The 106948-nt window shown below is 43.4% G+C and overlaps 2 protein-coding genes across 2 annotated transcripts; one reads left to right on the forward strand and one right to left on the reverse strand.

The window, feature by feature from the left end:
* Positions 1–4837: 4837 nt before the first annotated feature.
* LOC140738210 (chymotrypsin-like elastase family member 2A) lies at positions 4838–37076 on the forward strand. The gene is made up of 6 exons (XM_073065315.1): positions 4838–4895; positions 15783–15950; positions 21675–21888; positions 27542–27807; positions 33747–33807; positions 36692–37076. Exons 1-6 carry the CDS (start codon positions 4838–4840, stop codon positions 37074–37076), a joined length of 1152 nt encoding a protein of 383 aa, XP_072921416.1.
* A 1874-nt stretch (positions 37077–38950) lies between these two features.
* On the reverse strand, positions 38951–84480 carry arsa (arylsulfatase A). The gene is made up of 7 exons (XM_073066895.1): positions 84180–84480; positions 83114–83573; positions 79030–79199; positions 69715–69839; positions 68422–68549; positions 42086–42188; positions 38951–40841 (listed from the first exon to the last, which is right to left on the reverse strand). Exons 1-7 carry the CDS (start codon positions 84413–84415, stop codon positions 40543–40545), a joined length of 1521 nt encoding a protein of 506 aa, XP_072922996.1. The 5' UTR covers positions 84416–84480; the 3' UTR covers positions 38951–40542.
* Positions 84481–106948: the final 22468 nt, after the last annotated feature.

A 106948-nucleotide genomic window follows, 5' to 3' on the forward strand; every position in this document is an offset into this window, starting at 1 on the left:
ACATCGGTGGTGCAAAGGGAGCAGTCTTGGACATTTTAACCATCAATACACACTAGAACTTGTTCACATATAAATGACCACCGACCCAGGGTTCGTTTTTACCTGTAACCTTTTGGAAAACCCAGGGCAGTTAGCTACAGTGCATGCCCAGAATTTCTGCTTACTTGAGTACATCCTGGTTAGGGAGCTTCAAGAGGTGAGCGGCTGCCGAATTTGGGTGTGTGAAGCAAACTGTAATAAACGTTTAAAAGGGAATAATCACTTTTTGATGAATGGCCACTATCGCCTGGGAAAAGGGTGCATAGTTCCCTACGTACACTTACCGATATCACCATTTGCACAGCCTATTCTGCTTCAAGTGAAGATGATGCAGAGAGAGGAGGTCCCCGGTGTATTGGAAAGATTTTGTTAATTACCATTGAATGACCTTGGGGACGGGGGTAAATGTGGAATATAGCGATGAGTAATTTAAATAATCTTGTACTGTAGGTATAACATGGGGTGGCAGAGTAGTGTAGCGGTTGGTGCGACGGTATTAGTGTTCCAGACACCCGTGTTCAATTCTGCCGCTGCCTCTAAGGAGATTGTACGTTCTTTCCACCATCATGTGGGTTTCCTCCCACAGTCCAAAGGCATATGGGTAAGTAGGTTGATTGGTCACATGGGTGTGGGCTCGTTGGGATGAAAGGGCCTGTACCGTGCTGTATCTTTAACAAAAAAATAAAAAGCATAATAACTGAATGCCTGTTGTGTGCCTCCGGGCAGGCAGGGTCAATAGCCAAGGAGGAGTACCTGAAACAGACACACTTTCATGCTTTGTAGCAAATGCCATTTTAGTGAATCCTAGTTATTGTGTTTGGAAACATTATGCATTGGCTCAAATAAAATAAATTAAACCCTAAACCACAAAACTCAGCCTCTATCTTTTTATGTACAACCTGAGCTTCAATTTACAGTACATCAGTATTGGAAAATGCATCCGAGCAGGTATATACAACTGAGTGGACGGCCAGCCCATTTTCCAGGGTGGCGATGGCTAATGCAAAAGGTGATTGGAGGAAAGTGTAGGGGGTGTCAGAGGTCGTTGCTTTTGCACAGGGTCTGGCAAGGTGTGGTGGTACATCAGAGACATTTCGGTAGGCATGTGGATGAAGGAAAAACGGAGGGCTTTGTGGGAGGGCAACGTTTGAAAAATCCTGGAGTAGGTTAAAGAGTTGGCACAATGTGGTGGGTTGAAGGACCTGGACTGTGCCATACTGTTCCAAATCCTCTGGGGGAGAATGAGTGGGCAGCTGCTAGACAGTGGGGAGGAGTGAGGGGAAACAGAAGAGAAGAGTAACAGATGAAGAGGGAAAAGGTGGCAACAGAAGGGACCTGGGGGAAAGAGGTAACAGATGAAAGAGCATTTGAGGAGGGAGATTTCAGAGAAAGAGGGAGTTATGAGTTGGGTTGAGTGAACAAGAAAAATGGTTAAGAGGGAGATAGAAAAGAGAGGTGGAGAATGAGGGAGGGAGTTAGGGGAGAATAAAAGTAAGTAAAGGCTGGTGGAGAATTGAATAGGAAGGGGAGAAAGAGCCTACAAGGAAGTTGTTGCCAAGAGTGTTTGCGCCCATATGGGTGTGCAGATTTTGAGTGCATCACTGCATCTGTCCGTACCTGTGAATAAACGTGTGCCAAGTGTCATGACCTCAGCCCCCTCCTTCAAGAGAATCGCAAGATCGCTATTAATTCGGGTCTTGGACCCAGGAAATGAGAGACAATGCCACGGAGTTGACCATTGTTCTTAGAGGCACCTGTGTGAATTGCAACTCTATAGTACGTGCCAGCTATCAGGGACATGGACACCCTTGGGCAATGTGGTGTGGGGATGGCCTCACCCTATCTTGATTGACATTTACAAATCTGCCAGCCATGATAAAAAGGAGACTGCTGGAGGCGGTACTCCAGCGACGCACTAGACGGACACCATCGCTCATTCCTCTCGTAATAACGGGAAGCTGCTCGGAAGCCACGTGTGATTCGGATCCCCGAGCTAGGGAATCGATTGGCTAATAACCCCAAAAAGGAGTTCGGACTGACAACGAGGAACTCCCGTTCTCGATCTCACGCTTTGAGTCCAGAAGGCTGGCAAGTTTATTTTCTCTCTCCAACCCGTGAACACGCAGCGGTCCCTCAAGCGGCAAAAAGCCTCCATGAACTGGCGAGACTTTTATATTTCAATTGGACAAATCGTTCAACCCCTAGACAACGATAGAGCTCATTTTTGATTGATTATTACTACACCTGTGCTTTAGATTGAGTTTTGACGATGTATATGATCTGAATGTTTTGTATTAACCATACGTTTGTGCCCCTTTATAAATAAAACGTTTGAAAATAGTAGCACCAGGCTTCAGGGACCTATCTATCTTTGCTGGTAAGTCACCCGGTTACTGGGGAACGTAACACAAGTAAAGCTGACTTCAGCCTTCAGTTGCGTTGGATCTCTTTGGAAGCTGACCAAGAGCACACTGTTGAGACAGTGGTAGCTGGTGTGTAGCAGATAAAGAGGTTTCACACTGGCATCTTCCACTTTACAAAACAACAGCAACAGAGGCAAGTCACTCTCAACCCCAGAGGAACTTCCTGTTTGAACAAGCACGCATGAACCCAGTGAGTAAGCTATGGTGATGAAGATCATTCACTAACGGCCTGGTGAATGGGATCCTGCGGGATTCCAGCATGTGTTTTTATTTCAGTATATGTGTGCATTATGTGTATAACTTCCCAATGCATCACCGGCACCAATCTACCCATCATCAATTATATATATACAGGCAGGTGCTAGGAAAGGGCCAGTAACATCATGAAGGACCCCACACATCCTTTTCATGGACTGTTTGCCCCACTCCCATCAGGAAGGAGGCTACGTAGCATCCACGCCAGGAACACCAGACTCAAAAACAGTTACTTCCTCCAAACAGTAAGACTGATCAACACCTCCACCACTAGGTTATTATTTCCTGTCAGTCACCTCATGTACAGCCAAGAGTCACTTTATGGACTTACAATCAATCTGTGTATATAAACACAGAAAACCTACAGCACAATACAGGTCCTTCTGCCCACTAAGTTGTGCCGAGCATGTCCCTACCTTAGAAATTACTCGGGTTACCCATAGCCCTCTATTTTTCTAAGCTCCATGTACCTATTAAAAAGTCTCTTAAAAGACTCTATCGTATCCACCTCCACCACCGTTGTCGGCAGCCCATTCCACGCACTCACCACTCTCTGAGTAAAAAGCTTACCTCTGACATCTCTGTACCTACTCCCCACCACCTTAAACCTGTGTCCTCCTGTGGCAGCCATTTCAGCCCTGGGAAAAAGCCTCCAACTATGTAAGCTATCATATATTCATATTTATTGTGTTTATTATTATTATTATTATTGTGTTCTTTATCTTCTGTGTTATTTTGTTATGCATCGGATCCTGAGTAATAATTACTTTGTTCTGCTCACGCTGTGTACAGGAAATGAGATTAAGCAATTGTGAATATGCCAAAGAGTTACATCCTGTAACATTCAGTGATATTTAATCAAGAACCAGGTAATGACCTTTACAATCTTAATGTAAAGATATCCTCTTTCCCCTCCTCCCACCTTTTTATTCTAGCATCTTTCCCCTTCTGTTTCAGTCCTTCATGAAGAAGGTCCTTGGCTCGAAACGTCAACTGTTTATTCTTTTCCATAGATGCTGCCTGGCCTGCTGAGTTCCCCAACGTTCTGTTTGTGTTACAATCTCATTGTGATGGCTTGTGGTTAGATGATATCACAAAGGCTGCTGGTGTTAATTGCCCTGTTTCTATAATCCACCCAGGAGCCAAGAATGAATCTCCCCTGAGCGCTAGGATTAGTGTCAATCTCATTTCTTATAAATTGTCACTGTCAGCCACAGGTAAAAAGTCATTGTATGAAAGGGACGTTTAAAGCAACTGTTCACCATCCGTTCACTTTCAAAATGAGGTCTGAGGAAGGATGATAGATTGTCATTCTCAGATGGTGTTCATGTTTACCATGAGTTAGATGATTCCTCCACACTGAAAGGATGTGTGTTTGGGAACAATGGAGTGTGGTTTAATACAGAATGGGTTGGATGCCAAATGAAACTTCCTCAACACTGTCCTATCAAGCACACTGAGGGTAAATACAGCGTAGGAACATGCTGCAGATTTAAGCTCTGACCACACTGTGCCAACGAACACTCCCAGGGCTAATACAGCGTGAGATGGAGGCAGAGTAAAGCTCCCACACTGGCCTGCCCGTGTGGGGATACTACACGATAGATACAGAGTAATCTCCATTTACATTGATCTGCCCATTCTGTGAGATTTAAGAAATAGCAAGATCAAAGAGCAAATTGAAAAATAGCTATTCTGCTTTCTCAAAATTTCATTTCATGAAATTGCAAAACCCTTTAAGAGCTAATTTATTGTCCTCCAGTACTGAATTTTATGTATGTTCTTTTCTTCCCTGTTTCTAAGAGTGACATTACTATCCCAAAGTCAGTAAAGCAGTAATAGTATCGATGCTGAAAACTGAAAACTCTTTGTTTCATGTGGGGCCCAGAGAAATTTTGAGGCATCAACTTGAAGACAATTATCATCCTTGTAGTTGGCATTTGAAGACAGATCCAGAGCTAGGACTTGATGTCCATTATGACGACTGCTGATTGACAGAGACAGCTGGAATTAACCAAAAGGGGAAGACAACAGCAAGCGATACGTTTCTGGAAGACTTGAGGGGAAGTGGGCAGAAATACAGAATCAACACTGGAAATAGGGCACTGAGTGAGGACCATATGGATGGTGGCACAGGATGTACAGGAGTGACTGAAGATGCCGAGGAGTCTCCCAAAGGTACAGAACATGCACTGATTGTAAATTCTATCAAGAAAGCACTCAAGGCAATCTTTCATCTGCTAGAGAACATGTGGGTGATAAATCTGATCAGCACGCTGCTCTGTGCTGGACTATCCTGTTTCTGGCCAGTCAGCAGCTTTCTGAAAGATAAGTTGTTGATCCATGAAGAATTACATTATGAATAAACCAAACTCATACAATAAACACTACAATACAAACTTAATCCTTTCTGGTTGTTACTTTAGGTTGAATACTTGTGAGTTTTCAATATTTGTCAATGTCAATCAATGGGGAAGTTTTGACGGAGGGATGGAAGGGATGTGGTTAGATATGACTTCTTAGCCGGAAGGCAATTGAGTTTTGAACAGTCCTGACGTTAGTGGCAGTAGGGTGTGAGCTGGAGGGTGTGGATGGAGCCAAGCTGGCAAACGTAGGGGTACGATTATGTTCAGTGGTTCCATATGATATCAGATAATGTATATAATATACGTACAGCCTGAATTTATTACTTTCCACAGACATCCTTGAAACAGAAAAACTCCAAAGAATGAATGACAGAAAAAATGTAAGAACCCCCTGCAACCCTCCCACACACAAGCAGTAGCAAACACCATCAACACTCCCTCCTCCTCCCACATACTCTAGCATAAAGCATCAGCATTCACACCACCCACCATGAAAGCAACAGCAAAGCCCTCAAAGAGAGACCATAGAAATATAGAAAACCTACAGCACAATACAGGCCCTTCGGCCCACAAAGCCGTGCCGAACATGTCCTCACCTTAGAAATTACCTTGGGTTACCCATAGCCCTCTATTTTTCTAAGCTCCATGTACCTATCCAGGAATCTCTTAAAAGACCAAACCATCTCCGCCTCCACCACTGCCGCCGGCAGCCCATTCCACACACTCGCCACTTTCTGCATAAAAAACTTAGCCCTTACATCTCCTCTGTACCTACTCCCCAGCACCTTAAACCTGTGCCCTCTTGTGGCAGCCATTTCAGCCCTGGGAAAAAGCCTCTGACTATCCACAGGATCAATGCCTCTCATCATCTTGTACACCTCTATCAGGTCACCTCTCATCCTCCGTCTCTCCAAGGAGAAAAAGTCGAGTTCACTCAATCTATTGTTCCAGGAAAGGTAGGACCTGTTCCGATGGGAGGGTTTGTACCTGAACCGGAGGGGGACTAACATCCTTGTGGGTAGATTTGCTAGTGCTGCTCTGGGGGGTTTAAACTAGATTTGCAAGGGGAGGGGAACCAGAGTGTTAGAGCAGGTAGTGAGGTGGAGGAGGATAAAGGTCATGCAAGGACTGCATGTACAGACAGAAATCAAAGGTTTGTACGTGATAGAAATGTTCTCAGGTGCATCTATTTCAATGCAAAGAGTATTGTAGGTAAGGCAGATGAGTTTAGGATGTGGATTGGCACGTGGGATTACGACATTATTGCTGTTAGTGAGACTTGGTTGCAGGAGGGGCAGGACTGGCAGCTTAATGTTCCAGGGTTCCATTGTTTCAGACATGATAGAGTGGGAGGGATGAAAGGGGGTGGAGTGGCATTACTAGTCAGGGAAAATATCACAGCTGTGTGTAGACAGTACAGCCTGGAGGGCTTGTCTACAGAGGCCATATGGGCGGAGCTGAGGAACGGGAAAGGTGTGACCACACTAATAGGGTTGAATTATAGACCGCCCAATAGTCAGAGAGAATTGGAGGAGCAAATCTGTAGAGAGATAGCAGACCGATTTAAGAAACAGAAAGTTGTAGGGGATTTTAACTTTCCACATATTGACTGGGACTCCCACACTGTGAAAGGGCTAGATGGCTTGGAGTTTGTCAGATGTGTTCAGGAAAGTTTTCTAAATCAATATATAGAGGTACCTATGAGAGAGGATGCAATACTTGATCTCCTATTAGGGAACCAGACAGATGAGGTGACAGAAGTATGTGCAGGCGAACATTTTGGGTTTAGAGTAATTAGTTTCAGGTTAATTATGGATAAGGATAGGTCTGGTCCTCGAGTTGAGGTTCTCAATTGGAGAAGGGCCAATTTTGTGGAAATGAGAAATCAAGGAAGAGTGGATTGGGATAAGTTGTCTTCTGGCAAGGATGTGTTCAGTAAATGGAAGGCCTTCAAAGGTGAAATTTTGAGAGTGCAGAGTTTGCATGTTCCTGCCAGGACTAAAGGCAAAGTTAACAGGCATAGGGAACCTTGGTTTTTAAGGGATATTAGTGATCTGGTTAAGAAAAAGAGAGAGGTGTATAGCAGGTTTAGGCAACAAGGAGCAAATGAGGTACTTAAAGAGTATAGAAAATGTAAGAAAATACTAAAGAAGGAATTCAGGAAGGCAAAAAGAAGAGGCATGCTCCCCAATTCAGGCATCATCCTTGTAAATCTCCTCTGCACCCTTTCTACATCCTTCCTGTAGTGAGGCAACCAGAATTGAGCACAGTACTCCAAGTGGGGTCTGACCAGGGTCTGACCAGGGTCCTATATAGCTGCAACATTACCTCTCAGCTTTTAAACTCAATCCCGCGATTGATGGAAGTCAATGCACTGTATGCCTTCTTAAACACAGAGTCAACCTGCACAGCAGCCTTGAGCGTCCTATGGACTCGGACCCCAAGATCCCTCTGATCCTCCACACTGCCAAGAGTCTTACCATTAATACTATATTCTGCCATCATATTTGACCTACCAAAATGAACCACCTCACACTTATCTATGTTGAACTCCATCTGTCACTTCTCAGCCCAGTTTTGCATCCTATCAATATCCCACTGTAACCTCTGAAAGCCCTCCACACTAACCATAACACCTCCAACCTTTGTGTCATCAGCAAATTTACTAACCCATCCTTCCACTTCCTCATCCAGGTCATTTATAAAAATCACAAAGAGTAGGGGTCCCAGAACAGATCCCTGAGGCACTCCACTGGTCACCGACCTCCATGCAGAATATGACCCATCTACAACCACTCTTTGCCTTCTGTGGGCAAGTCAGTTCTGGATCAACAAAATAATGTTTCCTTGGATCCCATGCCTCCTTACTTTCTCAATAATCCTTGCATGGGGTACCTTATCAAATGCCTTGCTGAAATCCATATACACTACATATACGGCTCTACCTTCATCAATGTGTTTAGTCACATCCTCAAAGGCACGACCTGCCTTTGACAAAGCCATGCTGACTATTCCTATTCATATTATGCCTCTCCAAATGTTCATAAATCCTGTCTCTCAGTAGCTTCTCCATCAACTGAAGTAAGATTCACTAAGACTATAATTTCCGAGGGCTATCTCTACTCCCTTTCTTAAATAAAGGAACAACATCCGCAACCCTACAATCCTCCGGAACCATTCCCATCCCATTGATGATGCAAAGATCATTGCCAGAGGCTCAGCAATCTCCTCCCTTGCTTCCCACAGTAGCCTGGGGTACATCCCATCCGGTCCTGGTGACTTATCCAACTATAATGCTTGCCAAAAGCTCCAGCACATCCTCTTCCTTAATATCTACGTGCTCAAGCTTTTCAGTCCACTGTAAGTTATCCCTACAATCGCCAAGATCCTTTTTCGTAGTGAATACTGCAGCAAAGTATTCATTAAGTACCTCTGCTATCTCCTCTGGTTCCATACACACTCTTCCACCATCACACTTGATTAGTCCTATTCTCTCACGTCTTATCCTCTTGTTCTTCACATACTTGTAGAATGCCTTGGGGTTTTCCTTAATCCTGTTCGCCAAGGCCTTCTCATGGCCCCTTCTGGCTCTCCCAATTTCATTCTTAAGCTCCTTCCTGCTAGTCTTATAATCTTCTAGATCTCTATCATTACCTAGTTTTTTGAACCTTTCATAAGCTTTTCTTTTCTTCTTAAGTAGATTTACAACAGCTTTTGTATACCACAGTTCCTGTACCAACCATCCTTTCCCTGTCTCATTAGAATGTAACTATGAGAACTCTACACAAATATCCCCTGAACATTTGTCACATTTCCCTGAGAACATCTGTTTTCAATTTATGCTTCCAAGTTCCTGCCTGATAGCCTCACATTTCACCAAGCGCTGATCCACGCTCTAAGCTCATCCGCTTTGTTCATATTACTCCTTGCATGAAAATAGACACATCTCAAACCATCGGTCTGAGCGCATCCCTTCTCTATCACCTCCCTCTCACACTGCTTCCAAGCTTTCTCTATTTGTGAGCCAACCGCCCCCTCCTCCATCACTTCAGTTCGGTTCCCACCCCCCAGTAATTCTAGTTTAAACTCTCCCAATAGCCTTTGCAAACCTCCCCACTAGGATGCTGGTCCCATAGAACCATAGAACACTACGGCACAGTACAGGCCCTTCAGCCCTCCATGTTGTGCTGACCCATATAATCCTTAAAAAAAAGTACTAAACCCACACTATCCCATAACCCTCCATTTTTCTTTCATTCATGTGCCTGTCCAAGAGACTCTTAAATACCCCTAATGTTTTAGCCTCCACCACTATCCCTGGCAAGTCATTCCAGGCACTCACAACCCTCTGTGTAAAAAACTTACCCCTGATGTCCCCGCTAAACTTCCCTCCCTTAATTTTGTACCTATGCCCTCTGGTGTTTGCTATTGGTGCCCTGGGAAACAGGCACTGACTATCCACCCTATCTATGCCTCTCATAACCTTGTAGACTTCTATCAAGTCCCCTCTCATTCTTCCACACTCCAAAAAAAAAGTCCCAGCTCTGCTAACCTTGCTTCATATGACTTGTTCTCCAATCCAGGCAACATCCTGGTAAATCTCCTCTGCACCCTCTCCATAGCTTCCACATAGCTTCCACCTCTATAATGAGGTGACCAGAATAGAACACAATACTCTAAGTGCGGTCTCACCAGTGATTTGTAGAGTTGCAACATGACCTCTCTACTCTTGAACTCAATCCCCCTGTTAATGAAGTCTAGCAACCCATAGGCCTTCTTAACTACCCTATCAACCTGTGCAGCGACCTTGAGGGATGTATGGATTTGAACCCCAAGGTCCCTTTGTTCATCTACACTCTTAAGTAACTGACCACTAATCCTGTACTCAGTCTTCTGGTTTGTCCTTCCAAAATGCATCACCTCACACTTGTCTGGATTGAACTCCATCTGCCATTTTTCTGCCCAACTCTGCAGCCTATCTATATCTTCTTGTAACCTTTGACCACCTACAGCTCCATCCACAACTCCTCCAATCTTCGTGTCATCCGCAAACTTACTCACCCATCCTTCCGCCTCTACATCCAGGTCATTTATAAAAATCACAAATAGCAGGGGTCCCAGGACAGATCCCTGCAGCACTCCACTAGTCACTGACCTCCAGGCAGAATACTTTCCTTCCACAACTACCCTCTGCTTTCTTCCTTTAAGCCAATTTTTTATCCAAACAGCCAAGGTTCCACTTATCCCATGTCTCATGACTTTCTGGATGAGTCTCTCATGAGGGACCTTGTCAAATGCTTTGCTAAAGTCCATGTAGACCACATCCACTGCCCTACCCTCATCAATTTCTTTTGTTACCTCTTCAAAAAACTCAATCAGGCTCGTGAGGCATGATCTTCCCTTCACAAAGCCATGTTGACTATCCATGAGTAGACTGTACTTCTCCAAATGCTCGTAGATCCTATCCTTAAGAATCCTTTCCAGTAGTTTGCAGACTACTGACGTAAGACTCACCAGTCTATAGTTCCTGGGTTTCTCCCTATAACGTTTTTTTAAACAAGAGAACTACATTTGCCGTTCTCCAGTCCTCCGGCACTTCCCTTGCAGCTAAAGAGGATTCAAAGATCACAGCTAATGCTCCTGCGATCTCTTCTCTCAATTCCCACAACAACCTGGGGTGTATCATATCCGGCCCTGGGGATTTATCAATCTTAATGTTTTTAAGAAGATCCAGCACTTCTTCCTTAATCTCCACATTGTCCAGCACACAGGCCCGCTCTACTTGGACCTCATCCTGATCAAGATCCTTTTCACTTGTGAATACTGAAGCAAAGTATTCATTTAGGACCTCCCCAACCTCCTCCGCCTCCAAGCACATGTTGCCCTCTTTATCCTTTAGCGGTCCCACCTTCGTTCTCGTCATCCTTCTATTCTTCACATACACATAGAACGCCTTGGGGTTCTCCTTAATCCTACATGCCAAGGCTTCCTCATGCCTCCTTCGAGCTCTCCTAAGTCCTTTCTTTAGCTCCTTCCTGGCTACCCTATATTTCTTATAAGCCCCTCCTACTTCCTGCTTCTTATATCTAACATATTCTTCCTTTTTCCTCTTGACGAGTTGCCTCATGTGTTTCATCAGCCACGGTTCTGTTTTCCTACCATTTTTTCCTTGCCTCAGTGGGACAAACCTATCCTGAACCCTGCTCAAGTGGTCCCTAAACTTCTCCCACATTACTTCCGTGCTTTCCCCTTTGAACATCTGTTTCCAATTTACTCTTGCTAGTTCCTGCCTCATCCCTTCAAAGTTAGCCCTTCCCCAGTTCAGCACTTTATCATTTCATCTGATTTTATCCCTTTCCATAGCTATGCTGAAGCTAAGGGAGTTGTGGTCACTCTCACCAAAATGCTCCCCCACCAAGAGGTCTGTCACCTGACCAGGTTCATTACCCAGAACTAGATCCAGTATAGCCTCTCCTCTTGTCGGCCGGTCCACATACTGTGTCAGGAATCCTTCTTGAACACACCTGACAAATTCAGCCCCATCTATCCCCCTTGCACTCAGGAGGTGCCAGTCAATATGAGGGAAGTTGAAATCACCCATAACTACTACCCTGTATTTCCTGCTCCATTCTAAAATCTGCCTGCTTATCTGCTCCTCAGTGTCCTGAGGGCTATTTGGGAACCTATAGATTTCTCCCAGCACAGTGATTGATAGAACATAGAACATAGAATAACACAGCACTTTACAGGCCCTTCAGCCCACAATGTTGTGCCGGCCCTCAGACCCTGCCTCCCATATAACCTCCCACCTTAAATTCCTCCATATACTTGTCTAGTAGTCTCTTAAACTTCACTAGTGTATTTGCCTCCACCATTGACTCAGGCAGTGCATTCCACGCACCAACCACTCTCTGAGTGAAAAACCCTTCCTCTAATATCCCCCTTGAACTTCCCTCCCCTTACCTGAAAGCCATGTCCTCTTGTACTGAGCAGTGGTGCCCTGGGGAAGAGGCGCTGGCTGTTCACTCTGTCTATTCCTCTTAATATCTTGTACACCTCTATCATGTCTCCTCTCATCCTCCTTCTCTCCAAAGAATGAAGCCCTAGCTCCCTTAATCTCTGATCATAATCCATACTCTCTAAACCAGGCAGCATCCTGGTAAATCTCCTCTGTATCCTTTCCAATGCTTCCACATCCTTCCTATACTGAGGCGACCAGAACTGGACACAGTACTCCAAGTGTGGCCTAACTAGAGTTTTATAGAGCTGCATCATTAAATTGCGTCTCTTAAACTCTGTCCCTCGACTTATGAAAGCTAATAAGTTTTCTTAATTACCCAATCTACCTGTGAGGCAACTTTCAGGGATCTATGGACATGTACCCCCAGATCCCTCTGCTCCTCCACACTACCAAGTATCCTGCCATTTACTTTATACTCTGCCTTGGAGTTTGTCCTTCCAAAGTGTACCACCTCACACTTCTCTGGGTTGAACTCCATCTGCCACTTCTCAGCCCACTTCTGCATCCTATCAATGTCTCTCTGCAATCTTTGACAATCCTCTACACTATCTACAACACCACCAACCTTTGTGTCGTCTGCAAACTTGCCAACCCACCCTTCTACCCCCACATCCAGGTCGTTAATAAAAATCACAAAAAGTAGAGGTCCCAGAACAGATCCTTGTGGGACATCACTAGTCACAACCCTCCAATCTGAATGTACTCCCTCCACCACAACCCTCTGCCTTCTGCAGGCAAGCCAATTCTGAATCCACCTGGCCAAACTTCCCTGGATCCCATGCCTTCTGACTTTCTGAATAAGCCTACCGTGTATACCTTGTCAAATGCCTTACTAAAATCCATGTAGATCACATCCACTGCACTACCCTCATCTATATGCCTGGTCACCTCCTCAAAGAACTCTTATCAGGCTTATTAGACACAATCTGCCCTTCACAAAGCCATGCTGACTGTCCCTGATCAGACCATGATTCTCTAAATGCCTATAGATCCTATCTCTAAGAATCTTTTCCAACAGCTTTCCCACCACAGACGTAAGGCTCACTGGTCTATAATTACCTGGACTATCCCTACTACCTTTTTTGAACAAGGGGACAACATTCGCCTCCCTCCAATCCTCTGGTACCATTCCCGTGGACAACAAGGACATAAAGATCCTAGCCAGAGGTCCCTTCCTATTTCTGACTTCCACCCAGATTGACTCCATGGACACTCCTTCTGCAGCGTCCTCCCTTTCTATAGCTGTGATACTATCCCTGACCAGCAATGCCACTCCCCTCCCTTTTCTACCTCCCATCCTATTCCTTTTAAAACACCTGAACCCCGGGACCTGCATCATCCAATCCTGCCCTTCGTCCCCTTGGCATTCAAGTGCAACCTGTCCTTTTTGTATAGGTCCCACCTGCACCAATAATAACACTGAGGAATTTAAAGTTGTTGACCCTCCCCACCTCTAATCCTCTAATGAGGGCTGCCTCATGGACCTCTGATTTCCTCCTCCTGACATCAAGCCAATAATCATCTCCTTGATCTTGCTGACATTAAGTGAAGGGCTGTTGTTACGGCACCACCTTGCCGGATTTTCAATCTGATGACCTTTGCTTCAGCCTGTGACAGTGGTGTCATGAGCAAACTTGAGTATGGCATTGGAGCCTCGCCTCGCCTCGCCACAGTCATCAGTGTAAAGTGAGTAGAACAGGGGGCTAAGCACACAGCTTCGAGGTTCACTTGTGCTGAGGGAGACTGTGGAGGAGATGTTGCCATTTCGAAGTGACTGGTGTCTGCAAGTGAGGAAATCGGGGACCTAATTGCACAAGGAGGTATTGAGGCCAAGGTCTTGAAGCTTATTGATTAGTTTTGAGGTGTGATGGTATTGAATGCCGATTTGGGAGAATTTATAGTCAGAATGAATTTAAGATATCAATAAATAATAAATAACTAATACAATAAATAATGAGTGATAATATGCTCAGAATACGTATTAAGGGTGAGTGGTTTTCTACAGCAAACCCATTTTGAAGTTTTAAACCGAAAATAACAAATAGCAAGGGGGAGTTTAAAGTCTGGAGTTGATTTCAATAGTTTGCATGGTGTGACACAAACTAATCTAATTGATTTATTAAATGTTTTAAATCTGGAATATTTAATTCTATATCTGTCTAGAATACAGTCAAGATACTTTGGTAGATGACATACTGTCACTGTTTTTGTACATTAACAGCCATGTTTGCACTGTAAAGTCTTTTGAAGAGCAATGAGATTTTGCCTACATTGTCAATTTTAGTGATGAAAAATAAAAAAAATTACAGCAGATAGTGAAAATCAGAAATAAAATCAGAAATAATGTTTGAAGCCAACAACTCTTCATCAGAATTTTTAAAAATCCTCTACCAGAAATGTTAATGCATTTTTTTACACAATGTTGTCTGACCTGGTAAGTTTTTGCTGTATATCATGGCAATCCTGGGGTGGGGGCATGGTCAATAGCCTGCCCCAGCATTCATAATGACCATCACTTTTTATTGTTCTTGTGTTAAAATGCTTTTGTGGGATTATGGTGGGATGTTCAAGTTCATTTGTTGTTATATTTTAGCTTGGGTTATACAGTTAGTCACGTGTGTTTATGAGTCACCCTGGCCATAACCGTGGTGTGTAATATTCACCTCCCCTTGTATATGAGACTCAGTTGTTCTCACCCTGGGTCATAGCACCTGGTCTGTTTTTCTGCTTGATGTCAGTTGAGATAAATGAGCTTTTCTCGTCTGTCATCATGCACCGTATGCTCACCACATTCATGTCAGGAGTGGGATTGGAAGTTGACGGTGAAACTGATTACAGATGGCGCACCTTATGACCCGTTGATGGTCCGAGCAGTATGTCTCCTCCTCCTCTGGGCTGGGCTACTGAAGATGAGATGTTGACCCAGAGGGAGAACCTGGGAACTGAGCATCGTGCCTTCCTGGGGAACCCCGACAGGGCAAGTGTACCCAGGCCCCCCAGCACATCACCTGCCTCCTGTGCTGGAGAACCCAAGATGCCACTACATGGGAGGATGGGCAATAGGGCAGGCACCACCAATGTCTCTGGAGAAAGCAGAGGACCAACAGGCCTCCAGCAGTTAACATCACAAGGTCCACCCTGAAGCTCCGCAGATACAACAGTACCATCTGCCTGGAGCCTCACCTGGTGCAAGTCGAACTTGCCGCGTGGCACAATGGCTGGAGCCCCACTGACACCTCGGCCTGGCGCTGGAAGTGGATACCCTGCGGGCCCTCCTCAACCCAATACCGGCTGAATAGTGTGACTACAGAGCCCTTGTAAGAGTGCTGGAACAGAGGCCATCAGAGGAACAATGAGGGAGGAATTGGGCAGCAGGTGGTGCTGGGTCAACCAGCACCATCATCCGTATGGGTGTCGTCCCCAACACAGACCAGCCGTCCCTGCCTGGGTGCACGCCGGCGTTCCAGCTGGCTGTGGTCACTGGTGACTGTGTGGCGATGAGAGGGATGAGGTGGCTACACGTCGCAGTGGGGAGACATAGTAGAGCACGAGGTGTGGCTAGCCGACGTCTGGGAGTCTTACACCATCGGCCTGGGTCTGCTGTCCTGCTGGGGGGCCTGTGTGGACGTGCTGGGGGCAACACTCTACCTTGACGCTGAAGCCCTGGCTCTCCGGCAGGGCAGCTCCTGGAAGTGGCCCATGTGGACGCGGCAACGACCACCACTGGTCACCCCAGCACAGCCCACAGTGCCCGTCACCAGCGAAACGCGATGACATTGGCAGCACCACTGTGGCATCGTCAGCGAGACCGTGGCAGCAGAGAAGCGAGGACTCATTTGAAGACAGGCAAGAAATAAAACATCTCTATAGCTACACATCCATCTGAGTAATGCGAACAATGCTCTGGCTTCAGAACTGGTGCACTGATGTGAAAAGCTAGGTTTTCATGCAGTAAGTGCTTTAGACAATCTCAGGACATCTCAGAGCTCTCGCATTCACACATAACAGCTAGTTTGCACATCACATGTTTCTAAAAACAGTAGATAGTTGAATATTTGAATGATCAGTTTTGGCCACATCCTTTGAAGGACAATTATCAGTTTCCTCCTCAGGAAGAAGATAAGCTGCACTTCTTTAGGAACAGTGTACTTGAATCTTTTACATCATTCTGAGAGACGAATCTGGCTTCTGTTTAGCATCCTTGAAAACTGGCACATTAATTATGCATCTATTCCTTAGATTTTTTTTAACTGCAATTTCAGGCTCAAACTCCCTGATGAGAAATTTAAACTTTTGAGTTCAGTTCCAACGCACTGTAACAGTGGAAATGACAACCATTTCACTATTTTTTCTCACACCACTCTTCTAATTTGATCTCCAGTTCAGTTTACTAAGGAGAGCAATATTCTTGCCTTGAAAAGGGGCACTTTCATGGTCGTATTGCATATTCCACCTGGCCTTCGAAACAAAAATCTATTTGTGAATGTGGCCATCACCTCAAGGGGCTGGAATTTACTTATCTATCCCTATTTGCCTGAGAAGATGATAGTTGATATTCTTGAATAGTTGCAGTCTGTTTGGTAAAAGTCTTCTGACCCTTTCGGGTAGGGAGTTCTAATATTTGATACCAAGACAGCCAACTGAGGACCCACCAATAGATAAACCCTTAGGAGAACATCATACTTAACTGGAATTATTATACTACGTACCTAACACAGACAATGAAGGAAAATGGTGAGAATTCAAGTCCTTGTGGTATATCACCTTGGAGGTGATGATACTTTCATTTCAGTGAGCTTACTGATGTAGGAGGTGATAGTGGTGTTGCAATAAACGCTTAGTACTTGAGTCACAGTTAAGACAACTTCAGTTCATCAATCCAGGCTTGTGTTGAAGCCATGTTGCCAATTGTTTCAAGAGTTTAAAGCAATGGAATTATTTCTAAATCCTTGGTCATTCTGGGTCTATGACATCATTCATGGAGTACTGACAATCTTGATGTCATTTTGTGTAACAATGGTGGCTCTGACATCATCGAGTGTAACAATAAGCATGGGGAGAAAGCCATCCCCCGGTGAATAACATATGCCCATGAGTCGCATGATAAGCCCAGCTGGGTGGGCTTTCAGTTCCAGTAAGCATGCAATTATTGAAACCTGCCTTCATTCATCTTTTCCTTCTGACTTTGTGTTGTGGCACTTGTGCAGCTGAACATGGAAACTCTGGTAAGGAGATAATGAACGAAGTGAAGTATTGGGATCCAGCCAGGAGAGTGAATGGGAATAACCAGTGACATTGCAGCAGGACTTTTCTTTCCGCATTGCTTTCTGAACTGGTCCAGGTTGAGTAGGTATCCAAGCTGGTGATAGACACATGGTAGTGTAGAGGTGATGCTGCAGCTGCATGCTGTGAATGCTTTGCTACTGATCGAGACTTATGGTGAGCACATCTGCACAACATATCTGAGGCTCAAGGAAGCTGCTCAGACCTGATGAGGTGCTGTCAAAGATTCAGGCACTGTAATGTATCTGGGAATGAAAATGGTATTTGGACAATTTGCTGAAGAAGTATGATCATCTAGGAAAGGCTGAAGTACATATCTTATCATCTCTGTATTAGTATCTAAAATAGAAGGAAATTAGCAAAGGATAAGTAAGACCAGAAAATTTAATGTGTTTATTGAACTAAACTGAATATTCCTAGACTGTTTCAAGGGCTTTACAGTATGATGTTCAATATTCTGTGTGTTATGCACTCGTTTTTTTACTGTTTGCATAATTGGTTCTTTTTTTTTTGCATGTTGGTATTCATGCTGTTTCTTTGTTTTGTGGCTGATGAATCTCGGGGTTGTATACTGCATACTTACTTTGATAATAATTACACTTGGAACCTGAATAGACACATAGACTTGAATGACCTACACCTGCTTTTATTTCCTTTCTTGTTATGTACTTCAGATAAAATTAGATTCATTTGTCACATGTACATCAAAATATAAAAGCAAGGATGTAATGTTGAGACTTTATAAAGCACTGGTGAGGGCTCACGTGGAGTACTGTGAGCAGTTCTGGGCCCCTTATCTTAAAACGGATGTGATGAAACTGGAGAGAGTTCAAAGGAGGTTCACAAAAATTATTCCGAATTGAATGGCTGGTCATATGAAGAGCATTTGATGGCTCTGGATCCGTATTCACTAGAATTCAGATGAAATAGGGGTGACCTCATTAAACGGAGATGAGGATGAATTACTTTAGCCAGAGAGCGGTGAATCTGTGGAATTCATTGCCACAGGCAGCTGTGGATGCCAAGTCTTCATGTATAGTTAAGGCAAAGGTTGATAGATTCTTGATTGGTCATGGGATGAAAGGATACGGAGAGAGAAGGCAGGAGACTGGGGCTGAGAGGAAAATTGGATCAGCCATGATGAAATGGTGGAGCAGGCTCGATGGGCCAAATGGCCTAATTCTGCTTCTATGTCTTATAGTGAAACTTTTGTATCAAATCAAATCAGCGAGCATTCCACTGGGCAGCCCTCAAGTGTTGCCATGCTTCTGGTGCCAACATTGCCTGCCCACAACTACGTAACCCTAACCTTTTTTGGACTGTGGGTGGAAAATGGAGCAGCTGGAGGAAGCCCATGTGGTCATGGGGAGAACAGTGGTGGGAACTGAACCCCAAAAGGTGATTGCTTGACACAGTAAGGCAACCTGTCAATGCTACCTACCTTCAGATGATCAATGTCTAAATTAAAAACTGAGAACTACATCTGATTGGAATGAAAGAGGCAAAATTGTTTATTCACTGAAAACTATGTTTGAGGTTTTGTGAGGTCCAAACTCTGTTCATGTTTTATTCAGAAAGCATGAATCGAAGTCTGTGTTACCAAACAATGTCCAATTTTGGCAGGATCACACTTTATTTCTCTGCAGCTGCAGCTATTGATAATAGATAGTTTTAACCTTGGCATCGGGCATTTTTTATACTTTAGAATCAACATTAACTGAAGATTTTTGAAAATAATAAAGTTTAATAAACTGTTTTTGGAAATTGTAATTGCTATATAGGAGAAGGATCATAATTCACTCTAAACATTGCTGAGAGATTTCTTTACACTGAATTGGATTTTACTGAAAACCTGAGTTTCTTTTCATCTGTCCACAGAGGTGCACCTTTATCTGAATGTTCTCTGAAAACTGGAATGGTCCTAACACCAGCTTCTGTGTCATGCTATTAGTTTTCCATGAATCCCATGTGCATCATAGGACACTAGACAGATGGGCTCAGTGAGTACCAGAGAGATAGTTTCAAAGGCATGTTGGGTTTCTACAGGAATGATTGGTGGCATGATCACTTTATAGTGCCAGTGCTCAGTGATTGGGGTTCAATTCCTGTCACCATCTGTAAGGAGTATTGACATTCTCCCTGTGACTGTGTGGGTTTCTCTGGGTGCACATTCCAAAGATGTAAGGTTAAGGTCGTGAGCATGCAAAGCTGGCTCTGGAAGTGTGGCAACACTTGTGGACTGCCCACACCACAACCCTTGCTGATTTAATTTGCTGCAAATGACACACTTCACTATATGTTTTGATGTACATGTAAATATCGTTAAGCTAATCTTAAAGATATTTACAATTAATAATGGACTGCGCAATTTCACTTCTGTTTTTTAAGAAGTTTAGGTACTACATGTTGAGAGAGAGGTGTCCATTTTTACGCAGGTATTCACAAGGGCATAAAGACCACATGGGCGATAATATACTGCACAAAAACATCTCCAGATTTGCTGATTGGACCTGGGCTTGTGCAAAAGATAAGACCTTGCCCACAATGATCAGCTGGGTAATGTATACCTGATCAGCCATCTGACCTGATTAACTGTCAGGAGCACAGGGAGCAATGGTGAGTGGGGAACAGCCCAACTCTAATGCAGAGTGATTAACAGCCCAGCTGTAATAGTGTGGAAGAGTCAGCTGTAATGGTGAGTGGGGGACAGCCCAGTTGTAATGTTGAAGGGTCTTGGCCTGAAACATCAACTGTACTCTTTTCCATAGATGCTGCCTGGCCTGCTAAGTTCCTCCAGCATTTTGTGTGTATTGCCAGCCCTTCTAATCAGTTTATTGAGCCTGTTGGCATCACCCATGTTGATGCCATTGCCCCAGCACACCACCACGTAGAAGATTGTACTAGCAACAACAGAATGGTAGAACATGTGAAACAGAGTCCTGCATTCTCCAAAGGACCTCAGTCTCTTCAGGAAGTAGAGGCAACTCTGGCCCTTCTTGTACACAGCCTCTGTGTTAGTGCTCCTCAAGTCTGCCATCCAGGTGTACCCCAGGTACTTGTAGGTCCTCACCATCTATAGTAACAGGGAGCTCTGTAGGTATAGTCTTCCCAAAGTCCATCACTATCCCCTTTACTTTCTGATGTTGAGCTGCAGATGGTTCATTTTGTACCATTTGACACAGTCCTCCACCAGGGCCCTGTATTCATCTTCCCATCCTTCCTTTATACACCCAACTATCGCTGGGACTTCAGGAAAGGGAAGCCAGACCCCTGTGAGCCAGTACTCATCGGAGGATCAGATATACTTGTCTCGCATATACATATACCCCCCCCCCCCCCCCCCCGCTGACTGCTCCTGTGGCTCCTCCCACAGACCCCTGTATAAAGGCGATTGGAGGCACTGCTCCTCCCTCAGTCTCCAGGATGTTGTGCGATGGTCTCTTGCTGCTGACAGTGCTCTCTTCCAGCTAATAAAAGCCTATCTCTCGCCTCACGTCTCCGAGAGTTATTGATGGTGCATCAGGATCAAATGGCAAACTTCTACAGATGTGTGGTGGAAAGTTTGCTGACTGGCTGCATTATGGCCTGGTACGGGAACACCAATGCCTTTGAGTGGAAAATCCTACAAAAGGTAGTGGATTCAGCTCAGTACATCATGGGTAAAACCCTCCCAATCACTGAACACATCAACATGAAACGTTGCCGTAGAAAAGCAGCATCCATCATCAAAGATCCTTACCACCCAGGCCATGCTCTTGTTTTTGGCTGCTTCCAGCAGGTAGAAGGTACAGGAGCCTCAGGACCTGCACCACCAGATTCAGTGACAGTTACTATCCCTCAACCATCAGGCTCTTGAGCAAAAGCAGAATACTCCTACACTCATTCTATTTCTGGTGTTCCCACAACTGATGGTCTCACTTAAAGAACTCTTTACCTCATTATTTCATGCTCTCATTATTTATTGTTGCATTTATTTATATCTGCATTTGCACAGTTCATTGTTCATTGATCCTGTTTACAGTTACTCTTCTATAGATTTGATGAGTATGCCTGCAGGAAAAATGAATCTCTGGGTTGTATGTGGTAACAAGTATGTACTCTGATAATAAATTTTACTCTGCACTTTGAACCTTAAGAAAGGGCTTGAACCCTTTACTTTGAGACCCTGAGGATGGAGTGTTATATGTTAAGCAACAACTGACCTGGTGAAAAGGATTGTGCAGTGTAGAGAAGGTACTGCTGATCTTAATAATGGTGGCACTGGTTTTGTGTCCTCTCCTTTTGCAGAATGCAGCCACCGCCCAGCAGTGAACGAGGAAGAGGAAGACCTGGGTACAGAAATTCTGGGGGACCATGATGCAGATCCAGGCGCGTGGCCTTGGTTAGTCAGTATACAGATCGTTTCGAAGGACGGGACTTATGTGCATACCTGCAGTGGGTCGGTCATCAATAACTACTGGGTTCTGAGCGCAGCTCACTGCTTTAAAGCCAAGGTGGCCAAGTAAGGACCTCAGCAAATTAACTTGTTGCTTACAGACATAGTGAATCGTTACCAGAGAGAACATTCTCAACCATGTATAAATTGAACGTTCAGTGCAAATGTTGCTTTAGTAATGATAATTGTTGCCTATTCTGCAAGCAGTATTAGTATTGGTACATGTCAGAGCTTACATAAGCCCTGGGGTCCCCAGCTGTACCAGGACCAATCCCAAAGTCGTACTTTTAGACTGGTGGTATCCTTCTCTGGAAGCCACGAGCATACTGTCCCTCACCTGAGAGCTACACCTCAATGGGCATTGTAGTTGTATCTTTCAGGAAGTGCAACGTCTGAACCAATGGCTTCCAGAACCATTCTTGAGAGCTGCGCCAATAGATAGCGGTAACTAATTCCTCTCCAGAGTGTTGCACATGAGCAGGAGCAGTAACTAAATCCTACCTCAGGAGGGACATTGAACCAAGTGTACTTCTGCACCAGAAGATGCACTAAACAGGACCAATCTCTGCAGCAATATTTTTCATAGAAAACAGAAACATATAAAACCTACAGCACAATACAGGCCCTCTGGCCCACAAAGTTATGCCGAATATGTCCGTACCTTAGAAACTGCTAGGCTTACCTATAGCCCTCCATTTTTCTAAGCTCCATGTACCTATCCAAAAGCCTCTTAAAAGACTCTATCGTATCCGCCTCCACCACCATTCCCGGCAGCCCATTCCACGCACTCACCACTCTCTGAGTAAAAAACTTACCCCTGACATCTCCTCTGTACCTACTCCCCAGCACCCTAAACCTGTGTCGTCTTGTGGCAACCATTTCAGCCCTGGGAAAAAGCCTCTGACTATCCACACGTTCAATGCCTCTCATCATCTTATACACCTCTATCAGGTCACCTCTCATTCTCCATTGCTCCAAGGAGAAAAGGCCGAGTTCACCCAATCTATTCTCATAGGCCTGCTCCCCAATCCAGGCAACTTCCTTGTAAATCTCCTCTGCATCCTTTCTATGGCTTCCACATTGTTCCTGTAGTGAGGCAACCAGAACTGAGCACAGTACTCTAAGTGGGGTCTGACCAGGGTCCTATCTAGCTGCAACATTACCTCTCGGCTCCTAAATTCAATTCCACAATTGATGAAGGCCAATACACTGTATGCCTTCTTAACCACAGAATCAACCTGCGCAGCTGCTTTGAGCATTCTATGGACTCGGACCCCAAGATCCCTCTGATCTTCCACACTGCCAATACTATATTCTGCCATCATATTTGACCTACCAGAATGAACCACTTCACACTTATCTGGGTTGAACTCCATCTGCCATTTTTCGGCTCAGTTTTGCATCCTATGTCCCACTGTAACCTCTGACAGCCCTCCACACTATCCACAACAGCTCCAACCTTTGTGTCATCAACAAACTTACTAACCCATCCATCCACTTCCTCATCCAGGTCATTTATAAAAATCACGAAGATTAGGGGTCCCAGAACAGATCCCTGAGGCACACCACTGGTCACTGACCTCCATGTAGAATATGACTCGTCTACAACCACTCTTTGCCTTCTGTGGGCAAGCCAATTCTGGATCCACAAAGCAATGTCCCCTTGGATCCCATGCCTCCTTACTTTCTTAATAAGCCTTGAATGGGGTACCTTGTCAAATGCTTTGCTGAAATCCATATACACTACATCTACTGCTCTTCCTTCATCAATGTGTTTAGTCACATCCTCAAAGAATTCAATCAGGCTCATAAGGCATGACCTGCCCTTGACAAAGCCATGCTGACCCATCAACTTACCAACCACTGAAGTAAGACTCAGTGGTTTCTAATTTCCTGGGCTATCTCTGCTCCCTTTCTTGAATAAGGGGACAACATCCACAACCCTCCAATCCTCCAGAACCTCTCCCATCCCCATTGATGATGCAAAGATTATCACCAGAGGCTCAGCAATCTCCTCCCTTGCCTACTTTCATAAATTCATAGAGTATAACAGCACAGAAACTGGCCTTTCAGCCCATCTAGTCCATGCCAAACCATTATTCTGCCTAGTCCTGTCTTATTCTGCATCGACCTGCACCTGGACCATTGTCCTCCATATGCCTCCCAACCATGTACTTACCAAAACTTCTCTTAAATGTTGAAATTGAACCCGCATCCATCACTTCTGCTAGCAGCTTGTTCCATGTTCCCACTGCCCTCTGATGGAAGAAGTTCCCATTACACATTTCATCTTTCACCCTTAACTCATGATCTCTAGTCTCACCCAACCTCAGTGGAAAAATCCTGCTTGTATTTACCCCGTCTATACCCCTCATAATTTTATATACCTCTATCAAAATCTGCCCTCATTCTCCTCAGCTCTAGGGAATAAAGTCCTGAACTATTCAACATTTCCCTGTAATTCAGACCCTCAAGTCCCAGCAACATCCTTGTAAATTTTCTCTGCACTCTTTCAATCTTATTGATCTTTCCTATAGGTACAGTGGGTGAGCACAGCGGCAGACAAAACTCCAATTTAGGCCTCATGAATGTCTTGTACAATGTTAACATAACATCCCAACTCCTGTGTACTCTGCAGTTTCATTTATGAAGACCATGTGCCAGAAGTTCTCTTTATGAGCCTATCTCCCCAGTTTCTTTGCTACTTTTCCACTTCCCTGGTTATTCTGTCTCTTGTTGCAGAATGGAGCTTCCATAGGCCCAGCTATCCTCTCGGTACCATGACTGTGAGACAGACTAGTTCTGTGACTGATGTACACATGTGTAGTGGATCTGACTACTGGGTCCTGTAGTTGAGGCAGTGTGTGTAAGCATTCATGGTTGTGGTGTTCTTCATCACCAGTGATGATTCGTCTCAGCCAGATGGGAAAGTTTGCAATAATTTGAATGCAGTGACATAATACAATCCATCATTTTCTCACTTATTTTTATTCAATCATTGATATAAAAAACTTGCATTAATATAGTACGTCCCAGGACACTCAAGAACACATTACAACCATAAAGCCATTAGGCATAAGAGCAGAATTAGGCCATTCGGCCCATCGGGCCTGCTCTGCCATTCCATCATGGCTGATTTATTGTCCCACTCATTCTCCTGCCTTCTCCCTGTATACTTCTGAAACGTTATCACAGAGAGAGGTTTCAGAGCCAATCAGCAAACTCAAACACAGCAAATAAGGAGCTGAAGGGAAATACTCTTTTTCTGTGATTTTACTGAGATCCTGCCAGAACACTGGGGATAGATAACACTGAAGATACTGTGATGACAAGATATAACTATTTAATATGAAATAAATTCATTCCATTTAAATGAGCCTGAGCCAATCAAGTGGGTGCTGGAGCTGATTTTTCTACTAGATTCCAGGTAAGTCTCTGCTTCTTTGGTTGGAGAGGAGGCAGAAACCGCACTCAGTGGCCACTTTATTAGGTACACCTGTACACCTGCTCATTAATGCAAACATCTGATCAACCAAACGTGGCAGCAAATCAATGTGTAAAAGCACGCAGACCTGATCCAGAAGTTCAGTTGTTGTTCAATCAAATATCAGAATGGGAAAGAAATATGATTTTAAGTGACTTTGACCGTGGAATGATTGCTGGTGCCAGACAGGGTGGTTTGAGTATCTTAGAAACTGCTGATCTGGGATTTTCACACATAACAGTCTCCAATGTTTACAGAAAATGGTATGAAAAACAAAAAAATTCAGTGAGTGTCGGTTCTGTGGGTGAAAGCGGCTTGTTAATGAGAGAGGTCAGAGTACTGTTTCCTTGCATTTACCCTACCAAGGGGCAACACCTTAAATTTATCTGGGTTAAACTCCATCTGCCATTTCTCTGCCCATATCTGCAACTGGTCTACATTGCACTGTATTTTTTGCCAAGTCTTCTGCACTGTCCACAACTCCACCAATCTTGGTATCATCCACAAAGTTACTAACCCACCCAGCTACATTTTCATCCAGGTCACAAACAGCAGAGCTCCCAGTGCAGATCCCTGTGGAACACCACAAATTACAGGCGTCCAGCTCAAATAAGTCCCTTTAGCCATTACTCTCTGTCTTCTAAATGCAAACAGTTAATTCTGTGCAGATCCCATGCATCTTAATCTTCTGTATTAGCCTCCCATGAGGAACTTTGTCAAATGCCTTACTAAGATCCATGTAGACAACATCCACTGCCCTACCCTCATCAATCTCTTTAATCACCTTGTCAGCAAACTTAGTCAAGTTGGTAAGGCACAAACTGCCACGCCCAAAACCACGCTGGCTCTCCCTAATTAGGACATGGGTTCCAAATGCTCATATATCTTATCCCTAAGAAATTTCTTCAGCAATTTCCTCACAACTGATGTGGGACTCACCAGTCTATAGTTCGCAGTATTTTCCCTTGTTCCCTTCTTTAATAGAGGTACAATATTAGCCACTCACCAGCCCTCTTAGACCTTGTCTGTGACTGAAGAGGACACAAAGATACAGGTCAAGGGCCCAGCGATCTCATCTCTTGTTATCTTCAATAACCGGGTAAATCCTGTCAGGCCCTAGGGACTTATCCTCAAAAGGAGACCCAACACTTCCTCCTCCTAAATGCCGTAATGTATTTATACACTCAGCACTGATCTCCCGGTTCTCCATATCCTTTTCCTTGGTGAATACTGAAGCAAAGTATGAATTAATACCTCACTCACATTCTCTGCATCCAAGCAAATGTTCCCCACTTTACCGTTCAGTGGTTCCATCTCTCTTCAGTTACCCTCTTGCTCTTGATGAACACCAACCATGAATGGGCTTCATTTAACGAGTGGACAGGTTCAATATCAAACACCCATATCAGTTAACTTCAATAAATTACGGCATGTGCAAATAATGTTCTCATTTAATGCTCTGCATGGCTCATTAGGTGCTAAATTTTTGTGTGGACTGGCCATTCATTCTTCTTAAGCCTGTTACCCCCATTTGGGTACATAGTACAGCAATAGCTGCCCACCAGAGTCCTCTGTCTTGGGCCAGTATTTCAAGTCCTAGTGTAGTCCATCTGTATGTCTTCTAGGTGAAGGTCCTTCCTCTCTCAGGGATGAAGTCTTGGGAGCTTTTGTTGGTGTTTCTGTAGCACTGGGTTTTTATGGCATGGGGTTGCTAGCCCCAAGCCGAATTCTCCTCCTCTTGGGACCGTCCATGGTGGAGTTGCACTGGCCATCTAACTTCCCTTTATGAATCTGCTTCCCAACTTCCCCCAAGGTCACGAGAAGGAAACTTAGTTAATTCTCCCTATTCCTGCAATGTCAAGAATTCTCTATTCAAGAAATGAAAATCGAATACAGTCTGCAGATGCTGGAAATCCATGATAAAAACAGGAAGTGCTTGAAGCGCTCGGCAGGCCAGACGGTATCTGTGGAGGGGGTTTGGACCTGAAATATTGACTCTGTTTCTCTCTCCCCGATGCTGTCTGACCTGCTGAGTGTTTCCAGAATTTTCTGTTTTTAATTCACCAATCAAATTGGGATTAGTTAAGTTAGAGGCTAAAAGAAAGTGATTGGTTCTATAAATCTCCAAAATTATTGTATGACAAGGTGTACATAAATAATCTGCAGTTTAGCTAAACAGCTGCTAAGCACGTCATTCTAACTTTTATCAATCTCCTTATCTCCATCCTCCTGAAGCAACGTGGAGAAAATTATGCTGGTGTTTGGATTAGAACAGATGTCGAGGTTCAGTAAAGATTCGTATGCCAGACCAGTGGCAGATGTAATCAAGCACGAAAATTACAATCCAGACACAGAATCTAACGACATTGCTCTCATCAAGGTTACAGACCCTATTGTCTTCACTGACTATGTGCAGCCTGTGTGTCTTCAGAATCAGAGACTTGACATTGCTGAACTCAAGCCATGTGTCACTGCTGGATGGGGCATGATGGGAGGCAAAGGTAAAGTTATGTTACAGTAATTTCTTTGTTAACTGCTCAAAGGTTCTGTATCCTAAAAGATGTATGTTGACAGGTTATGTATTTGAAACAGTAACTAAAGGCCATGAGCATCCAACCCTACATCGTCAACCGGGCGAGCATCTCTTCAGAGGGCAACTGGTTTCCCATATGGCTCAGGATGGGAGCATCCCCGTCTTTGTTGGTTTGGCTTGATTTACATGCATCATGTTTCAGAATCAGAACTTAGATTCATATTTAATATCACCAGCATATGTCATGAAATTTGTTGTTTTGCAAAGCATAACAGTAATATTATTACAAATGAAATTAAATTATTAATTAAATATTACATTTATATTTTTATTCTTATTGTAATATTAATTACAATAAGAACTATATATAGACATTATGTTAAATAATTAGTGCCAAAGATCACAAGACCATAAGATATAGGAGCAGAATTATGTCTGTTCTGCCATTTCATCATGGCTGATCCAATTTTCCTCTCAGCCCCAGTCTCCTGCCTTCACCCTGAATCCTTTCATGCTCTGATCAATCAAGAATCTACCAACCTCTGCCTTAAATATTCGTTAACACTTGGCCTCCACAGCTGCTGGTGGCAGATTCCACAGGTTCACCACTCTCTGGCTAAAGACATTCCTTCTCATCTCTGTTCTAAAAGGGCGCCCCTCTATTCTGAGGCAGTGTCCTCCAGTCATAGACTCTCCTACCATAGCAAACATCCTCTCCACATCCACTCTATCAAGACCTTTCACTATTCAATAGGTTTCAATGTCACACCTCATTCTACTGAATACAGGTCCACAGCTATCATGTGACAAGCTTGAGCATATAGATATTAAGAAAGAGCATGTGCTGGAGCTTTTGGAAAGCATCAAGTTGGGTAAGTCGCCGGACTGGATGAGATGTACTCCAGGCTACTGTAGGAAGCGAAGGAGGAGATTGCTGAGCCTCTGGTGATGATCTTTGCATCATCAATGGGGATGGGAGAGGTTCCGGAGGATTGGAGGGTTGCGGATGTTGTTCCCTTATTCAAGAAAGGGAGTGGAGATAGCCCAGGAAATTATAGACCAGTGAGTCTTACTTCAGTGGTTGGTAAGTTGATGGAAAAGATCCTGACAAGCAGGATTTCTGACCATTTGGAGACATATGATATGATTAGGAATAGTCAGCATGGCTTTGTCAAAGGCAGGTGGTACCTTATGAAACTGATTGAATTTGAGGATGTGACTAAACATGTTGATGAAGTAGGGCAGTAGATGTAGTGTATATGGATTTCAGCAAGGCATTTGATAAGGTACTCCATGCCAGACTTATTGAGAAAGTAAGGAGGAATGGGATCCAAGGGGACATTGCTTTGTGGATCCAGAACTGGCTTGCCCACAGAAGGCAAAGAATGGTTGTAGACGGATCATATACTGCATGGAGGTTGGTCACCAATGGAGTGCCTCAGGGATCTGTTCTGGGACCCCTACTCTTCTTGATTTTTATAAATGACCTGGATGAGGAAGTGGAGGGATGGGTTAGTAAGTTTGCTGATAACACAAAGGTTGGAGGTGTTGTGGATAGTGTGGAGGGCTGTCAGAGGTTACAGCGAGACATTGATAGGATGCAAAACTGAGCTGAAAAATGGCAGATGGAGTTCAGCCCAGATAAGTGTGAGGTGTTTCATTTTGGTAGGTCAAATAGGATGGCAGAATATAGTATTAATGGTAAGACTCTTGGTAGTGTGGAGGATCAGAGGGACCTTGGGGTTTGAGTCCATAGGACACTCAAAGCTGCTACGCAGGTTGACTCTGTGGTTAAGAAGGCGTATGGTGTATTGGCCTTCATCAATTGTGGAATTGAATTTAGGAGCCAAGAGATAATGTTACAGCTATATAGGACCCTGGTCAGACCCCACTTGGAGTACTATGCTCATTTCTGGTCTCCTCACTACAGGAAGGATGTGGAAGCCATAGAAAGGATGCAGAGGAGATTTACAAGGATGTTGCCTGGATTGGGAAGCATGCCTTATGAGAATAGGTTGAGTGAACTCGGCCTTTTCTCCTTGGAGTGACAGAGGATGAGAGGTGACGTGATAGAGGTGTATAAGATGATGAGAGGCATTGATCATGTGGATAGTCAGAGGCTTTTTCCCAGAAATGAAATGTCTAACACGAGAGGGCACAGTTTTAAGGTGCTTGGAAGTAGGTTCAGAGGAGATATCAGGGGCAAGTTTTTTATGGAGAGAGTGGTGAATGCGTGAATGGACTGCCGGCGACAGTGGTGGAGGTGGATACAATAGGGTTGTTTAAGAAACTTCTGGATAGGTATATGGGGCTTAGAAAAATGGAGGGCTATGGGTAACTCGAGGCAAATTCTAAGGTATGGACCTGTGCGGCACAGCTTTGTGGACCGAAGGGCCTGCATTGTGCTGTATTCTTTCTATGTTTCTAAAGCCTCTATGCTCTCTTCAGCAGCCTCTTTCAGAACCCTGGGTTGTACACCATCTGGTCCGGGTGACTTATCTACCTTCAAACCTTTTAGTTTCCCAAGAACCTTGTCTTTAAAAGCTTCCCAATCCTCTAACTTCCCACTTAATTTTTGCACGATTATATGCCCTCTCTTTGGCTTTTCTCTTAGCTCTGGCTTAGCCATGGTCCTTCCTCTTTGAGATTTATCCTGTACCTTCCAAATTGTTTCCAGAAATTCCAGCCATTGCTGATCTGTTGTCATCCCTGCCAGTGTCCTTTTCCAATCAATTCTGGTCAACTTCTCTCTTATGCCTCTGTAATTCCATTTACTCCACTGTAATACTGATAAATCCAACTTCAGCTTCTTCTCAAAATTCAGAGTGATTATACTATGATCACTTTCCCTCCAGGTAAAAGCAATCTTTTACCTTAAGCTCTCTCATCAATTCTGGTTTATTGCACAACAGTCAATCCAGAATAGCTGATCCTCTAGTGGGCTCAATCACAAGCTGCTCTAAGAAGCCATCTCGTAGGCACTTTAGAAATCCCCGCTCATATAATCCAGCACCAGCCCAACTTTCCTGAAACTGAAAAGGAAGAAAAAGTCATGAAGTAGTGTTCATGGGTTCATTGTCCATTCAGCAATCTGATGGCAGAGGGGAAGAAGCTGTTTCTGAAACATTGAGTGTGTTTCTTCAGGCTCCTGTATCTGCTCCTTGATAGTAGCAATGAAAAGTGGGCACGCCTTGGTTGATACCGTGCTTAATGTTGGATGCCATCTTTTTGAGGCATTGCCTTTTAAAAGTGTCCCTGATGCTGGGGAGGCTGTGACCATGATAGAACTGGCTGAGTTTACAAGCTTCTGCAGTTTTTTTCCCGATCCTATGCAGTGGCCCGTCCATATCATATGGTGATGCAACCAGTTTGAACGCTCTCCACGATACACCTGTACAAATTGTAGGGATCTAAAATGTCCTAGTGAACCCATGAAACATCAGGGGCCAATGAAAAGAAACTTTTGCTGTTAGATAGCTGGAGGATAAGGCTTGATAAAACATGCTTCCATGGGCAACTGACTCCTTCAGTACAGTTAAACCAAATGCAGCAAGGGATCTTGTAAATATTAAATCATTTCTGATACAGAGTACAAACAACTCTGAAAATCCAAGATTGCTGAGGAGAAATTAGGATTTAATTGTATGAAATTAGGATGTAATCATGGCATCAGGATGAAGCTCCATTCAATGTAATATTTCATTTTGATTTGAAACCAATTCCTAATATGAATTGGAATTGGTTTATTATTGTTACATGTACTGAGATACAGTGAAAAGCTTGAATCAAATACCATTCATATAGATCAGATCATAACAGAGCTTACTGAGGTGGAACAAGGTAAATAGTAACAATGCCACAGAGGAAGTGCTGTCAGGTACATAATAAACACTCTGAATGGCCCTAACCCCAGATGTAAAAGAGGATCGTGTGTGGGGTTAGCAACCTTATCACATAAACACCCAGTGCTGTACAAACACCAGCAGATGCTCCTCATCCCTGGCAGAGGAATGATCTTCATAGATGGGCTACACCGGGGACATTTTGAAAGACTGGCCCAGGACAGAGGACTCTGGGGAACTGCTTGTAGTGGTCCATGGCCTAGTAGTGGTGGTGGGACAAGAAGAAGGCGGAAGATCATACTGAGGCAGATTGTGAAGTCAAGAGCTCAGCTATCATACCAGAACTATTTAATAATCTTATATAGACAAGGTAGAAGTTGCTCTCAAGCCAGGTGGTACTGCTTTCAGTATCTTCTGCCTTTATAGAAGAAGGGACAAAAGGGTTAGGTTCTTTGATTATGCTGGCTGCTTCACTGAGACAATGAAAAGTGTGAATAGAGTCCATGGAATGGTGGCAACTTTCTGTGATGTGCTATACTGTATCCACAACTCTCTGCAGTTTCTTGCAGTCACATGCAGAGCAGTTGCCATACCAAGTTGTTATGCATCCTGATAGGGCATCAGTAAAAATTATAGTTGATTGCAGCGGTAAATATTGTTATTGAGCTATGTTGTTCCCGTATACCTCAGACTTTAGATACTGTACAACACAGAGTCACGTCTTCTGCAGAAATTCTCTGATGACTCAGCAGTACTTAGGTACATAAAGGGAGGATGAGAGGCTGAATATAGGGCCCCGGTGGAGGACTTTGTCAAATGGTGCAAGCTGAATCATCTGCAGCTCAACATCAGTAAGACAAAGGAGATGGAGATGGACTTTAGGAAGATTAAACCTGCACTGCTCCATGATACTATTGATGGTGAGGACCTTCAAGTATCTGCAGTGCATCTGGATAGCAGACTTGAGGGGAGCACCAATACAGAGGCGGTGTACAAGAAGGGCCAGTATCGTCTCTACTTACTGAGGAGACTGAGGTCCTTTGAAGTATGCAGATGTCTCCTTCACATGTCCTACCAGTCTGTTGTCACCAGTACACTCTTCTATGTGGCGGTGTGCTGGAACAATGGCATCTACACGGATGATGCCAACAGGTTCAATAAACTGATTAGAAAGGCTGGCTCTGTTATAGGAGTCAAACTGGATACACTGGAGGCTGTGGTAGAACAAAGGACCCTAAGGAAAATCCTAGCAATTCTGGACAACGTTTCTCACGTTGGCTGAACATAGAAGCACTTATAGTAATAGATGAAGACAACTGTGCTGCTCCAAAGAGTGTAATATGAGGTCATTCTTCCTCTCAGCCCGATAATGAATCAACCTATAGCCGGGGAAATTATGACCCCCTCCTGTTAGACTGTTTGAGGTAACTTTTTTTTTTATTCTTTCTTACTTCTCTTCTAATATTTGTATATCTGTGCACCTGTAATATTACTGTGACACTGTAATTTCCTTTGGGATCAGTAAGGTATCTATCTACTTTCAAACAATTATAACTAATTATTACATTGAAGTAAAGCTCTCTGCTCTGTCCCATCAAACACTCCCAGGACAGGTAGTGATTACAGAACTCTGTATACTTCAACAACATGTCTGAATACCTGATATATTTGGTTACTGCTACCAGTATGTTCATTTTCCTCAAGATTCCCAATTAATTTATAAAGAGGCAAAAAGAGAGGTCATGTTCAACCTTCTCAAAAATGTTATAAAGTTAAGAGGGCACCTCAATTGGCTAAGGAGTAATGTTACCACACCAAAGTTTCATTGCAATCAACAGATTGAAAATAGAAGCATCCTCTTATGACATGCTGTAGTCCCCTGTTGATTATGGTCGACTATGGATGTCTACATGATACACAGGCCAGCAGACAAGCCAGGGATGGAGAGCAAGCTGTTGCCCATGTAGCAGGCTCCCCCTCTCCATGCAGCTGATAAATCCAAAGTAATGGCAAAATGTCAGCAGATTAATAGTTGACTCAATTTCAATTTGTTTTAATTGAGTAGATATCATTGCACTAAAGGGTAAATCATCAGGAAACAACGACTGGATGAATAAAGACAGTGGGTAAGACTCCAGTGCAAGACCTTATCAAATGGGTGAGCCCTTAAGTTAAGGAATGCAAACTTAAGTCAAAGAGGAGGGAAGTATCTTTCTTTGAGAAAGTCGTAAATCTTTGGAACTCCTTTCCTCAAGGGGTGGTGTGAACACAGTTCTGAAGAGGTCCAAGGCAGAGAGATACTCAATAAGCAAAGTGGGAATTAACAATCAGAAATGTTTGTGATCTTACTGAATGGTGGAACAGGGTTGAGGGGCTGTGTGAACTCTGCATGATTCTTATTTCAGTGCCATACATATAATCAATCTCACAAAATGGTTTTCTTCAATTTAGGTAAACGTACAGAAATTTTACAGGAACAAGAGATTAATATCATCCCAACTGCTATTTGTAACCAAGGTGACTGGTACAATGGCTCACTGTCTGATCAAGTCCTGTGTGCTGGATTTAAATGGGCAGGTCCAGACAGATGCCAGGTATACTCTTCCTGTATAGAACTGAAAGTTGTCAATCCTGAGGTGAACTGAGTGGGGAATATGATTAATGAACAGAGTTGGGCCACTGGGATTGAGATCAAATCTAACCCAGTAAAGATGATAAACCCTCTATCTCACCATCCCACCTGTGGGGCTGAGTTCAAATCCAGATCAGGCCAAAAGAAAACCATGTTTCCTTCATTAATGATGTTAAACTAGGATATTGGACATTATACAGGGCCTCCCCAAGAAATGCAACTGTGAACTGAGTTCCCAGGTGGCAGAAGGTGCTCCCAGCTCCACAAGGGCTGGCAAATTCTCCCAATCCCTTTATTTTTAAAAATATTTTATTTGTCACATGTACCTAGAAATGAGAAGGCCTTGGGGGGCAGGATTAAGGAAAACCCTAAAGCATTCTACAAGTGTGTGAAGAGCAAGAGGATGAGAGATTAGGGCCAATCAAGTGTGACAGTGAAAAAGTGTGTATGGAACTAGAGAAGATAGTGCAGGTACTTAATGAACACTCTGCATCAGTATTCACTACAGAAAAGGATCTTCGCGATTGTAGGGATGACTTACAGTGGACTGAAAAGCTTAAGCATGTAGTTATTAAGAAAGAGGATGTGCTGGAGCTTTTGGAAAGCATCAGGTTGGATAAGTCGCTGGGTCCGTACGGAATCTACCCCAGGCTACTGAGAGAGACGAGGGAGGAGATTGCTGAGCTTCTGGCGATGATCTTGGCAACATCAATGGGGATGGGAGAGGTTCCAAAGGATTGAAGGGTTGCAGATGTTGTTCCCTTGTTCAAGAAAGGGAGTAGAGATAGCCCAGGAAATTATAGACCAGTGAGTCTTACTTCAGTGGTTGGTAAGTTGATGGAAAAGATCCTGAGAGGCAGGATTTATGAATATTTGGAGAGGCAAAATATGATTAGAAATAGTCAGCATGGCTTTGTCAAAGGCAGGTCATGCCTTATGAGCCCGATTCAATTTGAGGATGTGATTAAGCACATTGATGAAGGTAGAGCAGTAGATGTAGTGTATATGGATTTCAGCAAGGCATTTGATGAGGTACCCCATGCAAGGCTTATTGAGAAAGTAAGGAAGCATGGGATCCAAGGGGACATTGCTTTGTGGATCCAGAATTGGCTTGCCAACAGAAGGCAAAGAGTGGTTATAGATGGGTCATATTCGACATGGAGGCTGGTGACCAGTGGTGTGCCTCAGAGATCTGTTCTGGGACCCTTACTCTTCGTGATTTTTATAAATGACCTGGATGAGGAAGTGGAGGGATGACACAAAGGTTGGGGGTGTTGTGGATAGTGTGGAGGGCTGTAAGAGGTTACAGTGGGATATCTATAGGATGCAAAACTGGGCTGAGAAGTGGCAGATGGAGTTCAACCCAGATAAGTCGGAGGTGGTTCATTTTAGTAGGTCAAATATGATGGCAGAATATAGTATTAATGGTAAGACTCTTGGCAGTGTGGATGATCAAAGGGATCTTGGGGTCCGAGTCCATAGGACGCTCAAAGCTGCTACGCAGGTTGACTCTGTGGTTAAGAAGGCATACGGTGCATTGGCTTTCATCAACCATGGGACTGAGTTTAGGAGCTGAGAGGTAATGTTGCAGCTATATAGGACTCTGGTTAGACCCCACTTGGAGTACTGTGCTCAGTTCTACTCGCCTCACTACAGGAAGGATGTGGAAGCCGTAGAAATGGTGCAGAGGAGATTTACAAGGATGTTGCCTGGATTGGGGAGCATGCCTTATGAGAATAGGTTGAGTGAACTTGGCCTTTTCTCCTTGGAGCGACGGCGAATGAGAGGTGACCTGATAGAGTTGTATAAGATGACGAGAGGCATCGATCATGTGGATAGTCAGAGTTTTTTTTCCCAGGGCAGGAATGGCTTGCACGAGAGGGCACAGTTCTAAGGTGCTTGGAAGTAGGTTCAGAGATATCAGGGGTAAGTTTTTTTTATGCAGAGAGTTGTGAGTGTGTGGAATGGGCTGCCAGCAACGGTGGTGGAGGCGGATACGATAGGGTCTTTTAAGAGACTTTTTAATAGGTACATGAAACTTATTAAAATAGAGGGCTATGGGTAACCCTAGTAATTTCTAAGGTAGGTACATTTTTGGCACAGCATTGTGGGTGAAGGGCCTGTATTGTGCTATAGGTTTTCCATGTTTCTAAACATTTTGCGAAATGCATTGTTAAACCATCACAGTGCAAGGGTTATGGTGGGAGCAGCCCACAAGTGTCAACACGCTTCCTGCATCAACAGAGAATGCTGAAAATTCACTAGCTAACCATGCGCCTTTGTTTGGAATATGGGTGAAAAGCCACTCTGTCACTGGGAGGATGTACAAACTGCTTCCAGACAGCAGCGGGAATTAAAGCCTGATCTGTGATCGACAGCGCAAACAGTGTTGCTCTTGTTCGTATATGGGGTGTAGATAAATTGGGCATTTGTAAGCTGGGGAAGAGGTGTAATCACTTTCCTCTTTTATTGCAGACAGACAGTGGAGGCCCTTTGGTCTGCAAGGTGCTTGGTGCAGGGAAATTCTATCAATTGGGTGTCACCAGCTGGGGCTTGGGCTGTGGCCAGAAAGCTCACCCGGGCATCTACACATCTGTCCGGAAGTATATTGGGTGGATTCAGTGGAAGACATCAAAACTGGGCCAAATGCAAGAAGGAGAAGAGCATGATCTCAGAATGTCATCACACACCAGAAACAGTGCCACCTGTTCACAAACTTGTGGCTTTTTTCTAGCAGTCGGACTTGTGTCCCTCATTGTCTAATGATACACATCTGACCCGCGCTTACAGATTTATGCAGAGTTTTCTTTTTGCTGTTTAATTTCCTTGATGATAGTCTCTATGTCAATAAAACTTTAAAGCAATGAAACTGTCCACTGTATTTAGTGAAGTCTAATGATTTTTCTTCAATCTGATAAATCATGAGACAAGGTCAATAGGATGCTAATTAATAAGGATAATTCTCTTTGTTCCTCTCCATAGATACTACCTGTCCTGCTGCATTCCTCTAGCGTTCTGCATACCTGAATAAATTTCAATAAATAAAAGGTAGGTAGAAACAGTCGACATTTCGAGCTGAGACCCTTCATCAGGTTCTAATGAAGGGTCTCAGCCCAAAATGTCCATTGTTTATTCTTTCCCATGGTTGCTGTCTGATCTGCTGAGTTCCTGCAGCACTGTGTACGGTACTCTGAGTTTCCAACATCTACAGAAACTCTTGTGTTTAAGGTTAGGTAGAAATGATTTCCACTGGAAGGAAAGGCTTCTGTCTTTTGCAGTTTCTTACCTAACAGCATTGGAGGTATACTATCTCAAATAGATTACAGCAGTCCAAAATCCCCTATCACATTACAGTTAGAGTGTAAGAAATCCTCATCTCCAGCCCAAAACAAATTAAGAATTCATGAAACATCAGCTTCAGTGACTTAATGGAAGCAAAACTTGTTGGATGGAGCTCAGAGATCACCAGTCATTTTCTCATGGTACTTCTGTGGAAAACAAAAAGCGACCGACATCTGAGGCATAAAGGTAGAGAAATATTTAATTTTATTTCACTTTAAGGCCCACTTCCTCCCATTCTGAAGGCAGCATTTGGTGTCAGACCTCCCTTTCCTCTCTCACAGCTGCTGACTGTTCCACAGGCCTTGGGAGTACTCTGGTACTTCATACAAGAGGACATTTCTTTGGAAACTGTCAATAGCAGGGTTTCGAAAGGATGGTGGGAATGACAGATACAAGGTCACTTGATGCCCACATCCAACAACCTAGCAGTGTCCGTCACAGAATCATAGAACACTGCAACATCTAGTCCGAGTCCGTACCCAACTGTTATTGTGCCTAGTCCCATTGATCAACACTTGGACCACAGATCTCCATATCCCTCCCATCCATGTACTGATCCAAACTTCTCTTAAATGTTGAAATTATACATCTCGAGCATTCAGAAGATCACACAATGATTGATTAGTGAAGTTAATTTTCCACTCAGAAAAACAAAAGCTTTGCTGATCACCACAATGGAACCACTGCTTATTAGTTTTACAAACTCTTCCTTTTAGAGATCTCCAAGAAAACATCACTTACCTAAACTTCAACATTAATCCGTGTTAAAATCCCGGATGCTAATACAACACACCTCCTAATTAGGATTCCTTTGAGTTTATGCAGCTGAGGTATTAACAGTGGGGTCAGGTGATTGAATAGTTCGATGCAGATGCGGAGAAAAAGAGTTTCCTTTGGTGAAGGAAACAAGCATGAGAAGTCATGTTCTTTTAAGGAGTGAAATTAGAAATCTCATTTAAACACAAAGAAGAGTAGAAGCCTGAGCTCTTTTAAAGACGGACAGTCAAATTGGGCTTTCAAAACAAATCTGGTGGTGTGAAAGAAATGGGAGGAAAAGGGAGTTGAGGTTAAAGGATGACAGCAGAATGGTAAGTTTCATTTCAACTCTCCTCCCCACCAAGACAATTCCAGGACAGCTCTCATCTAAAATAATAACAATTAGGGCAGGCAGATGTTTAAAAGAAACAGACAAGATGAGGTATAAAGTATTGTTTAGCCGACACAAAGGTTTGGATTTAGAGGAGGGGAGGAAGACTGCCAATATGAGACAAAAATATAGGCCATGGATACAGACGGATGTTCTCAATATTTATTTATTTACTTATTATTATTTATTTTCATATTTGTAGTTTGTTGTCTTTTCCACACTTGTTGAACATCCAGGTTGGTACAGTCTTTCATTGATTCTATATTGGTTATTATTTCTATTATGGATTTGTTCAGTATACTCACAAGATAATGAATCTCAGGGTTGTGTATGGTGACATAACACACACACACACACAATAAATTTGCTTTGAACTTTGAATAAAAATGGAATGTGGGAAAAACAGGACACATGGAACTCAGGTTCATAATAATATTGGCAATACTATGGCCAAGATTTATCAGCATTTATCCCAAGTAAATCAACAGCATGGACACCAAGTTGTACTGTAAATACACTTCATATGTTCCATTCATATGTGTTGGCGCATGGCCAAGTGGTTAATGTGTTGGTCTAGTGATCTGAAGGTCGCTAGTTCGAGCCTCAGCTAAGGCAGCGTGTGTGTCCTTGAGCAAGGCACATTGCTTTGCTACGACACCGGTGCCAAGCTGTATTGGTTGCGTGGAGAGGGGAGACTTGCAGCATGGGCAACTGCCGGTCTCCCATACAACCCTGCTGAGGCGTGCATGGTCTCTCCAGACTAACGGATGCCTATATTCATTCAAATTTCCAACTCCAGCAAGTCATGAGGAATCACACGGACAAAAGGAATCTTTAAAGGGAGGTTGCAATGAGAAGGCTCTAATCAAGTTATATATACATTAGCTAAGCAGAACTGAGTGAGTGATGGATGGGCTCCAAGGCAATCTGCTATTTAATGAGATTATTTCCACCTTACTATGCATGAGACGTGAAAGAGTAGAGAATTCTGCAAAGCAAGATCTATTTCAAGTCTTCATAAGCCTAAAAACAAAAGAACATTTCTGCCAGATATTTCAGGAATAATCAGAATAAATGATTCATGGACAAATATCAACTTATTTTAACCCAGGAGGGATTACTTCAATCATATTGTCACATTTGTGAGTGACATTTACAGTATTAACAATGGTGTCTGAGGGCAAATGGAAACTGACCAGGAACAAAAGACAGATAAGAAGAGAAACTGACTAGGAACGACAGATAGATGTGATAGTCTGTACAGATGAGAATGATTTTCTTCAAATGATCACAGAATTCAGTTGGGGTAAAACTCAAAGAAAAATACTGAAATTAGAGTTAAGAAAAAAAGTTGAGCTAGATCAGTAAAATGAAAATGTTATATCATTTGACACAAGAACCAACTTACACTATACTGACTGGCTGAATGAAAATGCGCATCAAAGACCTAGTCAGAAAATTAGACACTGTGATTAATCAGAATTCAATGAAACAGATTGATGTTTTTTGAAGTCCTGAGTACCCAGCCTCCCTGTTCTAGAACCTTTCTTTCACTCTAAACCATTCCATTTCATTCTAAGTTCTTTCAGCATACTTAAGTTTGTATCTTTGAATCCAGCTGTCAGGAGAATTCCAATGGTACCCTTCCGCCTCCTGTCCAAGAGGCCCGTGTTGAGATTAGTCATCAATTTTCCAGTTAGTGGTATTAAGGTGTGCCTTCCCTCTTTTCCTTCTTCCATTCTAAGTCTTAACACAGCAGCTAGGCCGGGGTCTACACCCAACATTGATGCAAGGTTCAAGATTTGGGTCAACTCCCTTCTCAGTCTGGCTTTCCCCAAACTCCATTTCCAGTTCAAACATCTGCTTTTCCTTGTGTATCTGGTTGATTATCCAGCTGTAATTGGGAATTTCAGAGCTGCTCAGGGGATAGTTCTCAGAAGGATCAGCTTCCAGATCAAAGAGCAGTGGAGGGTCATGGGGGGCGAGAAGCGAGTCCCAGTGACAGTCATGGTCAGGGGTACTGCCACTGAGGGTAGAACCTGGTACAAAGAACAATGAAAGTAGCTGTCAATGTTTTAAATTATGGTCAGTCCCAATGGGTCACATCCCAAATGCCTGGTACTTGGAGCTTTACATGCACAGTAAACATGGTGTGACGAAGTGCCACCGTCACATTCCTTATTACTTGTAGTTACTCCCAGTAGTTCAAGCTCGCTCAATCTACTTCTACACATTCGCTCATGCCCTTAGCATTACTGTTGCTCTCCCACAGTACAATTCTCACAATGCACTTCTCTCCCTCATACTGGCTCTCAATCATAGCACCATTCTCTCCTCAATACAATGCATCTTTACACATCATTCTCCTTTCTTTCTCACAGGCCACACATACACACCTTACAAGGCAACATTTATTTATTGAGATACAGTGCTACACTGCAATCTCCTGACTTAACCCCAGCCTAATGATGGGACAGTTTACCATGATCAAGTAACTTACCAACCAGTACGTCTTTGGACTGTGGGAGGAAACCAGAGTACTCGGAGGAAACCCATGTAGTCATAGTGAGAACGTACAAACTCCTCACAGGCAGCGGCGGGAATTGAAGCTGGGTCGCAGTATTGTGTGCAGTTTTGGGCTCCTTATTTTAGAAAGGACATACTGACATTGGAGAGGGTTCAGAGAAGATTCACAAGAATGATTCCAGGAATGAAAGGGTTACCGTATGAGGCAGCTCTTGAGCTGTATTCCCTGGAGTTCAGAATGAGGGGGGATCTCACAGAAACATTCCGAATGTTAAAAGGCCTGAACAGATTAGATATGGTAAAGTTATTTCCTATGGTAGGGGAGTCCAGGACAACAGGGCACGACTTCAGGATTGAAGGACATCCATTTAGAACTGAGATGCGAAGAAATTACTTTAGTCAGAGCATGGTAAATCTGTGTTGATTTGTTGCCATGAGCGGCTGTGGAGGCCAAGTCATTGGGTGTATTTAAGGCAGAGATAGATAGGTTCTTGGTTAGCCAGGGCATCAAAGGGTATGGGGAGAAGGCAGGGGAGTGGCGATGACTGGAAGAATTGGATCAGCCATGATTGAATGGCAGAACAGACTCAATGGGCCGAATGGCTTACTTCTGCTCCTATATCTTATGGTCGCTGGAGCTGTAAAGTGCTGTGCTAACCACTACGCTGCCTTGCTGACACATGGTAAGCTGTTAAGTTGAAACATTCAACTGCGTAAATTTGGAAGACTTGTGCTCATCCTCTCTGAGCTGCCTTACCTTGAGTGTAGTAGTGGGCTTTGTATCGCCCTTTACGTACTGCGAACACACCCAGCTTCTTGTTGGCAGAAACTGGATAGTAAAACATAGTGTCCCGCTTGCTCTGCAAAACATAACAATGAAAAACATTGAGGGTTGTGTCCTTTCCACTGCCATCACCAGTACTGATCGTGTATTGTTGGTTTCAGTTCAGCGAGGTACAGCACTGACCAAAGGCAGAGGCAGCTGGTCAGTGGTAAATGACAGCCACTGCCCTGAGCAGCCTTGCATCACCTCAATTACCTAAGCTGTTGGAGCCAATAAGGCAATTTAGAGTTAGGGGAACTACAGTAACTATCCAGTGCACAGCAGAATCCTAAAACAATGTTTTAGACAAGACAGTCTGCTGTTGTCTGTATGAATAAGTATTGGCTGGGATATCAAGGAGTAAAGTCATAGACTGACCAGCACAGAAACAGACCCTTCAGCCCATCTAATCCTTGCCAAACCATTCAAACTACATTCACACTGACCTGTACAGAGACCCATACCACTACCATCCATGTACCAAACATCCAAACTTCTCTGAAACATTGAAATCGAGCTTGCATGCACCGTTTGTACTGGCAGCTCATTCCACACTCTCACGACCCTCTGAGTGAAGTAGTTTCCCCTCATGTTCCCCTTAAACTTCTCACCTTTCATCCTTAACCCATGACCTCTAGTTGTAGATCCACTCAACCTCAGTGGAAAAAGCCTGCTTGCATTTACTCTATCTATACTGCCCATAATTTTGTATACCTCTATCAAATCTCCTCTCAATCTTCTACATTCTAAGGAATAAAGTCAACCTATTCAATCTTTCCCTTTAACTCTGGTCCTCCAGACCCAGCATCATCATTATAAATTCCCCCTGTACTCTTTCAACTTTATTTATATTTTTCCTGTAGGTAGGTGACCAAAACTGTATACAACACGGTACTCCAAATTAGGCCTTACACAACCTCAACATAATATTCCATTTCCTGTATTCAAAACATTGATTTATGAAGGCCAATGTGCCAAATGCTTTCTTTTCAACCCTAACTACCGGTGGTGCCACTTTCAATGAATTATGGACCTGTATTCCCAGATCCCTGTGCTCTACCACACCCCTCAGTGTCCTACTGTTCACTGGTTGGCGCACCCTGGTTGGTCCTATTAAAGTGCAAAACTTTGCACTTGTCTGCATTATATTCCATCTCCCATTTTTCCAGCTGGTCCAGATCCTGTTGCAAGCTTTGGTAGTCTTTCTCAGTAATCAGTACAGCACAATCTTGATGTCATACGTATATCTGCCAATTGGGTTCACCACATTATCATCCAGATCATTGATATAGATGACAAACAACAGATCCAGCACTGAACTCTGTGGCACCCCACTAGTCAGAGGCAACCCTCTGCTACCACTCTCTGGCTTCTCCCACAAAACCAATGTCTAATCCAATTTACTACTTCACCCTGAATGCCGCCAAGTGATTAAACGTTCTTCATCAACCTTCCAAGAGAGACCTTGTCAATTACCTAACTAAAGTCCATGCAGACAACATCCACGCCTTGCCTTCATCAATTTTCCTGGTAACTTCATTGAAAAACTCTGTAAGGTTGGCTGGACACAACCAGCCATGCATGAAGCCATGCTGACTAGCCCTAATAAATCCACATCTATCCGAATACTCATATATCCAGTTCCTTACAATACCTTCCAATAACTTTCCCACTACTGATATCAGGCTCACTGGCCTATAATTTCCTGGTTTAGTTTTAGAACCTTTCTTAAACAGCAGAACATTAGCTACCCTCCAATCCTCCTGTACCTCACCTATCACTAAAGATGTTTTAAATAACTCACTAGTGTCCCTGCAATTTCTGCACTTGCCTCCTACAGAATCCAGGGGAACAATCCAGTCGGACCCCGGGAACTTAACCACCTTAATTTGCCTCAAGTCTGAAAATATCTCCTTGTCTGTAGTCCCTATAGGGTCCATGACCACACTGCTGCTTTGCCTCACTTCCATATACTCTGTGTCCATCTCCTGAGTAACCACCTCAATTATGTAAAGAGTTGGAGCCAATAAAGCAATTTAAATTTAGGAGAACTCCAGTAACTAGCCAGAGCACAGCAGAATCCTAAAACAACTACATTTTAGACAAGGTGAACTGCTGTTGGTTGTGTGATTAAATATTGGCTGGGATATTCAAGGAGTACTTCCCTGATTTAAAAATACTATTTTTAAATGCACACTATATCTGCAACAAGGTGGCTGAATTAAGGGTACAAATAAATCCAAAACAAGTATCGCAATGCTGTTTCAGACAGACAGACATACTTTATTGATCCCGAGGGAAATTAGGTTTTATTACAGACGCACCAACCAAGAATAGTGAAGAAATATAGCAATATAAAACCATAAATAATTAAAATATAATAAGTAAATAATGCCAAGTGGAAATAGTCCAGGACCAGCCTATTGGCTCAGGGTGTCTGTCTGACACTCTGAGGGAGGAGTTGTAAAGTTTGATGGCCACAGGTAGGAATGACTTCCTATGACGCTCAATGTTACATCTCGGTGGAATGAGTCTCTGGCTGAATGTACTCCTGTGCCTAACCAGTACATTATGGAGTGGATGGGAGACATTGTCCAAGATGGCATGCAACTTGGACAGCATCCTCTTTTCAAACACCACCGTCAGAGAGTCCAGTTCCACCCCCACAACATCACTGGCCTTATGAATGAGTCTGTTGATTCTGTTGGTGTCTGCTACCCTCAGCCTGCTGCCCCAGCACACAACAGCAAACACGATAGCACTGGCCACCACAGACTAGTAGAACATCTTCAGCATCGTCTGGCAGATGTTAAACGACCTCAGTCTCCTCAGGAAATAGAGACGGCTCTGACCCTTCTTGTAGACAGCCTCAGTGTTCTTTGACCATTCCAGTTTATTGTCCATTCGTATCCCCAGGTACAAACTTTGTATTTGTAATCCTTCAGTTTGTCCACACTGACCCCTTGGATAGAAACAGGGGTCACCGGTGCCTTAGCCCTCCTCAGGTCCACCACCAGCTCTTTAGTCTTTTTCACATTAAGCTGCAGATGATTCTGCTCACACCATGTGACAAAGTTTCCCACCGTAGCCCTGTACTCAGCCTCATCTCCCTTGCTGATGCATCCAACTATGGCAGAGTCATCAGAAAACTTCTGAAGATGGCAAGACTCTGTTCAGTAGTTGAAGTCCGAGGTGTAGATGATGAAGAGAAAGGGAGACAGGACAGTCTCCTGTGGAGCCCCAGTGCTGCTGACCACTCTGTCTGACACACAGTGTTGCAAGTGCCCGTACTGTGGTCTGCCAGTCAGGTAATCAATAATCCATGACACCAGGGAAGCATCCACCTGCATCACTGTCAGCTTCTCACTCAGCAGAGCCGGGCGGATGGTGTTGAACACACTGGAGAAGTCAAAAAACATGATCCTCACAGTGCTCACCGGCTTGTCCGGGTGGGCGTAGACACGGTTCAGCAGGTAGACGATGGCATCCTCAACTCCTAGTCGGGGCTGGTAGGCGAACTGGAGGGGGTCTAAGTGTGCCTAACCACAGGCCGGAGCTGCTCTAGAATAAGTCTCTCCAGGGTCTTCATGATGTGGGAGGTCAATGCCACCGGTCTGTAGTCATTGGAGCCACTGGGGCTTCGGTACTGGGACGAGATGATCAAAGCTGAAAAAATATTCCTTGCTGTTCAGTATTTAGGAAGGAAACTGAGCTGAGGTAACAAACATGACATTATTACCTTAGTTTCAAGGGATCATAGCTCAGCAGAACATATAGTCCGTGAGCCAGGACCCCAAATTTGGGCCACCGGTACCATTTGGGGGGAATAATTCTTATAGTGATTTTTGGCAAGGTATACACCCCTAGTGCTAGAAAATATGAGATAGCATTGCAGCGGTGGTAGCTTCCTCAAATCATTCTTAGACCGTGTGAACGACATGGCCAGTGACTTGAACCAACAGAAGTCAACTCTTAGCTGAGCTGATAACCCTGTGGATAGACTTTCTGGAACACCTCCGTCACAACGATGGAGAGCTAACCGCATTCTGAATATCATACATTGACATGGTAGAGAACGTAGTTCCTGGGCTTCTGCATGCCTCTCGTGAGGGAGACTGGGAGTTGCACCTCCATGTTATAAGAACCATGATCCCATGGTGCTTTTGCCTATGATAAGATGAATTATGCCAGGTACCTGTCCCCTTACTTTGCTCAGATGATGAACCTCCCAGAGAAGAATCCTTCTGTGTATGAGGCCTTCCAGACAGGCCAATTCTCAGTGCAGCTGTCGAGTAACAACCCCTTTGGGCAGATCCCTGTGGACCAGGCTACTGAAGCCACAGTGAACAAATCACAGACTCCTGGAGGCACATCACGGTTCAGCCTGAATGCTGGAGCTATCAAGCGTTACTACATAACAACTGAGCACTGCAGTGCACTCCTGGGACAGTTAAGGGAGATGGTGCAAGTCAACAAATCTGAGCTTTGTCATGTGGAGCTACAGCGGCCAAGAATCCAGAAAGATGAAGAAGCAGTTTCAGCAGTGGTTAGCCTCATACGTGAATGGGTCAACCCATTTGCAGAGAAGCGGGACCTCATTAGCATCTCTCCAGCAAAGGCAGCCCCCAAGGACATTGCCTTTGGTGAGCAATGCTATGCAACCTTCAACGATGAGAGACTGACATGTGTAGACTGGCAGACTGTGAGAACCAGGCATCCACCTCAGAGTGTGTGGAAAGTTCAGATGAAGATGTTGAAGATTTAGAAAATTGTGATTATTAATAGGTTATGAAAGTATGGAAAGCAGTCTTTGATTAAATATATTCATTTTACAACCAAATGGGGCCTAGGTTATGGCCGTGTGGAACCCTACATTTGAATTATTGTACTGTAATTCTACATGCTATGACAAAAGCTTAAGATTGTTTTGATTTGATACAACAATATGGAAAATATCATGACATTGATAAAACTCCAGAAATCTCTCCAAATGAGGTTTTTTACCTTTTGGAGGGTGGGGTAACATTTTCTGTTGTACTGAAGTTAATATGGAATATATACAAAAAGTGATTACTTATTTGAATTCCTGAATAAATTCTCTACAATCCATGTGATTATATGTGTCCTAGGGTTTTATTGACTTTTCCAAAATGAACAACAGACAAACATTTTTCTAAAATGAAATGATTCACTCTACTGAAATTGGGTACTGTACTGCAAGCAATGACATAGTTTTTAATGTAAATTTTATAACAACGTTTGATAAAAAGTGCTTGAACTCAGCTATCGTTGTGACAAATTTCAATGTTGAGGGATCACTGATGACAAAATACCACTAGGTTGAATATATATGTTGTACTTTATATTGGCCACTTTTCAGAAATGCTTATTTTAGGGTAGTGTTATAAAATGCATGACAGCACACATAAAGCTACCACTGTTGCAATGCCATCACATATTTTCTAGCTCTAGAGATGTATACCTTGCCAAAAATCCTATGAACATTATTCCCCTCACATGGTACCGACCAAACCTACTGGCTCAAGGACTAATAATATAGATTTCAAATTGGTTTGAGTGAAGCAAAGAGCTATCAAGCGGCAGAAAATACTGCTGGGAATTGTTTAGAGGGCACAGCATAAATAAGGAAATAAGACATGCTTGTAATATGAGCTAACAATCTACACACTGTACAGGCAGTAGCAGCAGAGGGTGAATCCCTGAAATTAATACAAGTTGTACTTTGGGATGAGGATACTAAGGAACAGACAATATTAGGTCAAGTACAATGACAAGGGCCATCAGGAAAGTGTGAGCATAATATTCAGGAATTTAACATTGGGCTTGGAAGAGCCCAAGGTTTACAATTTAAGTAAAGGAAACCAGAAGGTTTGAAGAAGCAACAACACACAAAATGCTAGAGGAACTCAGCAGGCCAGGCAACATCTATGGAACAGAGTACAGTCAACGTTTTGGGCTGAGACCCTTTGGCAGGACTGGAGAAAAAAAGATGACAAGTAGATATAAAAGGTGGGAGAGGGAGAGAGCCAGCAGAAGGTGATAGGTGAAACTGGGAGGAGTGAAGGAAAAAGCTGGGAAGCTGATTGGTGAAAGAGATACAGGGCTGGAGAAGGGACAGTCTGATAGGAGGGAACAGAAGGCCATGGAAGAAAGAAAAGGCTCCCCCAGAGGGAGGCGATGGGCAGGCAAGGTGAGAGAGGGAAAGGGGATGGGGAATTGTGAAGGGGGGAGGCATTACTGTAAGTTTGAGTCGACATTACCCAGACGGAATACAAGGCCACAAACAACAGAAAATCTGCAGATGCTGGAAATCTGAGCAACCCATTCTCCCCTCCACCCACCTTTCAAATCCACTCCTTAGCTTTCTCTCCCCAAGTCCTGCCAAAGGGTTTCAACCCGAAACATTTTCCCATAGATACTGCCTGGCAAAAATCGCAGAGTTCCTCCAGCATTTTGTGTGTGGTGCTCGGAATATAAGGTGTTGTTCCACCAACCTGAACGTGGCCTCATGACGACACTACAGGCCATGGATTGGCATATCAGAATGGGAGTGGAAAGTGAAATTAAAATGGGCACCACTGGGGGATCCTGCTTTTCCTGGTGGACAGAGTGCAGGTGCTCAGCGAAGCAGTCTCTCAGTCTATGTCAGGTCTCACCGATACACAAGAGGCTACACCAGGGGCACCGCATACAATGTATGACCTCAATAGGCTCACAGGTGAAGTGTCGCCTCACCTGGAAGGACCGTTTGGGGCCCTGAATGGTGGTGAGGGAGGAGGTGTAGAGGCAGGTGTAGCACTTGTTCTTCTTGCAAGCATAAATGCCAGGAGGGAGATCAGTGGCGAGTGATGAATGGCCAAGGGAGTCGTGTAGGGAGCAATCCCTACGGAAAATTGAATGTGGGGGGCAGGGTAGAAAGAGGGAAAGCTGTGCTTGGTGGTGGGATCTCGTTGGAGATGGTGGAAGTTCCAGAGAATTATGTGCTGGACGTGGAGGCTATTGGGGTGGTAGAAAAGCCTCATCCTGAGAGCAGATGCGGTGGAGATGGAGGGGTTGAGAGAAGGTGATGCGTTTCATGAAAAAAATCCATTGGCTCTGCTAGGATGGGAAACAGCATGAAAGCATTAAATTGTATGATAGTGAATAGAAAATGGCAAACCTTTAAAGAAATACAGGAATGTACATTCCTTTAAGGCACAAAAATACAACAGGAAAGGTGAAACACAATGGAAATGATTCTAAGTCGATAGGAAGGCTTACCTACCAGTTGAAGCAGCAAGTATACGGACTGGAAACATTTTAGAATTCAGCAAGGACAACCAAGAAATTGTTGAAGGGAGAGGAGATAGAATGACAGTGAACTAGCAAGAAATAAAATCAGTCTGCAAAAGCTACTATTAGTATATAAAAGGAAAACTAGCCGCAATGACAAATGTGTGTATCATACGGGCAGACTTGGCAGAATTTGTAATGGGGAATAAGGAAATGGCAGAGGAACTAAACGCTGTGTCTGTCCACACAGACACAAAAGAAAGCTTCTAGAAATATTGGAGAACCAAGGGTTCACTAGCATTTATGAAATAAACAGAAGTAAAACAAACTACTAGAGAAGTTAATAAGTCTGAAAACTCACAAATCCAAAGAACATGATGACCAATACTTCAAAGAATTCTAGATTTTGGAATAGATGCTGCAGTTTGGAGGGCAGCAAGTATGACCCTGCCATTTAGAAAAGGAGGGAGAGACTGAACGGGGAGATTAGATGTTGGCATCTCTAATGAAGTATGGGAGTATCAAGGCAGTCAAAAAGCAGAATCAAACTGTATTCATGAAAAGCGGAATCATGTTCTACTAATCTTTAGAAGTTCTTTGTGGACGTGTCAACTGGACTAGTTGGGGAGGAAAACAGCGGATGTAGTACATTTAGAGTTTCAAAACAGTTTTGACGCAGATTCACAAAGGAAGTTGATAAACAAGATTAGAATCCACAGAACTGGCGATATGTTAGTGTGGGTTAAATGTTGGATTAATAGATAGAAAATGCTGAAAAAGAATAAATGTCTTCCTCTCAGCTGACTACTGAGGTACTGGAGTGATTCTTGGGCTCCAACTATTCAAAATCTGAATCAACAACAGACCAAAAGTAACATTTCTGAGTTTGCTGACAACACAAATTTAAGTGAATAAGTCAAGTTTATTGTCATTTAACTATATACATGTTAGTGTTCCGGGGTGCCAACACGAGTGACCTGAAAACAGCAGCCCTCATTGAAAACGATGGAAATTATCACATATTCTCATTTTTGCCTGCTACAGCTAAAAACTAAAATTGCATCTGTGAGCTGTACAGTCAGTGAAGAAGTTTTAAGACGTTCACAATGAGCCAGCCATGTTACCTGCCATGGGAGATTTCTGTGACTATTTTGGTAGTGGTGTACATTCCACCTCAGATCAATGTCAAGCAGGCTCTAGACAAACTGAGTGATGTGATCAACAGGCATGAAACAGCACACCCTGATGTCTTCCCCAGCAATTTTAGGGGAATTTAATCAGGCCAGCTTGATAAAGTCACAAAATAATAACTATCAACAAATCACCTGTAACAGCAGAGAAAACAACACACCGGACACTGTTACACCAAGGTCAGGAGTGCTATCCCTTGCTCACATCTGATCACCTGGCTGTACTTCTGCTCCCTGAGTATAGGCAGAGACCGAAGACTGCAGCACCAGTAGTGAGGACCAAGAAGGTCTGGACAAGGGAAGCACAGGAGCGCCTACAGGACTGCTTTGAATCAGTGGACTGGACTGTATTCAGGGAGACATCTTCGAATCTGGATGAGTATGCTGCAGTTGTTACTGACTTCATTAGAACCTGTGTGGATGAGTGTGTGCCTACAGGCCAAGAAACAATTCTGGGAGAGGTCAGAGGCTACATCAGATTCACGTCAACTCTCGTAGGGTTTGCTACAACACAAAAACCAACATCGTGAATGGCAGTCGTGCTTCATGACCAGGCGAGCTCATTATGCTCGCTTTGAAATGGAGAGTAAAACCAAAGTTATGAGGAACCATGCAACAACTGGTGACCTTGTGATCGCTGTCTCAGAGGCTGATGTCAGGCTGTCTTTAAGGAGGGTAAACCCTTGCAAGGCAGCAGAGCCTGATGGAGTCCCTGGTAAGCCTCGGAAAACCTGTGCCAACCAACTGGCAGCAGTATTCAAGGACATTTTCAACCCCTCACTGCTATAGTCGGAAGTTCCCACCTGCTTCAAAAGGACAACAATTATACCAGCCCCCAAGAAGAGCAGCAAGAGCCTGCCTCAACAAATATTATCCAGTAGCACTCACATCGATGGTGATGAAATGCTTTGAGAGGTTGGTCATGGCTAGAATCAACACCTGCCTCAGGAAGAACCACAACCTACTGCAATTTACCTATCGCAACAAAAAGTCGACACAATCTCAAAGGCTCTCCACGCAGCCTTGGATCACCTAGACAATGTCAGAATCCTGTTTATTATCTACAGCTCTGCGTTTAACACCATCATTCCTACTGTCCTAATCAGAAAGCTACAGAATCTGGACTTCTTTAGCTTCCTCTGCAACTGGATCCTCGACTTCCTAACCGGAAGACCACAACCATTAGTATTAATGGTAAGACTCTTGGCAGTGCGGAGGATCAGAGGGATCTTGGGGTCCGAGTCCATAGGACACTCAAAGCTGCTGCGCAGGTTGACTCTGTGGTTAAGAAGGCATACAGTGCATTGGCCTTCATCAACCATAGGATTGAGTTTAGGAGCTGAGAGGTAATGTTGCAGCTATATAGGACCCTGGTTAGACCCCACTTGGAGTATTGTGCTCAGTTCTGGTCACCTCACTACAGGAAGGACGTGGAATCCATCAAAAGGGTGCAGAGGAGATTTACAAGGATGTTGCCTGGATTGGGGAGCATGCCTTATGAAGACAGGTTGAGTGAACTCGGCCTTTTCTCCTTGGAGCGAGAGGGTGAGAGGTGACCTGATAGAGGTGTATAAGATGATGAAAGGCATTGATTGCGTGGATGGTCAGAGGTTTTTTCCTAGGGCTGAAATGGCAAGCATGAGAGGGCACAGTTTTAAGGTGGAAGTAGGTACAGAGGAGATATCAGGGTTAAATTTTTTAATGCAGAGAGTGGTGAGTGTGTGGAATGGGCTGCCAGCGACAGTGGTGAAGGTGGATAGGGTCTTTTAAGAGACTCCTGGACAGGTATGTGGAGCTCAGAAAAATAGAGGGCTATGGGTAACCCTAGGTAATTTCTCAGGTAAGGACATGTTTGGCACAGCTTTGTAGGCCTGTATTCCGCTGTAGGTTTCCTATGTAACCTGTGTAGATTGGAAGTAACATCTCCACCTTGCTTACAATCAGCACTGGTACGGTGCACCTCTGCTTAGCCCACTGTTCTACTCTCTCTATACCCATTACTGTGCTGCCAGACACAGCTCAGATGCCACCTATAAATTTGTTGATAATACAACTATTGTTGGCAGAGTTTCAGATGGTGACGAAAGTGTATACAGGAGTGAGATATTGCAGTTGGTTGAGTGGTGTCACAGCAACAACCTCGCACTCACTGTCAGCAAGACCAAAGAGCCGATTGTGGACTTCGGAAAGGGGAAGATGAGGGAATAGACACCAATCCTCATACAGGGATCAGAAGTGGAGAGAGTAAGCAATTTCAAGTTCCTGGGTGTCAAGATCTCTAAGGATCTAAATTGGTCCCAACATATTGATACAGCTATATAGAAGGCAAAACAGTGGCTATATTTCATTAGGAGTTTGAGTTGATTTGGTTTGTCAACTGCAACAGTCAAAAACTTCTACAAAAGTAACGTGGAGAGCATTCTGACTGGCTGCATCAGCATCAGATATGGGGGGGGGAGGGGAGAACTACAGTACAAAATGGAAATAATTTGCAAAAACTTTTAGAATTAGTAAGCTCCATCATGGGTACCAGCATCCGTAGTATCCAAGACATCTTCAAGGAGCAATGCCTTAGGAAGGTGGCATCTATTAAGGATCTCCACCACAGCTTCTTCCCCTTTGCCATCTGATTTCTGAATGGACGTTTTGTTTCCCCACTACTTATTTTAACTATTTAATCAACATACATATATCCTTAATGTAGCTCAGTTTTTTGCTCTCAATTCATCTATCTTGTATTTCATTACGCTGCTGCTGCAACATTAACAAATTTCATGACATATGCTGGTGGTATTAAATCTGATTCTGACGTGCAATGCATATAGAAATGAGACAATGTTTCTCCGAAGCAGGACGTAAAGCACAGTAGTGCACAGGACACACAGTAACTTATGAAGGTATGGATAAAATCTCCAGATAATCATGCAGAAATAACAAACTTAAGTGCATTAATTAAATAGTATAAGGTATGGAGTTGATTAACCAGTGACACTTCGAATGCGATGCAGCAGGGAGTTCAGAAGGCTAATGACCTGAGGGAAGAAACTGTTTCCCATCCTGACTGTTCTGGTTTTTATACATTGTTGTCTCCTGTCTGATTGTAGAAAGCACAGGCTTAGGTTGCTCCTCACACCAGCAACTCCATTTCCTCTCTGTACTCCATCTAATCATCGTTGTTGATGAGGCCAACTACTCTTCTCACACCAATCTACCAGCAACTCCATTTCCTCTCTGTACTCCATCTAATCATCGTTGTTGATGAGGCCAACTACTCTTCTCACACCAATCTACCAGCAACTCCATTTCCTCTCTGTACTCCATCTAATCATCGCTGTTGATGAGGCCAACTACTCTTCTCACACCAATCTACCAGCAACTCCATTTCCTCTCTGTACTCCATCTAATCATCGTTGTTGATGAGGCCAACTACTCTTCTCACACCAATCTACCAGCAACTCCATTTCCTCTCTGTACTCCATCTAATCATCATTGTTGATTAGGCCAGCTACTCTAATGTCATCTACAAACTTGATGACACGGTTTGAGCTAAATCCTGTGACGGTATCATGCATCAGCAGTGAGTTAAGCACACGGCCTTGTGAAGCGCCATTGCTCAGTGTAATGGGACTAGAGACATTGCCCACAGGAAATGACTGTGGCCTTTCTGTTAAGAAGTCCGGTATGCAGTTGCAGATGGTGGTGTTGAAACCCAGCGAGGAGTTTCCCCACCAGTTTCTGCAGTACGATGGTGTTAAATGCCACTCTGAAGTCTACAAACAGCAGTCTGGCATATGAGACCCCCATTTTCCAGGTGGGACAAGACAGATTGGAGGGCAGATAAGGAGATACAGATATTGACAATGATAAGACAAGAGACAAAGAAAATGTGAGACAGAGGAAAATGGCGTATTTTTTGGGAGATGTTGATATTTAATAAGACCAAGATGATATCTTTATTTCTTATATTTCTTCAGAAAACAGAGAGAAGCTATGCTACCTGTTATTCCCTTCCTTCCCCCCCCCCCCCCCCCCCATTTCCCAGTAACTTACAACTGGGAATGATTCTCCATCCATTCAGCTGACATTCGTCAATTAGCCTATCAGCACATAAGACCATATGACATGGGTGCAGAATTAGACCATTTGGCCCATCGAGTCTGTTCTGCCATTCAATCATGGCTGATCCTTTCCCCCCCTCCCCAGCCCCACTCCCTGTAACCTTTGATGTCATGGCCAATCAAGTATCTATCAATACACCCAACGACCTGGCCTCCACAGCTGCCTGTGGTAACAAATTCCACAAATTCATCGCCCTATGGCTAAAGAATTTTCGCCTCATCTCTGTTTTAAATAGATGCCCTTACACCCTGATGCTGTATCCTCTTTGTCCTAGACTCCCCCACCATGAGAAACATCCTTTCCACATCAACACTGTCTAGGCCTTTCAACATTCAAAAGGTTTCAATGAGATCCTCTCTCATCCTTCTAGATTCTAGTGAGTACAGACCCAGAGTCATTAAATCCTTGTATGATAACCCTTTCATTCCTGGAATCATCCTTGTGAACCTCCTCTGAACCCTCTCCAATGCCAGCACAGGACTGTTCACAAGTCTCAAGGGATCACATCTTTGGGATCTGGAGGAAACTGGAGCACAAGACAAACTTGCATAATGGGAGACCAAGCAAACACCAGACAGACAGAATCTGAGGTAAGGACTGAACCTGGATTGCTAGAGCTGCCTGATAGCACCCTGACTGTACTGCTGCAGCAGAGAAGAGTGAAATGGCTCCATGACACTGTACAGGAGAATGGGGGATGATCTCTGTAGTAGAGCGACACATAAGGGACCTCTGCTGGGATGATACTCTCAGGCAGAGCAAGTCTACAACTGATTCAAACCGGCCTGAACCACAAACTGCGGGCTAAAGTGAACTATACCTCCTGTACCTAATACAGTGCCACTGAGTAGGTGTTCTGGTCTTCTGCTGCTGTAGCTCATCCACTTCAAGCCTGAACATGATGTGCAGTCAGAGGAAATCTTCTGCACACCCTCTGTTCAAGAGGGAGCAACACTACTGTGCCACAGAAAAATAAGCGGCAGCTATAAAGGAGAGACTGAACACCCAACCAAAAGACCCAACACTAATCACAGCACACCCAAATTGCTGGAGGAACTCAGCAGGCCAGACAGCATCTATGGAAAAGAGTAAACAGTTGATGTTTTGGGCCGAGACCCTTATCAGCCCGAAGTGGGAGGGTGAGGAGCCAGAGGTCATGGCATATATAGGTACCAATGACATAGGTAGGAAATTCTCCTGAAAGAAGAATATAGGGAGTTGAGAAGTAAGACCACAAAGGTAGTAATCTTGGGATTACTGCCCGTGCCACGCAACAGTGAGAGTAGGAATGGAATGAGGTTGGGTGTTCAGTCTCTCCTTTATAGCTGCCGCTTATTTTCCTGTGGCACAGTAGTGTTGCTCCCTCTTGAACAGAGGGTGTGCAGAAGATTTCCTCTGACTGCACATCATGTTCAACCTTGAAGTGGATGGGCTACAGCAGCAGAAGACCAGAACACCTACTCAGTGGCACGTATTGCACACTGGTGTGCAGAAGATTACCTCTGAATGCAATACATGGTCATTTGTGTTACTGTCACTTACCCGTCAGCTTGAACCAGTCTGACCTCTCTCATTAACAAGGTGTTTTTGCCCACAGAACTGCCACTCACTGGACACTTTCTGTTCTTTTGCACCATTCTCTATGCATTGAGTTGCTGCCACATGATTGGCTGATTAGATATTTGCATTAACAAGCAGGCATACAGGTGTAGCTAATAAAATGGCCACTGAGTGTAGTTAACTCTTAACTAGTCACCAATCCACCAACAATCCCATAAGCTCCAGGATTACAGTTTACCATTGTGCAATGTAGTAATGGATAGTACACTCATAATAGGGAAGAGTGAATGCTTGGCTCTGTAGTATGAGAGAGAGAGTTAGGGGAATGAGCATCTAGTTGAAAGATAAAGGGGTCCCTACAGGATTGGTAACCATGGCAATTAACTGCTGTATGGAAGCTTGCCAGGGAAGAAGGCAAAAGTGGAACTGCACACAGCTCACATAGCACACAGGTACAGAAGGATGAAACTGCAAAATGCTTACCTCACTTTATGTTTACACAGTGCATGTGGGCTAGAGATAGTGGTGTTAAGAGTAGCTCTGGGACGAGAGACTCCCGTTGATGTTAGCTTGTAATAGAGTTAGTTCTTTAGATAAATCCCAGACTTTGTACAAATTCTTTCCAACTACAAAAATGACGCAATTGCAGACAGATCAAGAAGCTGACGAGGCACCCAAGCCCGGTGACTCACATGGGCGCCGAAAGTTGACCTTGCAAGAGGCCGGCCGCTCACTGTATACACAGCACATGCTGGGTACAGATAAAGGAGGTAAGGTGGATAAGAAGTAGAAGAATAATGGAAACTTCAAATTTGTTCTAGGACATGTGACTCCCTTGTTGACGTCAGCTTGTAATAAAGAGAAAGTTTGTTCTGAAGGAATATCCTGCACTCCAAGTGAATTCTCACCTTCTTGCATCCTTGTACACGAGTCAATGAAAATGTCCAGGTATCAACCACCATCTGAGTAATGCTAGTGGAGTCTATGCAAGATTAAGGAAAAGAGTCTTTGACCTACAGGCCCAAGTAAAATGTTTGGTCTATCGAGTAGTCGTCCATCCTAGATTACTGCTTGGAGCTGGGTCATGGACCACCTACAGAAGGTACCTGAAAGGCCTGGAACAATAACACCAAAGAACCTTATAAAAGATTTTGAGGCTCAACTGGAAGGAGTCACACTAACACCAGCGTATTGGAGGAGCAACATCAACTCCAAAGGATAGGTCATGTCAGCCAGATGGGACTTCCAGCTTGAGCATGGAGTGAGTAGGTGCGTTTAAGTGTGGCTCCCAATTTTTATTGAAAATCTACCTGTTTATCTTTGTCGAATGCTTGAGATAACTGAATATTTAACATTGTGAACAACCCGGGACGTTGCTGGACACTGACATGGCAAACAAAATGCAGCTTCCAAGTAAAACTGGGGAAAAAGATAGCGAAGCCCCAAGCAAGAAAGCTGATGTTACAGTAATGGCTGGACCTGCTCTACCCCATGACTTGGAGAGGCTTCGCTTAGTACTTCTTACTGACATGATGCAAGCGGTGCATTCTGCCCTACAAAGAGAATTTGAAGATGCTTTGCCGCCAGTGAATGCTACCATGGAACAAATTATGTCTTATTACGAGTCACACGACGAACGCATTCGTGACGTTGAAGATGGCCTGAATGATTACAGTGACCGACTGGCGAGTGCCGGAGCCGCCATTGCAGCGCTGCAGAGCGAAAACGCATTTCTGAAGGGAAACCAGATGACCTCGAAAATCAGTCGCAGAGATCCAATTCGAGAGGGTCGGCATTCCTGAAAATTTGGAAGGTTTGGACCCTGTTAAATTTATGACTGAGTTTTTTGGTGAAATGCTGGGGACAAATTTCTTCCCAAGACCTCTCGTACTTTCGCGCGCTCACCAAGTTGGGCCTAAACCATCCGGTGTCTCTGAAACCAAGCAAACAAGACCAAGAACGTTCCTGGTTCTCTTTCACTTCTTTCAAGATAAGCAACGCATCATCAGTAGACGGAAGCAGGAGCTGTATTTCCGCGGGCATCACGTGTTTTGTCATGAAGATTTTAGTGCGAAGCTGGGAAAAAAACAAGCCGCTTTCAAGGAGGTGAAATCCCTGCTTTACGGGAAAGGGGTCAGGTTCGGCCTCTTGTATCCTGCCCGGCTCCGGGACAACATGAAGGTAAAAAACATTCCGATACACCAGAGGTAGCCAAAGAGTTTTACCATTCGCGCTGGGGAGAAGAAGAACGAGAAGAACAATGACTTTTTTTAGTTTATTCATGCAGCATTGAAGGGTCCTCCTGCCGAGGCAAACTGTTAATTTTCGCAATTCACTTCTTTGTTCATTTTTTCCAGTTTAATTTGTGGAACGCGATCGGGTCAAACTGCTATGCTGCGGAATGTGATAAACAAAAACTTTCAACCAGCAAAATGTAAATATTTGGGATTTGTGTCTCTGGCGTTTAGTTTCCTTTTTTTTGTGTTTTTAATGCTTTGCTTGACCTGTGTTATCTTTAGCTTATATATATTAAAGGTAAAATAAGTGTTGGTATAAATTGTCAGGAGGGAAGCCACCCTAGATTAGATTGAAGGTTTGGTTGTATGGGGAACACTTTGGAAGTTTTTTGTTTGGTAATGCCTGCAATCGTCCTCAGTTGGGGAGGTAGATCTAGGTTTCAGGGGTTAATTGTTTTTTCTTGTTTGTGTAAAGGGGTGGGGGGAGTGTTTTGGGGGATTACCATGGCTATGGCAGCTTATTCTTTTGTGGGTTATGGATTGGCCAGACTTTCTTTTCATTGTGCGTTATTGTGTGCAGCTTGTGCCCTCGCACTGTTTTGGATTGTGGGCCCGGTGTGTCTTTTGATTTGGTTAACATGAGTGCTGCTGATGGAGGCCACCCTGTGAGGTTTATTTCTTGGAATGTAAAGGGGCTCAATGGTCCTGTTAAAAGAGCTAAAGTGTTCTCTCATTTGTAACAATTAAAAGCGGACATACTATTTCTACAAGAGACACATTTAAGAGTGGAAGACCATAACAGACTCCGTAAAGCAGGGGTTCCCAACCTGGGGTGCAAAATGGAATTTCAGGGGGTGCGACAAAGAGTGGCTTGTGTCCTTGAGTGACAAGTCACGAGTCATCATTCAGCCAGCTGCCAGTGTGCCTTGAGAAGTGGTAGTAACTTTTATCCCAAGCACACTCCAGTCTCCCACTGCCCGAGTCAGCGTTGAGGATTCTCATCAGTGTTAGCTAGAAGGTTATATCTTAGAGTTAAAAATCATCTCATAATGCCAAAATCTTTATACATCCCAAATCAACCATCGAGTAAAGACTTCGTGTTAAAACCAAACCCGCAGACAGTAGGTAAATTATTCAATTATAAAATTTTTAAAAGCCGCATTTTGATAAAAAGCAGCTGAAGTCATTCATTTGTATTTGTCTCAATGCATTAAATAAGTTTTTGAATTTTGAAGGTTTTTTTTCTCTTAAAAGGTTTTTTTCTTGAATCGTTGATAATTTTGAATTGTGTTAGTTGAGGAGGTATCATGGTTAGCACCGAGGACTTTGAATCGTGTGATGGGAGTTCATATCTCCGGTAATAATCGGAAATAGGTGTGTAAATTCAGTAGAGAGTAGCCTAATAAGTCGTGTCCTGTCCCTGTAGCATTTCCACCTGACAATTTATCTTGGCGTAACCGCAGATAATATTGTAATATAATATTCGAAAGCATATTTCTCACCATACTTTGTTATAGGCGTATCTGGTTGAGTAAAGCAGTCATCCCTGACTTAGTCAGATAGTTTTCTTTTCTCTACCCTCAACCCTTCATCATGTCAAAAAGAAGGAAATGGAATGATGACGATGCGTGCTTTGGTTTCACTTGCACAACAGGAAATGATGGCTTGCAAAAACCCCAGTGCATTCTTTGTAGCGTTGTGTTTTCCAACTCAAATCTGAAGCCATCCAAGCTTCAAGAGCACTTCAAGAGCAAGCATGGCGGAGCTGATGTTGAAGGACATGATGTTGGGTCATTGAAAGAGCTTGTTTTGATTCACAAGGAACTCTTCCAAAATTAGGTTTCATTTCTGTTGAAAAATCACTACTTCTTGCTTCATACCAAGTGGCATATAAAGTGGCCAAATCCAAGAAGCCCCATACAATTGCGGAAGATCTCATCAAGCCATGTGCACTGGAAATGGCAATAATTATCCTGGGCAAAGAAGCAAGAAAAATATTTGAACAGGTGCCCCTATCAAATAATGTCATTCACAACTGAATCAGTGATTTGAGTGAAGATATTTTGGACCAAGTCATCTCAGATGTCAGAGCTAGTCCTCTTAAGATCTCTATTCAGTTGGATGTGTCAACTGATGTCTCCAGTTGTAGTCAACTCATCACAGTAGTGAGGTATGTCAATGATGGTGCTGTGAAGGAAGATTTCCTGTTTTGTAAAGATCTGAAAACAAACACAACTGCAAAGGATGTGATGCAGCTGGTGAAAGACTTATTTGCCAAACATAATTTAGATATCAAAGTCAATGGTTGTGTGTGCACTGATGGGGCACCTGCAATGCTTGGAAATAAATCTGGTTTTTCTGCATTGATGAAAAACGAGATTCCAGACTTGCAGGTTACCCATTGTTTTCTTCTTCGGCATGCGTTGGCATCAAAAACATGGCCTCCAAATTTGAAGAAAGTCCTTGATACTTGTGTGAAGATCATCAACTGGATCAGGGGGCATGCTTTGAACCATTGCATCTTCAAATCATTTTGTGAGGATCTGAGAAGTGAGCATTCAGTTTTGCTTTTCCACACAGAAGTCCATTGGTTGTCACGAGGACAAGCTTTAAACCGCTTCTTTGAACTGCGTGAAGAAATCAAAGTTTTTCTGGAGGAGTGTGAATGTGATCTGGTTGGGGCAATGGAATCACAGGAATTTGCCCAAATGCTGGCTTACTTAGCTGACATTTTCACTCGTATGAATGACCTGAGTGTTCCTCTTCAAGGAAAAGGGATGAACATATTGAAGGCTTGTGAAAAGTTGAATGCCTTCAAAGAAAAGTTACGTCTTTGGCGTCAAAGGTTGGAAAGAGGCAGTGTCTCAAATTTTCCTTCACTAGAAGAGATGGTTAATGATGCTGGATCCATAACTCCTACTGTGCGTGAAGAAATTGTGGCTCATTTGGAAATGCTGTCAGAATCGTTTGATGGATATTTTGCTGCTGGAGACCTGAAGATTTCAGAAGAATGGATCATGAATCCATATTCCTACAATTTGGAGAAAATGTCAGATGATGAAGAGCTGAAGGAAGATCTTATTGATTTGCAGACAAATCAAGCTCTTGAAATGCAATTTGAAAGCAAGACTTTGGAGGAGTGTTGGTGTGCAGCGCTGGATATGTTCCCAAGACTTGGTGGAAAAGCACTCTGTGTCCTCATTCCATTTGCAACAACGTACTTGTGTGAATCTGGATTCAGTTCTCTTTTGTCAATCAAGACAAAATCCAGGAATTGCCTGAATCCACAGGCAGACCTACGGATCGCAGTCAGCAAGAAAGTTCCATGATTTGACAAAATCATGAATGAGAAGCAGGAGCAAAGAAGTCATTGAATTTTATGTTCACAATTGGGATTGATTTTACTGTTTACAATTTTTTCTGAATAAATTAGAATCTAATTCTCAATTTATATTTGCATTTTATGCAGTGAGTTAAAAGCTTATTTTTTTAAGTTCAGTTTGTTCACCCGCAGTATTGTATGTGGTTCAAAAGTTAGAAATTAGACTTCTTCATCTTCAAATGTGATATTTCTTTTGTAGGGGGTGCGAACATTAATCAAACATTTCCTAGGGGTGTGGGGCATAGAAAAGGTTGGGAACCACTGCCGTAAAGCATGGATTAGTCAGGTTTTTCATTCCAGATTTAATAGTAGGTCCGGGGGGGGGGGGTGGTGGCGGCAATATTAATCACCAAAAGAATGCAGTTTACACCATCTGATGTAATCAGTGACCCTAATGGTCACTTTATTATAGTTTCTGGATCTCTTTCAGATACCTGTCATTTTGGTAAATATTTATGCCCCTAATTGAGCCGACGTCCACTTTGCAAACAAGGTTTTGTCATTACCTGAATACACACCAGCTAATCTTTTCAGGAGATCTGAACTGTGCTATTGACCCACTGCTTGATAGGTCTAGCTCTAGAGGAACATCTTCTGGTATGGCAAAGGCCTTCTCAATGTTTATGAAACAAAATGGTTATATAGATCCTTGGAGATATTTGAATCCATCAGTTAGGCAATTCTCTTTCTTTTCTCATGTTCCCCACACCTATTCCAGGCTAGACTATTTCTTTATATATAGCTCCTTTATATCAATGATGAGACAAATTGAGTACTCTGCTATAGTTATATCTGATCACTCACCCGTGAAACTGGACCTATATTTTCCTTTAAACATTAGAGAACGGCCTCTGTGGAGACTTAACCCCCTTTTGCTTTCCAATGAGAAATCCTGTAGTTATATATCAGCTAACATTGACACATTCTTCAAGACTAACAAAACTGAGCCAGTATCGTACTCTTTACTTTGGGAAACTTTAAAAGCTTACTTGAGGGGTCAAATAATATCTTATACTTCACATGCCAATAAAAAGCGTAGGAAGGAAATGCAAGTGTTATCACAATCTATTTTGGACCTGGATAGGCAATATTCTGAGGCACTCACTGTGGAATTATATAAAAGCCGGGCTGATTTGCAAGCGAAGTTTAATCTTCTAACTACAAACCTATCAGATCAATTAATTCTTAAGACACGTGGCCTCTATTATGAATAAGGTGACAAGGCAAGCCGGGTTATGGCTCATCAGTTGAAGCGTCAAGCTGCATCACGATTTATTCCCCAGATAAGAGACACGCACCAAAACTTGACAGGCAATCCAAAAGAGATTAATAACATCTTTGCAACTTTTTATTCCTCTCTGTATACCTCAGAGTTTCCCTCAGATATAACAAATATGGAATGTTTTTTAGATAATTTGGAAATACCAACTCTTGAACCAGAGGAGGTGGAGAATTTAGATCGGGCTCTTGGGCAGGAAGAGATTAATAATGCCATTCTGGCTATGCAGAGTGGTAAGTCCCCAGGTCCTGATGGTTATCCAATAGAATTTTATAAGAAATTTAAGGATAAGCTCATACCAGTTCTTCTAGAAGTGTTTCAGGAATCTTTGGAGAACGGTTCCTTACCCCCTACTCTTTCATAGGCATCTATTTCACTTCTTCTTAAAAAGGACAAGGGCCCGACTCAATGTGGATCATATTGCTCCATCTCTCTTTTGAATGTGGATGTAAAAATTTTGGCTAAAGTGCTTGCGTGCTGTTTAGAACGCCCCCTTCCCAAGATAATCTCGGATGATCAAACAGGTTTTATTGAAAATCTCTTTTTTTAATATCCGTCGACTGGCTGATGTGATTTATTCACCCAGTGATTCTCCGAGTCCGGAGGTTGTTATCTCCTTGGACACGGTGAAGGCATTTTATAGAGTGGAGTGGGTATATTTGTTTAATGCTTTGGAGAAATTTGGATTTGGCAGAATATTTGTAGTCTGAGTTAAGCTATTATATCACTCGCCTTTAGCATGTGTACAGACAAATTATTCTCGATCTGTTTCCCATTAACACGTGGCACTCGCCAAGGTTGCCCATTGTCCCCTCTTCTTTTTGCAATTGCAATTGATCCTCTTTCTATTGCACTTAAGTCAACCACATTATTTCAAGGCGCTAGGAGAGGGGACATGGAACACCGTGTATCCCTATATGCTGACGACCTCTTACTTTATGTTAGCGACCCTGTAGGTAGCAGTCCTGCTATTGTGTCATTATTCGGTCAATTTGGAGCCTTCTCTGGCTATAAACTGAACCTTCAAAGAAGCAAATGCTTTCCCATTAATAACTTGGCCCTACAGATCCGACAGGAATCTTTACCTTTTCCTTTATCTCAAGATGGTTTTGTATATCTAGGGATACACGTTCCTCGCTCTTTTACATCTCTGTTTGAAGCTAACTACAGGCCTCAGGTTAGCCAAATGAAGGCTGATTTTGAGAGATGGCGCAGTTTACCCCTTACTATAGCTGGGAGAATTCAATCAGTGAAAATGACTATACTTCCCAGATTTCTTTACTTGTTCCAGTGTTTGCCAGTTTTCTTACCCAAGTTATTTTTCAAATCAGTCGACTAAGCCATAGCCTCCTTTATTTGGGAAAATAAGGTCCCAAGGGTTAATAAGCACAGTCTCCAAAGAGGTTGTGATGTGGGTGGAATGGGCCTCCCTAGCTTTATTCATTATTACTGGGCATCGAACATTCAAAAGGTATTATTTTGGCTCCACCAGCCAGATATAAACTGGTGCCTGCTTGAGACACGGTCTTGCCACTCCTCGTCTCTCCAAGCTTTAGTGTATACTTCCTTGCCATTGAAATCCTCTCAATTCACATCTAACCCCGTCGTGCTGTCCACCCTCAAAATTTTTAATCAATTTCGCTGCCACTATAAGTTCACATTAGCTTCAGTTTTGGGTCCCATTCATAGAAACCATCTACTTCTTCCCTCCACACTCGATTCAGTTTTTAGAAAATGGGGTTTGAACAGTATTCTGCGCATTAAGGATTTGTACACTGACAATAGATCACTGGAATTTAGAAGATTGAGGGGGGATCTTATTGAAATGTATAAAATTCTAAAGGGATTGGACAGGCTAGATGCAGAAAGATTGTTTCCGATGTTGGGGAAGTCCAGAACGAGGGGTCACAGTTTAAGGATAAAGGGGAAGCCTTTTAGGACCGAGATGAGGAAAAACTTCTTCACACAGAGAGTGGTGAATCTGTGGAATTCTCTGCCACAGGAAACAGTTGAGGCCGGTTCATTGGCTATATTTAAGAGGAAGTTAGATATGGCCCTTGTGACTAAAGGGATCAGGGAGTATGGAGAGAAAGCAGGTACAGGGTTCTGAGTTGGATGATCAGCCATGATCATACTGAATGGTGGTGCAGGCTCGAAGGGCCGAATGGCCTACTCCTGCACCTATTTTCTATGTTTCTAATATATTTGATAGTTTTGATAACCTGCGCAGTACATATGGCCTTCTGCATAATTTTTTAAAATATCTGCAGATTCGCCACTTTGTCAAGGAAAAATTTCCCTCTTTTCCTGATCTACCACCTGCTATGTTGTGGGAAAAACTCACTCTTAGCTTTAATAATAAAGGGCTGATCTCTGTTCTATACTCTCAGCTGATGTCTTTGGGAGTTCAAGATCCAAACTAAGTCTAGGTGGGAGGATGACCTTGGTATGGATCTGGCTGAGGAATATTGGGCAAAAGCATTGAATAGGGTTCATTCCTCATCATCATGTGCTAGACTGGGGCTCATACAATCTAAAGTTTTACACAGGGTACATTTAAGAAAAGCCAGGCTTGCTGACATATATCCCAGGGCAGATGCTAGCTGTGACAGGTGTTCCTTCTCTCTGGCTGGTTTAGTGGTCTTGCCCTCGGCTTGATGGCTATTGGGCACTGGTTTTTAAAATTACCAGTGAGGTTTTGGGGGTGACACTGAGACCTTGCCCGCTTATAGCTGCGGCAGATGATGCTTTGGGTTTAAATGCAAACCAGTCGGGTATTGTTGCATTTACATCGCTTTTGGCCCGTAGGAGAATCTTGCTGGTCTGGAAATCTGCCACTCCCCCATCTGCTGCTGCTTGGTTAGAGGATTAAATGCTTTTTTCCGAAATTAGAAAAGATTAAATTCACTTTGAGGGGGGTCTGTGAAAAAGTTCTATTCGAAATGGGGACCTTTCTTGTCATATTTTGGGAGTCTTAAGGAATTACCTACCAGTTGAGGGCATCTGATTATACTTGGGAAGTTGCCTCTCTTTTAACACGCATATGGTTTACCTCACAGGGTAGTTGATGAATTATAATCTGAATGTATTTTATATCATCTGACATGTTGTGGATGTGTGTGGGCCTTCGTCTTGCAGTAGTGTGGGGTTATGGCTGTGAAATGTCCGTACTTGTAAGTACATTAGCTGCCATGGTATGTTCAGGGAGGGAGGGTGAGGGGAGGTTTGGTTAGGGGTAAGATATAAAAGCAAAATGGAGGAAAATGTAATCCATTATGTATTCTGTATTTATCATTCCTTCAATAAAAGTATATAATTAAAAATGTCAGCCAGATGCCTAACTCACATCTCCCCAGAAAGATCCTTTACCCCCAGTTGAAGGAAGGTCAGTGAGCCTCTGGTGGGCAAAGGAAACATTTCAAAGATAATATCAAAATCAACCCGAACACAAATTCAACATTACATCTAAAAATTGGGAAGCAGTTGCACTCAATGGATACCCGTGGAGGAAATCTGTTCAAGAGGCAGCAACACTACTGTGCCACAGAAAAATAAGTGGCAGCAATAAAGGAGAGACTGAACAGCCAACCAAAAGACCCAACACTAACAACACACATAAAATGCTGGAGGAACTCAGCAGGCCAGACAGCATCTACGGAAAAGAGTAAACAGTTGACGTTTTAGGCCAAGACCCTTATTGGCCCGAAATATCAACTGTTTACTCTTTTTCATAGATGCTGCCTAGCCTGCTGAGTTCCTCCAGCATTTTATGTCTGTTGATGGATTTCCAGCATCTGCAGGTTATCTCATGCTTGTGTTCCACTAACCACAGCCACTTACTCGTGTCCACACCAGTGGATCCACCAATAGACAACCCCTAGGAGAACATCATACTCGACCCAAATCATTTCACTACTACAACAGTCAATTATAAAATTAGTTGGTATGTTGGCCTCTAACGATTAGAACTTATATGGGTGCTTGCTCAGATTATACCTTGTGCATTGTGTAATGTTTTGATTGCCTTTTGAAGGGGCGCCATGAAGATTAACCTGCGTAGTTACTTGGCCAGGTGGGTCTGCCTTATAAGAACAAATGAAGCTGGCTAAGCCTCTATTCTCTGGAGTTCAAAAGAATGAGAAATGACCTCATTGGAACATACATAATTCTCAGATAGCTCAGTAAAAGTGGGAAGCACACTTTGCCAGCTAAAATATCAACAACTAGGGGCTACAATTTCAAAATAAAGGCATGGCCATGTAGGATGGGAGTAAGAAATTTCTTCACCCAGATAAGGAAGAATCTTTGTAATTCCCTACTCTTGGAGCTGAGGAGATTTAATCACTGGTTACATTCAAAATGGAGACCAACAGATTTCTGCATCGTTCAGTCCTCAAAATATAGAAGGATATAATGGTGTCTGAGGTAAAAGGTCAGACATGATCTTGTTGAACGTAAGATGAACAAACCAATTGCAGACTCCAGCTTCTGTTTCTCATTTGAAATATCATGTGAGGTTTTGGTCAGCTATCTACAGGAAAGATTGAAAGAGTACAGAAAAAATTTACAAGAATGTTGTTGGGACATGAGGACCTGAGCTATAAAGGTCGAATAGGATAGGACTTTATTCCCTGAAGATTAGGAGAATGAGGGGCGATTTGATAGAGATATAAAATTATGAGGGGTATAGATAGGGTAAATACAAGTGGGCTTTTTCCACTGAAGTTGGGTGAGATTGAATTAGAGGTCATAGGTTAAGGGTGAAAGATGAAATATTTAAGGGAAACTTCACTTAGAGGGTGGTGTGAGTGTGGAATGAGTTGCCAGCAGATGTTGTACATACAGGTTCAATTGCACATTTAAGAGAAGTTTGGATGGGAGGGGTATGGAGGACAATGGTCCAGGTGCTGGTCTATGGGACTAGCAGAATAACAGTTTGGTGTGGAGCAGATGTGCCAAGGGCCTGTTTCTGTACTGTAGTCTTCTACGAACCTATGACTTGATATTGTTTTTAACAGAATGCAGTGGGTTCCTTTACATTGACTTAAGAGAGCAGATACAGTTTCAATTTAAAAACTGATTAAATTCCCATGTAAATTTCTGAAACGGGAACATAGAAAAGTAAACCCAATTAGTTATAAAGATGACGTTGTCATGCTTTGAATACTGATACCTGAGGTATGCTTACAGTCAGATATGACAACATATACCTTCCCATTATTGAAGAGGATATCCCCCATATCATATCCATCAAGTTTGACACGTGGAAGCTTTGCACCCGTGAGGCTGGCAATTGTTGGCAGGATATCAAGGGTGCTGGCCAGTTCGTGGGTCACACCTGCCAAGCAAAGAAAGGCTTTACTTTCCGAAGGATATCATCCTTGCTACACATCATTAAAGCCAAGAGCCGATTTTGCAGAATACTTAACACAATCTTACCCTCCCTAGAAATCAATCATGAGAACATGTCTCTTCATAACTGTAGAGAAGCATTTAGAATGAATGTATATATTATGGAACACAACAATAAAATGGATGTTTCCATAAAATAACAGAAAGGAAAATCTATTGGAAAAATGGATCTTCAAAAAGAAAAATAATGGAATTAATAGTAAGCTACAGTTCAGAAAAATGTAATTGTCTATTTAGGTGGAGAATCCAAGGAAGTATAATTTTAAAATCAGAGCCTGGTCATTTAGGAGTGAAATCAAGAAAATAAGAGTTAATGAAAATTGGAACTCTCCCCTTTCAGTTCCAACACCTCATTAAAGGAGGGATGTGGAAGCTTTAGAGAGGTGCAGAGGGGGTTGGCCAGGATGCTGCCTGAATTAGAAAGCATGTTTTATGAGGATAGGTTCAGCGAGCTGGGGCTTTTCTCTTTGGAGTGAGGGAGAACGAGAGGTAACCTGATAGAGGTGTTCAAGATGATAGGCATAGATAAAGTGGACAGCCAAAGACTTTTTACCAGGGTGGAAATGGTATAAGGGGACTTAATTTTAAGATGTTTGGAAGCAAGTATAGGGGGATGACAGAGGCAAGATTTTATACAGACATTGGTAGGTGCGTGGAACACACTGTCAGACGTGGTAGTAGAGGCAGGGACATTGGGCTCATTTGAGCGACTCTTAGTTGGGCACATGGATGAAAGAAAAATGTGGATTTATGGAGCAGGGAAGGTTTAGCTTGATCTTAGAGTAGAGTAAAGGGTCACAATATTGTGAGCTGAAGGGCCTGTTCTGTGCTGTACTGTCCTATGTTCCCACCAAAACAATAATGTGCTAGAAATCAACTGAAGTTGAAATAAATATTAACATATTTTCCAGATACAATGGACAAAGAGAATAAGTGAAGTCCAGGTACAGATCAACCAATAACTGTGGTTGGACCATTAATTTCCCCAAGGGAATGGACTCCAGACTGAGGTGATCCCATACAGCAATGCTGCACGTCCCAGCTTGGAGCACAATCAATATTTATGCAGCCAGATGGTGACGCATGCATACCTGGAGCGATGCGGCCAGGCCAGTAGGCAATTGCCGGTTCCCTCATCCCTCCTTCATATGTGGTGGCTTTGCCACACTTCAGCAGCCCAGCATTTCCACCACGTGATCGTCGCATCAGTTCTGGTCTGGAAATAGAAAAGGTCAGCTACAGACAGAATTCTACTACCACAATAACAACACAGACGGGGTATCTGACCTGATGTAACCAGAACTCCTAATAAGGCTCCACAGTGATTGGTTAGCATGACACTATCACAGCTCGGGCCACACCAGAATTCGGAGTTCAATTCCCACACTGTCTGTAAGGAGCTTGTTTCATCTCCCCGTGACTCTGTGGTTTTCCTCCAGGTGCTCCAGTTTCCTCCCGTATTCCAAAGACATACCGGTTAGAAGGTTAATTGGTCATTGTAAATTGTCCTGTAAGTAGGCAAGTGTTAAATATATGGCCCTGAAGAGCCAGCTCCATGTTGTATCTCTAAATAAATAAAATAACAAACCCACAGCTGCTGGGAGGAGCATCCGAGCATCACGTTCTACCGGGGGTGGTGCAGTGAAGTTATGGTCAACTGAAGATTTCAATTAGACTGAGGGATCTGGACAATACATAGCAGAATAATAACCAAGTCACTTCTGAAGCATTCTCATAAAAAAAACATTTTAGTTTAACCAAGCAAGACCACACACTGATATTTTTCAAGTTATGTACATGAAGGAAGAAACAGTAGAACTTACCAATAGCTTAAATTCTGGTCAGATATCAAACAATAAGGCCGTAAGACAGAAGAGCAGAATTAGGCATTTGGCCCATCAAGTCTGCTCCGCCATTCCTTCACGGCTGATTTACTACCCCTCTCAACCTTATCCTCTTCCTTCTCCCCGTAACCTTTGACGCCCTGATTAATCAAGAAACTATTAAATTCCACCTTAAATATATTCAATAACCTGGCTTGCGCAACTGTCTGTGGCAATGATTTTTACAGTGTCATCACACTCTGGGTAAAGAAATTCCTCCTCATCTCTGTTCTAAATGGATGTCCCTCTATTCTGAGGCTGTGCCCTCTCGTCCTAGACTCACACACCATAGAAAACAGCCTTTCCATATCCACTCTATCTAGGCCTTTCAAAATTCAGTAGGTTTCAATAAGATCCCTCCTCATTCTTCTAAACTCCAGCAAGTACTGGCCCAGAGCCTTCAAATGCACATCATATTTTAATCCTGGGATCATCCTTGTGAATCTCCTCTGGGCCCTCTGCAATGTCAGACGTCAGCACATATTTTCTTAGATGAGGGCCCAAAACAGTTCACAATACTCTATATAAAGCCTCACCAGTGCCTTATAAAGCTTCAGTTTAAATAACCTTGCTTTTATATTTTAGTCTTCTTGAAATGAATGTTAACATTGCATTTTGCCATCCTCACCATCAACTCAATTTGCAAGTTAACCTTTAGAGAGTCCTACATGAGGACCGCCAAGTCCTTTTGCACCACGGAGTTTTGAATTTTTGCCCCCTTTTTTAAAACAGCCATGTCTTTCATTTCTTCTACCAAAATGCACGACAAACACTTCCCAATGCTGTATTCCATTTGCCACTTATTTAGCCATTCTCCAAATCAGTCTAAAATCTTCTCCAAACTCCCTGCTTCCTCAATACTACCTGCCCCTCCACCCATCTTCATCCCATCCACAAAGCTATCAGATTTGTTATCCAAATCACTGACATATAATGTAAACAGAAGCGATCCCAACAGCAACCCCTGTGGAACAGTTCCCTTTATTCCCAAATCTTTTCCTCCTGCCAATCAGTCAATGCTCTATTCATGCTCGAATCTTTCCTGTAGCACCACAGGCTCTTATGTTGTTAAGCAGCCTCATGCATGACACCTTGTCAAAGGCCTTCTGAAAATCTAAGTACACAATATCCAATGACTCTGCTTTGTCTATCCTGCACGATATTTCATCAAAGAATTCCAACAGATTTGTCAGGCTGACTTTGGCCTAAATTATCATGTGTCTCCACGTACCTTGAAACCTCATCCTTAGCTATCGACTCCAACTTTCCCAACCACTGAGGTCAGGCTAACTGGCCTAGTGTTTCCTTTCTTCTGCCTCCCTCTCTTCTTGAAGAGTGGAGTGACCTTTGCAATTTTCCAGTCCTCCCGAACCATAACAGAATCTAGTGATTCTTGGAAGATCATTACCATTATTAATGACTCCACAATCTCTTCAGCCACCTCTTTCAGAACTCTGGGGTGTACACCATCTGGTCCAAGTGACTAAACTACTATACTTTCAGACGTTTCAGCTTCCCAAGGATCTTCTACTTAGTAATAGCAATAACACTTGTTTCTCCCCCCTGACACTCTCACATTACTGGCACTCTGCTAGTGTCTTCCACATGACATATATACTGTCACCTAGACTGCCTCCCTGTAGTTCCTATCTGTCACCTTCTCATTTTCCCATATGAGCCAAAGCTCATCGAGCAGCAGCTCCAGATCCTTAGCGCAGTCTGTGAGGAGCTGAAACTCGACGCATTTTATGCAGATGTAGTAATCAGGGAGACTGGAGGTCTCCCAAAGTTCCCATATCTCACACAAGGAACATGCCACTAACTCCAAACCTATTCTCAGCACATGTACTAACAGAAATGAAACATACTTAGTCGAAACTTACTTGAAACCTCTGCCTGTCCCTGCCCAAGCCTGTTGTCGTCAAAGTCCATTCAGCCTAAGCCTGGCCCCTCTACCACTGTCCCCCACCACCAAGGACATGCCCCCTTTTCATTGTTATGGTAGTGATAGGGGATTCTATAGTCAGGGGAGCGGATAGGAGATTTTGTGGGGAAGATCGGGAGTCTTGGATGGTATGTTGCTTCCCTGGTGCCGTGGTCCGAGACATCTCAGATTGGGTGCAGGTTATTCTCGAGAGGGAGGGCAAGAATCCAGATGTTGTGGTCCATGTAGGGACCAATGACGTGGGTAGGATGAGTGAGGGGGTCCTGCGTAGGGAGTTCAGGGAGTTAGGTGCGAAGCTGAAGAGCAGGACCTCCAGGGTAACAATCTCAGGATTGCTACCTGTGCCACGTGCGAGTGAGGCAAGGAACAGGAGGATTATAAAGATTAATACGTGGCAGAGAGGATGGTGCAGGAGGGAGGGCTTCAGGTTTGTGGATAATTGGGCCTTGTTCCAGGGAAGGTGGGATCTGTTCCGAAGGGACGGTTTACACCTAAACTGGAGCGGTACTAACATTCTTGCAGGGAAGTTTGCTAGAGCTTCTTGGGGGGGGGGGGGGGGTTAAACTAAATTTGCAGGGGGCGGGGATCCAGAACGTGAGAGAGGATAGCAAGAGGATGAATAAAGGACAGGTGGGGACTACACGGTTCCGGAATATTAAGTGTGTAGTAGAGGAAGGTGGGGCGGAACAAGTGATAAGGAGCACTCGTGTACAGAGGGATGGTCTGACGGAACATGGAGTTAAATGTGTTGCAAGAATAAGTAAATGTAGGAAGAACAACAACATTCTAGGGGCGTATAGCCCGATTGGAGTTCGGGGAGCTGGGTTAAGCACAATAGGCAGCGATTCAAACAGAGAGAGGAGAAATGGGTTAAAAATTCTATATCTGAATGCACAAAGTGTCAGGAATAAGACGGATGAGCTTGAAGCCCAGGTGCGAATGGGTAACTATGATGTTGTTGGGATAACGGAGACATGGCTGCAGGGAGATCAGACCTGGGAAATGAATGTACAAAGGTATACGTGCTATCGTAGGGACAGAAATGTGGGCAGAGGGGGTGGGGTGGCCCTGTTGGTGAGGAATGAGATTCAGTCCTTTGCAAGGGGGGACATAGGGTCAGGAGAAGTAGAGTCCGTGTGGATAGAACTGAGGAACAGTAAGGGCAAAAGGACCCAAATGGGTGTTGTCTACAGGCCATCAAACAGTAGCATGGATATTGGGTGCAAGTTGAATAGGGAGTTAACATTGGCATGTGGCAAAGGTAATGTCGCAGTAGTTATGGGGGATTTCAACATGCAGGTGAACTGGGAGAATCAGGTTGGTGCTGGACCACAGGATAGGGAGTTTGTAGAGTGCCTACGGGATGCATTCTTGGAACAGCTTGTACGAGAGCCGACCAGAGACAAAACTATTCTGGATTTAGTGTTATGTAATGAACAGGATTTGATAAGCGATCTCACAGTAAAGGAGCCATTAGGAGGTAGTGATCACAATATGATAAACTTTTATCTGCAATTTGAGAAGGATAAGGGCAGCTCAGAGGTGTCAGTGTTGCAGATGAACAGGGGAAACTATGGAGCCATGAGGGAGGAGCTGGCCAAAGTTGACTGGACGGATAGCCTAGCAGAAAAGACAGTGGAACAGCAATGGCAGGTATTCTTGGGAATAATGCACAAGGTGCAAAATCAGTTCATCCCCCAGAGAAGGAAGGATTCAAAGAGGGGAAAGGGGCCTCAGTGGTTGACAAAGGAAGTCAGAGACTGCATAGCATTAAAAAAAAAGGAAATATGACAGAGCTAAGGTGAGTGGGAGGACAGATGATTGGGAAGTTTTTAAGGAACAACAGAACTTAACTAAAAAGACAATACGGGGAGAAAAAATGAGGTACGAACGCAAGCTAGCCAGGAATATAAAGGAAGATAGCAAAAGCTTTTTTAGGTATGTGAAGAGAAAGAAGATAGTTAAGAACAATGTTGGGCCCTTGAATGAATTGGGTGAAATTGTTATGGGAAACAGAGAAATGGCAGAACAATTTAATGAATACTTTAGATCTGTTTTCACTAAGGAAGACACAAGCAATCTCCCAGATGTATGGATGGGTCAAGGACATAGGGTAACAGAGGAAATGAAACAGATTGACATTCGGAAGGAAACGGTGATGAGAAGACTGATGGGACTGAAGGCTGACAAAACCCCAGGTCCAGATGGTCTGCACCCTCGGGTACTAAAGGAGGTGGCTCTGGAAATTGCGGATACATTGGTAATCATTTTCCAATGTTCCTTAGATTCAGGATCAGTTCCTGAGGATTGGAGAATGGCTAATGTTATCCCACTTTTTAAGAAAGGAGGGAGGGAGAAAACAGAGAACTATCGTCCTGTCAGCCTAACATCAGTAGTGGGGAAGATGCTAGAGTCCATTATTAAGGATGAAATAGTGGCATATCTAGATAGCAGTGATAGGATTGGGCCGAGCCAGCATGGATTTACCAAGGGTAAATCATGCTTGACTAATCTGTTGGAGCTTTTCGAGGATGTAACCAGGAAGTTAGACGGGGGAGATCCAGTGGATGTAGTGTACCTCGATTTTCAGAAGGCATTTGATAAGGTCCCACATAGAAGATTGGTGGGTAAAATCAAAGCTCAGGGCATCGGGGGGAAGGCATTGACATGGATAGAAAACTGGTTGGCAGATAGAAAGCAAAGGGTAGCGGTGAATGGGTGTTTCTCGGAATGGCAGGTGGTGACTAGTGGGGTGCCATAGGGCTCGGTATTGGGACCACAGCTGTTTACCATTTATGTTAACGATTTGGATGAAGGCATAGAAAATAACATCAGCAAATTTGCTGATGATACTAAGCTGGGTGGCAGTGTGACATGTGATGAGGATGTTAGGAGAATTCAGGGTGACTTGGATAGGCTAGGTGAGTGGGCAGATACTTGGCAGATGGCGTTTAATGTGAATAAGTGTGAGGTTATCCACTTTGGGAGTAAGAACAGGAAGGCAGATTATTATCTGAACGGTATAGAGTTGGGTAAGGGAGTAATACAAAGAGATCTCGGAGTCCTTGTTCATCAGTCACTGAAGGTGAATGAGCAAGTGCAGCAGGCAGTGAAGAAGGCTAATGGAATGTTGGCCTTTATTACAAAGGGAATTGAGTACAAGAGCAAGGAAATCCTCTTGCATTTGTACAGAGCCCTGGTGAGATCACACCTGGAGTACTGTGTACAGTTTTGGTCTCCAGGGTTAAGGAAGGACATCCTGGCTGTAGGGGAAGTGCAGCGTAGATTCATGAGGTTAATTCCTGGGATGTCTGGACTGTCTTACGCAGAGAGGTTAGAGAGACTGGGCTTGTACACACTGGAATTAAGGAGATTGAGAGGGGATTTGATTGAAACATATAAGATTATTAAGGGATTGGACAAGATAGAGGCAGGAAATATGTTCCAGATGCTGGGAGAGTCCAGTACCAGAGGGCATGGTTTGAGAATAAGGGGTAGGTCATTTAGGACAGAGTTAAGGAAAAACTTCCTCTCCCAGAGAGTTGTGGGGGTCTGGAATGCACTGCCTCAGAAGGTAGTGGAGGCCAATTCTCTGGATGCTTTCAAGAAGGAGCTAGATAGGTATCTTATGGATAGGGAATCAAGGGATATGGGGACAAGGCAGGAACCGGGTATTGATAAGGAATTGATCAGCCATGATCTCAAAATGGCGTTGCAGGCTCGAGGGGCCGAATGGTCTACTTCTGCACCTATTGTCTATTGTCTATTGTTATTATCAGGAAGGAAGTACAGAAGCCTGATGGCAGACATTCAGCAATTCAGGAACAGCTAGTTCCCCTCTCCCAACCGATTCCTAAATGGACTTTAAACCCATGACCACTACTTCACTACCGTAGATTTCGCACTACAGAGCGCACCTGATTAAAAGCCGCTGGCTCTAATTTTAGAAAGAAAATCAATTTTGTACTTGTACAGGCCGCACTGGATTTTCGGCCGCAGGTGTCCCACGTTGTAATATGAGATATTTACACAGAAAGATATTACACGTGAGGATTTTTTAACTTTTAATTAAATCCATATGGTAACATAAACAAATACATATTGCAAATGCTTTTTTTCGAACCGTGCCTGTAACGCGGCTACTTTTAAATATACGTTGCGTATACTTTTTTACTGAACAACATTCCAATATCTCCTAACGACTGGTAAAAAATATATATACTGCAGCCTACCAGGAAAAGTTATTGATCGCCTTTAACTTAAAAGTAGCGTTCGCTCAGATCTAATGCCGCTCGCGTAATGTGCTCGCCCCCTCCTTCCCGTTTATCGCAAACGGCATTTTTCCCACAAGACGCGGCGAAACCGGGTGTGACGTCATAGCATCCCGCGATGTAGTACAGAAAACAAATATAGTTAAAACTCTTCTAACTTTAACTAACAAATGAATTACTAAGCGAAAATATTATAAACTAAATAACTGCCATAAAGGCAGCACAATGCTTTTCTTCGAGTGTTTTCCATGTTGATGAGGGTGAGTACAAATGACTGATTTACAATAATTTAATTGTGAAAGTGCGCTTGATTTATCGTACAATTTCATTGGACCTCTGTGAACTACTCATCAATTTTATTGGTCTACTGTTACGAGGCAAAATGTTTTTGGCGGCATGAAAAAAAATCATGCATTAGCCGCACCGTAGTAAAGGTCGCAGTGTTCAAAGCTGTTCAAAATGTGGGAAAAAAGTAGCGGCTTATAATCCGACATCTACGGTACTTCCGTTTTAAATTCTGTTACTGCACTACTTACCTTAACTATTTAATATACATACATTTACTTTCTACAATTCATTTTTTTATATATTCATCATGTATTGCATTGAACTACTGCTGCAAAGACAACAAATTTCATGACATATGCTGGTGATATAAAACCTCATTCTAATTCTACTCACACTATGGCTGATTCCACAATAACCACTGAAGTAGATTTTAAGTTTTTTTTGTGTATTTGATACCATTATTTGCTTGAAATATCAAGTCCTAACTCAGACACAAAGAATCTGGATTATTGATCTAGCCAGCATCTCATCAATTTACTGCTTTTCACATTAAATTCTCCTTAATGAAATTATAAAATTTACCTCCCTCCAACTCCCATACTAATTTAATGCCAATTTATTTTGATTTCTTGATCACTGTATCTTGATCACAAAGAAACTTTCACAAAGAGATTCCAGATCAAGCAACCTACGATCCTGAATCTCAGAATTTACACTGTTTGATTGAATGTACCTTCTGACTCTCCGTCTAATCCATATGAACACTGGTCTCGACAGGTAGATTTACCTTGCTCATGGAGTTGACAAATGGGGTGATCAGTTATGCAGTGGGCAAAAACCAGAATTTCAATTCAATTTGCTTCATTGTCATTTAACCATACATGAATACAGCCAAATGAGACAACATTACTATGAGGTCAAGGTGTGAAGTGTGTGTGTGTGTGTGTGTGTGTGTGTGTGTGTGTGTGTGTGTGTGTGTGTGTGTGTGTGTGTGTGTGTGTGTGTGTGTGTGTGTGTGTGTGTGTGTGTGTGTGTGTGTGTGTATAGTCACCAAGTCATCACTGGTTGCAGCCAGCTGGTCTTAGAAGTCACATAATTAGTTAAATGGAGATCAACATCTGCAGTCAAGGTGTTTCAATTGATAGTAGTAAAATACACCTGTATCTAGAAAGTCCAACTGCTTGGTCAGTTAGTATCCTGGCAAAAACTACACCTTGAAAACAAAAGAATACTCCAAGCAACTCTGTGAAAAGATTATTGAAAAGCCCAAGTCAGGAGATGGATACAAGAAAATGTCCTAGTCACTGAATACCTCTAGGAGTACAGTTAAGTAAATCATCAAGAAATGGAAATAATATGGCTCAACTATAAATCTGCCTAGAGCAGGCCGTCCTCAAAAACTGAGTGAGGGAGGGGACTAGTGAAGGAGGCCAGCAAGAGACCTATGACACCTCTGGAGGAGTTACAAGCTTCAGTGGCTGAGATGGGAGAGACTGTGCATACAACAGTCTCCTGTTGCCGGGTGCTTCACCAGTTGCAGCTTTCTGGGAGAGTGGCAAAGAAAAAGCCACCGTTGAAAAAAAACTAACATGAAATCTCGGCTAAAGTTTGCCAGAAGGCAAGTGGGAGGTTCTGAAGTCAGTTGGAAGAAAGTTCTATGATCTGATGAAACCAAAGTTAAGTTTTTTGGATATCAATGTAAACGCTGTGTTTGGTGTATGCCAAACAGCGTACATCATCAGAAACACACCATGAAGCATAGCGGTTGCTTTGGGAATGTCTCACTGCAGCAGGCCTGGAAGGCTTTGAAGGTAGAGGGTAAAAAGAATGCAGCAAAATACAGGAAAATCCTGCAACAGTGGTGCACCATTTCCTTGGGCAAAAAGCAACAGAAATAAGTCCTAGTCTTGTCAGCAACACCAGATCCCTAAAATAAATAAGAAAGGTTAGAAATTATCTCTATAGTCTAACACATTTTGGACTTAGACAACAAGCCTGTGTACTTCCAATTCAACATACCCATTATCACTGGTGAAGAAGATTAACGTGTTATTCTCCACTCCAGCATCACGTAAAGCCTTCAGTATCTGCCCCACCGAACCATCAAATTCCATCAGTGCGTCTCCCAGAGGGCCCCTCATCGACTTTCTTGTAAAATCTGCACTTGCAAACTGTGGATAATGGGTATGCTGCAAACAGGAATAGAAGATTAGGATTAGGATTGCCACTGCAGTTGATATCCAGCCTCCACCTGCATGTATTCCCTCAGCACCTGTGTGTTTACCAGAGTTGTTGAGTACAGGGTGGAACGCTCCACCTATTCAATGCACTTGGCAGAATGTACCAGGTTTCCATTAGAACTGCACAGAACATTACAGTAGGCACCGGAAACCCTGGAACAACACCACCAAAGATCCCTATGACAGATTATGAGGATCAGCTGGGAGGAGAGGCGCACTAACACCAGCGTACTGGAGGAGGCCAACATGAACAGCATCTCCACCTCCAAAAAAATGACACCAACTCCGATGGATAGGTCACGTCATCGGGATGCCTCTCTCAGATCCGTTACTCCCAGTTGAAGGAAGGTCAGCGAGCCCTGGTGGGCAAAAATAAAATGTTTCAAAGGTAACATCAAAATCAGCCCAAAGAAATTCAACATTACACCCAAAAAATGGGAAGACATTGCACACCTGGAGGAAATCTGTTCAGGAGGGCGTTGTGCCACAAGAGAACAAACAGCAGCTGTGAAAGACTGAACAAATGGAAGACCCAACCACTAACTACAGCCACCATTTACTCTTGCCCACCCTGCACCAAGATACGTGGATCCCAGATCGGCCTCTACAGCCACCAGCGGACCCACCATAGACAACCTCTTAGGAAAACATCCTCCTCTTGTAGCTCTACTCATTTTACACCTATGCAGCCAAGTACAGCTCCAACACCATATGCAAACTTGCTGATAACACCACTGTTGTGGGCTGTATCAAAGGTGGTGATGGATCAGGGTACAGGAGGGAGAATGAAACTTTGGCTGAGTAGTGTAATAACAACAATCATGTCAGTAAGACCAAGGAACTGATTGTGGACTTCAGGAGAGGGAAACTAGAGGTCCATGAGGATCAGAGGTGGAGAAGGGCAGTCACTTTAAATTCCTGGGTACCACTATCTCAGAGGACCTTTTCTCAAGTCGTCAAGTCAACTTTTATTGTCATTTCGACCATAACTGCTGGTACAGTGCATAGTAAAAATGAGACGACGTTTTTTCAGGACCATGGTGTTACATGACACAGTACAAAAAACTAGACTGAACTACGTAATAAAAAAAAACAACACAGAGAAAGCTATACTAGACTACAGGCCTACACTGGACTGCATAAAGTATACAAAAACAGTGCAGGCATTACAATAAATAATAAACAGGACAGTAGGGCAAGGTGTCAGTCCAGGCTTTGGGTATTGAGGAGTCTGATAGCTTGGGGGAAGGAACTGTTACATAGTCCAAATATCCCAAATATAAATATAATTGCAAAGAAAGCACAACAGCACCTCTACTTCCTCAGGAGTCCGTGGAGATTCAACATGTGATCAAAAACCTAGTCGAACTTCTATAGATGTGTGGTGGAAAGTGTGCTGACTGACTGCATTATGGCCTGGTTTGGGAACACCGATGCCTTTGAGTGGAAAATCCTGTAAAAGGTAGTGGATTCAGCCCAGTACATCACGGGTAAAACCCTCCCAACCATTGAGCACATCTACATGAAATGTTGCTGTAGAAAAGCAACATCAGTCAACAAAAATCCTCACCACCCAGACTATGCTTTTTTCTCACTGCTGCCATCAGGTAGAAGGTACAAGTGCTTCAGGACTCATATCACCAGGTTCAAGAACAGTTACTACCCCTCAACCATCAGGCTCTTAAACAAAAGGGGATAACCACATTCATTCTACTGCTGGTGTTCCCACAACTGATGGTTTCACTTTAAGGACCCTTTATCCTGCTATTTCAAGCTGGTTATTTATTGCTTTTTACCTATATTTACATTTGCACAGTTTGTTGTCCCTTGCCCAGTTCACAGCTATTAAGATTTGCTGTATTTGGTGACATGTGCTCTGATAATAAATTTTACTTTGAACATCAGGAAGACAAAGACAGGTTTGCAGTAGGTCACAGGGAGACAGATAGGTTTGTCAGAATGTTGTAAAAATTGATGAAAAACTGATCACAAAAACAACACAAATATGGTTGTTCCAGTGCCCAGAATAATGAATATAATAAGTTTGTGCCATATTAGTACAGTAGTGCATCAAGAGTACACATGAAGTACAGTAGTGTATCATGAGCACAAACATGAAACACAGTAGTGTTTCATAAGCCCACACTTAGTACAGTAGTGTATCATGAGCACACATAGTACAGTAGTGTATCACGAGCACATGTAGTACAGTAGTGTATCAAGAGCACACGTAGTATAGTAGTTTAGCACCAGCACACACTTAGTACAGTAGTGTATCACAAGCACACACTGGCATCTAAATCAAAACATTATTGATTCTTCAATCCAAACTTCCAAAATCTATATAATCAGATGTAAGTTGACACTAGGTTACATCAGAAACTACTGGGAGAGGAACGAAACGCGTGGTCAAAGTAGGACTAACAGTCTCTTACAGGAAGTAAGAAGAATGTGCTGGTTAGCCAATGGGGCATAGGCTGTGTACAGCAGCTTGCCAGAGTCCTCTGTCCTGGGCCAGTCTTTCAAGCTTTCCAATCTTGGTGTATCCTTCCCCTCCCAGGGATGGTTTTTGGAACTTCTGTTGGTTGCAGTAGCACTGGATTTCAGCTAGCCCCATGCTCAACCCTTCTCCTTTCAACAGCCAGGCTTGGGACTCTCCATGGCAGAGTTGTAGGAAAGAATACCAGAGTTTAATAAATGCTATTGGAGCTGGAATTACCCTGGCTGCGGGCATTGGGCATGCCCTCCAGTGCGTCCTCGCTAAAGGCTTTAAAGTGCGCTCATTCCAATTACAGGGGCTCAAAAGAGTCCTGTGTTTTTATTTGTCATCACTACTCAGAGTGGGTAAATTCCGCATCTGCTATCTTTGGATGAGGTAGCTGTTTCTCATGCTCCCTCTCCAGAATCAAACTCTGATTTCTTGTGTCCCAAGATCCAACTATAGTAACAGATTAAGGCCTCAGTAGATGAATGCAGAGGAGCTAGTGGATCAGAGAAAATCAGGTAAGCACAAGGGGTCAGGACTGGCCCATTCAAGAAATCTCAAAGGGTTGAGAGGACAAGGATGGAAAGGCTTAAGTATTAGAACATAGAACAGTACAGGTCTTTCATTATCCTGAGGGTGGTGAATTTGTGAAATTTGTTACCACAGGCAGCTGTGGAGGCCAGGTCATTGGGAATATTTAAGGCAGAGCTTAATAGGTTCTCAATTGTACATGGCATCAAAGGTTACAGGGAGAAGGTCGGGGAGTGGAGCTGAGAAGAGGATAAAAAAGAATCAACCATGATCGAATGGTGGAACAGACTTGATGGGCCAAATAACCTAACTCTGCTCCCATGTCTTATGGTCTTTCAGCCCTCATTGTTGTGCCAACCTTATAACCTATTCTAAGATCAATGTGATGCTGCCTCCCACATAGCCCTTCATTTTTCTTTCATCCATATGCCTATCTAAGTCTCTTTTACATTTTCCCAATGTAGCTACCTGTGCTACCACCCCCGGCAGTGCATTCCATGCACTTACTACTTTGTGCAAGTAAAAAACTTCACCTGTCTCTGACATCTCACCTCTACTTTCCTCCAAGTGCCTCAAAATTTTGCCCCCTCGTGTTAGCCAAAGAAAGACACTGGCTGCCTATACGTGTCTATCAAATAACCTCTCATCCTTGTTTGCACTAAAGAGAAAAGCCCTAGTTCACACAACCTTTCCTCAGAGATATGCTTATAATCCAGGCTGCCAAATCTCATCTGCATACTCTCCAAAGTTTCCCATCCTTCTTATAATGTGGCAACCCAGAACGGAACACAACTTGCTGGACCAAGTCAGCCCAGACAGAAAATTTGCATAATGTTAAGTTACTCACATGTGATGCGTAATAAAGGAAGAATGGCTTTTGTTGTTGTGCTGCTCTTAGAATGAAGTCTCTTGCAAAGTGATCGTACTGTGGAGTAAGCTCGGGAAAGCTGACCGGCTGCTCAACCACCATGTTATTCCTGATTAGGGGCAAGAGGACCACTCCTTGATCACACTTTCCATAACACTTGGTGTCCGGTGGGAAACAGGTCAAATTCTGGCAGGGACCCTGGTCGTGGGAGTATGGAACACCCAGGAATTCATCAAAACCATGGTGGATGGGTAAGTAAGTCCCATTTAATCCATAGCCCAAATGCCATTTCCCCACCATGGCAGTGACATATCCTTGCTGCTTCAACAACTCAGCAACTGTAGTTTCATTTAGTGGCAGTCCCCCCTTTGACCCAGGGTAGAAGACGCCTGGGAAAATTCCTGATCGCGTAGGGTAACGGCCTGTGAGCAAGGCTGCCCTGAGAGGAAGAAGCACAACATGATCATTATCAATCACTGTAAAAATAAAAAGCGGCACTACATTTTTCTTTAAATTACTGAGAAACCTTTGTGAGGATCCCTAGTGAAGTCATCACTAAGGTGAAAGCACGTGAGTCAAACATCATTTGTTTAAGTAAAACTAAGCTGCATTTCTGAACAAGTTGTGGAGTCTAATTCTACTTTCACTTGTCTTGAACTAAGTTTTTGGCCAGCTGGGAACTTTACAATCTCAGCCGCTCCACAGCGATGTCCTGAGAACCTGCACATATAACATGAAAGGGATTTTAACTCACGATGGCTGTGCCAAACACAATGCAAAATTAAGTCTATTCTGCCTGCATTTGGTCGGTACCATATAACTCTGGGGTGATGGGATGCCCTCACACCGGAGGAATCATCACCTTGCTTTGCAGAGGCGCCGCGCAGGTTTAAAAAAACTGGCGATTTTTGCTGATTCATCTCTTCCGAAACAGCAGAGGAAGAGTTAAATCGCGGGCGGTGTAGGTGTAGTGTTACTGAAGGAGAGACACTGAGCCCCCGGCCCGGCCCAGCCCGGCCCATCGAGCCTCGGGCTCCCCTCTCACCGAGACGGGCTGCAGACGCTGGCCGCGCTGTAGAAATCGCTGAACCTTCGGCCCGAGGCTGCCAGTTGGTCCAGATTTGGGGTGAGGGAGCTCGGATGTCCGAAGCAGCCCAGGTCTCCGTATCCCAGGTCATCGGCCAGGATCAACACCAGCCCGGGGCGGGAGGCGACGGCCAGGCTGAGCCGGAGCGGGAGCAGGAGCAGGAGCAGCAGGCCGAGCGGCTCCGCGGGCGCCATGGCTCGGTCACACGGGCAAGTGGGAGCACAGTCCAAACTCCACAATGCACATGATAAACGCGAGGCAGAGCAACCGGGAATGTCATACCCGCAGGCTTTCTTTTCACGGCAGAAACAATAAAGAGGCAGTTTTACTGCCCGTTGAGGAACATTAGAATTATGCTGAAGTAAAACAGAGTATGCTGGAAAAGTTCAGATCATACTTCATTTGTGGAGAGAAAAACATAGGTAATATTGCAGATCAGTGATCTTTCATCCAAACTGGAAAATTAAAAATCAGGAATTTTAAATTTTGCTGGCAGGGATTGTGGTCCTAATGAGTGGCGTCCAGATTCTCAGTGTAATCCTGGAGTTGATGGAGAATAAATAGAATAAAAACTGAAAATGCTGGAAACAACAGTTTCCCAGTTGATCAATGGGAAAAAAGCACGCAATAGGAGCAGGAGTAGGCCATCCGGCCCGTCGAGCCTACCCCACCATTCAATAAGATCATGGCTGATCTGTTCAAAAACTCAACTCTTATCTACCTGCCTTTTCCCCTTAACCCTGAATTCCCTTACTATGTAAAATTCTATCTAACTGAATCTTAAATATATTTAGCGAAGAAGCCTCAACTGCTTCCTTGGGCAGAGAATTCCACAGATTCACCACTCTCTGGGAAAAACAGTTTCTCCTCATCTCCATCCTAAATCTTCCCCCCTGAATCTTGAGGCAATGTCCCCCAGTTCTAGTCTCACCTACCAATAGAAACAACTTTCCTACTTCTATCTCATCTATCCCTTTCAAAATTTTGAATGTTTCTATAAGATCCCCTCTAATTCTTCTGAACTCCAGAGAGTACAGTCCCAGGCGACTCAATCTCTCCTCATAGGTTAACCCCTTCATCCCTGGAATCAACCTGGTGAACCTCCTCTGCACTGCCTCCAAAGCCAGTATATCCTTCCTCAAGTATGGAGAGCAGAACCTTTGTCAGAACAGGGAAATTGAGAAATTAGGGTAGTTTTAAATTGCAAGAGTGTGAGGGACGATTCATTGAGTTGTACAGCACAGAAGTGGGCCTTTCGGCCTATCTCAGTCATTCTAGTCAATCTAATCTAGTACCATTTGCCAGGATTTTGGCCTATATCCTGAACGTTTCCTATTATATACCTCAAGGATGTGCATTTAGCCCACTGCTCTGTTCTTTACACACATGATCGTGGCTACTCATAGCTCAAACGTCATGTGTAAAGTTGTTATTGACCTTGCTGCTGTTGGTAGAATCTCAGATGATGACAGGTATACTGTGGAGAGCCTCAGAAAGAAGGAATCTGTCATTAAAAACCCCCATTACCGAGGACATGCCCTCTTCTCGTTGCTACCATCAAGGAGGAGCTACAGGAACCTGAAGATACACATCCAATATTTTAGGAACAGTTTCTTCCACTCTGCCATCAGATTTTTGAATGGACAAAGAACCCATGTACACTACCTCACTATTTTTGCTCTCTTTTTGCACTACCAGTTTAATTTCATATGTATATATATTTCTTATTGTAATGTACAGTTTTAAGAACATAGGAAATAGGTGCAGGAGTTTGCCATCTGGCCCGTTGAGCTTGGTTCACGATTCAATAAGATCATGCCTGATCTGGCCATGGACTTATATCCACCTACCTGCCTTTTCCCCGTAACCCTTAATTCTCCTATTATGCACAACTCTATTCAACCTTGTCTTAAATCTATTTATTGAGGTAGCCTCCACTGTTTCATTGGACAGAGAATTCCACAAAACAGTCCCTTCAACCCACAAGGTTGTGCTGACCTTTTAACCTACACCAAGATCAATCTGACACTTCATAGCCCTCCATTTTATCATTCATCCATGTACCTACAGTAAGAGTCTCTTAAATGTCCCTAATGTACTTTACCAACCCCAGTAGGGCATTCCATGTACTTACCTCTGACACCCCACTTATATTTTCCTTAAATTACCTAAAAATTGTGTCCTCTGTAATAGCCATTTCCACTCTGTGAAAATAGTGCTGGCTATCCACCCTTTCTTGGCCTCTTATCATCTTATATACCTCTATCAAGTCACTTCACATCCTCCTTTACTCCAAGGAGAATAGAACTAGCTTGCTCAGCCTTTTCTCATTAGACATGTTTTCTAATCCAGGTTAATTTCTTCTGCACCCTCTGTAAACTTCCCTCATTGTTCCTATAATGAGGCAAACGCTCTAAGTGTGGTCTAGTCAGAGTTTTATAGAGCTGCAACATCACCTAAAGGCTCCTGAGCTCAATCCCTCAACTAACAAAGGACAACACACCACTCACCCTATCAACTGTGCTGCAAACATTGGGGGATGTATGGATCCCTCTGTCCCTCTATTTAAAACCTTGACACTTACCTTGTATTCTGCCTTCAGGTGAATCACTTCCAATCACTCCCAAATCACTTCCAATATGCCACTTCTCAGCCCAGCTCTGCCTCCTGTTTTTGTCCTGTTGTAACCTACAACAATGTTATACACTATCCACGTCACCAGCCATTTTGTCATCTGCAAACTTACTAACCCACCCTTCCACTTCCTCATCTAAGTCATTTATGAAAGTCACAGGGGTCCCAGAACAGGTACTTGCAGACCACCAGTAGTCACGGACACATGACAGAATACACTCCATTTACTATCACTCTTTGTCTGCTGTGGCAAAGCCAATTCCAAGTCCACGCAGCAATGTTGTTGGATGCCATGCCTCCTGACTTTCTGAATGAGATCTGTGTCAAATGCCTCACAAAAATCCATAAACACCAAAACCACCTCTCACAAACACAATCAGGTTTGTTATCACTGGCACGTGATAACTTAGCAGCAGCAGTTCAATGCAATACATAATATAGAAGAAAAATAATAATAATTAAATAAATAGGTAAATCAATTACAGTATATGTGTATTGAATAGATTAAAATCCTACAAAAACAGATATAAAATATATTTTAAAAAGTGAGGTGGTGTTTATGGATTCAAAGTCTATTTAGGAATCGGATGGCAGAGGGGAAGAAGCTGTTCCTGAACTGCTGAGTGTGTGTCTTCAGACTTCTGTACCTCCTATCTGATGGTAACAGTGAGAAAAGGGCATGCCCTGGTGCTGGAGGTCCTTAATAATGGATGCTGCCTTTCTGAGACACTGCTCCTTGAAGATGTCCTGGGTACTTTGAAGGGTAGTACCCAAGATGGAGCCAACTAAGTTTACAATCCTCTGCAGCTTCTCTGCAGTCCTGTCCAGTAGCCCCCCCCCAAAAAAAAAATCAGACAGTGATGCAGCCTGTCAGAATGCTGTCCACGGTACATCTATAGAAGTTTTTGTGTGTATTTGTTGACATACCAAATCTCTTCAAACTCCTGATCAAGTATAGTCGCTGTCTTGCCTTCTTTATAACTACAGTTGGAGCCAGGTTAGGTCCTCAGAGATCTTGACACCCAGGAACTTGAAGCTGCTCACTCTCTCCACTTCTGATCCCTCTATGAGGATTGGTATGGGTTCCTTTGTCTTACCCTTCCTGAAGTCCACAATCAGCTCTTTCATCTTACTGACATTGAGTGCAAGGTTGTTGCTGTGACACCGCTCCACTAGTTGGTATATCTCACTCCTGTACACCCTCTCGTCTCCATCTGAGATTCTACCAACAATGGTTGTATCATCAGCAAATTTATAGATCGTATTTGAGCTATGCCTAGCCACACAGTCATGGGTATAGAGAAAGCAGAGCAGTGGGCTAAGCACACACCCCTGAGGTGCGTCAGTGTTGATCATCAGCGAGGATCAACACTGGTCTTCTGGCTAGGAAGTTGAGGATCTAGTTGCAGAGGGAGGTACAGAGGCCAGGTCTGTAACTTATCAATCAGGACTGTGTGAATGATGGTATTAAATGCTGAACTATAGTCGATGAACAGCATCCTGACATAGGTGCTTGTATTGTCCAGGTGGTCTAAGGCCATGTGAAGAGCCATTGAGATTGCGTCTGCCGTTGACCTATTGTGGTGATAGGCAAATTGCAATGGGTCCAGGTCCTTGTTGAGGCACGAGTTGGCTCTAGCCATGACCAACCTCTCAAAGCATTTCATCTCCTTAGATATGGGTGCTACTGGGTGATAGACATTAAGGCAGCTCACACAACTCGTCTTAGGCACTGGTATAATTGTTGCCTTTTTGAAACAGGTGAGAAATTCTGACGGCAGCAGTGAGAGGTAGAAAATGTCCTTGAATACTGCTGCCAGTTGGTTGGCACAAGTTTCAGAGCCTTACCAAGTATTCCACTGGGGTCTGCTGCCTTGCGAGGGTTCACCCTCCTGAAAGACGGCCTCCAAGACAGAGATGACAGGGTCACTGGGTGCAGCAGGGATCTTCACAGCTGTCGTTATATTCTCCCTTTCAAAGTGGCCATAGAAGGTGTTGAGCTCATCTGGTAGTGAAGCATCACTGGCATTCATGATATTGGGCTTTGCTTTGTAGGAAGTAATGTCATGCAAACCCTGCCAAATTTCAAGTGTGTCAGATGTTGTATGCAACCTCGCTCAGAATTGTCTCTTCACTCATGGAATAGCCTTCTGCATGTCATACCTGGTTTTCTTGTACAGACCTGGGTCATCAGACTTGAATACCACAGTTCTAGCCCTCGGCAGATGCCAGATGTCCTGATTCCTCCATAGCTTTTGTTTGGAAATGTACAGTAAGTTTCCATACAGGTATCTATGTAGTTGGTAGCAACTACAACATACTCATCCAGATTCGAAAATGAAATGCAGTCCAGTACACCAATTGAAAGCAGTCCTGTAAGAGCACCTGTGCTTCCCTTGTCCATATCTTCTTGGTCCTCACTACTGGTGCTGCAGTCTTCAGACTCTGCCTATACTCAGGGAGTAGAAGTACAGCCAGGTGATCAGACTTTCCGAAGTGAGGGCGTGGAATAGCACGGTAGGCATTCTTGATGGTGGTGTAACAGCGGTCCAGTGTGTTGTTTCCTCCGATACTACAAGTGATTTGTTGATGGTAATTATTTAGTGACTTTCGTTTTCAGTTTGGCCTGGTTACAACCCCCAAAATGATGATGAAGGTGTCAGGGTGTGCTGTTTCTTGCATGTTGATCACATAGCTCAGATAATCTGAATCCTGTTTGACATTGATCTGAGGTGGAATGTACACCGCTACCAAAATGACTGAAATCTTCCATGGCAGGTAAAATGGACAGCACTTAATTGTGAGATATTACAGGTATGGTGAGCAGAATTGGAACAGTACTGATATATTTGTGCACCAAGAGGAGTTGATCATGAGGCCTCCAGCTCTGCTTTTGAGAGACTCGACAGTCCTATTCTGACGGTGTATAGTAAACCTGTCTATCTGAATCACTATGGAAGGGGTTAACCAGGATTCCATGCAACAATGGACGCATGTGGTCCTAATATCCCTCTGATACAGCCCCCCAGCACTGAGATCATCAATTTTATTTGCTAGAGACTGTACGTTTGTCAAGAACCTATCAACCTCTGCTTTAAATATACCTAATGACGTGGGTGCCACAGTTGCCCGTGCAATAAATTCCACAGATTCACCACCCTCTGGCTGAAGAAATTCATCCTATTCTCTATTTTAAATAGATATCCCTCTGTTCTTTGGCTGTGAATACTTACCTTGACGATTATGACATCCTTACATTCAACATCTGAGAAAAGAGATCACCAATATCTTTATTTCTATTGGCTGAAATAGTTACCACCCGAGCAATTTCTTCTCCCCTTCTCACGTCACTTCAGCCAAACTATTGGCCTGGTGGCTGCTTTACATTCTCAAGGGAGAAGATGCAAGTTGAAACTTTATCCCAGACAGTCCTAGTGAGCTCAGTATATGAAAGTTGACACAAATATACACAAATAGTGGTATAGGTTTGATATTGGCAATGGGCTGAAGAAGATAATGAAATTTTCACAGTTAACAGTACTGCCCACTCTATTAGCTGGTGTGAGAAAGCCCATTGAGGAAGCAATAATGTGTAGTTAATTACCGGTAGGCTATAAATCTATGCTCTACTTCACACTGTTCAAGGGAAAGCAATTTCCTTTTTTCTCCACTTTCACTGTAACCTTGAACAAAATTGTCTAAAAATTGCTTTATTACATTCTAATGTCATGACACAGCTTGGAGGGTGATCCTAACACTCTTTGTGAAAGTTATTTACAGATAATTATCTGTAATTGCTGCATTCACTCTGTTTCCCTGCAAAACTCTACTATGTGTTACTTACAGCACAGTACTTATTGCAACCAGTGGCATTTATCCTAGTCTCATGGGATTGTGGAGAAACCAAGTGAAAATTAGGTGAGCAGTTGCTCAGTCCACGTGTGGGATCCCGAGTCTTCGTTCACTGCCATTTTCTCCACGTGGTTACCACTCTGACCAATTTACTTGTAGTCTCCCATCCTGTATAACGAGGCTGAAATGAAAGATTGAGGAATTTTTCCACCAGGGTGTTCTGCACTCTTACACACTTGTAATGAGTTCTACAGCTTCATGTAACCACCTTTCTCTCTTCATATTAGAAATGCCGATTCTACCTGTGATATTAGCTCAATTTCTCTCTCCACTGGCTCAGCCAGATCCATTGGCCATGTTCTATGGCACAGCATTTCACAATGTTTGTATTTCTTCATTTGTATTCCTACACCCTAACAGCCCTTAATTCATGAGCCTTTATATTCCACTGTTCAAGTTTTCTCTCTCTGGATTAAGATGAATCTCTGGAGAGAAGTTGGTTGAGCATAGAATCGAGTCCCGGGAAAACAAAGGAGAGCACAGGGTTTGGATATGGAGTCTGTTAGCCAGGTGCAGCACAGGCATGAAGAGTACAATGATGGAACTGTGATCTGGATCACAGCAAAGCATAAGAAGTTGCATTGTCATTCTGAAGCATTATATTGCAGTCCCTTCTCAAGGTCACACTTCATTCATAGACCATAGGATATAGGAGCAGAGGTAGGCCATTCAGCCCATCAGGCCTTTGCCACCATTCCATCAGTTCTTCTACAACTGGCTCTCATGTAATAAGTTCACAAATGTCCCACAGACAGCTTTCCTAGATTATGACATTGCTTGTAAAATAAGCAGTCTGAAGCAGCAAGAGCAGGTACGTTTTTGTGGAAGAGTTCATGACACTTAATGCCAACTGGTAGTGTAGTGGTATACTGGACTTCAAGTGAGTGGTCCCAGGAAAGAGTCTGGCAGGCTCCAAATCAGCATGAGTTTATCAGTCTGATGGCCTGGTGGAAGAAGCTGTCCCAGAGCCTATTGGTCCTGGCTTTTATGCTGCAGTACTGTTTCCCAGATGGTAGCAGCTGGAATAGATTGTGGTTGGGATGACTTGGGTCCCCAATGATCCTACAGGCCCTTTTTAAACACCTGTATTTGTAAATGTCCTGAATGATGGGAAGTTCACTACTACAGATGCACTGGGCTGTCCGCACCACTCTCTGCAGTGTCCTTTTATTGAGGGAGGTACAGTTCCCATACCAGGCAGTGATGCAGCCAGTCAGGATGCTCTCAATTGTGCCCCAGTTGAAAGTTCTTGGGATCTGGGGGCCCATACCAAACTTCCTCAACTGTCTGAGGTGAAAGAGTAGAGTACTAAGCACACAGCCTTGACTCTGCTGATGAAGATTGTGGAAGAAATGTTGTTACCAATCTGAACTGACTGGGGTCCGCTAGTGAGTAAGTCAAGAGTCCAATTGTACAAGGAGGTATTGAGGCCAAGGTCTGAAAGGTTATAGATTAATTTAGAGTGGATGAAGGTATTGAATGCCGAGCTGTAGTTGATAAAAAACATTCTGATATATGCATCTTTGCTGTCCAACTGTTCCAGGGTTGAGTGAAGAGCAATGAGATGGTATCTGCTGTGGATCAGTTGCTCTGGTGGGCAAATTGAAGTGGATGCAAGTGTCTTCTCAGGCAGGAGTTAATATGTTCATCACCAACCTCTCAAAATTCTTCATCACAGTGGATGGAAGTGCGACTGGAGGATAGTCATTGAGGCAGGTTGCAACATACCTTTTAGGCACTGGTATCATTGAAGCCTGCTCGAAGCAGGTGGGTATCTCAGACTGCTAAAGCGAGAGGTTAAAGATCTGAGTCCAGGTACCAGGGCCGGATGCTTTTTGTGAATTCACCCTCCTGAAGGCTGCTCACATGTCAGGGTCAGGGACTGAAATTACAGAATCATTGAGGGTTGTGGTAGTTTGTGATGGTTCCTCCATGTTTTGACAGTCAAAGTGAGCATAGAAGGCATTGAGCTCATCTGGAAGTGAAGCCCTGTTGTCACCTGTGTCGCATGATTTAAATTTGTGAGGTGATAGCACTTAAGCCCTGTTGTAACTGTTGAGCATCCTTCATTGATTCAAATTAGTCCAGAATTGCCACTTCACCCAGGAGATTGTACCCAGACCTCTTGTTGCTTTCTTGGTCACCGGTCTTGAATACCTCTGATCTGGCCCTCAGCAGACTGTAGATCTCAGGGTTCATCCAGGACTTCTGATTGGGGAAGACTCTGAATGATTTTATGGGCACACACTCATCTACAACTGTTCTAGTAACGTCCGTGACAGCCAGAGATGCTGTTGTGGAATAGATAGTGTTGTAGATGCCATGTACAAATGATATTCTTAGCCTCGATTATGTATTATGTCCTATGACTACCCACATCATCCATCAGTTACAAATACAAATAGATCATTCCCTCAAGGATTCATTTTATTTTAGCTTTTTGTAAATAATGCTTAGGTAAATTTACTATGAGTTTACAAAAACATCAATGTGAAGTATAACAAAGGAAACACTAGGTACTATCACTCTGGGACATGTAACTAAATATAATTACTGTGGATTCTGCTGACATTTAATTATCTAAACCCAGAGTATTATAATTCTATAGTTATGGTTTCATTTTTTATCATTGTCTTATTTATCAGCTGTATTACTACAAAAATAATGTACTCATGAAAGATACTGTAAGGATTAATGATGCATTTCCAGGAAGGCGATTTGCATTAGCCGAGACTTGGTAAGTATTACTATTCTCTTCTCCTTACAAAGGCTAAATGAATGTTTCTACTGATGGGAATTGTCCAAAGAGATTCAAGTCCCCAGTAACCTTGTACAACCTGGATATAGGTTTGATTGTAAAGTGTAGCCTTTAATCTAAGACAATAATGAGCCCATTATGCTGTAAATTGGCATTACCTGGGGCATGTTTAAATGATCTTTAATGAATCTTCAAGATTTTAAGGTCTTTAATGAAAAGCTATGATGGTTGTATAAGACAATCAATTCTCCAGTTAGCACATGAGGAGCGTTTGATGGCTCTAGGTCTGAACTCAATAGAGTTTAGAAGAATGAGCGGGGCTTTCATTGAAACATACGGAATACTGAAAGGGCTGGATGGAGTGAATATGGAGCAGATGTTATTAATAGTGGGAAATCCTTAGATTCTGGATTAGTTCCTAAGGATTGGAGGGTGGCTAATGTAACCCCACTTTTTAAAAAAAGAGGGAGAGAAAAACCAGGGAATTATAGACTGGTTAGTCTGACATCGGTGGTGGGGAAAATGCTAGAGTCGGTTATCAAAGATGTGATAACAGCACATTTGGAAAGAGGTGAAATCATCAGACAAAGTCAGCATGGATTTGTGAAAGGAAAATCATGTCTGATGAATCTTATAGAATTTTTTGAAGATGTAACTAGTAGAGTGGATAGGGGAGAGCCAGTGGATGTGGTATATTTAGATTTTCAAAAGGCTTTTGACAAGGTCCCACACAGGAGATTAGTGTGCAAACTTAAAGCACACGGTATTGGGGGTATGGTATTGATGTGGATAGAGAATTGGTTGGCAGACAGGAAGCAAAGAGTGGGAGTAAACGGGACCTTTTCAGAATGACAGGCAGCGACTAGTGGGGTACTGCAAGGCTCAGTGCTGGGACCCCAGTTGTTTACAATATATATTAATGAATTAGACGAGGGAATTAAATGCAGCATCTCCAAGTTTGCGGATGACACGAAGCTGGGCGGTGGTGTTAGCTGTGAGGAGGATGCTAAGAGGATGCAGGGTGACTTGGATAGGTTAGGTGAGTGGGCAAATTCATGGCAGATGCAATTTAATGTGGATAAATGTGAGGTTATCTACTTTGATTGCAAGAACAGGAAAACAGATTATTATCTGAATGGTGGCCGATTAGGAAAAGGGGAGGTGCAATGAGACCTGGGTGTCATTGTACACCAGTCATTGAAGGTGGGCATGCAGGTACAGCAGGCGGTGAAAAAGGCAAATGGTATGTTGGCATTCATAGCAAAAGGATTTGAGTACAGGAGCAGGGAGGATCTACTGCAGTTGTACAAGGCCTTGGTGAGACCGCACCTAGAGTATTGTGTGCAGTTTTGGTCCCCTAATCTGAGGAAAGACATTCTTGCCATAGAGGGAGTACAAAGAAGGTTCACCAGATTGATTCCTGGGATGGCAGGACTTTCATATGAAGAAAGACTGGATCGACTAGGCTTATACTCACTGGATTTTAGAAGATTGAGGGGAGATCTTATTGAAACGTATAAAATTCTAAAGGGATTGGACAGGCTAGATGCAGGAAGATTGTTTCTGATGTTGGGGAAGTCCAGAACGAGGGGTCACAGTTTAAGGATAAAGGGGAAGCCTTTTAGGACCGAGATGAGGAAAAGCTTCTTCACACAGAGAGTGGTGAATCTGTGGAATTCTCTGCCACAGGAAATAGTTGAGGCCGGTTCATTGGCTATATTTAAGAGGAAGTTAGATATGGCCCTTGTGGCTAAAGGGATCAGGGGGTATGGAGAGAAATCAGGTACAGGGTTCTGAGTTGGATGATCAGCCATGATCATACTGAATGGCGGTGCAGGCTTGAAGGGCCGAATGGCCTACTCCTGCACCTATTTTCCATGTTTCTATGAAAGTCTAGGGCCAGAGGGCACAGCTTCAGTACAGAAGGGTATTCTCTAGGACAGAAATGTGGAGGAATTTCTTTGGCCAGAGAATGGTGAATTTGTGGAATTCATTGTCACAGACATCTGTAGAGTCCAAGTCATTGGGTATAATTAAAACAGTTGTTCATAAGTTCTTGATTAGTAAGGACATGAAAGGTTATGGGGAAAAAGGCAGAAGAGTGGGTTCAAGAGGGAAAATAAATCAGCCATGATTTAATAATGGAGGAGACTTTGTGGGCCAAATAGCCTAATTCTGCTCTCTTTTGGTTTGTTCCAAGGAAGGATTTCTCGTTTGTAATGAAATAGCTTTATGAATAACATCTGTTGACACCATCATATCCAAATGATGCAAGTGTCCATTGACCTCTTTTGCTATCGGTCAGCTGATAAGTGTTCTCGTGGATTTTCTTATATAAGCCTTTCCACCAAGTAATTTCTACAGTGTCAGTCTAACATTTACAAGGAGTTTAGTTGAAGAACAGGCATTGACAGTACTCTGTATGAGTGAGCTTTGTCCCCAGTGACACAATACAATGTAAATCATGATCATTTGATCCTTCAGAAATAAGGTTAACTTTCATTTGAGGATGATTCTATTCTGAAAGGATCTTTCGGTAAGTTTCTGCTTTGTAAGCCTCTTGTTGGAAAACATCTATTAAATTGTACTGTGAGGTGCTGTGAGGAAGCCCTGTTAATCTGACTATTACAGAGTGACTGAAGTGGAGTCTCCTCAGTGCTGAGCCACATCATCGGTTTAGTGTGACACTTGGACCGCCTGATCCTCATGCTGCACTTTTCCTCTCGGCGTCTTCACCTTCCTCCTGCTCTTTCTTTTTGGATATTCCTTCCTTCATTTGCTAAGGGCTGCGTACCTTGACGGACTATGTAGAATTGCCTGGTGTTCTGCAAAGTGCCCCTGGACTGGTGCAGACAGCAAAACTCATCTTGCGAGGAATTCTGGTCAAGATGTCCTGCCATCTCCGTTAAGATCATGGCTCAGTCAGACTTGATCGTTTCTGTTAAGTTCACTGGGATGGTTTTGGTGCCAGGAGAGTAAGATGTCATATTAGGGTTTTGGGACAGGGATGTGGGAGAGTTAGAAATCAGAGTAGGGGTTAGGGACAGGATGTGGGAGAGTTAGAAATCAGAGTAGGGGTTAGGGACAGGATGTGGAGGAGTTAGAATTCAGAGTAGGGTTTTGGGACAGGATGTGGAGGAGTTAGAATTCAGAGTAGGGGTTAGGGACAGGATGTGGGAGAGTTAAAATTCAGAGTAGGGGTTAGGGACAGGATGTGGAGGAGTTAGAATTCAGAGTAGGGGTTAGGGACAGGATGTGGGAGAGTTAGAATTCAGAGTAGGGGTTAGGGACAGGATGTGGAGGAGTTAGAATTCAGAGTAGGGGTTAGGGACAGGATGTGGGAGAGTTAGAATTCAGAGTAGGGGTTAGGGACAGGATGTGGGAGAGTTAGAGTTCAGAGTAGGGGTTAGGGACAGGATGTGGGAGAGTTAGAATTCAGAGTAGGGGTTAGGGACAGGATGTGGGAGAGTTAGAATTCAGAGTAGGGGTTAGGGACAGGATGTGGAGGAGTTAGAATTCAGAGTAGGGGTTAGGGACAGGATGTGGGAGAGTTAAAATTCAGAGTAGGGGTTAGGGACAGGATGTGGAGGAATTAGAATTCAGAGTAGGGGTTAGGGACAGGATGTGGGAGAGTTAGAATTCAGAGTAGGGGTTAGGGACAGGATGTGGAGGAGTTAGAATTCAGAGTAGGGGTTAGGGACAGGATGTGGGAGAGTTAGAATTCAGTGTAGGGGTTAGGGACAGGATGTGGGAGAGTTAGAATTCAGAGTAGGGTTTTGGGACAGGGATGTGGGAGAGTTAGAGTTCAGAGTAGGGGTTAGGGACAGGATGTGGGAGAGTTAGAATTCAGTGTAGGGGTTAGGGACAGGATGTGGGAGAGTTAGAATTCAGAGTAGGGGTTAGGGACAAGATGTGGGAGAGTTAGAATTCAGAGTAGGGGTTAGGGACAGGATGTGGGAGAGTTAGAATTCAGAGTAGGGGTTAGGGACAGGATGTGGAGGAGTTAGAATTCAGAGTAGGGGTTAGGGACAGGATGTGGAGGAGTTAGAATTCAGAGTAGGGGTTGGGGACAGGATGTGGAGGAGTTAGAGGCCAGGCCTCTGCTCCACGCTCGAAGGCCAGCAACGTGGACAGGTGATGAAGGACAGTTGTCGGGCGGTCCCAATTCGGTGGATCCCGCAATTGGATTCCTGTGTGAGCAGAAGGCACAAGAAGGCATGAGGGCTGTCCAGTGGGTGAGCCTGGAGGCCAGAGTCCCGTCATATTCCGGGGGTCAATACCGAAAATCAACGCCTGAAGGTCAATTGGAAGTCCAGAGGCTGGAGCCTGGGGACTGGAGGCCTGGAGGCATGCCCTGGAATTTGAGAACTGTCTGAGTGTGTAGGTAAGTGGGAGGGAGGAAACAGGCTTGCTTTGTTTTGTTGTTGCTTGTTGTGCTCTGTGTTGTTCTGCCAAGCATTTTGAGCATGCATTGTTGGTGCTGGAATGTGCGGCAACGCTCGCAGGCCGCTCCCAGCACTAATGTAGGTGACACAAATGCCGCATTGCTTTGTATGTTCCCATGCGTGAGTGATAAATCTGAATCTGAATCCAAACCTGCTGGCAATCTTTCCTAGAGTCAGGTTAGTGGTTCATTATAACAATGCTCTATAGGAGTTGATTGGAAGATGTATACAGTAGGTGTCAGAAGCCAGAGAAGGAGACTCTATCATTTATCATCCAAGATCCAGCCCCCCTTGGTTATAATTGCTTGTGAGTGATATTTCCAGTGGAATGAAGAAGTGAAATCAGTTTACTGGATGCATGGCTCTGATCTTGAGTTGCTCTCTAATGGTCATTGACGACTTCCACATTGAACAAGTGACAAATGCTCGTGATTTATGAAGAGTTCCAGGTTCTGAAGCAGTTCAGTTTATAATGGCCTCAAGTTTGTGGAAGTCCAAAGCTGATGCTGATGGAAAAACAGCAGAAATCTACTTTCTTTGATGACAAGCACCATAGGTGGGCAGAAACCAGGATAAACAAGAAGTAATGAAAAATGACATGAACCACCATGCCCACCTAGTATAACATTTGGCAGTACGTTAGGAGTGACATATATTGGCAGAGCGTTTGTGCACAGCTGGATAGCTGCCCAGAAATGTGGTCTGCACGGATGGTGGTGTAACAGTTGGCACAATGCTATTACGGTGCAGTGAGCCGGGTGCAATTCTGTCATTCTCTGTAAGGGCTTTGTATGTGACCACATGGGTTTCCTCCCACATTCCCAAGACTTAAGGCTAATTGGTCCTGTTTATATGTGGGCACATGAATCCATTGGGCCGGAAGGGCCTGATACTGAATTGTTCTCAAAGTAAAATGTCATATGTCTTGGCACAAATTGTGTTTGGCACCTTGGCCTCAGAGGAACAATGTTTAGTTTAGCTCAGTGGTCCCCAACCACTGGGCCGCGGAGCGGTACTGGGCCACAAAGCATGCGCTACTGGGCTGTGAGGAAACGATATGATTTGGCGCCATAAAGTGATTTGAGTCAGCTGCAGTGCTGATTCATAACGTTAATGCAGCTGACTCATATCACTTTATGGCGCCAAATCATATCGTTTCCTCATGGCCTGGTAGCGCGTGCTTTGCGGCCCGGTGGTTGGGGACCACTGGTTTAGCTGTATACTGTATGCTTGAATGACAATAACCTTGAACTTGAACAAATGCCATGGCAAACCTGGGTACGTGGAGACAATGAAGTAGGAAAAGGTTAATCAGTTGATTCTGACCATGACCTCTGTTTTGCCTTCTCCCTTTGGGTCTCTGGCTTTTACTCTTGTTGTTTGTGATACAGCCATTATCAAAGGGTCGTGCAACATGGAATTCCTGAGAGAGAGAGAGAAAATCTAAATGGGTGAAACATAAGACACGTGTCTGATTAGTGAAACTGTTGGATTCAGTCCAGTGTCTGTCTGAAATAAGGTTGTAAGGCAAATTAAAACACGTACTGCTTTCCTTAAACTTATATTGAGCTTTGATAGAATAAAGTAGGAGAACAAAGACTGAGAGTTCCTGGTGAGGGAGGGATGGAAAATTAAACTGGCAAGTAAGTAGAAATTCAAACACCTTTGTTAACAGGATGGAGGTTTTCTCCAAATGGTCATTAAAATTGTTTTGGTATCTCCAATGTAAACAATTTCCGGTAAGATGGAAGGGGGCTCAGACGCAGCGGCTTCTATAGAGCCAAGCAAAGGCATTATTGTCCTTTTTAAACATATTTGTTACAATTGTAAGGCCCTGCTGGACATTAAGAACTTAGTGAATTGCTTGTTGGTGGAGAAACTGAAGGAGGTGGACTTGGTGGGGATTGTGCTACTGCCTATGTCAGAGAGGTATTGGCGTGTGACAGCGGTATGCAGACTAACAGTGAGTGAATCTTATAGCTTTTCTTGTGATCGCAAGGCCCTGTTGGATGTGGAATGCCACAAGTCCAATTCACTGTTTTATTGACAAATGGATAGAGGAGCTCTGTGGCCTCGGTTGTAGTGAGGATTGGGCCTCAAACTGCAGTGTCACTGTGTGCAGCCGCCCAGGAGAGATGCGTCGGAGGCGGTGTGGTGCAGTGTTCATGCTGGAGTCAGTGTTGCCTCAGCAGAAGACAAGATGAATTGTGTTTGACTGAAGACTGCTGCAACATGAGATGAGGAAAAACTTCTTCGCACAGAGAGTGGTGAATCTGTGGAATTCTCTGCCACAGGAAACAGTCGAGGCCGGTTCATTGGCTATATTTAAGAGGAAGTTAGATATGGCCCTTGTGGCTAAAGGGATCAGGGGGTATGGAGAGAAAGCAGGTACAGGGTTCTGAGTTGGATGATCAGCCATGATCATACTGAATGGCGGTGCAGGCTCAAAGGGCCGAATGGCCTATTCCTGCACCTATTTTCTATGTTTCTATGTTTAACATTCATGGACTCAGGGACTAGGACTATATTTTTTGTGTGTGACCGTATTTTACTAATGTCTTATATGTGCTACATGTACCCGGTGCTGTAATGACTATTGGTATTGTGTTTTGTGCTTTATCACATTGCATCATGTGCAGATCTTAGGCTGAACCAAGCAGCGTGTAATATCCTTGAGATCCCCAAGCAGGATTGTCACTGGAGATCCATTATTTCAGCTTGATTTTGTCCTATTGGTTTGTTCCTCTGTCGGTTGTATTTTCATAAATCTCCTTTAAATGAGGTTTTTATATTTACATTTATCACACCTCAAAACAGATTAGCCTCTTTTCCACTTTAAAAGTTTCCACTCATTTTCTCATTGTCACCAAGGACATTTTATTCCTCATAAATGGAGGCTATGTAGGAAAGAAAGCTTAGAATTTCAGTGCGTCGTTGGCTGCAGAACCAGTATTGTGCTATGTTCTACAGTATGTTCTTAATACTTCCAAATAATGCCTGGGTCTTTTGCTTGTCGCTTGTACAGAGGCTACTCTGTTCTCTTCTATCACCACCTACCCTTCAAGATTAATTATCATTCAGCCATACATGAATGCAGCCGAACAGAAGAGCGATCTGCCAGGCCCAAGGCGCAAAACACATCAACAGCACAACGCACGCATGGTTCTGATAGCAGATAACACACAGTCACAAGAAATAGCATAGCCCAAGTCCCTGAATGGATTGATGGTGCATAGGATGTCATCTTGATCCAGCTTGTTCTTCCACCGAGCAAACACTGGAGGGCAGTATGGACCATAGAAGCCTCCGCTCTCTCCCACAGCTCCTTGGCGACCCTGAGGTGTGAGGGTGTACTGCTTGCCACAACTGAGGCAATAGAGCTCCACTGTCATCAGTTTTTCTAATGAACCAGTGAATCAGATGTGAAGTATTCCAATCACAAACAGGAGAAAATCTGCAGTTGCTGAAACTCCAAGCAACACACACAAAATGCTGGAGGAACTCAGCAGGTAGGCAGCATCTATGGAAAAAAGTATAGTTGACGTTTTGGGCCGAGGTACATCATCAGGACTGGAGATTTCCAGTTCCATCACTATTGAGCAACTCACTGAGGTAGACCTGCAGTATTTGATGTTCTTGATAACTAGCAGTGTCTCGCAATCATAAAGAAGACAGAAAGGAGGAACAATTGCACCCTTGCTTGCTTGGACTTAGAGTGGCAGCTGCATCTGACAGTGCTACTTTCTTAACGGAAAGTGTCCCACTTATTCCCACTAGGAACAATTTCTACTTTAACTCCACACTTGCGCAAAAAAAGCAAAGGTGAAAGACAAGTCCATTACTGTGGGGTTTGTGAAACATTCTTTGTTTTAGTCATATTCAGGGACTCTCCCCCATCACTTTTTCTCCAGTTACATCAATTCAAAAAGCTGACGTTTTCCTCCCTGTTATCACTTCCATCTGGTCTGTCCCTGCCTTTTTGCAACATCCCTGTCTCTATTTCAGGGGATAAGTTAGCAACCAATATCCAATATAGACCCCATACTCCCAGAAACATGTTACTTCTATCCTCTCAATTTCTGCTCCTTTGTATTATTTGTTCTCAGAGAACCCCTTTCCCACCGATATGTCTTTTATCATCAGTCATTTTCCCCTGCAGCATAGTTGATACGGTTCTCAACCATGTCTGTTCTACTCCAAATACTTCTGCTTTCCTCTCCTCAGGAAAATATCAGTGTTCCCCTAGTCTTCACTTTCCATGCCATCACCTCTTTCCCTTTTAGCTTCTCCATTACCATCATTGTGGGACTCAAGTATTGCTTCAATACAACATGGAACATGGCAGGGTACAGTGCCAGAACAGGCCATTCAGGCACGATGCCAGCGCCAATCATGATGCCAAATTAAACCACATGTAAATCTCTTCTGCCTGCACAATTCATTATCCCTCCACTGCATGTCCGTGCATCTAACATCCTCTTCAAACACTATCGTAGTGATTCCAACACTAACCCTGATAGCCTATTCCAAACACTCTCTGTGTAAAAATACATGGCCCACGCATCGTCTTTAAACTTCCCCTCTCATATTAATGCCTATCCTCTTAAAGATTATGTCTGCCCTATTTCTTTAGCACATGTATCTTTGGAACCTGTGGAATTCTTTGTCACAGACGGCTGTGGAGGCCAAGTCATTGGGTATAGCTAGCAGCAAAAGCTGATAGGTTCTCAATTGGAAAGGGTGTCAAAGGTTATGGGGGAAGGAAGGAGAGTAGGGCTGAGGGGGATAATAGTCAGCCATGAACAGACTCAGTAGTCTGAATGGGCAAATTCTGCTCCTGTGTCTTACGGCTTTACAGTCTATTCACGTCTCTCATAATTTTATAAACTTCAGTCAGGTAGCTCATCCCTCTCATCCAGGAAGCATCCTGGTGAACTTCTACTGCACCCTTTCCCAGGCCTCCAGATACTTCCTGTCCTGGAGCCATTAGAATTGTACAAAAATGTTCCATTTTGTTTTCTCTACCATGTAAAATTTGCTCCATTTCTAACTTTTCCCAGTTTGGATTTAAATTCAATGACCTGGAATGTTAACTATTCTCCAAATTTGCTGATAATATTCTGCATATTTTTAACTGCAGATTTACAGCATCATATTTAACTCTGGGAACTGACCAACAAAAAAATTTCTCTGTGCACACTTGAAAATGAGGAATTTACACAGGAGTAAGCCACAGCACTTCATGCACCAGTTCTGCCATTTAATAACATGTCAGATTTCTGACTTCTGTCCTACTACCTGTACTAAGTCCATGTTTCTTGATTTTATATCCAAAAAGTTATCAATTTTTGAATGAATTCAGAGTCTGACTCTCTGGGACAGAGAATTCCAAAATTTCATTTTACTCTGGCGAAGAAATTTCCTTTCATTTCTCTCCTTAATGGTGTTTCCCTTATTTTGTGGCCATCTATTAGGTGTCATAAATACTTGGCATGGTTCACAGAGATCACCCCTCATTCTTCTAAAGCTAAAAGTGTTTAGTTTCCCATTGGAATAATGTGCTATTCTGGGAGCCAATCTCATCAACCTTTGTGTATATCTTACCTTAGGTGGGAGGATCAGACCTGCGCATGGTATTCCAGATATGGTCCTTCAAGAGCTGTATATATTGCAATTAAATTATCTACACTTGTCCTGAAATTTGCAGCAGATCTTCAATTGAAGAACAGAGTATGGTAGTGTTAGACAGCCAGACTTATCCCAGAATACAAGCCTTGGAGGAGAGTGGATGTAATTTTTCAACCCTTGAGATCTGGGGAGGCTGAACCATAGAATATATTTGTGCTTAGAATAGATACAGTAACTTATTGGCCCACATCAAAGTCATGTTTCCTATGGTGGGGGTATCCAGAACTAGAGGGCACAGCCTCAAAACTGAGGGGAGACCTTTTAGAACAGAGTTACGGGATTTTTTTAAAGTCAGAGAGTAGTGAGTCTGTGGAATGCTCTGCCATAGACTGTGGTGGAGGCCAAGTCCATGGGTATATTTAAAGTGGAAGTTGATAGTTTCCTGATCAGTCAGGGCATCAAAGGATATGGCAAGAAGGCAGGTGAATGGACTTGAGTGGGATCTGCAATCAGCCATGATGGAATGGTGGAGCAAACTCGATGGGCTGAATGACTTAATTCTGCTTCTATGTCTTATGGTCTAAGGGTTATAAGTAATGGTCAGGAGAGTGGAGCTGAGGTCAAGATCAGAACAGCCACAATCTTAATGAATTGCACAGTGGAGCAGGATGGAGATAGTGACATGCTCCTGGTCTCATTTATTATGCTTCCTGTAGCTTCTGAAAGTTCATAGCTTTTACAACGTGAGTAAAAGTTGCTGCCACTTGTGAGATGCTACCTTCACAATCCCTAACAACATAAATCATCTGAAAAGAACACCAGATTCTGTCTCCCTCTGGTGTGTCACATAACACGTTGCCAATTCCTGTTTCTGAATCTGTTTACACGCCTTACTTCATTTTTCTGCGGCATTATAGTTTATATAAACTCCATTCCTTGAATCTTTTATCAATCCACCTTTTCTATTCCATATTTCCATCAGCTCAACCCTTTTATTACCGCTGACTAAAAAAAATAGTCCAGAAATGTAGCCACAGAATTGTTACTTTAAGTCCTTCTGAAATAAAGGGATAATATTAGCTACCCCCTAGTCTTCCAGTATATCACTGGAGGCTAACAAAGATACAGCACATATTCACAGCAAGTATTTCCTTAGCTTCTTAGAACATCAAAGATATACCTGATCAGGTCTTGGGAATTGATTTATTTTTATTCTTTGTAATGTTGATATGCTCACTTCCCTGAACTCTCTAGGTTTAATGTTCTCATGGTAAATACAGGAGAAGTATTCATTTAAGACCTTGTCCTTTGTCTGTGGCTTCACACATACAGTAGATAACTGTACTGATAAGAGGACTTACTCAATCCCTAGTTATTTACAGAATCTTTTAAGATTCTCCTTTACCTTTACTGCCAGAGACATCGCATGAACTCTTATTATCCTCCTAATTTTCTGCATTCTACATCTGTTATACTCCTTTTTTTTCATCCCAGTTGCCTATAACTACAAAGTGCCTCTTTCTTTTTTCTAACTGTAGTCTCAGTATCCCCCCTTAACCGCGGTTCTGTCCATATGGTCTTGCTAGATTCCCCCCCCCAAGAATATCCTCTCTAAATATTGACACAATATTCTCCCAAGTCAAAAATGCAACTCCTCTCTTCTCTTACCTCCCCCTCCTTCACAACAGAAGTGTTTGTACATTGAGTTATGCGTTTTTCCTATCCTGTAATGTCTGTGTTATCACAGTCCCAAGTGCTGATCCCTGCCCTACCTGTCAGGAATTTTGTATTAAAGTATATTCAGTTTTTCCAACTGGGCCAATCTCACTCGCTGTCCCGCTGAAGGGTTTCGGTCTGAAACGCCGACTGTACTTTTTTCCATGGATGCTGCCTGGCCTGCTGAGTTCCTCCAGCATTTTGTGTGTCGCTCGGATTTACAGCATCTGTAGATTTTCTCTTGTTTGCATTCTCACTCTCTGTCCTGATTCCGCCTGGCCTGCCAACTGTGCTTACTTGTTTTGACATCTATATTTGCTTCCTCTTTCTCTTCTGACACACCTCTACTTTGTGTGTCAACCACCTGCCAGACTAGTTTAAACCCTACAAAGTAGCTCCATCAAATCTCACTGTAGCACAGGCAGTAAAATAGGGAGAAATTAGCCAACCTGATTTTGTCTGTATGCCCATCGTTGAGAATTTACAACCTTGTTTTAGCAGCACTTATCCGTGAGAAGTTCCAAACCTAATACAGGATTCTGACTCATGCACCCTCTGTTTTTTTTCGGCTGCTCAGCCACAGTATCAACCCTGTTAGCATTGACTGAAATGTCCCCACCTTGGCTCAGATATAGCAAGTTGTGGTTAACACCAACATTGACTTATGACACTAAACCAGAATCCCACTTGACACATTGATCACAGATCCAAATTTGACAATTCCTCTTAAGCCTCAATTCATGGGTTACTGCTCCATTCTGATCAATTATAGCAGGTTGAAACTCCTTCCAGCCCCAAATCTGCACATCCAATCCAAAGCTTTTCTTCTTCATAACCACTGCCAATGCCACAAGTATCTACGGTACTTTTGTTTATGCACTCTGCACTGGCACAATTTACAAACAAAAGTTTTCAAACTTTTCTAAAGCAAATTTGATGGTGCCTAATGCCTTCAGATCTATCAAATTTCCAAGTCACAGGCCTATGATTGTTGACATATTATGGAATACAGTGTTGGGAAATGTATGATAATGCATTTTGGTAAAAGGAACAATAGTGTGGACTATTATCCAAATGGGGAGAAGGTTCAAACATCAGAGATGCAGAGGGACTTGGGAGTCCTTGTGCAAGACTCTCAGGAGATTAACTTACAGGTTGAGTCTGTGGTAAAGAAAGCAAATGCAATGTTGGCATTTATTTCAAGGGGAATAGAATATCAAAGCAAGGAGATAATGCTGGGGGCTTTATAAGACACTAGTCAGGCCACTTGGAGTATTATCAACAGTCTTGGACTCCATATCTCAGAAAGGATGTCTAATCTTTGGAGAGTCCAGAGGAGGTTCACGAGGATGATTCTGGGAATGAAGGGTTAACATATGAGGAGAGTTTGGCAGATTTGGGTCTGTACTCACTGAAATTTAGAAGAATGCGGGGGGGGGGGGGGGGGATCTCATTGAAATCTACCGAATGTTGAAAGGACTAGATAGGGTGGATGTGAAGAGGATGTTTCCTGTGGCGGGGGTATCCAGAACTGGAGGGCACAGCCTCAAAATTGAGGGGAGACTTTTAGAACAGAGGTAAGGAGGAATTTGTTTAACTAGAGAGTAGTAAATTTGTGGAATACTCCGACACAG

The sequence above is a fragment of the Hemitrygon akajei genome, chromosome 14 (genome assembly GCF_048418815.1).
Source record: "Hemitrygon akajei chromosome 14, sHemAka1.3, whole genome shotgun sequence".
Lineage (NCBI taxonomy): Eukaryota > Metazoa > Chordata > Chondrichthyes > Myliobatiformes > Dasyatidae > Hemitrygon > Hemitrygon akajei.

Bases quoted from the DNA above. Each gene is read 5' to 3' on its own strand.
- LOC140738210 (XM_073065315.1), top strand. From the start codon at position 4,838: ATGGATGGTGGCACAGGATGTACAGGAGTGACTGAAGATGCCGAGGAG. The intron at 15,951-21,674 runs GCAAGAAATAAA...CTCCTTTTGCAG, and splicing joins GAGGACTCATTTGAAGACAG to AATGCAGCCACCGCCCAGCA. The intron at 27,808-33,746 runs GTAAAGTTATGT...TTAATTGAGTAG, and splicing joins GGGCATGATGGGAGGCAAAG to ATATCATTGCACTAAAGGGT.
- arsa (XM_073066895.1), bottom strand. From the start codon at position 84,415: ATGGCGCCCGCGGAGCCGCTCGGCCTGCTGCTCCTGCTCCTGCTCCCG. The intron at 68,550-69,714 runs GTATGCATGCGT...TTTGCTTGGCAG, and splicing joins GCCTGGCCGCATCGCTCCAG to GTGTGACCCACGAACTGGCC. The intron at 42,189-68,421 runs GTATATGTTGTC...TATGTTTTGCAG, and splicing joins TCCTCTTCAATAATGGGAAG to AGCAAGCGGGACACTATGTT.